We start from the raw sequence: 137,818 nt of genomic DNA, 5'->3' as shown, positions 1-137,818 counted from the left end.
TAATCTATTTGAGGTGCTCATGGTTGTTTTTGATGTTCATAGACATCTTACCAGGTTCGTGATCTGTTGAATGTGTTTTGATTAGATTTAAGTTTCTAAGTCAACTTTTCTTTGTGATGCAAACTTAGCAAGATATTATATGAATGGTTCTTGCACTTAGTTCATGATGGAAGGTTTTAATTACTGGTCAAAGGCTACGGAACTTGACTACATGCATGCAAATCCAGCTTTTATCTTTAATTTAGCCTTGACCATTTGGAATTTTTTTTAGCTGCCATTCAATCAATTTCTTATAGAAATCCACTTTCTATTGACAGAGAATTAACGACTTTTCCCTGTTATTTTTGTCATTTCATTCTTTCAAGAGAGGTTGCTCTCTTTTAGATTTGTTTCCTGTTACCACGTCATATTCTGTTTGACCAGTTAACATGGCACTCTGAGCTGTCAACTTCACTCAGGGCTATATCATTCTATTCTATGAAGGAAGGTTGCATCTTTTGACATGTGTTCTATGCAATCACACCAAATCGAGTTTGATGACATAACTCTCACTCTGGTCAACTCAACTCAGGGCAATATACTCTTTACTCTTCTTTCTTGATCAAAGTTAAAGATGAAATAATTATTACTTTCAGTCTTTGACTGTGTCACTAGGCTTATTGTCCCATTGTCACTACGTGGAGTAATTTTTGTTTATTTTGCCCCATTGCTCCAATCTTCTGGAACCCACAACACATAGTTGATAGTTGTCAATGTGCCTGTGTCTCCCTAGAGTTTCTTTCGATATGGAAGTTATTTGGCAAAAGATGTTTAAAGATCAATGTTTCCTATCCAACCCCCCCCAGGGGACTCTTTTTTCTTTTTCTCTTCTGATAATAGTCTCTCTTTCTCTGTCCTCCTTATCTTCAGGAAATTCCTGTCTTGTGTGATTCTGGATTTTTAATTTTCTTGAGCTTTAAATCTTTCAAGAGTTGCACTTTCCTGGCATAAATCCTCATAATTGGAATATCTATTCCCATTCATCAAGGTAGATGGATAAGTATGTATGTATCATGATCTATACTATTGATGAATATGTAATGCGATCCACATTAATTTGTGGAACAGATAATCATACATAGTCATGTCTTGTTGCTGCTGCCTGTGAGTGATCAGCAAATACATACTGTCAATGTCAGGATTTTTCATTTTAATGAAAATAACATGCCTAGTGGTAATCAATTGTATACTTTTGTTGTAATATTCCATGGTTTCTCCTATCATCTAAGGATTAATCAAGATTCCATGATATCACTTATGATCAAAGGATTAATCAAGTATTTTAATCAAATGTCTAGATGGGTATAGACGTTGCATAAATCCCTTCAGGACGCTCTATTTGGAGCAGGAGTGAGCTATCTCCATCTTTGAGTTGCAATTATTTAATCAAATTTCTGAACCGCACTTCATATGTTTGAAGGTTCTATTTGTCTGCTTATTTTTTCTGAGACACTAATATGCTTTGTGTGCTTAAGGACAATGTAACACCCTACGCAAATCCCACATCGGCAAAGCACGGGAGAGATGTTAGGTTTATAAGGGGTGATCCACACCTTAATTAGCAAGACGCGTTTTAGGGTGTATGGGCGCCCCAGAAACAAACCTGTGCGGGCCTTGTTAAGGCCCAAAGCGGACAATTTCTTGCTAGGTCTGAGTTGGGTCATGACATTATGGTATCAGAGCAGCTCCGCGTATCCTCTTGAGCGATGGTGGGGCAAACCTCAGCGAGGACGCTGAGTCCATAAGGGGGGGTGTATGTAACACCCTAAGCAAATCTCACATCGGCTAAGCACGGGAAAGATGCTAGGTTTATAAGGGGTGATCCACACCTTAATTGGCAAGACGCGTTTTAGGGTGTATGGGCGCCCCAAAAACAAACCCGTGCGGGCCTTGTTAAGGCCCAAAGCGGACAATATCTAGTAAGGTCTGGGTTGGGTCATGACAGACAATACATAATTTTTGGTTCAACTTCTTGTTTTGAGTAATGCCATTTTACTTCTTGCTTTAGTAGTTGTGAAACATTTATGCTCTTCTTTTATACTCTTCACTGACAATGTGATCTTTTTTCATCCGGTTAGTCCTGATTCAAGGGTTATAAGATTGATTGAACGTATGGGCAAACAAGCTCCTCCAAAGCAGAAGCGAGTTTTATGTATGAATAAAGTTGATTTAGTTACAAAGAAAAAAGACTTGCTAAAAGTTGCTGAGCAGTTTAAACATCTTCCTGGGTACGAAAGGTAGGGTTTTCTAGTTAGTCATAATAAGTTCTATTTCCCATTTTGTTTGCTGAGCAACGATGCTTAACATAGCTTCTTTTTCTTTGTTTATTTCATTTATTTTCCAGGATTTTTATGACATCGGGACTGAAGGGTGCTGGACTAAAAGATCTTACTCAATATTTGATGGAGCAGGCATGTCTTCATCATCTTCACTTCATCTTGATGATATGTGTGTGTGTGTTTTTATGTGGTGTTCTGGTATATGATGTTAATGCAGTTTCTTTTAAATTTTTCTAGGTCTTTGACTAGTTTCTAACCTTAAGTAACAAATGTCTGCTCTTCTAAATCATCATCCTGACTCTGGCTATTTGATGGCTTTTTATGCTTAGGCAGTTCAAAGACCTTGGTCTGAAGATCCATTAACCATGAGTGAAGAAGTTATGAAGAACATTTCATTGGAAGTCGTCCGGGAGAGGTTACTGGACCATGTACATCAGGTACAGCAGATTGTTCTCTTTATGTTGTATAAGGTTGTGGAACTCCTATCTGGAAATATTATTCTGAAAGAGAGGGAGAGGGCTGGACATGGGTGTCTCTGAACTTATTAAATGAGAAATTTTCTCCTTTCAGGAAATTCCTTATAGTATTGAACATCGGTTGATAGACTGGAAGGATTTACGAGATGGCTCCCTTAGGATTGAACAACACTTGATTACCAACAAGCTAAGCCAGCGAAAGATTCTCGTGGGGAAGAATGGCTCTAAAATAGGGTAATTTGCCCAATCTCCAGGATTACATATCTATTTGTGGTAACCATTGCTGTAATTATTTAGCAACGGAGTTTCTATTTATTATCTCAATGCAAAAAATATGCAATACTATTACAGCATTGTAATAGTATCTGTCATGAGTCCTCATTTCTGTAGTTTTTGCTGGTATTCTGACTTTAATATATTCATATGTGCGATCTGTTCTATCCCATGCTGAACCTGAATGCAACTAACATTATTGTAATTGGACTTAAGTCATTGTTCTGTATAATGCCTCAACAACAAAATTAGACCATTAGTTCAGCAGCAAAATTATCCAGATGTTCTTTCACTAATATGATAAAATCTTCTCAAGCTTCAATCTAGGTGTACAGCACAAGGATTTTATTGATGAACATTGCTACTCTCTTTATGTACAGCACAAGGATTTTATTGATGAACATTGCTACTCTCTTTAAGGCAAAAGATCATCTATTTTATTTATTTATTAATAATATTATTATAATTATGATTATTCATGATATCTTACACAAAGAAGTATTCTTTTTCTTAAACAGGAGGATTGGCGTTGAAGCTAATGAAGAGCTAAGGTCCATCTTTAAAAGGGATGTGCATCTAATCCTCCAGGTTAGACTAAAGACTTAAGTGTTGGCTCAACAAATGAATCAATTTTTGAGAAGTGCTTCATCTCGCACTGTACCATCTGATTGTGTATATATGAAGAAGGCCTATCAGTTGCACTTCTACGGTAAACATCTGGTTTCTTTCCCTTGCAAAGGGTTTTTAGAGTTGAGCTTTAATTCAGGAGTTCAAATTGGACACCTAGGCGTTGTAACACAAATGCCCCAAGAGCCCCTTATTTTAGGGGGGAAAAAATCTGCATTATCTTTTCTTGTATTATGTTTATCTTGCAGCATCTCGTTAAGATTAATTTGCCTAGCTTTTTTAACCTGAATTCATTCTGGTATTTATAAATTTTGTACTTGTGTACCATTGTACAATGACTACATTATGTTATTCATTGAAAAATTACTTTCATTGGGTTACCAAATAATTTAAGGACAAATAGCTACTATTTAGTTTCTCCTTCTGTACACGTGCCCAAAATAATAATAATAAAAATAAAATAAAGGATGGAAAAGGATCTGAATTTGCTTTATATTTTTCCTCGGAGAGTTTACATTTTAACTAACCCAGTGTAGGTCGTAGCTATAAGACAACATTTTTGTGCAACTAGGATCGCTAAGATTTAGAATTTCTTGTACGGTAGAATTGCGCAATATGTTATTATTATTTGTGTTTATTTACATTGGAATTGTTTTAAGATAGAGTACGTCTTCATAACCACACGATTAAAGTTATAACATATTTTTTATTATTTATCATTTTGCATGTGTGGCTTGGAGTCATTGCCTTATTATTTTTGTGTGTGTGGACATGTGTACATATTTTGTAAAGTACGTGTTTTGAAATGAGTGTTGTTTTATGTCTAGAGAGCTCAGAGAAAGCTTTGCTTCCCTCTCTTTCTCTTCGGTTTAGTAATTAAAAAAAATATTTAAAAATAATAAAAAGTAAAAGGAAATCCAAAAAACAGTACTCCCCTCAACTTAACTGCAACATTATAGCATTACAAAATCAAAGAAGTTTATCATATCTTGCATTGCTTATGACATTAATTTAACAAATCTCATCAATTTAGCACATAATGATCATCAAAAGACTTATCCTGTTTGATTCTCGAGAAAATGACAGAAAATAAATTTAAAAAGTTCAGAGGGAAAAAAAAAAAAACATAAAAATTTGACTAATCAAGATGACTTTCTTAATTTTAGAATCCATAAGGACCATGATAGAAAACTAATCTTAGGTTTGGTAGCCGAGAAAATGTAAGCAAAGTAAAAGAAACAGAAGTAGTTCAAACACACAAACGCGATTTAGCTCACTTAATGTTGACGAGGAACCAAATAGCGGTCGTGGTGTTGACGAGGTGGTGGATGGTGGAATTGGGGGTTTGTTTGCGGACAGAGCCGTTCAAGAGTGCCGGTTTGCAGTGACAAAGGAGAAGTGTGAAAGAATGTTGCTTTGCCGTGACAGAGGATAGTGGGTGGATGAGGATTGACGGGCGGGTGAGGATAAGCTGAGAGGAGTGCTGCTTTTTGGATTTTCTCTCTTTTTTTTTTAAATTAATTATTTTTTAATATATATTTTTAATATTTCAATTACTAAACCGAAAAGAGTGAGGGAAGCAAAATTGCAGCATATGCTGCCGTTTCTCTCAACCAACTCTCTCGACATTTAGCATTTTCTTTTTTAAAATGTATAAATGTATCCTTTTTTTTTATGAAAATACTAACAAATGTCTTCGCTAGATAATGAGTTAGCACCAGTGCATCTGTTGATGATAAAGCCAAGTCTTTAAATGTACACTACTGTACACACGGGGAGAAAGTACATTGAAGATTTCATTGTTTTCAATTTCAGTGCCCACTTTGCAAATCCATTAATTAGTTGCCCAAAAGTAGGGAATGAATTGAAACTTGAGTCATTCCATTTTGTTGATTTCATTGCGAAGTCATTACTACTACTACTAACCTTCGCCAATGAAGATTAGATGTAAGAGGAATTACAGTGGATAAACAAGCATAAACTTTAACTATCTACATATGACGTGGAATCTTTAAACATTCAGGTGAATTCTGAGTTTGAGAGGATCTTACTGTTTGTGAGAGGATGTTAATCCAAAAATTAAAAGTTGATTCATTTAGTTTCAATTTATTAAAGACAGATATGTATTTCTGGAAACAAAGTCCAAATCTTTTTTAGAATTAAAGAAAATCATGATTGTCTCATGGGATTTCAAATGGAAAGATTACAAAGTTTGTCTTACAAGTAATGTGACATTTAATGTGCCTCGTCAGCAGTGATAATTCGCACAGGCAAGCAAAATAGCAGTACCAAATTTTACCCGGACAATGCGGTAGCAAAATATATAACAACAAAATAAAAAATATTAAGCACCAATTAGACTGCAAAATTTAACGATGAACGTAGTAGCTATTTGATTTTTGACTCGGTTGGGCAGATACGACGAAAAAAAGACTGGATACACTAAAGAGACAGTACAGAAAACCATAAACTAGATTCTCCAGAAACACTGAGCTACACTACTACTGCATGCTAGTTCTAAACTAACTTGATAAAACCATTAATTCATTGGATCAGGAGAGCAGCTAGCCAATTTTAACCACTGAAAGACTGAAACGGAAGTGTCAACTGATCCAAGAGGGCAGTGACTGGAGTAGCAAGCCTAGGCTCATAAGCAAATCCATGCAATTCCCCCTCTCCATCTCCATAATTCCCACCACAATTATTTGCCTGAAGGTACGGACACGGTGGAATCCACTGCCAACTCTTCATACAAAGATCAAACAGCAAGGCTTTGTCTGACCCTCGAATCACAATCACAATAAACTCTCCATGGCCAATGGTATCGAACCCATTTCCTGCTTCAATTTCCGCAAACTGAGCGTAAAGTTGCTGCGGCATTCTCTCAATCTCTGCCCACACTGTTCCGCAGGCTTGCAAGCTCCAAAGCCTCAGGCTCTTTGGCACGTTCAGCTTGCTCTTTTCAACAGCTGCAACGAGGATTAGCTTGCCGTTGCTATCCAACAAGCTTGGCGAACGGAGAAATCTTCGCATGGGAGCTTGAATGTTGAACCACGCGTTGGCTGAGATGTCATAAGCTAGAACGCTGAAGGGGCTGTAGTTCATGCAGTAGAATTTGCCATTAACTTGAACCGTGCGGCCTGATTCAAGGCTACAGAGTCTTGGCAGCGAAGAAGTAGTGCCCCAGAGAGAGAAAAACCCACCAGCGTCAATATGAAAGCTTTCAGATGACAGATTCTTGACTGCATACGGAGATATCAAGTCGTCTCCGGCAACAGTTACATCAACAGCCGTAGGGGTGACTTTCAAGCCGATTGAAGGAAAGAGTCGGGGTCTTAGAGTGGGTGGCAACTGAGAGAGCGAGCCAGTGACCGGGTTGCATAGGATCAAAGTCTTGGCTCCAGCGTGATCGGATACCCAGCAGACTAAGCCGCCGGAAGAGGAAGCAGGAGAGAACCCAGATGGAACCAAAGCGAAGGAAATTCGATACCAAGAAAGCTCATGAGGATCGAAGAGGTAACCTTCACAGCATGTAGCAGCAGCAGCTGATCTAATACTATTGTTATTGGTAGTGTAGATATAGCTGGTGGTTTTGATGAGGGATGTTTTTTGGTTGAAGAAAAGGAACCAATGGTGGCGTGGGGAAACATGGATGTATAATTCAAGAAAGCTGTTAGAGAACAAGAGGCCATACCATCTTTTACAGACGGCACGGGCTCGGAAGAAGGCCGGTGGCGGGAGAAATGCAAGAACGCGATCCAGGAGGCGCTGTGGAAGCTTGCTCCAGATTCTACTGTCCATCCAGGGACATGCAGTAAACATAGGATTATTGCTTGTGGCAGTGCCACTGCCACTGCCACAGCTGCTGCTGCTGCTTGTGAAGGTGTAAGAGAAAGGCGAAGCCATTGATAAGGTGTTAAATGGTTCCATCTTGGACGAGGAATTATGTTTGCAAAAGAGCTGACGGCTTTCTTTGGGAAGAAGTTGGTTTTTGATAATCTTTTATCTAGGGTTTGTTGGTGTTGTTTTGGTTGGGTTGGAAGGGACAAGTGTTTATATAGAAGTGAAGGAGATTTTTTTTTTTTTTTTTAATCTTCTTTTGAATTTTTTTTCTCTTTTTCATTTTTTAATTTTTTTTTTTTTATAAATTATGATTTTGTTTTTAGGGCTTGTTTTCTAGTAGACTTTGGAGAATTGCAGTGATGATTCTGATGGTTTAATCTATCAAATCATAAGTGTTTTCTTGTCAAAGGCCGAGGAACCAAGGACACTTTGCAGCGTGGGAGACGACGAAGGCAACTCATTTGTCACAAAACGTGTGTCCTTTTTCATACTCTGATAATTCAATTAAAAGAAGAGCTGCAAAGGCCAATAGCACTATTGTCGTTCGTTTTCATGGCAAGTGCGATACAAATTAAATTCTCAATCCTGATCAAGTTTTGATCATCACTTTCATATGTTTAAAAATGCTGAAGCCTATTGTCATAAGTTTAGAGAGAATCTGGGAAATCTTTCAATCTAATTTTTTTTTCCTAAATTTCAGAGAAAACGACAACAATTCCAATTTCAGTTGTATCAAAATCGGTGATATGTTTAGTAGTTTCTTTTTTGCCTCTTAATATTACAGTATAAATTCACTATTACTTATAATAAAAAATGAATCACCAAAATTTACTATGTATGTGGTGGTGTAAGTAATCTGAGTGATCCTGAGATAATTTTTCGAATAAAATCAATCCCCACTAATATAATTTTAAAAGCGTAGTTGAAATGGGTTTTTAATTAGGCGCTCTTAATCAACTACAAAAAATAAATTTGAGAAAGCTGAGAACAATAGCTCAGAAAGTCGAACAAATTTGCCAGCGTTGGAGATTGGAGAACAAATTTTCTCGGAAAGATCTTCAAGAAAAAGTAAAATTTGTAGAAGAAAAACGATGACAAACTTAATTTGAATCTCAGTAGCAATAAAATGCTGCGGTTAGTTTTATGAGGAGTGTGTACAGTTGCAATCGTTAAGATTAAATTTCTGTCATGTGTTGAAATTCTTACGATTGGTTGCATGAATTTGTAGAAGAAATCTGTAATGCATTTAGGAGTACCCAAATCTTTTTCTAAATTTTAACAAGTTTCCAACTCACTCATCTTTCACAGCTTTTTATTGGGGCTTTTCTGTAATTAACGTCCCCTTCTCGGAAAATTCAATTCAGCTTTGCTTCCGACGGCTCCCATGATAATTATTAAGTGATGTAAGAGTTTTACTGAAAAAAATTGAACAGTGACTAGTCAACCTCCGGGGGCAGTTTAATCATTTTTGTGCGTTGATTTCTGGATTGTTTAAAAAAAACGGTGGATTTTAATTAAAATGAATTTAGCCGCCCCAGCTTTTATATCGTGGTTGAAAAGTTATAATTTTTACTAAAATTTTTAATAAATACTATCTACTCTAATTTATAAAATAAGTTGAATTGATTTATTATTTGTTTAAAGAAAATTATTATTACACCACTTTTATTTTGTTTTATGTTTATCCAACCACCAAAAAATTTTAATATGTTCCTGCATCACTTTTTTTTTTAATTTGTATCAACTAGACATTTTTGCATTAACACCGTTAAATAATTTAAACGAAATGATAACTTTATCCCTAAATAAATTAAAAGACCATTTTATTTTATAAAAATTTTAAAAAATAATAAAATTATTATTATAAAAATACCCCTAAATTCAATATAAAAAAATCTTAAATAGAAGTGCTTAGCTGATTTTTATTAAATTTAGATTTTGTAAAATTTTAATAATTATTTTTATTAAAATTAAAATTTTAATAAAAATAACTAAATTTATTTATTAAAAATTTATAATTTTGCAAATTTTTATTAAAATAATTGAATTTATTTATTAAAAAATAAATACCAAAATTTTAATAATTTAGGGGATTTTTATTAAATTCCAAAATTTTGCAATTATTTTTATAATTATAATTTTTATTAAAAATAAAAATTCTAATTTTGGGATTTATTTTTTATTAAACTTAGGGATATTTTTATAATAATAATTTTCTTATTTTTTAAAATTTTTATAAAATAAAATGGTCTTTTAATTTATTTCAGGATAAAATTATCACTTTATTTAAATTATTTAACAATGTTAGTGTAAAAGTGACTAGTTGATACAAATTTTAAAAAAAAGGTGGTGCAGAAAATATGTTAAATTTTTTTTTTGTAGTTGGATGAACATAAGGTAAAATAAAGGTGTTACAATGATAATTTCTCTTTTGTTTAATAAAAAAATTATAATATTTTTGATATTTTATTACAATTATTATTTTAAAATCATATTTATTATATAATATTAATTTTTATTTAATATTTGTAATTTTTTAAAAATAATTATAACACTTTAACATCAAACAGTTCCTTAATATAATTTTGTGGAACAAAATGTTTGATTTAAAAGTTAGATAAATTAATTTCTATGAAAATATGTCGGAATGGAGAATGGATTCTCCCTCACAATACAATCTTGAGAAAAGTTAAGGTTGACGCTAAAAAAACCGGTGATTCTAATGAGACGAAGTATCTTATTTTCAGCCAATATTAAACTCTTGAATTTTTATTTATTATTATTTTTTTTTTGGAAGATAAACAAATGCTGGAATTAGAATATTCTGAATTTTATTATTAAAAAATGATATTGTTAAATCATCTATGGTCACATGTAGCATGTATCTCTCTCTTTTTGTGCTTTTGGCTTTGCTTTGGGTTGAAGAACCTGTTTGATGGTTTTGAGATATCATTTCCACTGCAGTTTTCACACAATCAAAAAGAGTATGTCATATCATACGTCCAATCCCATCTATCTGTCACTCAAATCGGTGATAGATTTTTACTTTTGTATTTTTTTCTCAGGTGAGGTGGCGTGTGATCTCTCTCTCTCTCTGGTCTATGTCTCTGCTGTACACGTGACAACACCCCCACTAATTTTTACTTCCTTTCTCTTTTCTCAGCAGTAAGAAATATTCTCTTCATCTAACACAATTGGCTTTTGTATGGTTTTGTTAAGGGAACTGAGAAGAAAGTGTTTATCAGAACTCTCACTCTCACCTCCCATCCAATTAAAATAAGGCACCTGCTGGGTTGGAGTATCTCCAAAATAGAGCAAACCCTAATTTTAAAAATTTAACTGAATATTTTGGAGACTGGTGGTGTATGTTGGAGATACTCCAAGTAACTGAACCCAATAAATAATTATCACTTCACACACACTGTCTAGTTCATGTCAGTCCATCATCCTCTCTAGTATTATCATTTGTCTCCGAATTTTCAAAAATGGAAAAAGTGTACTTGTCATATTTGGCAGTCCTTGCTTTCCGTCAAGAAACCTCCATTTTTGGTATAAAGATAATGACCTGATTTGGAAATTGTGTCTTTCTTCAAGCAATCTCTCGTTCAGAACTTAACCTGCAGCTGGACGGACAGTCTTCATCTGAATTTTTATTTATTTATTACCATTTTTCTTTTGTCAACTTGGCCAAATTTCTACTCATTTTTTCAGTTTGACTTTGTCCAAATTTAATGGAACTTTTGTTGTTGATGACTTGGTTCCATTTCAGTTCAACTACGCAGTGTGAACCATGCATCTATAAATTGTTTTGAACCATTTTATGAACTGGCTATCTTCTCATTCATGCATGCATGCATGAGTTTCAAACCCACCATCTCACTCAGTAGGAGTGTTTACGTACCCTCCCCTGCATTAGTTAACGTTGATATGCAAATGGTAATAAAATATCTATTAATGTTAACAATTTTTTTTTAAAAAAAAACCAGTATATATGACTAACTAAATGCAATGTTAAACTGTCACAAAGGGTCTTCTTATTAACGCAAAAATCTGATTAATTAGAAAATAAATAAATGGGGACTATATATAATAAGTGACATATAATAAAAAATTAACGCGACTCAAAGAATGCTCTCCGGGAGTTGGGAGTTGTTTGTTTTATCTAAATTTCCAATTGCTACCCTCACCAGTAACTATATTTGTTTGTCTTATCAAAGCTTTCAGTTGCTAAGCTCTTCAATAGCTCTATGTCTTTTTTTATTATTATTTAAGTGCTGAGCTTTTCAGTAGCTAAATTTATTTGACTTATGTAAGTTATAAGCTGTTGTTGAGCTCTTTGGCACTCGAACTCGTTTGCCTTATCTGAACTTCCAGCAGCTGGGCTCTCTAACAGCCCCCCGACTCATTTGCCTTGCCTAGAACTTCTGGCAGCTGGAGACAGGCCCTCATTCCAATACTTTCTTTTACTCCACCAACTCAATGACATCATCCTCTTACTACTACTACTACTACTTCTACTTCAGTTATAATTTATTAAAATACTTTTAAAGCTATAATTTATTATTATTATTATTATTATTAATTATTAATTATTATTTAAATCAAAGATAAAATGGGTCTTAAAAAGTTTAGTTGGGATAAAAAAATCATTTAGGGGAATGAAGTTCTGATTCCTAAACTCCCCTTAAGAATTAAAACTCTAGTAATGATTCCTAAATTTGTTGGTCCAATACTATTTCGATTCCGATTCCAAACCTTAATTTTGTAAGTAAATGCGTCGTTGATTTTGATTCCAGAATTTACATTCCCATTGCTGGTATGTAATCACACTATTGATTCTATCAAGTTAATTTGATTTGGTTTAAATTTAATTCTTAGTAATATCTCTCCGAGTCTCTCCTAAGTTATTCATTACAAAAATGCTTTTGATTTTAAAATTCGGTGGACCCAAGTGGTCTAGGAAATCGTAAATCGACGCTTGTCCAATCACAAGGCATCCATCTTCTATGTTTTGATTTTCCTACCATCAATGATTCAACACCATTTTACAGTGGGTAATTTTTAAAAACCTCCCCTGAGGTTTGAGGCTGTTGCAAGTAGATGGTGAAAATCATTTTATTTATAAAAGACCCCCTACCGTTATTTAAAATTTTCATTGACTAACTGTTGACTTTAAAAAGACAATATTACCCCCAATAATAGTTTACGTTAGTTAAAATTTTCTTAAAATCTTAAAAAAATAAAATTACAAACTTAAAAAAAATTATATTTTATATCAAATAATTAAGATTTGTAATTTTATTACAAACTTTAAAAAATTACATTTTTATATCAAATAATTAAGATTCGTAATTTTATTACAAACTTTAAAAAAAAGTTTACGTCAGTTAAAATTTCCTTAAAATCTTAAAAAAATTAAAATTACAAACTTAAAAAATATTATATTTTTATATCAAATAATTAAGATTTGTAATTTTATTACAAACTTTAAAAAATTACATTTTTATATCAAATAATTAAGATTTGTAATTTTATTACAAACTTAAAAAAAATTATTTTAAGATTTGTAATTTTATTTTTTAAAGATTTTAAGGAAATATCAATAACTTGATCATGGTGAAAATAATTGTTTTAATTACTTATGAAATTGTAAATATTTAGAATTGTAAATATTGGGGGTAATATTGTCTTTTCAAAGTCAACAGTTAGTCAATAAAAATTTTAACTAACGATAGGGGGCCTTTTACAAATAAAATAATTTTCACCATCTACTTTGCAACAGCCTCAAACCTCAAGGGAGGTTTTTAAAAATTACCCATTTTACAGTCCTGCCAAGTTAACAATGGCTTAAAATTTATGGTGCACTTCGGCTATTAATTAATTGTAGTTATAGCATTTTTGTGCAAACACCAACTCGTATTCATTATTGCAGGAATTCGAATCACTACGGACGAATCCTGATTTAATCAAATCTATTTATACACCTCTTATCAACATAATGAAAATGCTCTTATTTAAGTCAACCCACATTTAGAACATTAAAAATTACCCCATTATTTGTGGCATGGTTTTTTTGTATTACTTCGACAAAATACCAAGCAAAAAATAGAAAAAAAATTAACATGGTTTCAATGCAAATGTAAGCTTATTTTTTGGGCAAATTTTGGATTATCTTATTGTGAATTGATTATTTTCACATCACCTCTTTTTTTTTTTTAAGATGAAAGGAAAATTGAAGGTTGATTGATGAATTTTTTTTAATCTTATTAATAAATATGAAGTAAATTGATTTTTTAAAAAATAACAGATGATTTGAAGATAATTAATTTATAATGAGTAATCAGCAATTAATTAAAATAATCTAAACATAATTCATACATTGATTCACTGATTTGTAACTCATTTTTACATTATTTTAACTAATTATAAATTACATGAAATAATCGGCTTAGTAATGGCTGTTGATTGTTCAATGCTCAATTAACTTTTACCAATGCCTCCTACCTTGGACACCGCTAGCCATAATTAAATACCCAACTTATGATAAAACTTTGGAATATATTTATTAGTACACTTTTTTTTTTTCCAAGTGACTTGCTGATATTCTCACCTATATTATCATAGATAAAACAAATCAAACCCAACTTTATTATTAAAATAAAAACCAAAATAACGACAAAAAAAATTTACTCTAATTCGCCTTTTAGACAACCACTAAATTATAATATATGTAATTATATCTCGTAAGTTATTTTTTATGATTCTTTAATTATTTAACCTATAACAATTGAGTCATAAAAAAATTATTTATGAATTACTATAAATTTGACACCGTATATAAGGCTTAACAAGCCACTTCTTAATAATGACAATGGCCTTAATATGATAATGTTCGAAATTAACAAAGCTGTCGTGACGAAATTCAGTCCCCAAGTCCCACTATCTCTCCAGTCGTCTCCGTCATCAAACCCAAGCTACTGGAAAGTCGAGTTGATCAATTTGCTCTGAGCTTCAAAATTTCTTACATCAGCCACTATTTTCTTAATCAATGATCCTAAAGATTTATTGGATGACCCTTCCTCCATCACAGCCGTCCGACTCTTCTCTCTCATTTCCTTAACCTTTTTTCTCACTTCATCATCACCGTCCATCAGGCGCCGTAACCCCCTCTCAATCTCCTCCGCCGACACCAAGTCACTACCTCTACCGTCCCTGTAATCCAATCTAATCTCCACCGCTAATCTCAATTCCTTCACCAACTCAAAAGCGTTCATTTGTTGCTCAGCGTAAAGCGGCCACGTAGCAATTGGTACACCGTACCATAGACTCTCCAACACGGAATTCCACCCGCAATGTGACACGAACCCTCCGATTGCTTGATGGGACAAAATCGTCACTTGTGGGACCCACCCACAAACCAAACCAACTCCAGCCGTCCGATTTAAAAATCCTTCGGGCAACATCTCCTTAACCTTAAGGTTTGTGTACTCCCCAGGAAGATATATTTTGCTCTTGGATGGTTCACGGATTGACCATAAAAACCGAAACCCGACCCGTTGTAACCCGATTGCAATCTCTCGCAGTTGGGGTCCAACAAAACTTCCCATGCTCCCGAAACACAGGAATACCACCGACGATGGAGGCTGATCATCAAGCCATTTCATGATACTTTCATGATGAACCCGGTCTGGGTGCCATTGAGCCGGTCCATTCAGGTCAAGAACCGGACCAATCGGGTAAACCGGTGGCATCCCGTTTACAGAATTCGACTCGATTGCGTACGGTTCAAGTTCTTGAAACGTGTTTACAACAATACCTTCGGTTTCCATATATCTCGTAGCATGACGAAGATACCAAACATACCCATCTCGCTTTCGTTTCAACACCGTTGAAGGTAAAACAGAAGGAGGTAAGGGATTGGCAAAACTCGGTATCACCAACTCGGTTGTCGAGTCTTTCGGGACAAAGAAATCGGTATTTGACTCAACGAACTCGTTCGCGAGCTGGGCGTCTATGTTTGGAAAGTGAAGCATGAATCCCAAAAAGCTCGCTGGTGAAGCGAAGTAAAGATAGCAGGGGATGCCGAGTTGATTAGCGACATCGATCATGGAAGTACAAAACATGTCGATGAATAACCCAGCAACTCGGTCCGAGTCTTCGGAGTCTGACTCGGTCTCCATGAGCTTGGTGATTTCGTTCTTTACGTGGGGTTTGTGTCTTTCAATGAACAGAGACAGGTAGCCAAGAGTGGATTTGTACTGATCCGGTGAGGGAGGGTCTACAGAAGGGAGGTAGACGAAGTTGATAGTATTAGCATCAGTTGTTGTGGCCAAAGCGTCCCGTGATTTGACGTAGGCGTTGACGATGGGCCGTTCTGGTACGGTCATGATGAGGACTGTGGCGCAGAATCGACGGTCGCGATTGGTCAGCTGATGTGCGAATTCAACGAGTGGAACGAGATTGCCCATTTCTGGGGTACAAATGAGAACAACCCGGAACTTCTTCATGGCTCCTGGGGGTTTCTTTCTCTGCTCACTGTTGGGTCGCTTTGGCCTATAAATTATGCTGAAGTCTGAAGTTTTTCTTTCTCTTATTAATTTATTTTTCGGATTTTTTGTATTATAGGACCGGAACTTCAATGTCATAATGGACCAGCACATGATTTTTTTTTCTAATTTAATTAAAGTATTATTTACTTGTTGGACAAGAATTTCTAGTACCCATCACGTGATTTTCAACTAATTACTAATTTAATTAAAATAGTATTGTTTGACAAGAATTTCGAGTTTCTTACACTTTTTAATTTTCAGTTTTTTCGCTTAATTGACCCATTACATAACTCTTTTAATTAATTAATAATTAATTTAGTTATTTACTTTTAATTTTCAATAGAATTTCTAGTTCCGTTCCCGGTCACGTACACGAATTTCCTTTGCAAAAGGACCTAAAAAAAAAAAAAAAATTATATCTGGGCATTATCATTTACAAATTGGAGAGTGTGTATTCTGCTAATATTCAGTGAAGCAATTTCACTCTACATTATATACGCACCCCTAACTCCTAAGTCCTAGCTACACGGTCACACCTCATGTAAAAACCGTTTCTAGTCAAACCCAATAGTCAGTGAAGCAATTTTCTTGTTAAATACTTCACCGTGTTGTCTGTCCATTGCCTATATTTACTCTTTCAAGATGATATATAAGTGATTGTAAAAAACAAAAATATTCTTAACCTGTTTGTTTTAATTTTTCTCCTTTTTTTTTTTTTGAGTGTTTTTTGTGTGGAATAATGTCTTGATTGTTCAAATTTTGATATGGCATTGTTGTATATTTATATATGGTGTTCGAATTTTACTTTGTAGATATCTATATTCTAATTAGAATTTTTAATGGAATATATTTTATCGATACAAATTAAAGACGATATATAGTTATATACTGATATTTTCAAATGAAGAAAGAAATGCCTTTCAACATTTCAATATAAGAGATGTGTGGTTTTCTCTTGTGTGAGTTGTTCTTTTTTTTTTCCTCTCTATTTGTTCACAATTATTTCATATTTAAGTTTTTTATTTATTTTATAAAAGAACAAATGTCTAATCACCAGTAGTTTGAAAAAAAGAAAAAGAGATAATGACATATTTTGTAATTACACAGGATAAGAATTCATTCATATTAAATTTACTTCGTCCAATTAATTTAATTGTTTCGTTTTCATTTCTTAATTTTCTCTTTTCAGCAGCTTTTATTTATTAATTATAAATAAAATAATTTAATCTCTAATTTATATAAAATAGATTATATCAAAGTAACATTTTAATTTAAGGTTATTATCATTTGACTATTTTAATGGAGATTATTTAGTTGGGCAAGGATCACTTTATAAATCACATTAAAAAAAGAAAAAGAAATCATGGTTGCATAAAAATGGGAATGGTATTCGTGATTATTCGAAATTTTTTTTTTTTCAACAAGAAACAACTTTAAAGTTTAAACAAAGATAAGCAACAATATAAGTAAAGTACGCAAGGTCTCCGTTATCTCCATAGCAAAAGCCAATTCCCCTTTGGTCTTCTCTGCTTTCTATCAAAACAATGGCTACAGGCGCCGCTCTACTATCCCTCCGTTCGCCGCCGTTTCTCTCAAACCCTAAAACCCTCCACCAATCTCCCTGCCGTGCCTCCCCCTCTTTCCTGCCCATCAAAGCCGCAGCCACATCCTCATCCTCATCTCTCCCAACTTTACCCCTCAAGACCCCCGAGATCACACCTCTCTCCCCTCTGCTCAACGACTCAACTCGCACCGTCACCACCCTCCTATCTCTCTCCGGATTTCTCCTCAAATTCGCCATCTCCAAAATCCCAACCCTCCCACAACCAACAACCAATTTGGTTCAGTCTGTGGGGCCCTTGTTCTTCGCGGCTCTCCGTGAGCGCCCTAGCGGGAGCTTGAACACGCCGCTCACGGTTGTGGCGGCGGGATTGGCCAAGTGGCTTGACATTTACAGTGGGGTTTTGTTGGTTAGGGTTTTGCTGAGTTGGTTCCCCAACATTCCTTGGGAAAGGCAGCCGCTTTCGGCCATTCGGGACTTGTGTGATCCTTATTTGAATCTCTTTCGGAATATTATCCCCCCTGTTTTCGATACACTGGATGTCAGCCCCTTGTTAGCTTTCGCCGTTTTGGGAACACTCGCCCAGATACTTACTTTCAGTCGGGGAGCGTGAGTAAGTGTCATTAATAGTGAATATTGAGTTCTCAAATATTGATACAGTTTGGATTGTTGGATGTACGTGCCAGTTTCTAATGTGGTATTGTCACATTTTGATACTTAGTGCCATGTTTGAATTTTACATTTGAGTTGCTGGTAGTGTTTTGCATTTCCTGTTGCTTGATCTTGGGAATTTCCAATTAATGTTTGAAAAGATTTTTTGTGTTGAATAGGTAGAAATGAGCTGATAATTTCTTACTTGATGTTTGAAAATCTTATCTGATTTCCTATATCCGAGTTATTTCAGACACGTGCATCTATGGGAGGTAGGGAGGGAAGATAGAATCAATTGTTTTGAGTTTTAGATATACTGTCCTGGCAGTGATGGTTGCTCTTTTACAGGAATTGTTTATGTTGAATGGAGTGTGTGGGTGTGGGTGTGGTTGCATGTTTGCATGAGATAGACATTGAGATAGATAATAGATAGATAACTTGTTAAAATAACCACTCTTTTTAAAATCTGAACAAGAACAAGAACTAGAGTAACTTTTGCTGGAATTCACATACACGGTAACTTATTAAAAAAAAAAATTTTAGTTATCTTTGCTTTAACATTAACCTAATATAAGAGTTGCGCACTTTGCTTTGGTGCGTTGAATGGGCACCTATGTAATGCCTGGTTTCCTGCATCCATAACTTGACTGTCTAGTCTGTGCTTACGTCTGAACTATATTGCGATTGGCTTGCAATGCACTTTACCAGGACAGTCAAATGGTTTGTGGTATGTTCTATCCCCAAGTTGAGAATTGACTTGTATACTACTCATTTTCTGGATCAGTCTTGCTGTTTTGCTAAAGATACTAATGGCACTACCTAGTGGAGTCTCAACTTCAGAAAGCCGGAGTTGTTAAGATTTTCAGAAGCTGGAAACAATAGCTTAGCTTTGATGAAGATCAGATGATACCTCTTGTGAAATGTTTAAGAAGGTTTAAGAAGTTGAAATGTTGTTACAGCAAAAATAGTTCTTTTGATTGTAAAATTATATACCGAGGAATTTTCAAGCCACAAATAACACCAAAATCTTGTTGTCATTTGCTAAATTAGGAGCATTATTCCTTGATTTGTTTCTTACTGATTCTATCTCATATGGCTTCTTTTGGAGTCTCTCAATGTTGGAGAATCAGTTTCCTGTTTCTCTTAACCTTGATGTTTTGAGTAGCTTATGCACTAATGGATAGAATTTATGATTCCATGATCTTTACTGGAGACAATCTTACCGAGCACTTTTCTTCACATGTAAGGAGTAAAGTAGCTCTGTTCTAGTTCTCAAGGTTAGAGATAAGAACATCAGAAAAGGTTTTTATCAGAAGCTTTTCTTTATCAATTGTTATTGCATCCATCTTTTGGAGTAATCACAGGCTGGAAAGTTATCTCTGCATCATTACCTTCTGCATTTTTGGACATCAAAATTTACCTTTTCCTGTGTCACATATCTAGATGTCCGGATTCGACATAAGTTATTAATTTAAATGGTTTTATGAATTTGAAATAATCAGTTAGTCGTCTTTCTTAAAATTTAGGTAGTCCAGGGAATGGACTAATCTTTTTGTGAGTATTGCCCTTGGAAGTTTAACTGAATGGTAACTTATTTTTTTAAAAATAAATTAAAGGAATGACTAATTGATTATTTCATAAAATGCTAACTGGAGTTTTTTTTTTTAGGTTAATAATAATAGAAATCAATTTGAAATCAATTCCCATTGAGGCGGTTAAACCTGGGGATTGAAGCGATTTAAGAGTTTTTTTGAGATTATTTTTGAGAGGTTTAGAAGTGATTTTGAAATGTTAAAAAGTTAATTTGGTGTTTTTTTTTAAAAAAAATCATTTTTTATTAAACCACCACATCTTATGACATTCAAGAAGGGGGAAGGAGTAGTTTTGTACTTATAATTTGATTAGTTGTATACTTACACTCATTTAACAAATAAACCCACTCTCAAATTTTAAAATTTTAAATTTTACTCGACAGCTCAACTTAAATACCCATTATCTCTTTACTAAATTCAATTTATATAATATTAATGTTTTTATGCATTAAATTCATTTTTAAACCCTTATTAATTGATTTAGATCTTATGAACACATAAAGATGTAGTTTTATGAATTTATTTTTTTCTTTCATATAAATTTCATAATGATGTGGCTCACTGAAATTTCTTGTTAGTAACGATAATAAAGATTAATTCATTAACGATGGAATTTCCCTTGTGAAAATATGGAGCTATTGCTGGGATTTGGGACCAAGCAAACAGTCAAGTTCTTTGATGCTCTAATTCGGAGGTTTCATTTTGTTTGGCTTCTCCTATTGCTTTCCTGTTCCGCTTCCAAATGGAAACTACCCAACAACCTTTCTGAAAGTTAGCGCCATGGGCTACACGTATATTATTTTTTGTTAACTATATATTACTTTTTTAAGGGAAAGTATATTGTTTTTTTGTTTTTTTTTTGGCAATCTTTCATTTTTCTAAACAAACTGCCACAGGAAATTATTATCATTATTATTGTTATTGTTATCCTTACATGTAGAATTCACCATTACTAATTTGAATAAAATTAGTGTTTTTACTTATTGGAAATTTTTATCGATAAAACAAAATGGTTATGGAGTTTTTATAAATTTTCCTAGTAAAAATTCTTTTTTTTTTTTGGCTGTATTTTAGTTTTCATAATTGTAATTTTATTTAGGGATGTTTTAATAATTAAAAAATATTTCCAAAGATAGGTTTAATGCGTAATTTGGTGAATTCAAAAAGTCCTTCTTATATCCATATGTCTATAATAAAAATGTAAAATTATTTTTATTCAATTAGTAAATGAAAGAGATTATTTTATTACTAATTATATTATGAAAATAAAATAAATAAAAATATTTATTTTTTATCAATTATTATATATATACAATAAATAATATTGTATATACACAATAAGTTTATTCAATATTTCAGTTATTTGTATTTTTACAATAGTTTAATATAAAAATTTACTAAATAAATATGGCTGTTTTTAAAATTTACCGATATTTTAAAAAATAAATTTTAATAAATAGTCAACTGATTTTCTTTAGAGATTTCTTCTACCTTACAACTGATATCAATTATTTTTGAAATCACGACATTACGCCCAAAATTAATTTAATTTGTGGCTGCTGAATGGACACGGCACGAATAATCATATAACGACACCGTTCTGAGTTACACATACGACTTTTAAAGTATCTCAGATTCTTTCGCTCTTTAATTAATCAATAAATTTGGAATTGGAGGGAAAGAAAGGGCAGGAAGAGAAAATGCCAGTGGCGAGACCAGATTCTTCTGGCGCACGGATCATTGCTCACGTCGACTTGGACTGCTTCTACGTTCAAGGTTTCTTAATCTCTCTCCTTTTTCCCTAAGTTTTCTTTTTTATTATACAAATTTTATGTATTTGTTTTATTCTCGTTTAACCTGTACATAATAATTTAGAAATTCCCTCTCTATTTTCTGTCTCATGTTAATTTATAAGCCTGGCTAGGCAGAAAATATCTGATAACCCCTCGTTTCTTTTCTGAATTTAAACAAAATTTGATGAATTGACTGAAATTTTGCTCTTTGGGTTTGTTTGTTTTTAATTGTAGTGGAGCAGAGGAAGCAACCAAAGTTAAGAGGCTTACCTACTGCTGTGGTACAGTACAATGAGTGGAAAGGTGGGGGCTTGATTGCTGTTGGCTATGAGGCCCGTAATTATGGTGTGAAGCGGTAAGCAAAATGCTTTAGTTTAGTGTCCATTTGATGCAGAGTTTTGAATGACCAGAAGAGTTATTAGCTTTTTCTAATTTTTTATTCTCTGCATTTGGTTCCAATTTGTGTGGATCTCCTCAATAATCTAACAAGCTATTTTACATCCATTCAAATTCTTATCTTCTTTGATAAGTACTTATGGAGTTTTTTGAAATGTTAATTTGTCCAAAACAGCCTACATTATTTTAGAAATTCCATTATATCTTTTTCATACCATAACCTTATTTTACTTAATTATAAGTTTTTAACTAAAAGTTGTGAGTGAAACAAATATCATCTTTTTCGTAAAATCGATACTTGATAAGCTATACCACAATGGAGCCTTAGTTACTTTTACTTGAATCTTTTATAACTGATTTTTGTCAGAATGTAAATATGTAATGCATGGTTGTCAGTTCAATGAGAGGTGATGAGGCGAAGGAAGTTTGTCCACAAATTGAGCTAGTCCAAGTCCCGGTAGCCCGTGGTAAAGCTGATTTGAGTTCATACCGTAATGCTGGTTCAGAGGTATCTATAGTTGAAATGTTTTCTCTATGGATTTCTATTTGTAAATACTATATTTTATGCTGGACTTTTATCAAATTACAGGTGGTCTCCATTCTTGCTAGGAAGGGCCGATGTGAGAGGGCTTCTATTGATGAAGTGTATCTTGACCTTACTGACGCTGCAGAAGCTATGCTAGCACAAACTCCTCCAGAAAGCTTGGATGAAGTAGATGAGGAAGCTCTTAAATCACATATTTTGGGGCTTGAAAGCAAGGTATAAGTCATTGTTTTTGATTCTGCAGATTCTTATGTGTTCAGTAGTTCTTAAACTTTGATAGTTCAGCCTTTGAATGAATGAAGTGGGTGACATTTAGATACGGGTCCTTAATTGTGGAAAGCCCACTGAGCTCTTAAGATCATTGATCATTTAAAATTTTACAGCCCATTCCTCATTTATCTTACCATAAAACCATTGAGCAATGGCTCTGCTTCCTATTTTTTATGCTATGTGCATATTTGGTGGAAGGGGGTATCCACACTATCTAATATTGGAATATTCAAAATGTTACTCTTGGAAACAGTGCAGAATACCATAAAGTGAGATGTAAGACACCAAGTCTACTATTCTTTTGGGTTTTGCTTCAAGAGTTGACGGCTAAGGGTGACTTATCACACATATATGATAAATGAGTGTTTTCAAGTTCTGGCTGAAATTAATTTATGCTTGAACTTTGATAGGGAAGTCTAGGAAAAAGTTTTATGCTCAGAGAATTTGAAGTCTTTCCTTAAACTACACACGATGACTTTCCAGAAAAGAAATGAGTGTTGAAGAGAAAAAAAAATTGTATTTCTCCTTTTCTTTTTCCAGTGTTGCAAAGTAGATGAAGCATGGGGTGAGGGCACTATGTCTCTCTTTTCTGGTTGCCGCTTAACTTTTTCTTATATCCTTCTACTTTGACATGGAAATCTTGTGGTCCTTTGAATTTTTAAGTACTAGCTTCCATTCACTTTCTTTTCTATTACTGAATTTAAAAGAGAAATTCAGAATTTTTTCTTGTGAGTGAATATCATGCTGTTCTGAGCAAATAAGATTTTTTAACATTGGATTAGACCTGAGAACACTGAATTTTGTGAACTGCCTGTTTGTTCTTGCTCTGTTTTTTTAACATTCCCTACTATCAGCTTCCTGCAATTGTTACAGTTAATTTGTTATTGAGTTCAGGATGGAAATGACTCCAAAGCAACTGTGAAGGAGTGGCTGTGTAGGTGTGATGCTGATCATCGTGATAAGTTATTAGCTTGTGGTGTCCTTATTGTTACAGAGCTTAGGATGCAAGTTCTAAAGGAGACTGAATTTACTTGTTCTGCTGGAATTGCTCATAATAAGGTTTGAAACAGTCTTTTACTTTTTTGCTTGCTTTATGTCTTCCATACGCCTGTCTTTATAACTGGGATTCTGGGAACTCCTGTAGTAAACCTTATGTATGAATTTGATAGCAGATGCTGGCTAAACTTGCAAGTGGTATGAATAAACCTGCCCAACAAACTACTGTGCCCTTCTCATCCGTGAAAGGGCTACTCGATTCATTGCCAATAAAGAAAATGTAGAATTTTCCTTTCATTTATTTTAAGGTAGAGCGGTTGCTTTTTTTTATGATCTTCTGAGATGAAATATATTTTCATAATGGAAACTTTCGTTTGCAGGAAACAGCTTGGTGGGAAGCTGGGGACATCCTTACAAAATGAATTGGGTGTTACCACAGTTGGAGATCTATTGAAATTTTCAGAGGATAAGCTGCAAGAACGTTATGGTTTCAATACTGGGTAATTGTCAATTACAGAACAAAATTCAGAATTTTCTAATTTCTTAGATAGTAAAAAAAAATGATATTACATGTGTATTAGATTTTTTTTCTTCTTGAAAGATGCTTTCACTCTTAACTATTATGTATTCCTTTAAACTTAATTTCATGTTATTTTGATTTTTTAGTGAACTTTATATGCCAAATATTTTCTTAAGCTTCATGGTAGGTTAGCCATTATATTTATTTTTTTTCCTCCATAATTCTAGATAATTACAAAGAAAGAATTTTATGCTTTTTTATTTAATTGATATGCTACTGTTTTTTATTTGTACTTTTAATATGCATTCAAGTACTTGGTTATGGAATATTGCGAGAGGAATTAGTGGTGAAGAAGTTCAAGCACGCCTTCTCCCCAAAAGCCATGGTTCTGGGAAGTCATTTCCTGGTCCTCGGGCTTTAAAGACAGTTGCTTCTGTAAGATTTATTATTTACACAACTCAATTTTTCTTTTTAAAAAAATCTATGTTGTACTCAAGTAGAGGCTGCGCATAATTTAGGTTGTATAATCTTGTTATCCCATGTGTAAGTGATGCAAAAGAGTGATTTAGCTAAGAATTTATTTGTGTACAAAAAATGAATTTGTATTGTATTGAGAAAGATTTTCTCCCTTCAGTGACAAGAAGGTTTGCAGCTTTTGATTTTAATCAACATAATATGTGCATCTATTTCTCTAAATTGTTAAATTTGGCCATATATATTATGTCGGTTGATGTACTTTGAATGACTGAGATTATATCTAACATGTTAAAGTTGGAAGTAGCACATGTTAGCTGTATCTAAGTTACATAAAGTGTAATAATCAAATGATTCATAAGTCATGATGTAACTTCTTTGAACAGGGGGTAGTTAATCCTAATTCATATATTTACGTATTTATTTATTTATAGATCATGTTATACCGGTTCACATCACTTAATGATATTTCTTTGCAATTTATTATTTTTATTTTGCCAATTTAACAATTAGATTAAGTGCATTCTTGGGCATAAGACATGTTAAATATTTTCAGTAATCTACTGTTTGTTACCATTTTATCATTAACCCAAAATTTTCTTAGGTTGTAAATTATTTGTTTTAAAACATATTTGCTGTTAGATTGCTCCATTTCTGATAAACTCAAAAATCTGGAGATATATATTGAGACTATGATCTGAAATCGTTGAGTCTATGAATTCTAAATTATGTATGTATTTGTGCATCATGGAAGTTGAAAACCACTTGAGGTGCATTAGAGTTAGTTTCATATTAATCAATGGGGCTTTGTTACTTTTCCTCAGGTTCAACATTGGCTGAATCAACTCTGTGAAGAACTAAGTGAGCGTCTTTGCTCTGACTTGGAGCAAAACAAACGGATTGCTCACACACTCACTCTTCATGCCAGTGCATTCAAGGTACCAATTTCTACCAGATCTATATTTTGACTGATGCTATATTGGCAACTTCTTTTTCGTCAATTGGTCTATATTTATTATTTTGACATTTCTGATTAGAGTTCTCCTGCAGTCAAGTGATTCAGATTCTCGTAAAAAGTTTCCTTCAAAGTCGTGTCCTTTAAGGTATGGAACTGCCAAGATTCAAGAAGATACCTTCAACCTGTTTCAAGCTGGATTACGTGAATTTTTGGGTTCATTTGGAGTTAAGACTCAAGGAAGTCATTACAGTGGGTGGAGAATAACAGCTCTTTCTGTTTCAGCTAGTAAAATTGTTCCCGTACTTTCGGTAAGTTCAAATTCACTTGGTCTGTAATATATGGTGCTTGTATGTTTTTGGACTCCTTGTATTCCTGGGCTTTTGTTGTTCAATACTGATGAACGGGAATCTATTCTCTGCCTGTGATAATGCTAAGGGTTCCCTGTCTCTAGCTTGCTAGGAAAGAACCGTAACAGTTTGGAAATATTCTGCATTCTTTTTCTTTTTGTTGCTATTTTAGTTTGTTGAAAAATAGCATGATCTCTGTATCTACTGTGCTGTTGTCTTCTTGGAAGTGGTTTTTATCTTGAAATATTTAGCTTAGAACAAGTTAAAGAAAATCTGTTTAATCTGAATTGATGAAATTCTCTGTTTGCATCGATACTCTTTTCCTCAGTTATATACACTTGATTTTTATCTTCGATAATGATTTTAATGCATTAATACTCATTGTACAATAAATGTCATAGGGAACATGTTCAATCACGAAATACTTTAATGGCCCAGATAAATTTGGCTCGACTTCAGAGCAGTTACCAGACAACTTCATCGATGCTGCGCCATTGTCCCCCTCAGGTGTTTTAAATTTTACTTTCCTGCATTTCTGGGTCATTTGTGTTCAGCTTTGTTAGGTTGCTCTTTTCGTTCAGGGAGTGAAAGCTATTCAACACTGAATTCAACGGAGCTGCAAAATGAGTTACCTGGTGAACAAGTTTGGATCGAACATTCTATGGCTGATTTGGGTCAACTAGAAATGAAAGCAAATACATGGAACAGGCTGGTATGATTGCTTTTTCTTTAATTTTTCCAAGAAGACTTTCTTTCATGATAATAAATATGTTGTTACGAGAATGTTAACCTCGTCGACGTTTCACGCAGCCAGTCCAACATGTATAGATGGTAGTTGGACTTGTTAAGACATATATGCAGCTGGGAAGCTAGCTTGAATCTGTTTAAGATCATCAAATCAGAAAGGACTCTTGAGAACAATTTACTTTAAAATGAAAATTTGCTGCATTAACTTTACTGAGAATTTAGGCACTTATGACTTTAGAACACAGCTGATGCTGTGATATTACTGAAGGCATATATTTCTTTGAACAGATTTAGTTCTAAATTATGATGAATACTTTTTTTTTTAATTATTATTATTATTTTTTTATTTTTTATTTTAAAGAAACAATAAAAATATAACCACTTGCAATTCATTGATCTTATATGTCTGGCTGGTAAATATTTCGTGGGGGAACATGTCTAATTTGGGATTCTGTTTCGAGCAGGATCCATCTTGCTCCATATCAAAGCAGACTTCAGGTAGGTTCACCCAATAAATCTCTTTAATATTGTCCTCAGGTCTTAACATATAATGCTGTTTCTTTTAATTCCCTCTGGTGCCTTTTCATATTTATTTTACACATGGCGATCAAGGTCAATGGTTTCATTCAGGAACTGAAAGCTCTTCAAGCCTGGATCAGAATAAGCCACAGAATAGGGATGACTCTCGGATGAGGTCTGTCCCGATTAAATCCAACCAGCAGGAACATAAGAAAAGTGCATTAAAAGATAAGGTTCATTCATGTCCTTCATTTTATCTTCAGTGATTATTGCCATTTACTGAATCACATTGCAATCACCATTTGTGTTCTCAGACAGTGATATTCTTGTGATGGGGAAACATTCTTTACATGTTTGAATGCTTATATCTGATAAATGAGATTTGGGGATTGATAGTTGGTTTTGTAGCTATATCTGGACAAATACGCTGATACTGACCTTAATTGACCACAGCACCTTAATTCCAAACATACCGTTAGTTTATATATAATAGTTCAGATTTGAGGGAATTGTTTTGTGTTGTTTGTCTTCTTGTGTCAGGGAGCAAGTTCAATCTTGAATTTCTTCAAGAGCGGCGACCTCTCTTGCTCTTCGGGGAACCATGATACTGAACATGCTGAAACCTTATTGCCCTTGGGTATTTTTTTCATCCTATTTACTTATGTAGAACAGATGAGGTTTTGCATTTAGACCAAAACATACGTTCTCCCATTGTAAGGGCTTAATTAGGTTAGACAATAATTCGACAGGTGATTGCTTGTCAGAGTCCAATAAGAAGCAAGTTAATATACCAAAAGAGAGACTAGATAATTCGACAGGTGATTGCTTGTCTGAGTCGAATCAGAATCAAGTTAATATACCAAAAGAGAGACTAGCAGAGGCTGCAACCACAAGCACCACCACTGACAGGTGTGGTTCGGATCAGATTCAACAAAGAAGTGAATCATGGAAACTCAGGATTGAGGAGATTGACCCCTCGGTGATTGATGAATTACCAAAAGAAATCCAAGACGAAATCCAGGCCTGGCTCCGACCTAGTAAGCAACCTCATAGAGTTAAACGAGGTTTCACCATTGCTGATTATTTCTCGCCATCTAAAAATAGATTAGAGCAGTAGTGATGGCAATATGATCTCTTTGCAGGCGCTGTATTATTTATTTAATTTAAAAAGGAAAATCTTTGGAGTCCACGTTTATTTGTAAATGTCACTGTGTGTATCTCGATATCTCTTGGACTTCTCATATAATTACGAGAGAAAGTAGCAGAGAGCAGAACATTTGAAGGATATAATGTTCGTGGTTGATGTAGTTTCTCGCTGCTAAGATGTTGAGTCTTGGTATTATCCAACCTTCAGAGTTGGATTAGATGTTAACAATCAATATAATAACATGCATTGTCCAACATAACATCATAATCGCCTTCTTTTTTAAATCCGGAAATTTTTCTTGATTTTCATTCCTGCTGAAAAAAACCTTGTTAGAGATTTGAAAAATGGGCTTGCTTATTTTATTTTTTGAAACTGAAGATGGGCTTGCTAGGTTCTCTTAGACGTATCCATTATCAATCTATCCAAAGAGAACAACTTGTAACACTTCTAAAATCCTTATATCATTCTCCTTAAATTTATTTCTTAAAATATCCTTAGTTAAATTGATAAAATGTAAATTCATATGTTAAAATTAATTATTTTCTCAAAATTTTGCCAAAAAATATTTCTTTATAAATTACATACAAATCCTGAAAATATTAAATTTATCTTAAATTTTTTTTCTTAATTTTTGCTTTATATTTTCATAATTCTAAACTCTTATAATTTTTTCAAACAAAAATAATTAAAATTTAAAATATAAATATAAATTATTAAATGGGATGGGAGTGAAAAGTTTTTGAAAAGAAAAATTTATGTAACTATTTAATTGAATTTTCATTCAAAACAAAACATGAATTTATTTGTGTTAGGTTATTTAAGTAATTTCAATTAAAAAGAGTTTTCCAAGGAATTTTGAGGGGTGTCAAAAGGGTTACTCTTACCAAAAGTAGAATTTTAAACACAAGCTGTTGTTCAAGGTTTTAGATTTTGAATTTTTCCTATTTTTGCAAGAGCACTATTAATTTTGCTTGAAAAGACAATAGAGTAATTTTGCAAAATTAAGAAAAAGATGGAGTTAATTAAATTATAAGTGTGATTAAATATAGTCTCACTTTATTTATTTCATCAGCCCGCATTCTACGCACATTTCATATGATTTTATTGTCACATCTTATGCGCTCTCTTACATTTTTTTTTTTTTTTTAGGTTTTCATAAGAGAGAGAAGGCTAATATTATAGAAGAGAAAGAGAGAGTAGAATAGGTAATAATTTATAGGGATCCACTGCATTTATTTGTTAGTTTTTAGAATTAAAAAAGGTCATATTATCTTTAATCTCAACCCTTGATTACCTCTAATCTAATAGTTATAACATTTTGTCTAAACTTATATTTAAAAGCATGTCTCTTGAACCTGCATACATACATATATATAATAATGTGTAAATATTTGACGTAAATTTTGTTAAATATATAGATATTAAGTAGCTTGTTTATTTTCCATATTGGGTTAGAATCTCAACTCTAATAAAATGCATGGTTACCGTTAAATAATAAGAGAAACACAAGATGTATGGTTAGCGAGAAACACATAATTTTTTGTTTAAATATCTAAAGAAATGAAGAAAAGAGATATCATGAATGGGTTTGTTTGTTTAAGGAAAATAGTGAAATAGGATATTTATGGAATAAAAGACGGTGTCAATGGAAACTCTGTAACGTTTTAAATTACTTAACAGGGTGTACTTAGAAAAGTGGATTTAAGAGGAAAACAGAGGGTGCCAATACTCCAATTTCAAATTATTTTTAAATTAAATTATCTAAAACCAGGCTTTTTTTTTTTTTTAACAACTTTTGCTTTCATGAGATCGTCTTGTCTTTTGGCAAGTTTGTTTTCGTCTTGTCTCTCTGACAAGTTTGATTGGCTCTAAGTTGGCTCTGTTTTTTTCTTCTCGTCTTCTCAGCCCTTGCTCCCTCGTCCCTCAATGGCTAGTTCGAGTAACCACGGAGCAGCTGCTTTACAGAAAGAATGTGCACGGCTGCAAATAGATGAAGAAGATGAGGGTGGTCTAGAGGTGGCTGGAGAGGAGGACGAAGATAACGGGAGGGTCAAAGTTTATTCCCGATATTGTCTTGTGGGACGCTTCTTAACTGATAAGGTGATCAATTTCGTTGCAATGAAGAACACTATGGCGGCTTTATGGAGGCCGGGAAAGGGTGTGTGCATCAGAGATTTATCTCCTACGCTATTCTTATTTCAATTTTTTCATGAAATAGATGTAAGGAGGATTCTCGATTCCGGGCCGTGGACTTTTGACCAACACATCCTCCTTGTTCACAGATTAGGTGCTGATGAACAACCCCAAAATATCCCTTTGTTCCTTACTACCTTTTGGGTCCAAATTTACAACCTGCCATTGGGTTTCCAGTCCGACAGCATCCTGAAAAGCATTGGCAATTACATTGGTTCGTTCTTGGAATCGGACGAAAATAATCTCAAAGGAGTTTGGAGGAATTATATGCGCTTGCGAGTGTCTCTTGATGTAAGGAAGCCCCTAAAGCGTCGAATGCGGTTGAAACGGTCAGGAGGGGATTGGTTTTGGGTGGATTTTAAATATGAACGTCTCAATGTATTTTGTTTCATCTGCGGGCTTTTAGGCCATACCGAACGCAACTGTCCTTCTTTGTATGATTGCACAGAGGGTAACGTTGATAGGCCCTATGGCAGTTGGATGAAAGTGCCCCCTAGGCGAGGTATGATGAACTCCGGTGAGCGTTGGCTGAGGACTGAGCCACCAGAGATAGAGGCATGTTTCTCTGGAAGCTACCCCAAACCAGGAGTAGCTAAGATAGTAGGTGAGAATGGGGCCACACACTCAACGAAGATAGGAAGCAAATTGCGTGGAAAAGAGCAAGTGATTAGACAGGTGCCTATTGTTTCGGCACTTCCTAACCCTGACATAACTTGTAGCCAATTGAGCATTAATGGCCAAGAGATGGGTGCTCCTACAAGCGGTATGGTTTTATTCAAAGAAAATGAAGTTAAATATGATTCCCAATTAATCATATTTGATGCAAAACGCAAAAGGTCGGGAAATGGGCCTCTTCCATTCATGGGTCCAGAAGAGATGGACACATCTACTAGCATGGAGGCTTTGGATGTTCTAAAAAATGGACCGGCGGTGGGACCTGTGAGCCAGGCCCACCGAGATCAATAAGTTGCCTCAGCTGGAACTATCGTGGTTTAGGTCACCCACGCACAGTTCAGGTTCTTGCTGACCTTGCTAAGCAGTATAATCCTGCTTTTATCTTTTTGATGGAAACTTTGTGCCATAGAGACAAGCTCGAGAAAATCAAAATCCAGTTAGGCTATGCTGGTTTGTTTGTAGTGGATAAAGTTGGCCGGAGTGGTGGGCTGGCCTTATTTTGGAAGCCCAATTTCATTGTTCAATTAATCAAGTTTGGAAAGACTTTTATTGACGTGGCTATCCAGAATCCAGAGGGGAAGTGTTGGCGGGTCACGGGGTTCTACGGCTTTCCAGAAACCTCCCGGCGTCGCAAATCTTGGCGGTTGCTCCGTGCTCTCACTTTGGTCTCCCCGTTACCTTGGGGGTTTGCATTGGTGATTTTAACGACCTCCTCCACTCAAGTGAGAAGCGCGGGAAGCATGCTCATCCGACCTGGAAATTGCATGGGTTTCAGGAAGCAGTTTTCGAGTCAGGGCTCTTCGATTTGGGTATGGTGGGTTATCCGTTTACTTGGGAACGATCTCGGGGTTCTGATGAGTGGGTGGAGGAGCGTCTCGACCGCGCCCTAGCCTCTAATCCTTGGATCCATTTGTTCCCGAAAGCGAAGGTCTGTAGTCTAGAAGCCTCTTGCTCTGATCATCTCCCAATCTTCCTTGATCCGTCTCCGGTGATGTCTCCGCCGCGGTACAAGAAGTTTCAGTTTGAAAACAGTTGGCTTCGCGAGTCTGATTATTTAGAGATTGTGAAGGAGAGCTGGGCTTTGTCTGTTGGAGTGTCCATTCAAAGTAAAATAGCTCATTGTGGTTCTACACTGGCTCGTTGGGGGGGTCACCTCACGAGGGACTATCGAGCTCGCATTGCAACCTGTAAGGAGAAAATGGCTTTGTTTCGAGGCAAACGTGATTCGGCTAGTGTGGATAGTTTTGTTGAAGCTCGGAAACGATACAACGAATTACTTCATAGCCACGAGACCTTTTGGAAGCAGAGGGCAAAATCAATTTGGCTCAAAGAAGGTGACATGAATTCTAAATATTTTCATGCCATGGCTTCAGTTCGGAAGAAGAAAAATGAGATGAGGAAGCTCCGAAATGCTCAGGGGCAATGGTGCACTACCCCGCCCGACATCAACGAGATAATCGTCGATTATTTCACTCAGATTTTCTCTTCGGAAGGTGGCTCATGTGCTGAAGTTCTCCAGTGTGTAGAGCCTAAAATCTCAGCAGAGCAGAATATTTCGCTTTTGGAGCCCTTCAGTCCTGCTGATGTTCGAGCAGCAATCTTCAGTATGCACCCAGACAAGTCCCCTGGCCCCGATGGTATGAACCCTGCTTTCTTTCAAAACTTTTGGTCAATTGTTGGTGATGATGTTTCTGCTGCCTGTTTGCAATTTATCCACCATTGTATGTTTCCTATGGATTTGAATGAGACCCTAGTGATCTTAATTCCTAAAAAGCCCAACCCGGATTATATAACGGACTTTCGACCTATCGCTCTGTGTAATGTTCTGTATAAAATAGTCGCTAAGATGTTAGCTAGTCGGCTTAAATTGGTTTTGGGGTCTATTATTTCGGATTCTCAGAGTGCGTTTATGCCGGGTAGAAGTATCACTGATAACATAATGATTTCGGCTGAGGTCATGCACTATTTAAAGTGAAAGAGACAAGGTAGGGAAGGGGCAGCAGCTCTTAAAATTGACATGGCCAAAGCTTATGACAGAATCGAGTGGACTTTTTTATCTGCTATTATGCTCAAAATGGGGTTTGATCCTGAGTTTACTAAGCTGATAATGTTATGTGTATCCACTGTATCTTATAAATTCTCTCGTGATGGAATGGATATTGGCCCTATTATCCCTAGCCGAGGTCTTCGGCAAGGGGACCCTCTATCGCCTTATCTCTTTATTATTTGTGCGGAAGGCCTAAGCTCCCTTATCCACCACCATGAGAAAGTTGGTCTGCTTCATGGGGTCAGAATTGCGAGAGGGGCTCCAAGCCTCACTCATCTCTTCTTCGCTGATGACTGTTTCCTCTTCTTTAAAGCTAGGGACCAAGAGGCCCGTGTTATGAAGTCTATTTTATCTATGTATGGGGCTACATCGGGTCAAAGGGTTAACTACAATAAGTCCTATATTTCTTTTAGCGCAAATATTAGCAATGAGACTGCCCATTCAATTTGCAACCTTTTTGGGGTCCAGGCTAATGGCAACCAAGGAAATTACTTGGGGTTTCCTTCTCATATAGGCAGAAGCAAGATTGCTATCTTTAGATATATTCGAGATAGAGTTTGGAAGCGTCTGCAGGGCTGGAATCAAAAGTTGCTGTCCAGAGCTGGTAAAGAGATCCTTCTCAAAACAGTAGCCCAAGCAATGCCCAATTATGCGATGAACATCTTCCTCCTTCCCAGAGATCTTTGTAGAGAGCTTGAGAAGATGATGAACTCCTTCTGGTAGGGCAAAAATCAAAATGGCAGTAGAGGGATTAATTGGATGAATTGGGAAAGAATGTGTAAGCCCAAGACTCATGGTGGTATAGGCTTTAAAAGACTGCACTTATTTAATGTTGCAATGCTTGGTAAGCAAGGTTGGCGTCTCCTAACCAACCCCAATGCTCTTGTGACTCGCCTTTTCAAGGCTAGGTACTTCTCCACCTCCTCTTTTGCTGAGGCTCGGCTGGGTAGTAATCCTAGCTTTGTTTGGAGATCAATCTTGGCTGCTCAATCGGCTATTCTTCGGGGTGGCCGTATTCAAATTCAAGGGGGCCAGCAAACAGTTATTGGTAATGCCCCTTGGTTACCAGACAAAGACAGTGGCTTCATTTCCTCTTCACTTCCAGCAAGTGTAGCTTCTGCATCAGTGGACAGCCTTATGATTCCTAACCAGCGCCGTTGGGACTATGATGTGGTTAACGATATTTTCAACACTAGGGATCGGAACCTTATTCTCCAGATTCCGCTAGGAACAAGGCATGACAAAGACTCTTGGTTTTGGCTGCCGGATTCCAAAGGTATTTACACGATTCGAAGCTGCTACAGACTGCTTAACTCTATGCTTTCTCCCCCTAGTAGCCGAGTTTGGCGTAAATTATAGCAGCTCCCTATCCCAGCAAAAGTCAAAAACTTCCTGTGGCGAGCATTGTCTAATGTCCTTCCTACTGCCGACAACCTTTTGCAAAGGCGAGTAGAGGTACAAGCTTCCTGTCCCATTTGTCATTCCTCTCCTGAAACTGTTTGCCATGTCCTAGTTCATTGCCATTTTGCTAAAACTTGCTGGATTTCCTCTGTGATTGGCTTTATTGGGAGTTGTTTGAATTTTACTCACTGGTTGGATGAGGTGTTTAGTCGCTGTAACATAGAGGAGTGTAGCATGGCTGGTATGATATGTTGGCAGTTGTGGTTGAATAGAAATAACAAAGTTTGGAATGGTGTCAACAGAAGAGTCCAACTTGTGTTGAACACTGCTGGGCAGAATTTGTTTCTTTGGCAACAAGCTCGTAAGAATGCCTATTTTCCCCTTATTCCTGATACCCCTGGCCATGGTTCTGCTTGCTGGTTTAAGCCCTGTGAAGGGTGGTATAAGTGTAATGTCGATGCAGCTATAGCTTGCTCTAGAGGAATGATTAGTCTGGGGGCTGTCATCCGGTCTGCTCAGGGTGATTTCATTGCGGCAAAGAGCGGCATTTTCTGGGAAGTTTTGCAGCTAGAGAGGCTGAAGCAATCGGAGTTAGGGAAGCCCTTAGTTGGCTGAAGAAGTTTGCTTTCCATTCTGTAATTCTAGAGATGGATAGTTTACAAGTTTTCAATACTTTACGTGATAAGACTAGTTATCCTAATGGTTTTGGCTTAATTATTGATGAATGTAGAGTGTTGGCTCGCTCTTTAGGAGAAGTAGCTTTCTCTTTTGTTCGTAGATCTGCGAACTCCGCTGCCCACACTGTGGCTCAGGTGGAGGGTTCTATGTCAGGTTTGGATGAGTGGAGGTTTGTTCCACCCCCTTGGTTAGTTGAAGCTTTGAAGCTTTGGTTGTTTAATGAATTCCATACTTTCCTCAAAAAAAAAAAAAAAACCAGGCTTTTATTTTATTTTAATAACCCGATCAATAGTCCACATGGATATGGGCCAGCCGGCTCGTCATGTCCCCTAGGAGCACTCTGGCGAAACAGCAATTCCTTTGAAAATCCTTCAGATTTCTTGATCCTCAGGCAAGCACAAACGTGCTTCTCCTTCTTCAGGTTTGCTTCTGTTCTCTACTATGTTGAATACCATTAATGTATATAATATAATATATTGATTTTGTTATCATCTGCCTTGAACTTTTCGTTAATGATCTGTTTGGTTGCTGACAAAACGAAGGGAAAAATGAGAAGACGATTATGTTCTGAGTGTTGGAATTTTCAGCGAGAAGCTTGTCTGAAGAAGTGGGTTTTCTTTAATAGAGCGTTTAGTGTGTTCTAATGTTGACATTAGAAATAATGCAATTGAAGTTCCTTTATTCATTGCACTGGGAAAAAAAAAAGGCTTTATTTTGATGTATCACGAATAAACTTATCCAATACATTGGGAAAGAAAATGTGAAATCCAAGGTAATTTCTTTTGGACCTTCAATTTGTAACTATCGCGTGAACTCTTTCCATGGTTTTTCCATTTTTATTTTTGGCCCAACTGCAGCTGCTAAGAGTCAATTAAGTCAATTGAACAAATATTTCGGAATGCCAACTTGGAAATTTATATTTTAATTTTGGCTGCAATTCTGCTTCATTTCTTCGTTTTATTTAATTATTTTTTTCTTTTTTCAGGTGGGTAAACACTAGCCAATCGCACACTCACTGGGTTTGCCTTGGTGATGTAGCCAAAATCTATTCCTTTTCCTTTCAGATTCTTTTGGCATTTTCATTAGGATTTTCTTTTTTTGGAGGAGATTATGTATTTTCACTCATGTTTAAAATAAATTTTCCATAGGATTATATATTGTCTTATATAACACTCACTGGCTCTTGAACAAGTAAAGAGGGGATTCTTTATTGTCTTATACTCTGCTATGTTGAATTTACTGCTTCATGGAAGCCATTTATATGCTGCATTCATCTTTCTCATTAAGATTTAAAAATGGTTTTCTTACTTTTTTAGTTAAAAAATTTGTATCTTCTTTTGCTACGCTACGGGTGACCTTAAAATATTCTCATCTTGGAATGACGCCATAACATTTTTGGCTTTCCAATTGTTTTTGCCATGTTGGAAAGCAATTCCTTGTCAAAAACAAACCTTCTTTTCTGTATTTTTGGTTGATTCTTATTTGTAAGACATAAGATCCGCTTTGGCACCTTTTTTTCCTACTCTTCTGTGTTACCATTATAAGTTTTCTCCACCCCACTGCTGGTGGGTGGGGTTTCTGAGGGCTTTTCCTCTGGAGGTTAAGACTGTCAACTGAGAAACAAAAATACGCTATGCTATAATTTTACTTCTTTTATTGGGTGGTTCAATGTGTTGCATAAGTTGAATTTAAGAGAATGTCAAACAAGTACTATCTGATGCTTGCAGCATTGTAAGTTTGTAACCCATTGACGAAGTGTTTAAATCATAGCACATGAGTCTAGGATCGTCGGTTTTAAGTCCTGGAGGAGCATTGTTTGACTATAGGGTATCCTATATACACAGTTATGTTATAAGTCTCAATCTCGCCTATGCGACAACCTCTTTTTGCCATATATGGCCTTTTAAGTTTCATTTGGGAGTGTTCACTCTTGTTGTCTCTTCCAAGTTTCTTGCAGGAGGAAACTTTATTCCAAGAAACTTTTGTTTGAAACTAGAAAAATCCAAGTCAAAAACTTTGTTTTGGCTTTATTTTGGTTTTGATTCAGTGCAAAAATAGGTCATGTTTATCTGATTTGAAGATCATGAAAGATGAAAAGGCATGTTCATAAATGAATGGGATTGAGTGATGGAGTCTCCCCAATTAAATTTTCATAGTTCTGGGTAATATTCTTTGTTAGGCTGGTTTTAGTCATGACAGCCGAGGTTCTTGCATTTTCAGTTTTTTAATTGCTTTCCTTCTTTTGTCTTCAGGGTAACATAACATGTCTCGAAGGTATGATAGGCAAACAACAGTCTTCTCTCCAGAAGGCCGCCTTTACCAAGTTGACTATGTGATAGAGGCAATTGGCCATGCAGGATCAGCTATTGGGATATTGTCTAAAGATGGGTTGTTTAGTGGGTGAAAATAATGTCACCTCCAAACTCCTCCAGACATCAACATCACCTGAGAAGATGTACAAGATTGATGACCATGTAGCATGTGCTGTGGCTGGGATAACGTCTGATGCCAATATCCTCATCAACACTGCAAGGGTGCAAGCCCGGCATTATGCTTATGCTTACCTGAACCAATGTTACCAAGAACCAATGCCCGTTGAACAGCTTGTCCAGTCTCTCTGTGACACCAAGCAAGGAGCTTTACACACAATTTGGTGGGCTTCGTCCATTTGGTGTTTTGTTTCTCTTTGTGGGCTGGGACAAAAACTATGTTTTCCAGCTTTATATGAGTGATCCAAGTGGGAACTATAGTGGCTGGAAGGCTGCAGCCAGGACTACAAGGATGATATGACAAGACAAGAGGCAGTTCAGCTTGCACTAAAGGTACTTAGAAAGACAATGGATAGCACAAGTCTAACTTCAGAAAAGCTTGAATTGGCTGAGGTCCTCCTTTTGCTTCTGGAAAGGTGAAGTACCGTATATGCTCACCAGAGTCACTGAACATGTTGCTAGAGAACTTTGGTGTGGCTCAACCTGCCTCTGAAGTCTCTTAGGAGTTAGGTGTACTTCTTTTAAATAGTTTCAGGACAATTTGAACACTTCGTTTGTCAGATTGAATGTTTTACTGGTTATCACCTTCAGCAGAACATTTCTTGATACTTGCTTCAATACATTTGCTCCTCTTGTTGAAAGCAGGAGATGAACTTAACTTGAACGATAAGAAGCTATGAAGAACAACGTTTTCGGAATGAAATGTTGCTTCTCTTTGTAAACATATTATTTCTTTACTTACACCATATGCTTTCTCGGTAAACTATAGGTTTGAATGGAATTGATGATACGACAACAAAATTAAGATAGGAATAAAGTAAGATCCGAATCGCATCAAGTTCAGAATTGATTCATCGTTTGGTTGAAATACAGAACTATTATTCAAGGGAGGTTTGTTGGTTTATATCCGATTTTGAGTTGTTAATTTAGCTCTTTAAATTGGAAGTCTATCATTACAAGTTATTCTTTAATTTATGTAAGTTTTTTTTTAATAATTATGTTTAAACTTTGCTAAATAGGTCCCAACTCTCAAGGGCTGATTTGCTTATGATAATCCACCAAAAAGTTGGTGAGATTAAGGCTTTCCACATGAGCTCGTGGTTGCACGTGCAAATGTATTATTATTATAATAAGAAATAGCATGTGAAATGAGTTTGGTTTGGTTAATGAAACGTGGCCTTTTTCTTTTCCCCCTCTGATTTCGGTATTTGTGATACCGCAGGCAGAGCCGCAAGCGTCCGCAGTTTTGGTTGTTTAATGGGTTTTGATTTATTTTTACACCCTTATACGTTTGTATTTTTATTTTTTTACCCCATTGCATTCAAGTTTCTTTCATCTTCGTCCTGATAAAAAATACAAAATCATATCAAACCACACATTTGAAACCTGAGATTGTTCAAAATTCTTCATCTCTGCTCCCTCCACACTGCACTTAGAATTAGATCGCTTTAAGTAGCTGACATAATAGGTTAATAAAATTTTATTTATTCCCTATGTTGATAAAAAAAAAAAAAGGTAAATATGTCATGTTTTGTTTTTATTATTTTTTAAATCTTTTTTATATGTAAATTAATTTGATGTACACCTTCACGCTTTCTGAATATTTATATCAAGTGATGCTGAAAATATAGAATTTGGATTAAATTTCAATGACCAAATTACGTTAAGTTATAAATGAATTTTATTTAGTTTGTTGGTATATCTTCTAAATTTATGAAATTTATAAGGAAGCTTTATTTTCTTAAAAACTTCTTTTGAATTTTACATCAAATTCTTTCTCTATATGAAGATTCTCAATGAAAAACTAAGTACATGTACGTGTTATGTAAATCACAAGAAATTATTATTATTATTATTATTATTATTATTATTATTATTATTATTAACTTATGCACTCATTACTTAAACTCAAGATCTAAACCCTAAAGAACCGCTCCTTATTATTGGAGTTAGACTTGATTTCAAATTACTAGAAAAACTTATCAATTCTAACAATAAATATTTTAGCTAAAATTTATCAGGTAAAAAAAATTCTTCACTTACGATTCATATCATATAAGAGAAAATAATATATTTTAAATTGATTTTAAAGTATATAAAAAAGATTATACATTAATTAGATGGCTGTGCAGAATGTACATATATTGAAGAAGGTGGATGAAGGTGAGGACGGATGAGAAAGTTAAAAATTTAGAAGGGAATCGTCAAAATTAAAGAAATGTAGAGGGATAATATTGCAACAAAGGAAAAACGTGCCTATTTATCTCTCAAAGTCATAGTTATTAGTTACCATATAAAAACAGAAGCGTAGTCCGAGTGTCCCATGAAAATGCAATGTGGCTGAAGCTTGCTTGTAGATGCACTCCAAAAAGAATAACCAAACAATACACCGGCAGGGATCCTTTCTTCATTTTGAGCTTCTGGGTATGTCCTATTTTCTATTTCTCTTATTGGGTTTTCTTATTTCTGTTTAATTTGTTTTATTTCACCTTCAGCTTGCATTGCCATTTTGTCCCATTTTTTACGTGTTTATTTTGATTAGTTTCCAATGTGTTTTCCTTCTTATTGTTGAATAAATGAAAATAAATCTTGTCCCTTTTGGGCAAGAATCTGAGATTTTGATCTGGATTATGGGAGTTGAGATTGATCTATGATGTTGTTATCTTTGCTGTCGATTGAATTTCTTTAGCTGTTTTTCTTGGTGAATTGGATTATCTACTTTTTATGCAATGTACATAATTTGCTTATATTGAATCAAATTTTGCTTTTGATGGCTGATTTTCACTTGTTGTATTGAAATTTTGCCTTGTTCATATCGTATGAGCTATATTGATTTTTATGAGCAGTTTCTTTGTGGTTGTTTGTTTTTTAAAGTTCTAAATTGGTTGTAACAATCTATTCAAACAATTTATTTAAGCATTAATTCGTTTATTGAACTTATTACAAAAGTGGACCAATGAACTAGATTTGGGAAACTATTGGACAAGATGGGAAATGTGCTTCATTCAATCTTATTATAATTGCATCAATAGTTCAAAATTGTGGAACGTGTACTTCCTAAAGAAACAAACTAATCATTTGACTCTTAAAACTTTTAGTGACTCTCAGATTAGGAGTCATATCTTAGGCAGCAGGTTCGTAAGAATTTTGGTGACCGGAGCAATAGTTTTTTAATTTTCATGTCTGAATGAAGGTCTTAGGATGAGTTTTTTGTGCATGAAAATATAGCTTATAGTAGTGGCATTAATTTGAGTCTACAAAGAGCAGTTTGAGTTGATGGTTTGACAATTTTGATTGAAGAAAAGTGATTAAAAGGAGATGTGATCAAGATGTGTTATTCTGACTGCAGAATTGTGGGATTTGGGTTCTTTTCTCTTTTGTTTGGAGTTAGTAAAGTTAATGGTTCATTAGTTTCCCGTGCATCAATGGTATTTTTGGGAGAATGTTTTAGTGAGGTTGTTTTCTGGCCGCGCAATTGTAACTGTGTAACAATTTATAACCTTTTTGGTTAATTTAATCTCTCACATGCCTGCTGTCATCCAGCTGCAATTAGATAATCACTATTATCGTATTTACCATGATAAGAGCAACTCACAACTCACAAACTGTTTGCTTTGGTTTCTTTATTTTCTTTCTAACAGTAACACCATCATAATTATGCTTCCATATAGGCTAGTTTTACCTCTTGCTTTCCCAAAGTAAATCAATTTTAGATTTGTTACCATTTATTCCTGTATTTTCCATATGAGGAATGAATTCCCCTATTATTTTGCTGTGTTAAGGTTTTTGTGCACCCAAGCATCGCTTAGCAGGCTCTACGAATTTAGTTGCGCCTTCAAGCATGCCTATGTCTTTCATTTTCTTTTTTTTTTTCTTTTTTTGGCATTTTAGCATAAAACTTTTTGTTGTTTTACTAATTCGTTTTTATTAATTATTGTATTTATCAATGTGTATCATTTGGTTTTCAAGGGACACAGCACATATTTCACAGTATGAGGGTACCGTATCAAGAGGGTGATTAATCTGTTCTGGACCAATGAATTTCTCAATGCTTTCTTTCATTTCAGTTTAACATTCAACAGACAGTCAATGCTATCTGAATTTCTTTCATTTACTTTTTCTGTTTAATTATAATCCATTTTCTTGACTGCTTCAGTGATCTAGATGGCCAATAGTTGCTGGCTTATGTAGCATGTCATACTAGTTGATGTTAATATGGTGAATGATGTTTCTATGACCTGAGCCACATGTTTGACTACTTGAAACATTGACCCTGTATGGCAAAAGAAGCTGAAGTTCATATTTAGTATTACAACATTACAGTCATCTCTTTTTGTCAGAGATAATCACAGACACCATTGAATTATGCAGGTACAAATTTTTTGAATTCACCGAAGAAACTGGTTGATCCACTATACTGAAGGGTCCAATTTGTGATAACCAGAGAACTCTACTTATCTTGTTAGGCACATCAACTTTGTTCTATTTTAAGAATCCACTGCAAAGTTGTTGCAATGGCTTTACTGTCAAGATTGCGCTGCATCACTGTGGATGTTACTGGTACTCTTCTAGCTTACAAAGGGGAGCTCGGCGACTATTATTGCATGGCAGCCAAATCTGTTGGACTGCCTTGTCCTGACTACAAACGTGTGCATGAGGGATTTAAGCTGGCATATAAAGAGATGGCCAAAAATTATCCCTGTTTTGGTTTTGCAGCCAAAATGCCCAACATTGTCTGGTGGAAGAGTTGTGTCAGAGATTCTTTTGTCAGGGTAAAACATATGCCTAACCCATTGTAAAATTATATTTCTGTGTACTTCTCAATTACCATAGCAATCAGCTTGTCATTGTCTTTGCATGCCACATCACTCTGAAGGCACTCTCTTGGATTTGTTCTGGTGGGTAGGGGCTTCTTAATGATTACCATATGTGCTCTGATTTTAATGGTATTAAGTAAACAATTCTTGAGTAATAATTGCATCCATATATGTTCTATGATCTTGTTTTTGGAATTTTATGATAGTATTTCTTGTTGCACTAACAGGCAGGATATGATTATGATGAGGATACATTTGAGAAGATATTTAGACGCATATATGCATCATTTGGCTCATCTGCACCTTATACAGTCTTCCCAGACTCTCAACCATTCCTGAGATGGGCCCGCGAAAAGGGTCTAATAGTGGGGATCATTAGCAATGCAGAATACCGTTATCAGGATGTAATTCTTCCGGCCTTGGGTGTGAACCAGGTAAACCGTAAACTGATTATAATCTTTCTCCAATTATAGCATCTTATTGAATCTTGCATTCCTATTGTTTTTTGTATAATTACATAACCCAGTTCAGTCTGTGGGCACTGTTGGACCTGGGAATTGTCCAAAAACTTATTAAATTTCAAACATTGAGGCTTTTTGAGCCCATAAAATTTCTTATCAAATCCATTTCCTTTATACACCCATTATCAAATTAAAACATTAAAAAATTTACTTTACAAACCTCTCATTATTCCCAAATTAACCTTAATCAATAATTCCTTTTCTTATTTTTATTTTCTTTCTAAATCCACCATATTTGCTTATGCAATAATTAAAGTCCTACTTCTTCTCTCTATTTTTCTTCACTGTAGCAATAGAAGAGGAAAATATTCATAGATTACATTCCCCAAGTGAATCATTCATTACATTTTATTCTGGAACATAGAGTATATTATATTTTATTTTATTTTTTACTAAAACCCAAAATTTACATTTTATCAAAAAAATTTTTAAATCCAAAGTATTTTTCTTTGTTTAGAACTTGAGAAATCATCATAGTTTATTAATTTTTTGGAAAGTCTCCAAACCTGATCTTCATTATAAAATCTTTAACATTCTTTCATAGTTTTTTTATGTGAGCAATTGAATTAAAGAAATATATTTAAAAGATAAATTGGATGTGCAGTAAAATGATGAAAGCTTACAAATGTCATAATGTGTATATTAGTAATTTGTTAATGGGCATATTTGTAATATAAATTTTTATTAAAGTATGGTTCTAGTGAGTAAAATTATGAGTTCAAAAAGCCCCACTCTTTTCAAATATGCATGTTTTGATTTGTCCTTGCTTATAAATCTTGTGGATCATTGGATGGTGGTTACTTGTCTGAAAAAGAAAAACAAATACTCAACATTTTCCATTCTGAAACATCAAGAAGTTTTTAACATTCTCGTGACAGAAAAAGGGAGCTATACGAATTGTTTTTGTCTTTACTTTTATATTATATACATGCTTCCTTAGAACACCCTCACGTACTAAACATTTTAGGGGACCGAGTGGGACTTTGGTGTCTTTTCTGGTCTTGAAGGCGTTGAGAAACCTGATCCTAGGATTTATGAGATTGCTCTTGAAAGAGCTGGAAATATTGCTCCTGAGGAAGCTTTGCACATTGGAGATAGCTTTCGCAAGGATTACGTGCCAGCAAAGAGTGTGGGGATGCATGCACTGCTTGTAGATAGGTTTAAAACACCTGATGCTAAGGAATGGAGAAAATCTGGAGCAGTTGTGCTTCCCGATTTGGTGGCAGTAAAGGAATTTCTTACTTCAGAGATATCAGCTTGTTAAACACCCCATGAGCCTCAATATTATCTTGGTTCTATGAAGACATCAGGTCATTTTTGCAAGTGGCTTCTTCTCCCCCCTTATTGTTATTGTTTTATTTATTTAACCATCTTCATTTTATGTATGCTAATGAAATTTAATCTTGCTTGGTAAGTTGGCATATGTATTTTGAAGAGAATGAGTTTCTTGTAAATATTTAAAGCAAGAACAAATTTAGCTTGGACATGGTTTTAAAAGTTGAATTCGGTAATAAAATTATAAGTTCATTTCTGTTTACCTTTTTACTATGGGGTCATTTATTTGAGGTACGTGAATCACTGTTCTATCAATGACACAACAAAAAGTAGAATGTACAACTGTTTTAATAATTTCAGACATTATGGGGATTTAATATTTATCAAGAAATTGTGCAATATTTTTGGCTGGTGCGAATTTTTTTCTTCCCCCCTAACAAAAAGTAGAATTCTGTAAAGTTTGAAAGGGTGAAAATATAGATTTTTTAAATTAAAAGTGCATTTAATCATTAGAAAAAGTATAAAATAAGTAGGAAGAAATATACGATACCGGAGGGATTTAAAAAATATATGACACAAGTCTGAAGTTACCGAACACCCTCAGGATTAACTTTGAGGGTCTATTTGATTAATTTCAAAACCTGAGGCGTTCCATTCATTAAAATGACAAAACTCTGGTGTTTGATTTTATATAATAAACATCAAGGACTTTTTGTAAATTACGTCATAACCCTCACGACGTGCCATTATACGGTGAACCATTTTTTGACACGCGAACTTGGACCGACCGAAAATTACAAGAAGAGCGAAAACTGTATTTGATACAAAGACGGAATCATCTATCTGACACCGTAACTGACACCCCTTAATTCTCATATTTGTTTAATTTGCTTAATTTGCTTAATTTGATTCAAAGTGTACTTTATTTCATTGCTAGAAAATTAGTACGCTTGAAACTATAGCGAGTTTTTTTGCATTGCCCGTCTCCTGTTTGACATAATTCCTCAACGAAATGATTTTACGTGCATTCTATTGTTGTTAGTTGCTTTATTTTCAGCTCAAAACAGCTTGCGAAAGTTAACCTCAACAATGCATTGCAATGCAGCCTTGTCGAATTTTATAATCACAGTAGAATAATGGGTTACTGCCATCTTTGCTTGTTAAAAAACTTTTCCGAATTTTGTTCAGTGATCCTTTTCTCTGTATTTTAGTATTGTTGCTATAAGGTTCATGGTATGAGTTTTTTTTTTTTAATTATTTGTCGTGGATTAATTGCAACTATTAATCATGCAGAGTTACTTTATGCAATCACATTGTTTTGTACTTATTGTTACTTGGTTTTGCAGCAGTTTAAGAATGGAGAATGACAAGAAAGCTGAGCTAGCTAGCTTTTTGAAAGTCATTCCCCCTGTTGAATTCGAGCTCGGTACCCGGTTCATCTCTCCATCCGAATAACAAAGACAAGGTTTCTGTTTGCTCTTTTTATTTTTCACATCGTATCTTTTCATTTTACTTTTAATTGCATTTTTTTATTAACACATGAATTTTTGGTTATGTAGTCAGCCATGGTAGATTACGTTCTTGGTGTATCAGATCCTCAGCAATGGCATTCAGAGGTGAGATTAACATAGGAGTTTTGGGAAGAAAACTTTTATTGATACATTATTCCAGATATCTAATTAGTTTTTTATACATCCAAGAATCTGAAAATGAATGCAGATCACTATGCTTTGTGGTTGAGACTGCTTGGTGGGGCAAAGCTGGTGCCTTTCTATCTCTCCCTCTTCTAATCTCTTGAGCATATTTCAAAGACATGATGAAAATAATTCATTATTGTTTGCAGCAAGACTGAAATTTGGCTGCTTGTCTTGTGTTAGATTACTCAAGTTGCCGATGAAATAGGTGTAGGAGTACACTTCAACCCATTTGTTACCTGGAATGACAGGGTATTGATTTCTCAACAACTTTAGTTCAATTATTTAAACAAATGCCATTAAACACATATGCATATACTTGCACTTGGATGACTTCTGTTCAGCTTATTTTTTAAATGGGCATGAAGTCAATCTCTGAATATTCTCTTACATTTCTCTCTTTTTAATAAGTTTTTCCTGTGTTTTTTACGTTAAAACAATTGTGCGAAGTTGTTGAAGTATGGCGTTGTTCGTATGGATGACTTGGTTTCGGACATACTGAACTGGAAGAGATTCTATTTGAGTGGTCGGCTACAGAAACCGGTGTGTGTCCTTGATTTTTCCATTTCCTTTCATTTTTTAATTTTATGTACATATTACCATTCATTTCACTTTTGCAGTAGGGCTGGTGAATGGAATTTCCCTGAATAAATAGCTAGACTTACTTATGTCAAGTAGTCATAATAAACGTGGGATAAGAAAAGGAGGTTAACATATGCTGAAGTGACTAATAGGATTTGTGGAACATATATCAGCTTGATACTTGTTTTGATGTGTTAAATTATCAATGACAGGAGATTTATGTTTATCTGGTCCACAAACTTTCATTCTACTATCTGTCTCGTACTTTATCTGCTTTTTGTTTGGTGTTATTTCTGACCTGAGATCCATGAATGAGGCTGTTGTCTCATAATATATCAGAGGTTCTTTTTTCTTTTAATTTTTTTTAAATGGTCATATATCAGAGATCATAGTTATATACAAATTTCATGGTGTTGGCATGTTTCTCATGCAGGTACAAATACTTGCGGATAATTTGGATATTGGAAATGCGAATTCTGTTAATTTGAGATCTGCATTATCTGCTGCTCTTCTCCTCTTGCCATCCAAGTTCACTCAGGTCTGCTTCCATGTTATTTCTCTTTAATTTTAGAGTTGCTGGGCAGTATGATTCATTCCATGCTTATGCAGGAAGATTTGTTTGCCAAAGTATGTAGTCTTTCATATATGGGTGACTTGCGTATGCTTTTTGCAGAAGACAAAAATAAGGTAACATTTCAGATAAAATTATATGGTGTTTGATAGCATCTATGGAAATGGGACATGACTGGCTTTTTTCGTGTTTGTGGAATATTGTTCGCTTAGAGCTTATAGTTTTCCTGGATCCAACTTTCCCCAGGTAAAGAAGATTGTGCAGGGGCAGTTTGATTTATTCAAGTCAATGTATAACCCACTTATTCAAGAGTATGAGGCCAAAGAGTTCTTAAGATTTTCGTCATATGGAAATCATCAAGCAAATGTATCTCAGGTTTGTATAAATCTGAAGTTTCTCATTTCAATGGTGCTTCTCAAAATTTGCGTTTTCAAAATCTCTGAAAATTCTAAAATGTTACTTTCTATTAAACCAGGATTGTGGTCTGTCTGTCACTTTCTCCCTTGTTTCTTCTCTTCCACCAACAATTAAAAGCGAAATGGGAATGAAGCTTGGAGAGAATAAAACAGTGAATGAATCTGGTATGAACTTCAGCTTGTAGGAAAAACATTTTATTGGAAAATTCTAAGCAAACCTCTAATGTCATTGTTTTATGCTGATAACTGTATATCTTGTCATGTAGATTAGACGATATGTGTATATCTGACATTTTGCAGGTCGAGTTGTAAGTGAAGTTATAGTTCGCTCAAGAGACAAGGCTGCCAAATGCTTGCAGAATGTACTGAGGAGAAAAGTTATGATTTCAAGTGCGAGGCAGGCAGTCTCTGGTCTACTTGCTGCTGGTGGCGTCAATGCTGCAAGATATCTTGGTAAGAAGATGGAGAAGGCTTGGAAATCCTGGAGATGATGCTTTTGCCCGTTTGTTTCTAGTTACACATGAGATTTTACCAGTAGACTATTAAGTCTATAATCTTTGGGTATGATAGAGGGTGGTGAACATTTGATCTTGTAATGACCTCGAAGAACAGCAGGTGCTGCAAGCTGTACTTGCTTGCTCGGTTAATTTTGGGGACGCAGGGCGAGTTCGCGATTGCTGCTGTTTGAATGGCTACGTCTATTTTAGTAATTAATTCAGCATTGAGAATGGAGATTCATCAATCGAATATACCTGCTTTTGAAATTTATATCACTTTCAAAAGTATAACTTACCAAACACCTACCTTATTCTCCGAGGAGTTTTTTTTTTTTTAATGGAATTATCCGAGGAGTTAATATGAGAAAAGTCTAAATAAATTTAGCAGAGTACTGTACTACGGTCCCACTTTTTTGCATAATTCTAAAATAGGTTTGTCCATTTGAATCATGCACAGGTCCCCAACTCTCGATTATATGATATTGCCGGAACTACGACTAACATAACACGGTGAACCGAGGATGCTAAAAGCATCACCAAAATACTCTTCAAATAAGATTTTATTACTTATTTGAAGAGCCACATTAATATTTAAGGTTTCAAAAGACATTTCAATTAAGATTCTTCAAATAAGAGATTGTTTTCTCTCTTTAAATTTAGAGAGTTGATTTCTCTCTTTTTAATTTATATTTTATTATTTTTTTATTGGAGAAAGAAAGAAAGAATTGCTTTAATTGCTATTGACTTTTCCTTTAAAAAATAATTATTTGATTAAAATAATATTAACTTATTTCTATTTGAAGAGTTTTTTTTTTAGAATAACATATTTTTTCACTATTTTATTTACCACATTGGTAAGCAAATAGATATTTGAAGAGTAAAATTAATAGAGATTTTTGGAGATACTCTAAGTTAACTGAAAAAACTTCCAACATAAGGGTAGCTACATCATTTCACATGCATGCAAAATTAGGTTTCGCCCTCGTTCCGGTTCATCGTAGAACATTTTATTTGTTTTTTATATGAAGTCTGAATTTTAATTATTTTTTGACATTTAGAGTTTTTAATTTCTTTGTTTTTTAAAATGTCTGATTATAAGATGTTTAGGTCTGAATAGAAAAAGTCAAATATTCTGACTTTTATTTGAATGGGAAAAACATATGAATGAAATTTTAATATTTTTTCATTAATATTCCTATTAAATACATTTATTTTTTATTATATAAATTATTCTTTTATTATTTTTTTATTTATCAATTTTCTTTGATCTTTATCAATTCAACTATCATATATGTGTGTGTGTACACACACCATAATTTTAAATATAATAAGACTTAAGATGATTGTATTTTATAATAGGTCTATCTCTTTATATTGATAATTACAATTTTTCTAATAGATTTTAAATATTATTTAATACATTAGTTTTAATTCAAATGATTAAACAATTCTTGGTTAGCTTGCATAAATAACAAGCAAGAATATCATATAATAAACCAAAAAGAAGATTATAAATATCATATATTAATGTCAGAAAATACATATGTTAGATATATTTTTTATTTTTCATACTTTGTTAAGGTAGAGATTATCAGATTTTATATATATGTGAATTCCTTGGATATTTTCTGTCTAATATATATATATATATATATATATATATAAACATACTGATGGTTTAAATGATTTTTTTCCCTATCTTCTGAGTGTACAAGTAAATATTTCTTCCTAATATATTTCCTATATTTGGGAAATTTACACGAATAGCCATAAAAATTTACACGTTTTCCATTTTAACCACCCAAACAAATTTCTATCAACATTAGCCATAAAAGAAATTTTGAGACCAAAATACCCTTCTTTCTCATCTCTCCCCCAACACTCTCTTTCACCCATTTCTCCCAAACCGAAGAAACTCCCATCACCGGCGGCAACATCAGGCCTCCTCGGCGGCGGCTTCATCCCTCATCGGGGTCCGATAAAAAGATAAAAAGATCATGGTGAAGTAAAAGAGCTGGACAAGGATGCCACGGAAGCTACTGAAGGATTTCTCAGACCAACAGACATTGATGAAGTAAAAGTTGAACAGCAGGAAGATGGATTGGATGGAGCTCCTTATTCAATTAAGGCATCCCTGTGTTGCAATTATAAACCAGGACTGCTGTCTGATTTAAGAAGAATACTCGAAGCCCTCCATCTCTCAATCGTCAAGGCAGAGATTGCAACATTGGAAGGCAGGATGAAAAATATTTTTGTGATGGCCAATTGTAAAGAACTGAACTTTGAAAATACAGAAGTATGCCAGTCTTTTGTGAGCTCTGTTCACCAGGCTATAAGGTCTGTCCTTGATAAATTTTCGGCTACAGAGGAGTTTCTTCTAGGAGCCAAACTTTCCAATAAGAGGCGACGGGTTTCTTTGTTTGATTCATCCTTGTCATCTTCATCAGATTATCTCTGGTGAGCATATGAATTCTTGCTGGATGTATATATTTTATTGTCCACAAGCAATCGGGAAACGGTGGTGGTACAGTGACTGATTGCATGTATTTCTGTTGCTGTATAAACTCCAGGGATTACATGCACAAATATCTGGAATAACAAATGCATGTTTACAGAGTTGCAGTTGCGCTAAATGATCTCAAAAGGGTTCAGCAATGACAGAAAAGAGGATGCGATACAAGCCGACCTGTTTCCGAAGCTTGGTGCGACAAGCACCAAAAATGGTTGTCCTGTCAGGCAATGTGTATCAGATGCTTAAGGATCACGATCTCCAGGTTCAAGAAGCTGTTAGACGAGGATATGTTGACAAGGCAAAGGTCAGAAAAGTTGACATGGAAGGAAACCAATTAACGACAAATTTATTATTTGTTTCTAGCTGTAACTCAAATTTATTATTTATTATTTGTTTCCCATGCAGCAGCCAAGTTAGAAACTGAGTCAACCGGTGCTTTAAAGTTTGCCTTCGATGGCTTCAACACTTCAAAACTGTTGCTTTATGGCAACGCAAAACTGGATTCCGATGCCATTTCACTCACCCAAGATACCACCTTCTTCATCGGAAGAGCTCTCTAACATGCTAAGATCCTCTTAAAACATACAAACTCATCAACCGTTAGATCATTTGAAACATCTTTCACCTTCTCCATCACCCCATACAAGGGCCAGCGTCCAGGCCATGGTCTGGTCTTCATCTTCGTGCCTTCCGCAGGCATCCAAGGATCACGATCTCTAGGTTGAGGCCAAGCCTTGTCAGGAAGATCACTGCTGTTGCCCAGCGACGACCGCCGACGATGGGAGGTTCTTCGGTTTGGGAGAGATGAGAGAAAGAGAGATTGTTGGGGGAGAAAGGGGTATTTTGGTCTCAAAGGTTTTTTTATGGCTAATGTTGATAGAAGTTTATTTGGGTGGTTAAGATGGAAAACACGTAAATTTTTATGCCTATTGGTGTAAATTTCCCAATATATTTCGATGGTTTACTTTTCTTCAAGGTGGCAATTGGACAGCTTGGTTCGTAACGGGGCATATGGAAAAGTCCGGTGACTAGGGTGAACTGGACATGGGAAGGCTCGATGAATACTTTCTTGTAGCACACGTCAAAATACTGTCTTCTGAAGACCAGCTTTGTTCTGTAATGATGACAGACGTTTTAAGAAGCTCTTGCTTGCTTGTAGGGTTGATACTTTGGCTCTTGTAGGCTAAAAGTTTAGTTGAAAATAAAAATTTGCAACAATTAGTATATATATCAATTTTACAAACCTGAGAATGAGAGAAAATAAGCAAGAGTGAGAATCATAAAATGGCTTTCTGTCAATCGGAATAGCGATTGAAGTAGGGGTTGTTTTGAAATATTGTAGTGTCCTTATAATTAATGAATTCTTTAATCTTTTATCAGTTAATAGTTTCAGTTTTCTCAAGAACTGGACTTTATCGTAACCATAGAGGGGTGCTAGGAGTTCAACTCTTGAAATTTAGAGCAATGCTAAAGAGAGACAAAAACAAGAGAAAATGAGAGAATTTTATTCTCTCTCTCTACTCAGCCCACTTTCTCTCTCTTCCTTTTTAATACATTTTCTCTCGTGTTTCTCTTTCTTTAACATTTTTCTGAAATTTATATACAACTAAGGAAAGATGAGAGAAATAAGGCAAAAAAAGATAAAGAAAGAATGAGTGAGTAGAGAAAGAGAGAATAAAATTCTCTCATCTTTCTCTCTCGTACTTATCTACACCTAACACTATTCTACAACTAATTACATTCGCTATTTACAAAAAGTCATCTATAGAGTTGGGCTCTCGTGCGGTCTAACTCGCTTCCTGCCGTGTGAGCGAAACGGGTGGATTTTGTGCTATCAGATTTGGATAAATTTTAGGAGCTAGCTAAGTTACAGATTCTGTAACATACAGATCCAACTTAGCCAGCTCCTGATTGGTTAGCTAGCTACCAAACAAAAACAATTGCATGCTTTTTCTCCATATGCAGGACAGGTGTGGTGCATGCATTGGGTGCGTATGTTACAGAATCTGTAAGGTAGACAGGTCCTAAATTTTAATTTCTTTTTGACTTTTTTTATTTGGTCAACTAAAGTGGCTTTTTAAAATTAAATCAAACATAACTGTTCTGACTTATCTGATTGTGTCAGTGCAAACAGCAGCACTCTATAGACAAAACTTGATTTTTTGTATTTTTGGTCTTCTTCGGAGGGCTTTGGCCAATGTCAGCAAGTCATGCTTCAACTCTGTAGTAATGTTGAAAGAATCCTGAGATGATATGGAAAAACTGTGCCCAGCTGGTTGGAATCTGGAAAAAGTAGAAGTCTTGTACCGCTGCTGCCGGTCTCCTGTTCAATTTATTTCCATCATCTTATTTTGGCATTGATATCTCGATATTCTAATTCGTCATGACCCTAACAACACGGGCAACTGCCTAGTGCCTATCTTTGAGTTCTTGTCAATGCCCATTCGCCCACAATACATAACAAACACCTTTGGAATCAACGCTTTCGCTTTCGAGGAGGCATGTTGAGGGACCACAATGCTAATTTGACTGGCTTCTCATTTGAAAAATTGTAAGTGGGTGTGAAGAGTCCAAATTAAAGACTTAGGTGACTTTTAGTGTTGAAAAGTACTAAGATACTATACCAATGACGACACCAGAAACACATGTTCTCATCTAAATATTAATCAGATGATGAGTTGCATTACATAATACCAATTGGCAAAATGAGAGTTTGTATAAACACTAGCATGGTATTTGGACCGTTCATTAATAATAGCTACTGTAAAACTACTATGTATAGTAGTAAGGGAATAAAAAGTCAGTAATTACCCGGCAAATTCCGTATTCCAATTTCATAAGCTTGCCCCATTATTCCCTTCTTTTAATTTTAATCAGAAATGGCCATATTTTCTGGAGATGGACAAGAATCATTAATAAGGGGTGGCGCCGTGCCGACCCATGACATTAAAAACGATACACTGTCGTTTCCGTTGGTGCAGATCGTCAATGTGTTAAGAAATAATTTTTTAAATTGCCAAAGCAAGTAGAAGTAGAAGCAAAGATATTTCTTTGTTATTTACCAAGGGTACAGAGTATTATTTCATATAGTTAGGTTGGGAACCATCAGAATACTCAAAAGAAAAAAGACACGAGGAACGATACGGAATCTTTACATTTTTAATAAGCAAGTCATTGCAACTTGTAACAAACAGCCAAAATCAATAGACTGCTAGACGAAGTGACCTATTTTGGCTCAATATTCAACATCAAAGTCAATACTAAGCACGATGCCAAGAAACTAAGTGAGAACCATAATTGATGATAAGGGCTATAAAAAAGAGGCTCACGCGTCGTCAGAAATCAATTTCCTACAACTAAGAAACTATAGTTTATATCACCACAAGTTGGGGATTGAAGAGAATTCAGCAGATGGGTTCCACGGGAGAGCAGGGTGCTGAGGTTCAACAAAGGAGTTATTGGAGATGGAGCAAACAAGATTTCTTACCAGAAGAATCCTTCCAGAGCTGGGGTAACTACAAATATGCACTATCCCAGACACATTTTCGTTTCATGGACCGTCTCATCAGCCGATCACACGATGGAATTGAGATTTGTGAACTTCGGAAACAGAGTGAGAATGACATGAAACGTTGTCTAACCTGGTGGGATCTCACCTGGTTTGGATTTGGTGCGGTCATTGGAGCTGGTATCTTTGTGCTCACTGGCCAAGAAGCTCACAAACATGCCGGACCAGCTATTGTCTTATCTTATGTTGCTTCAGGTGTTTCGGCAATGCTCTCCGTCTTCTGCTACACAGAATTTGCTATAGAAATTCCAGTCGCAGGAGGGTCATTTGCTTACCTAAGAATTGAATTGGGAGATTTTGCAGCATTCATCACAGCTGGAAACACACTTCTTGAAAGCATTGTAGGAGGTGCAGCAGTTGCCCGAGCGTGGACTTCTTACTTCACAACTCTATTGAATCGGGAACCCAACTCGTTACGCATCCACACAAATCTAAGAGAAGGATATAATCTCCTGGACCCAATAGCCGTTGCAGTTCTAGCAACTGCTGCAACAATTGCATCGATCAGTACAAGGAAAACTTCAGTATTGAATTGGATAGCATCTGCAATTAACACCGTAGTAATTTTGTTTGTGATAATTGCAGGGTTTGCTCATGCCGATGCTTCAAATCTGAAACCATTTTTGCCTTTTGGGTCGGAGGGAATCTTCAAAGCAGCAGCTGTTGTTTACTTTGCCTATGGAGGATTTGACAATATTGCCACCATGGCAGAAGAAACTAAAAATCCATCAAGAGACATACCAATTGGACTGCTTGGATCAATGTCTATGATCACCATAATATATTGCTTAATGGCACTTTCACTATGCGTGATGCAGCCGTACACAGATATAGATCCAAATGCAGCCTATTCTGTTGCGTTTCAGAGAGTGGGGATGAAGTGGGCAAAATACTTGGTAGCTCTTGGCGCCCTTAAAGGAATGACCACTGTTCTCCTGGTAGGAGCTCTTGGAAACGCCCGGTACACCACTCATATTGCACGAGCCCATATGATCCCACCATGGTTTGCTCTTGTTCATCCAAAGACCGGAACACCGATAAATGCCAACCTTCTGATTGTCCTTGCAAGTGCTCTCATTGCTTTATTTTCAGGCTTAGATATACTGTCAGCCTTGTTATCACTAAGCACACTCTTCGTCTTCATGATGATGGCTGTCGCGCTTCTTGTGAGGAGATACTATGTGCGAGAAATAACACCAAGAAAAAACCTCTTGATGCTTGTAATCTTCCTCCTGATCATTATTGCTTCCTCAGCAGGAATATCAGCTTACTGGGGGTTAAAGCCCAATGGCTGGGTTGGATATGTTATCACCGTTCCTCTTTGGTTTTTGGGAACTTTGGGGATATCAGTGCTTCTGCCTCAGCAGAGAACCCCAAAAACATGGGGAGTTCCTCTAGTTCCATGGCTTCCATCCTTGTCAATTGCAACAAATATCTTTCTCATGGGATCTCTGGGCTATCAAGCTTTTGTAAGATTTGGAATCTGCACTCTTGTAATGCTGGTTTACTATTTTTTCTTTGGCCTCCATGCAACATATGATATGGCTCATCAGCAACACGGGCCAGGACCGCTGAAAGATAATGATGAGGACACAATAGGGAAAGCAGAACCTTGACCGTATTGTTTTTGAATTAGTATTTTTTAAAAATAAAAATGAGAATGAAAATAGTATTTTGTAAGTTATGCATTTTGAATTTAAGTATGTGTTGGTATCAATTTCTGTAACCTAAATCTTAAAACTAAAAGTAGTAATATGTGCTCAGTAGACACAATTAAGAAAGATAAAAACGGTAGATATGTGTTTGAAAGTATTATTTTAAAAAATAATTTTATTAAATATTTAAATCATATTTCTAATTAAAAAATAATTGTTTTAAATAATACATAGACAAACATACCATAAATAATTTAGTATTAAAATTAATAAAAAAAGTTTTATATTGTCATTATGTTTACACTATGATTAAAATATCTATTACAGCACATGATTTAACATAAATAATTATCAACAATTACTTTTTAGAGTTTGCTGCAAGGGAGATGACACGTAAATAGCTCTTAAACCATCAAATCCGCAGCGTACTCTTGAGACTTTTTCACTCTTTCATTAGCAGAATTCACTACTGACAGGGAAGTTCATATTTAGTTAGCCAATTTTTTAGTTCATCTGTGTTGTAACATTGACTACTTATATCATGCTTAAAGGAATGTCATGAATATTGCTTTGATATTGATTTTCATTTGCTTTGACCAAGAATAATTATATCGAGAGTATAAAAATTACAACCAGTATTATCACAATTGGCCAAACATATCTTATAAGGGTGATTCCAGTAACTATATCAAACTCTACACCAGAAAGTTAATGATTCAATTAAACCCATGAAATTTAATCATTTCTCAATAATCTACACTGGTGTTACGTTTTTAGCTTTTTATCTAATTCCCAAAACTTGTAACATTTATCTTTTGCTGTATTGAAAATATTTGAAAAACTTTCAAAATTTTGCAGGAGCGTGAAAGTTTTGCTCTCTGCTGTGTAGACAAGCCCGTCGTGAGAATGGTAAACTTTGTTGGTAGTATGGCTATTAATCTTCAATCCTTCATGTATGTATATGCAAAGTCTTTTATCCTCTGCTTGAGGTGCTGCAATATAGGAATATGCACATATAAATCAGACTAGTAAATAGAAATTGAATGTGATGTTCAAGGTTGAGAGTATTTCGATGAATCACCTTCAACTCCTCATGTGGCATAACAAATATTTTCTTCAGTCGTTTATGTCTCTGCAGTCAACATCATTACATCGAATGAGAGCACAGAAGTTGGCAATAAGAAATAGATAAAAAGAAAGGCTTGTGAATGCATCAATAAGCAAATTTAATTAAAAAATGCCCTCAACTTGCTTTTAATTTATAATCTTGTCACTCCTACATCAGTGTTTTTTGGTTAGCCATCTATCAAAAACACCCATTCTGACAAGACATGTTCCCTGAAACTATGATGAACCAATGATATTGAAAGAGGAAAAATAAAATGAGGAAATAATGAAAACATGGAGTGAAGCATAAGCAAGGGAACACGGGAAGTTCGCACAAAAACCTGAAAGTCCCTATTCCATAACCCATCTTTTTTAATGTAACCAAAAAGATGTGAGAGAACTATAATGGAGATAGCAATTGAAGTTCCAGAAAGCAGATGCAATACCATAATCCTAACTCCAGTGTTCAACCTTGGTTTCAGAAATATCACATTTACTTGCTGGGTAGAAATTGAAGAAAACTCTTCTGCAATTTCAGCCACAACTGCCTATACGACCATCCCTTCAATATTTTCACAAATTATTCTACCTTCCCCTCCACAGAGCCTGCAACTGACACACTAGCCCAAAGTAATTATAGGCAGGGCCTTCACATATCATACATTCAGAACAATTTGGACTCGTGCTTCCTGAATTTGTCCCAAAGAGAAATGAAATCACAGCAAATAAAGAAAAGAACAAAAAAAAAATCAATTAACAATCATACGAACAAAGCCCCGAAAAAACAAAATCAAGCGACAAATCATATGAACAAAACACAGAAAAAAAATCAATTAACAATCACATGAACAAAACCCAGAAAAACAAAATCAATTAACAATCATATGAACAAAATAGATGCAGCAAAATTTACCCAAATAAACGTAGCAGCAGCAGCACCACCACCACCACCAGCTGAATCAGAGCAGAGACGCAGCACCACCACCAGACGGAGCCAAGACGCAGCAGCAGCAGCACACGGAGCCAAGACAGAGCAGCAGCTTTCTCTCTCAACGCAGCAGCCGATTTTGCTTGAAAAACTGCGACGGAGAGAGAGCTGTGTGACGGTCAATTGTGGATGAAGAAGAAGAGTATTCACGGAGAGAGAGAGCTATGAATTTAGATCTGGATCATGAAAGGACGGTTGAAGAAGAAGAGAATTTTATTTTATAATTTATTTTGTAATATGATTTGTGATTCATTGAGAACGTGCTAAACACGTTCTCAGTCTTATAACTAAAAATTAAAATCTGAATTATTTGTTTTATAATTTGTTTTTTGAATCCAATTCACGGAGCATGTATTACATCTATATTCCCAAAACAAAAATGAAAATAAGCTTCTGAAAACAGTACCAAACAGGCCCTAAGATTCTTGTACTCAACACCTTCAATCTCTTATCATTCTCACGAATGCTTATATGCTTTTGGTCATATGTGCTTATATTATCTGCAAGGTACTGGTACCAGTGTCCTGGTAGTACAGCTTTTTCCATCATTTCAATTAAGATAATAACTAAGAAAAATAGTCTACTTTAAGTGCAGTGAAAGAAACAATCATGAATTAATATTAGATGCCATTCTCAAGTTGACTTTATAATGATCATAAAATTATGCCTTACCAATATAACAACCAAGAATACAGATACAGCAGCCAAATACACTTGGGAAGGGACATATAGAACCCTCGAGTTTGGCGATAGAGACAATTAAGTCCTAATAAGATAGAAAATACCCAACCAAATGTCCTCACAGTTGATACATCTCTAAAACATTTATTTTAATTGTTTTCACACCAAAGTTCGCAATATCATGCACAATTTCATGTAACTATGAAGACTTTAGAGATATGATTATGAAGACTCTAGAGAAATGATTATCATTACATCTAGTACAATCAGAATGATGTCCTTGACCCATAAACATATGGTTTCACAGGCTTCCTATTACCTGCATCTGGCATTCAAACACAGGTTAAATTGTCTACAAATTCAACTAAGTTTACGGAGTAAATTCATCATTTAATTGTTTTTGTTAACCAAAGAAGTTAACTCCTTTAACAATCAACCGTGTCAAAGGATTTGAATTGGTGGTTTTTTGAAACTTCTAGTTTTTCTTACCTTTTAACAAACAAAAAGAGTGTGAAAAAGTTGTTTTTGCGGAGGGAAACATTCCCGTTGACTTGGCAGATGTAAATGTCTATTTCAAGGATAACTGCCTAAAACTTAATTTACAATGAATTTTTCATGTCATATATCCCAGACAAATGAGAATAGCTTTTGAGGACTAAGCTAATAGTGTTACAGATGCAAAAGAGAGAGATAGCAGAAATGCATATACATTTTCTTAATCAAGTCAAAGATTCCAGACAATATAATTAAAAGAATGTGATGACAAATGTTCACAGGCACAAGGGCATTTGCATCTCGTACCGGTTCACCAATCTTGACTTGTGTGTTATTGAACGGCGACACTGCAATACGTACTGCCCAAATAAATTTCTCAGGATCAAGAACAAGGGACTTTGTCTTGAGAGGAACACCAAGTGCTGAGTAACATTAAAAAGACAAGGGGTTTCGTCATTTATATAGAAATTATGGGATATGATCATAATAATAAATATAGACCTAATTTTGAGGAAACAATAGCAATCTATCAATGGATGAATACAAGTAAGAGTCAGTTTACATTAATTACAACTTCCTGTTCCAAGGATTCACGCACCAATGTTGCAAGAAGCAAGCGAGTGCACTCATCTGCACTAGGTAAGCAATCACCATTTGAACATCAAAACCTTGTGGTCCCTATCAAATGCATACTTAAAGTCTAAGGTCCCAACCTGTCTGCCACAGAAGATAATGATCATAATTGTAAATTTACATATTAAAAAAAATGCATTGAACCCCATCCCTAAAGTTCCAAAATCAGCAAAATAGAAGATACTAATGGAATACACAACAGTGAATAAACACAAGCTTAAATAAAAACATATAACAAATAACATCGACAACTTATCTCTGCTATTACTTTTTCACATAAACAAACTATGTAATTTCAATTTGAAGGGTTTGAGCACAGTAGGTATGACAGAATATAAATAGAATGAGGAGCAAGAGTGAAACGTAACCAAACATTTAAAGCAAAACAAAAAGAAACATCATACCCAAATCAGCCATACAAGTTGCTCCAACACTTGTTAATGGCTGCTTGAATCCTTTTAGGTCTGCAAAGTTCTTGAACAACTCTTTCCCAAGTAGAGGTTTTAGGGGGCAAAAACTTTTGCAGCATCACTTCTACAATCTTGAAACCACCTGAAGTTCGCTGTCGCTTAAATAGTCGGATTGCAAGTTCATTCAAAAAATCTGTTCCATCTTGAGGTGTTTCAAGCTTCTCTTTTAAGGCTGTCAAAAATATATTGCATGTAACCAAGTCAGGATCACAGCCCCGATCCATCATGCTATTTAAGAGATCAATGGAATGAGAGATGTTGCTTTGCTTGCACAAAGCATTCAACAGTATGTTATAAGTGAAAACATCAGGCTGAGACTTTGGCTCTGGGCAAAGCATCTCATTGAAAAGTTTCAAAGCTTCTTCTAGTGACCCAGCATTGCAGAGGCCGTGAATCATTGAACTATAAGCCACAACATCAGGTTTATATCCTCTGCTCAGCATTTGTGTCCACACCATCCTAGCCTCTCGGAGCTTCCCATCCTCACAAAGACCATGAATAAGCACACTGTAGCAAACCTCATTGTATACACAGTTATTCTTTGCCATGTCTTTCCAAATTTCAACCGCCTTATGACCTTTACCGCTCTCAAAGAAACCTTTCATCAAGGAGCTATAAGTAAAAGCATTGGCTGCACAACCGTTATTTATCATTTCAGAGAGAATTTCCTCAGCTTCATCTGGCTTGCCCACTCGACACAACCCGTCTATAAGAGCACTGTAAACCACAGTGTTTGGCTTACAACCTTTTTCCATCATTTGCTTCCACAGTTTCATTGCATCTTCAGCCTTCCCCTCCTTAAATAACCCACTAATAAGAGTTGAATAAATGTACTCATTTACATGGAATTTTCTTTCCTCCATAGACATCAACACACGAGCCCCATCAACAGCTCTACCTAGCTTCACTAACCCATTAATGATTGTCCCATATGTAACTTCATTAGGCATGCATTTACTTGCTACCATCCGATCCAGGAGACTGACTGCCTTATCCAAATCCCCCTTAAGACACAAACCATGAATAAGCGTGTTATATGTAACCTCATTAGGTAAACACCCTTTAAGAAACATATTGTCCACAAGCTTGGCTGCCCGTCCCAGTCCGCCATTCTTGCACAACCCATTAATCAAAACATTAAATGTAACTGGAGTCGGAAAACAACCATCAACTTGCATTTCATCTAATAGCAAAACTGCCTCATCAAGTCTGTTTTCTTTGCACAATCCATCCATCAACGTACAGTAAGTATAAATATCCGGTTCACAATTCCTTACTGGCATCTCTCTAAACAACTCAATTGCATTATCAACCAAACCCAATCTACACACTGCCTTGATAACCAAATTGAAAGTCAACGTATTCGGCAAAATATTCATGTGTTTGGCATTAACAATATGATTATAAAACTCTAGAGCACGATGATATAGACCCTCTTGTATGATAACATTAAGAACCGAATTAAACGACTTAACAGTTCTTTTACATTGAAACTCATCAACCATTGTATGAAACAAACGAACAGCTTCCTCGACTAAATGGGCTTTACCATAAGCCTTAAATATAAAAATAAAACTCTTCTCTAAAGCCACCCTCTTTTCGCGCCTCATCCGACACAGAACCATCTCCAAAGACTTGAAATCACCAGAATTCGCATAGTGTTGAATGAGTGAATAAAATGTTGAATCACCTAGCTGGTAGGAACCCAGTTTTGGAGTGGAGTTAAATACTTCATCCGAGAATGGTTGCTCTGATTTGGCGTTGCCTTGGGGTTCAGTTTCCATATGTTTATTTGATGAAACTGCACTATGAACAGAAAATAATCGATGAGAACACTCACTTGGGAATGTTGTTAAAGAGAGCGCCTTCATCTTCATGGCCGAGTTGGTGATGGTGAGAAGGGTTTTTGTGTGAGGAAGCGACCATTTGCGCATGGATTCAACAGGGTTTCTGTTCTCTCAGGTTTCAAAGAGGAATTCGAGAACTCTACAAACGAAAAGGGTCTTTAATGGGTTTTGTTTTGTCACCTTGGATGGAAGTTGGGCGATAGGGATTCCTTTTTTTCTTTTAGAAATTCGATTATGCCCCTCTACGTTTGCAGTTTGCTCATATTAAGCCAAAAGGCACAAGAATTGTTGGACCTGTCCTTTTCATTTGTCGAGGACTCGTGTCTCGTCGGTGAGGGTTACAACTTACATTAGAGGTAATCTTTAGACCAATAATAAAATTTTTAATATTACATTACAAATAATCCAGTATACCATATACAGACAAATACTATCAGAAAAATAATTGAGGAAAAAGTGTTGTAAATCTTAATCCATAGTTGCTATCGGATGAAAATGATAGTAAGGTAAAGTGTGAAAATGATGGTGAGGTAAATTTAGCTACCGTTTTAATTGCTATCCATGTTTAACAATCAGTTTGAAAGTTTAAGTTGAAGCACAAAAGTCCTACCATATCTTATTAGACCTATATCTTTTCTGCTGTTCCACGTATAATGGTGATCTTTTATGAAAGTTTGAAAACCGTGTCATGTGTAGAGGCTGCTGTAAGCCGATCAAAATAAAAGCGAAACTTGCCATGGTCTAGCAAGCAAGCGGTTTCTTATTGCATTAGACTTTGATACACAACAGAATTTTATTTATTGCCCCAATAAATATTCTGTAGAGTTCAAGCTGCTGCTTCAGCTGCAGAAGTGACCTTCTTCAGAACAAAAACAGGATCCCCAAGTTTAAGCACCTTTCCGTTTCCTTCAGTAAGGTTATCCTTGCACACCATGTTCTGCCCAAAGTATATCTGCAAGATAATATGTTTCCTTTTGTTATGCTTTTATCATCAAATGCCAGACTTATAAATCTTGGATTCAAAATTCACCTTTCCCTGCTGTTTTCGACCTGGACGCAAAACTTTATCTGATCTAATCTGCTTTAGAGTTTCATTTGGTTCAGGACCGGCAACGCCAGTGTCTTGATTGATTGCTGGAATCTGGAAAACAATCTCTGCAATGTTAAAAACATAACAAATGGAGGCACAGCTTCGAATATTTCTCACCAAATGTATAACAGTACTCACCAACAAAAGTGACCAACAAAATGATTGAATGGAAATTTAGAACAAAAGATGCAGAAATGAAGAAAGATAGCCTTTTACCTTACAGCGGGAACACAGCTTAACACCCTGAAACGTGAACTTATTTATTCGGACCTCTGTCCATGTGTCCTCAGAAAACGGTTCACAACCATCAACAAGGATGCTGCCAAATCCCAATACAAATAAGAAATCCATACACCAAACACATAAGGAAAATAATGTGGTTAACAAAGGAGAGTGGGAAGAAAAGAACTAATGCCGTAAAAAATATCAAGACAGAAACTGTCAGGATATGAGGCAATAATTAGTATGGGTTCCTCCACAAGACCAAAACATAATTCCAACAATGAACAATGTAAAGAGGATGCTATTATATAAAAGAAATTTGTATTCTTTCAGATAATAGACAGATATTGCATGATACTGAGTTTTGAATTATACTTGGGCCGAAAACGGTTAATTGGAACAGGCTCCTTGAGAAGCTTATTTAGTGCGTCCAAAGATCCCTGCAAAAGATATTTTTATAAGCTTACAGTTTGAGATTTCATGTCATAGGAAAAATGATGCACATTACAGGTTCATAATGGCGAATTACCTGAGACAACAACATAAATGGATACCCGTCAGAAAACATTGTTATCTGTCCAGCAGCATATTCAGGATCCACAGGTCTAGTTTCTGATTCTGCACCAGCAAATAACGCAGCCAGATTATCAACCACCTAACTTAGATTGTGAATATATAACACAACCTAAATTCATTCAGACAAAAAATGGGTCATGCCCATGTGGCCCCTGTGATACAAATAATTTTGCTAAAGCATTTCCCTACCTAAAGTATTCCCCTTTTAACTCTTGTTACTGGTTAGTGCAATCAATGTCCTATTCTTAAGGAAGTACCAAAATCAGACCCAACCTGCATTATAACGAACTAGCCGACTAGATTTCCCAAGGTAATTCGTAAACCAATTTGAGGCTTCAGCTCCCTCATCCAAAGCAGAGCCAGACCACTCCCATACGGAAACACCATCTACTGTATCACGTGGTTTGCTCATTGGAATCTTAAGAGCCTGCATCCCTGGAGCTCTTATCACTGTAAGGGAAAGAGTCAAGTTATGCTTGAATATCAGATAAAAGAACAGGCAAAAACATCCTTCATAAGCTATCTGAGAAGAAAAAAGAAGCATATAAACTAATACTAGCTCCACAATAAGAAACATGAGAGAAAAAGTATTCAGTCAGAGATAAATAATATTTTATTATAAATAGATTCAAACCATGAAGATCAAGCTGTATGGGCTGTTACCATATCCATTAATACTAACTTAGTAGCATGGCAAAAATAAGAGACCAATCAAGTGATGGTTACAAAGGCTAAACACATCTTACGATTTTCTTGACTAAAATACTAAGCCTCAGAGAAAAATAAATGAAAACCTAGCATCATTTCAGGGACTATGAGAAAAAAACTTCAGAATTAGATTAACATGAAGCATTTCAATTATCTGACAGATCAAAGGGAATAAAATTGTATTCCTTTAACATCTAGGCTTGAGCAACTAAATTCTTTTATGCTATAACTAGGTATAATATGTGTTTAAAATATTTTATGAGATTATATAACAACTGTAATTTCAACAAGTTCCGTAGCAAAATAGAAAAGCAAGGATTACCCATATATGAACTCCCAGTAGGTTCCCATCCCTCTAAAAATGCCTCATTTGGCAGCTCGATCTGGACCAGAGCAAGCTTTGGCTCGTTTCTCTGAGTGTATGCTCTCCCTTTGTTATTTATTACCATCCACTGTCTATCCCATCGAAATCCTGTATATAGCAAACAAACATGTATAAAAAGATACAAATTAAGCTTGCATGTCAAACCTCTAGCCTCAACTTAATCTAATTGTTTGGGAGCTCAGACATCAAAATTTATGCAAGTCTATCAGCATCCACAAAGAACAGCATGTTGCTGCTGTAGTGATATGAAAAGTCTTTCAACATATGGACAAAGAAATCAAATCATCTCAGAGTTGCAAAATTATTACAAGTAATCTATTTTAATAACCGTATTCAGGTTTAGATTTTCAATTAATTTCCAAACCTAATTGCAAAACTGCTCTAGCTTATCAAGGACAGAAGGCTAATTAAGACTCATACAAATATTGCATTGAAGAAACTGGTCAAACTTGATAAAATTTAAACCAAAGTATATATATAAAAAAAAAAGCACCTTCAGCCAACGCTGAATCAAGAGCTGATGAAAGATTCTTTCTTTTCCTAATCTGTTTAACTTGAGAGTAAAAACAATATAATAAAGACACACACTGATGCACATAAGTTACTCCTAACAAAGGTTTAGCTAAGAAAAAATAATCCACGAAATTGATAAGAGGAGCACTAGTATTCATTATAATTGCATTTTAATGCACAAATCAATAGACAGTGAGAAAAAGATTATCTGGGTCAAAACAACAAAATTGCATTAAAAAAAAAACTTGAAGAAACGAAAATACAACAATAATATCAGAATGAAACAGTTAGAGTTCTTGGATTTAATATACCGGTAGGAGTGAGCGGTGCCTGAGAAACAGAAATGCCCCGGCATGATTTAATTGGGTATACAAAGATCGAAGTGACTTTGCCTGCAGCCTCCATTTTCTCACTCACTGCTTTTTCTTTGCTTGTCGACTCAGTTCAGGTTCAGCTACTGTTCATGCTTTCAACAGTTTTTGTATGACTAATATGTATAATACGTGTTATCAAATCGAGGGCAATTACGAAGACAAAGGATACAAAAACAAATTATTTACCTTAATTAATTTATCATATATACAGATATTTTTATTCGATCAGCATCCATCATTTTTCTTTTCTTGTCATTATGCTATGGAGAAGTCTGTTCAAAATTTTGCACCCACGAGTCAGATAAATTTCAGTAGTCAGAGCACCTGACCTAAGATTGGACCATCTTTTTACTTTGTTTTATTTATATCTAAAGAGGTGTGCGCACAAGCTGAGAAGCATAGGACTGTTCCCGCCACATATGAGAGTTGGAGAATTGGTAGGTGGGGGAGCCAGGCGGCGGATTATATAAAGAAAAAAAAAATTAAATTTTATAAACAACATCGATGTCTCTGGAAATGGCACCTTGCTGTGGCATAGCAAGCAACAAACCAGTTTCTTATTCCACTAGACAATGATACACACACAACAGAGTTTAATTTATTGGCCCCAACAATAGCATTAGCATTACTAACAAATATTCAATAGAGTTCAAGCTGCTGCCTCAGCTGCAGAATTGACCTTCCTCATGACAAAAACCGGATCCCCAAGTTTAAGCACCTTTCCATTACTAAGGTTGTCCTTCCACACCAAGTTCTGCCCAAAGTATATCTGCAAGATACAAGATAATGCTTTTCTTTTGTTGTGCTTTTATCAGGTGACAGATTATACTCGGAAGTTTTGGATTCGAAAATAGCTCACCTTTCCCTGCTGTTTTTTATTTGGACGCAAAACTTTATCTGACCTAATTTGCCTTAGTGTTTCACTTGGTTCGGGACCAGCAACACCAGTGTCTTGATTGATAGTTGGCACCTGGAAAACAATCTCTGTATTTTTAAAAACATGAATACAAATGGAGGTATCGCTTGGAAAATCTCTCAGTGAATGGACCACAGTTCTCACTTCTCACCTAGACAAGTGACCACAGAAATGATATTTAGTTGAATGAAACGTTTTCACAAAAGATGCAGAAATGAAGAAAGATAACTTTTACCTTACAGCGGTCACACAGCTTAACACCTTGAAATGTGCAATTGTTTATTTGGATGTCCGTCCATAAGTCCTCAGAAAACGGTTCACAACCATCAACAAGGATGCTGCCAAATTCCAGCATAAAAAAGGGATTCATACACCATACAAAAATGAGAAAAGTAATGTGGGTAATTTAAAGGGGGGGGAAAAAATTTTCCAAAAAAAATTTTCCAAATTGGGGGGCCCATTATCCGTTTCCCCGGGGGGGGGGGGGGGGGTGGTTCCTCCAGAAGACTAAAACATAACTCCAACAATGTACAATGAAAAGCAGATGCTATATACATATAAACAAAGGATACTTTTAGATAATAAACAGATATTGTATGATTCTGATTTGTACTTTGGTCGAAAACGGTTAATTGGAATAGGCTCCTTGAGAAGCTTATTAAGTGCATCCAAAGATCCCTGCAAAAGATTCTTTTATAAGCTTACGATTTGAGGTTCTATAACAGAGGAAAGATGATGTACATTACATGTTCATCATGTTGGATTACCTGAGACAACAGCATAAATGGATAACAATCAGAAAACATTATTTTCTCTCCAGCAGCATATTTGGGATCGACAGGTCTAGTTTCTGATTCTGCGGTACCAAATAATGCAGCCAGATTATCAACCACCTAAACTTGGGATACTGAAAATATAAAACGACATAACTTCATTCTACCATAAGGAATGGGTCATATGCCCTCACCAATCCAGCCTGCAATACAATAATTTTGCTAAAGCAGTTCGCTACCTGAAGTATTTTGCTTTTTACTCATGTCCCTAGTCACTAGTTACTGCACCCAATGTCTTATTTTTAAGAAAAGCACCAAAATCAAACCCAACCTGCATTGTAACGAACTAGCCGACTAGGTTTCCCAAGGTAATTTGTAAACCAATTTGAAGCTTCAGCTCCCTCATCCAGTGCAGAGCCGCACCACTCCCATATGGAAACACCGTCTGCTATATCACGGGGTTTGCTCAGTGAAATTTTAAGAGCCTGCATCCCTGGAGCTCTTATTACTGTACAGGAAACAGTCGAGTCCAATTTGAAAATCAGATAAAACAACAGGCAAAAAACAACTCATGTTCTATCTGAGAAGAAAAAAAGAAGCATATTAATGCAAACTCCAGAATAAGAAACAGTTGCGATAAATTTTTCATTCAAAGATAAATAATATTTGAAAATAGATCAATCTATGAAGATCAAGCTGGATGCGCCCAAAGCACTACTAACTATCCCCATTAATACCAATTTTGAAATGATAGAAAGGAATCATGGTGAAAAAAATAGACCAATTGAGTGACAGGTACAAAAGGCGTAACAGGATACAGTCCTAACCACCATCACAACTAACACTATATTTATATTTGTCCACATCAAATAGAACATACTATTTGCCCGCCTCATTTCCTCTAATTCAAAAAAATATGTGAGAATGATCACTGAATCTTAGATTATGAATTATTTAAGCAGCAAAAAATGCTATCCACTTGTGGTGATGGATAAACTGCAGTAAATAGGAGATTCAATTCACAAACATGAGGTATGACAGGTCATTAGACAATCCCAGAATTCTTTAAGATTATAACCTCTTATGAATTTTTCTCAACTTATATACTCAAATATAAAGAGATTTGATAACCTTAGAGAGAAAAAAAGAAAAATGAAAACCCAGCATCTCTTTTCAGGGAACATAAGAAAAGCTATTAAACTCCACAATATAGCATTTTGATTATCTAATAGATTAGAGGAAAGAAATCACATATCTCAAACATCTAGGCATGAACAGCTAAATTCTTCTGTGCTATAACTAGGTACTAATTTGGCTTTAAAATATTACATGAAACTATATAACAACTGTAATTTCAGAAAAATTATGTTGCAAAATAGAAGAACTAGGATTACCCATGAATGATCTCCCAGTGGGTTCCCATCCTTCTAAAAATGCCTCATTTGGCAGCTCTGTCTCAACCAGAGCAAGCTTTGGCTCGTTTCTCTGAGTATATGCTCTCCCGTTGTTATTAATTACCATCCACTGTCTATCCCATCGAAATCCTGTATATAGCAAACAAACATGAACAAAAAGATGCGAAAAAGCTTGCATGTCAAACTGCGAACCACGACTTAATCCAATTGTTTAGGAACTCAAAATTTTAAAAGTTATACAAGTCTATCAACATCCGCAAAGAACAGCAAGGTGCTGCTTTATTGATATGAAAATCATTACACCATATGGAGAAGTCAGTGAAATCGAATCATCTCAGAATTGCAAAATTATTCAAGTAACCTTTATTGACTACAGTATTCAGGTTAGTTTTTCAATTAATTTTCAAAATCGAAGTTGCAAAACTGCTGTGGCTTAGCAACAACAGATGGCTAATCAGACTTCATTTATGGATATAATTCATTGAAGAAATTTGTTCAAAGAAGCACTGGCACACATGATTATTTAAAACATGATTAAAATTTAAAAAAAAAAAAAAAGCTGATGGAAAGATTTTATTTTTCCTAATTTATTTAACTGATAATGAAACAACAAAATAAAGACATTCACAGATGCAAGTCACTCCCAACAGAGTTTTAACTAAGAAAAATGCAAGAAACTGATAAGAGGAGCACATAGAATTCATTGCACTGATATTTTAATCCACAAATCAATTAAAAGAGAGAAAAAGGTCATCTGGGTCAAAGCGACAAACATGCATGAAATAAATAAATAAATAAATTAGCATGAAATAAATGTAATAATTGGATTGAATATAAGCATATAACATACCAGTAGGAGTGAGGGGTGCCTGCTGAGAGACAGAGATGCCTCTGCATGATTTAATTGGGTATACAAATATTGATTTTACTTTGGCTGCAGCCTCCATTTTTCTCAGTAGCTCTCACTGTTTTCCTTTGCTCGATCGTCAGCTACTGCTTATGGTTGTTGAACTTTTGTACTGCTCAAGGATAAGACAAAGCTCAGTGCACCCAACTTTGGCCCACTTATCTAGATTCCATGTCTTTTTGTTTTTTAATGGATCTCTAGATTCTCTGTTCATACAACACCGATCTCGTTCTGATTGATTTACTTTTCTCACACGATAAAAATATGCTAATAGAAGATAATCGTTCAAGCCTAGAGATTGTCATAATTGATGGTGTCATTACTCACTGGGACAAAATTGTTGACACGTTAACTTTTGATTTTTATTTTTTATACATATATATATATATATATATATATCTAAACAAAAGAGTTTACATGAGCCTGTTGGATAAGAGACTAATCAAGTTAAGCTGATACTTAATATAGTCCCAAGCATCCACAAACACATTCCAACAAATAATGGCAGAATAATTAAGGGACAAGCTGCTCTCGCTTTGTCCAAAAATTTTCAGAGGATATATTCTATCTAATAAGCTAAAACTAAAAATTTTCCCCTTGAGTTAATTAAATGCATCAAATTTAAATTTAAATTTATTCTAAAATCACACACAAATCTCATCTATTTATAATTTATTAGTCCAATGATATAATTTAAATGCCTAGAAGGCAATTAAATCCATTAAAAACAAGGCCTGAGATCTAAATATTTGATTAGATTTACACAAATATCTAACTTAATATTAAAATCCATGAAAATGAATTTTATTATTAAAAAAAACCCACTCTTCAATTTGCAAAATTTAGCTACCTTTTCTTAAGGTGTGTGTAAGGAGAAATACTAAAAAAAAATTAGAAAAATAGTGAACCAAGACTATAAATTTTTAGCGGTAGAATCTCCTTCTAACCAAACAAATTAATGGAACCTGAAAATGTTTTCATTACTCTAGAAATTTATCACACAACTATGGAAAATAAATATTCCAAAGGATCGGAGAATATCACAAAATCTTATCTTACATTAAAAGTAACGTTTCAACAAAAAGTAAAAAATGAAAAAGAAGAAACAAAATTGACAAACAATGTTTTTGAGTATATTCTGAAATAAAAAAGTGAATTGCAATTGTTCCACTTTAAGCATATTCATCCATGGACCAGTTAATCACAAATGAATCGCATAAAAAGGAAAAAATAAAAAATAAAAGATACGTTGGCATCAGAAATAAAATTATAAAGCTTTTTCTCTTTTTCTAAAACTTTTTTTTCATGTTTTTTAATCAATCAAAAACTTTGATACCATGAAAAAAAAAATCAAAAATCAAAATCCACCGACCAAAATATCAAAAATCGAAATCCACCAACAAAAATATCAGTTTCTGTAACCAACAAGTAGAAAACATTGGAAGTTCTATTACTATACCAATTGATCCCCAAGGCGAATTAATAACTCGGTTTGGATACGGATGCAGCTGCAATAACTGAAACCAAAAAGATTAGCCAAAATTTGCAGCATTGTATCTCTAACAACTGCCGGCAGCATGAACCGAGGAAGCAATGAAAAAATTATACAGCCATACCTTAGGGATTCAGTCAATTTGGTAACACATTAAAAGAACTTTCTTCTTTCGAACGGGACAATCTTCAAGTAAAATACTCTCTATTTTGTATTCCGTTTGCCATCAATCCGAAAAAAAAAATCTTAGGCCTTCTATCCAACCCAGCAACAAGCAGCAACTGAGCATTATGATGGAACTGAACTGAATTAATAGGACCATTTACTGTTCCTCTTGGCACTGCTTTTCATAACAATACGTTCATCCGTTCTAAGCTTCAACATCCTCGTACCAATAGAGCCACCGTTGCGTGATTTTCTTTCATCACCATACAGGCCATCACCCCGGAATAGGGGCCTATTTGATACTAATGGAAACACTTTGCCCTTTTTTTCCAAAAATGTTAAAAAACTAAAAATAAAACAAATCAGGGATCCACATGTTAATTAACTAATTTTTAAAAATTTCAGAATTATAGGAAAATTTTTTTATTAGGAGTCAAGACCATGTTTGGTTCTGTTACTTCCGCATAAACCACTTTCTCACGTGAGCAAAAGCTTGAAACTCCTTTCAACTGTAATAACCACCAAATGGCTTCCTCCGCTCAGTGTCTCACTCTCCTCCCTTCACCGCCTCTCTCTTCCCTCCAAACCCACCAACCACCGGCAACCACCGCTACGTCTTTGCCGCTACCCGGTTCCCAAACACGGTCTAAGGAGTCGTGGATCGAGTCCCTTCGCTCCCAAACCCGCTCCAATCAATTCCGTGAAGCCATTTTGTCCTACATTGAGATGACTCGTTCGGATATTCAACCCGACAACTTTGCTTTCCCAGCCGTCTTGAAGGCCGTGGCGGGCATCCAGGACTTGAGCTTAGGGAAGCAGATTCATGCCCACGTTGTCAAGTACGGGTACGGGTTATCTTCAGTGACGGTAGCCAATACCCTTGTAAATATGTATGGTAAATGTGGTAGTGATATGTGGGATGTATATAAGGTGTTTGATAGAATTACTGAGAAGGACCAAGTTTCTTGGAATTCAATGATTGCTACTTTGTGCCGTTTTGAGAAATGGGACCTAGCATTGGAAGCGTTTAGAATGATGTTATATAGCAACGTGGAGCCTAGTTCGTTTACCTTGGTCAGTGTGGCTCTTGCTTGTTCAAATTTGAGTAGGCGTGACGGTTTGAGGCTTGGGAGGCAAGTACACGGGAATAGTTTACGCGTAGGTGAATGGAATACGTTTATTATGAATGCTTTGATGGCAATGTATGCCAAATTAGGTAGAGTTGATGATGCAAAAACTTTATTTAAGTCATTTGAGGATTGTGATTTGGTGTCATGGAACACCATCATCAGTTCATCATCTCAAAATGATAAGTTCTTAGAAGCAGTGATGTTCTTACGCCAGATGGCACTTAGAGGAATTAAACCTGATGGGGTCTCAATCGCGAGCGTGCTTCCTGCTTGCTCACACTTGGAGATGTTAGATACTGGCAAGGAAATTCATGCATATGCATTGAGAAATGATATTTTGATTGACAACTCCTTTGTGGGTAGTGCTTTGGTTGACATGTACTGTAATTGCAGAGAGGTTGAATGTGGTCGTCGAGTTTTTGATTTTATTTCAGATAAGAAAATTGCACTTTGGAATGCTATGATTACTGGTTATGCACAAAATGAGTATGATGAGGAGGCGTTGATGCTATTCATTAAAATGGAAGAAGTTGCAGGGCTTTGGCCAAATGCCACCACACTGTCAAGTGTTGTGCCTGTTTGCGTGCGCAGTGAAGCATTCCCCGACAAAGAGGGAATCCATGGACATGCTATAAAGCTGGGTCTGGGGAGGGACAGGTATGTGCAAAATGCACTCATGGACATGTACTCTAGAATGGGGAGGATAGAGATTTCAAAAACCATTTTTGATGACATGGAGGTTAGAGATACAGTTTCTTGGAACACAATGATCACTGGTTACACTATTTGCAGTCAGCATGGTGATGCACTTATGCTGCTGCGTGAGATGCAAAACATGGAAGAGGAAAAGAATAGGAACAATGTTTATGATCTGGACGAGAGAGTACTTCGTCCGAAACCAAATTCCATAACCCTCATGACTGTCCTACCTGGCTGTGGCGCCCTGTCAGCTTTAGCAAAAGGGAAAGAGATCCATGCTTATGCCATTAGAAACATGTTAGCTACCGATGTTGTTGTAGGAAGTGCATTAGTTGACATGTATGCTAAATGTGGTTGCTTGAACTTTGCGAGAAGAGTTTTTGATCTGATGCCTGTCAGAAATGTGATCAGCTGGAATGTTATTATCATGGCTTATGGGATGCATGGAGAAGGACGAGAAGTCTTAGAATTGTTAAAGAATATGGTGACAGAAGGAAGTAGGGGAGGAGAAGTGAAGCCTAATGAAGTCACTTTTATTGCATTATTTGCAGCATGTAGCCATTCAGGGATGGTAAGTGAAGGTATGGACTTGTTCTACAAAATGAAAGATGATTATGGGATTGAACCTTCGCCAGATCACTATGCTTGTGTTGTGGATTTGCTTGGTAGAGCAGGTCAAGTGGAGGATGCATATCAACTTATAAATATGATGCCTCCTGAATTTGACAAAGCTGGTGCGTGGAGTAGCTTGCTTGGTGCCTGTAGGATTCACCAAAATGTAGAAATTGGGGAAATTGGAGCTCAAAATCTCTTCCTCTTGGAACCTGATGTGGCAAGCCACTATGTTCTGCTCTCAAACATTTACTCTTCTGCTCAACTCTGGGACAAGGCAATGGATGTCCGGAAGAAGATGAAGGAAATGGGAGTAAGAAAAGAACCAGGTTGCAGTTGGATCGAGTTTGGTGATGAGATTCATAAGTTTTTAGCTGGGGATGGATCACATCAACAAAGTGAGCAGCTCCATGGTTTCCTCGAAAACTTGTCTGAAAGAATGAGAAAGGAGGGCTATGTGCCTGATACTTCTTGTGTTCTTCACAATGTAAATGAGGAGGAGAAAGAAACATTACTCTGTGGACACAGTGAGAAGTTGGCGATAGCTTTTGGTATCCTCAATACCCCTCCTGGAACTACCATCAGAGTTGCCAAAAACCTCAGAGTTTGCAACGACTGCCATCAGGCTACTAAGTTCATCTCAAAGATAGAAAGTAGGGAAATTATCCTAAGAGATGTGAGGAGGTTCCATCATTTTAAAAATGGAACTTGTTCTTGTGGAGATTATTGGTAAAAAAAAGAAAAGTGATTGATTTTTGTTCATGCAAGAAGCAACAAGTATTGTTGAGACTCAAGTGCCACTATTAAATTATATACGTTCAATTCCAAAGTTGTATCACAGAAATGTACCAAACATGAATTTCTTGTAGTTTCAACCTTCTTTTGAAGCGTTGATGTAAAAAGAGGAAAGGGAAATGACAATTGTGTAGCTGTCTAATTCCTTTTGCTGTCTCGAAAGACGATAATTCTTTTGATTTCATACATTATTTTTTCTTTTCCGATAACACACGTTTATCTCTCATTTTTTAAGTAGAAGGCAGCAGCTTAAGCTTTAGGGCTTCAACTGCCAGAATGTTATGGCAACAAAATTAACCAATTCGCTGAGCATCTCCCTAATATGCTGGCCACTTTTGAGTGTTAATATGCACGAACTAGTCCATAACATAAAACCAACAAATACTTCAATTTTCATTCAAGAAGGAAACTCTACTCAGTATCAGTAACTGGGCACAAAATGGAAAATCTCACAAAAAACGGATAAGATTTTGTATTCCACAAGCTAAAACAAAGGTACCAAAACCAGTTGCATTTCTTCTTTCAAATCATTAATGATCCAATTCCCAGGTAATTCAGAGGTAGAATATCTACTTGCTGCGCTTGGCTGCACGCTTCCCTTGGCCTTTCTTGGGAGGTCCCTTTCCACGACGTTTCAACATTTCAAGCTTGGATAAGCGCCTGCCAAGGTAAATCAATAGAATGTATCACACTTACCAAAAACCAGCATGCATAACTATAATTGTTATAGCTAAAAAGAATCATATTCAACAAGCAAGCAGTTCTTACAATAAAAGAAAAAAATCGAAGCACAGAAGTCATGGGAACCATTAGCAGAATATCATGTTGCAATTGCTAGAAAATAGCACTATGCAAACAAACAAAGAGCAAATATTTAATGGGTATGAGAGATTACTCTTGTTCTTGGCGGGCCATGACGAGAGGATCATCTTTCTTGATGTCATATGGGTACCATCCAGCAACCTTGTCACCGATGAGCTTCTTCCGCAAAATCTTGTGGGGTGATCTCTGGCCAGCGGGGTTAAGTACATGCCCAAATATCTTGGCCCTCGCCTCAGTCAGCCCTGTGGTCACTACTGTGGGCAAAATGTTCTTAAGCCTCCCTCCTGTAGCCATCGTCACTCGCCAACTCTACCTGACACAATAACAAACATAAGGCGTACACAACAGTTGATGCCCGTTGATGCATTTTATCAAACAGTTGATGGTGCGGGGATAAATTGGTGAGCATTCGTATCAGCTAAACGTAATAGTTATTGTAAACATTAAAAGATAAAAATACTAAGCTTGCGTTACATAAATAAAGATTTATTCGTTTTGTTTGCGTTTCTAAAATATAAAAACAAGAGCAAATGAAAATCACGAGAGAGACTCAGAGAGAGCGCGCGGAGCCGCGGAGGAAAGAATGTACCTGATTAGCTCGCTTTCGGTCATACGATGCAAAAGAGTTTAGCGCGGAAGAGCAGCTCTTAGTTGAAATTTTACAAATAGATATTTTAATTAAACATTTATTATTATTATTATTATTATTATTAAAATATTTTAAAAATATATAATAAATAGTAAAATTGTTAATTGTCCTTTCATATTCATGCCATCAGAGTTTGTTAAAAAAAAAAATTGTTTGATATTGTTAAACATTAAATGCATTGGTGTGAAAATGAATATATAACCAAAAAAAAAGTCTCATCCATTTGTAATCGTTATGATAATAAATTTTGTACCAAACCTATACAAATTTCTTATCTCCATATTTGTTTACAAATTGCAAAACACAAATAGCCTTAAATGTTAGCTGAATTAAAAAAAAAAAATTAATTCAAAAAATAACTATAAAAATAGCCCTCTCAAAAACTATTTGTATTAAGCAATTTAGCCAACAGCTATTATCTTGTTCAGCATTGAATATCCAATGTCGGGTCAGTTATTACATCATTTGAGATACAAATTTTGCATGTCGAGCATTATTCTTATAATTTATATGACTTAACAAAAAAAAATTAGGAGAAAGAGACAGACACATAAAAGAGAAAAAAAAAAAGAGAGAAAACTAATTCTATCAACTAAATTACAACCGAGGTCTTCACAAACAGGAAATAGCTTAACACAATGATGGTTTTATTGCATTAGCTATGTAACAAAACTGTTTCAGATCCTGCAAACTCAAGATCATCATGGTTAAAACAGTATCCGATCTTGATAAATGTCCAATGCCTTGATAACCTTATCGATGAATAATTTCCGGTGCAATCTATACCTGCATTATTTCAGATTTTCAAGAAACGAATCACTAAAAATTGCTTTTGATTTGCAGTTCAACTAGAAGCAAAAAAGTTCTCAAAAGGACTAAACTACATACTTGATTGCGGCTTCAAGGGTCCTCCTAGGTTCTTTCATAGAATCTGTGAGTTGGTAAAAAGATGAAAAAAATAAACATAAGCACTGAATAACGATTATATTCCTGTTGGTACAAAAGTAAATATGCTTATAATAAGAGTATCAAGCGGTTAAAGTCTAGGAAGGAGTAAAATATGAATAGCAACTTTACCTAGCATTTTCTGATCTTGTTTAGAAGTGGTAGGGAACTCTGCTAGCATCTGTCGGCATTCTTCCTGTAATTCCTTCACAGCTTTTCTTTCTATGCTTGGAACCAGGGGCACATCCCCGTCTGACCAAGTGGGCAGCGTTCTTGCTGCTGCTATGACTGCTCCATCGACGAAACTTTCTTTGTCACTCGATATTTTACCTATTATCAATTTTATGCAGATCTTACAGTGATGCTAGAATCGAATTGCTAGATAGTAATATACAGCTTTTTGTGAAAAGGAAATCAAAGAACTATGCAGAACACGTACTATTATGGTAATATTCTTCAGGAAGACCGGATATATTGAAAACTGACAAGAAAGAATCCAAATGTATGCGGGCATCGCCAGAAAACTGAATTACATTCCAAGGATTCTGCAGTTTAACAAGCGAGACATTCGTGTGTGTTAATATTGAAGAGAAGTGATCATTTAAGAAATCAAATTTAAAAAGCACTAAAAGCAATCAAGATTAAAGACTTTTAGAAGAGTCTTTTGAGAGAATAAACAATACATTACTCTCTTAGTGCAACCAGAACCACATAATCTAAAACAGGAATCCGTTACTGATGAGTAAATTGAGAGAAAATTACCACTGGTGACGAAAAACCATATCTTTGCATAAGCATGTCATTCATCTGCCCATGCATATAATTGACAGTCATCTGTAAAAATTTTACAAGATCAATGAGGAACTAATGCAATATGCCAATTTATGTAAAAAGGGTTATTTGAGAACAAGAAAAAGAGTAATAAAATAAGATAAGAGAATCAGAATGGGGCAAACTCTAAATAGTCAACATTAATTTCGTGGGATGCAGTATAGACCCAGGAACTGTGGAAGCTTTTGCAACTACTTTACTGATAATCCTCAAGTGATTTAGGCCAACAATGGGAGCAATAATACTCATCATAGAACTTAGAAAGCTTGTGAACGCTGGAAGCCAATCCTCTAGGCTTCTCATATGCAATGGTGTCACTAAAAGACTTATTTTGAAGTCATGAAGAAAGAAATGTTCACAGGACATAGCTTAAATGACTACCAATTTTCAACATAAGGCAGATCCCTTGATGATATGAACAGATTAGTGTTTGCTGTAGTTGGAAAAATGTACATGCAGTTTGGTGTTCAGTTAGAAAGCAACATATTGGTCCTATAATGGTTGACATGGGGTTTTATAACTGCAGTGCTCCAATTTCTATTGCTATTCTGTTTCGACTATAACTGAAAAAGTTCACTAAAATAAACTGGTTTTGGCCATCATGCATCAGAATATATCATAATTTAGCATATTGCTAAATATCTTAAATCATTTCTACATCCACTAAACACTTGCTTGACAAACAATGTTTCACTCAGTTTTGTCTCTGCCATCAGTGCTCTGTGCACATTTCTACATATAGATATATATATTCAAACTAATTTAAGGCATATGTAAACATCAAACTCTAGAATATATTACCTCTTCTCCCCTTCTAACGTGTTGTCCAGCATTTACCATCACCTCAAGCATGCGATCCTTAAAACGCCAATGGAAAAAGCAATTTGGCTGAAACGAATGGTTTAGCATGTCTGCGAAATAAGATTGAAGTTACAAAACAGGAACATATTAATAAATAGCCAAAGCAACTACAATTAAGCAAATGTGGCTAATGAAAAGGGGATGAATAGGAATGAAATAACATTATATCCAAGACAACTAATAAGTAAACAAAATGGTGAATAAATTGAGAACAAATATAGGATAGACATATAAAGAACATGGCAATGGTTGGAATCTAGAAAAGAGAGAACAACCAAAGATTAACAGATTAAAAAAAAAAAGAGAAGGTGTCATCACATAACATCTATGCAATTGTTTTCAATCTACTTGCCATTAACATTTATGAATGAAAAACTTCATGTTCTTCTTGTTAATTAAAGCTTACATAGAATACTTCCTGTCAAGTACAACCTACAAGTGAGAATTTTTTTAATGAAGTTAAACATCAGATGATATACAGCAATCCTGTATGCATTCCTTTACATTATATCATAAATATGATGACAAGATATCAACTAATATAAGTAGAAGAATGTGACGACAAATGTTTACCAGCATAAGGGATTAGCATGTTTGCATCTTGTACCAAAGCACCAATCCTCACTTGCATGTTAATGCACCGTGACTGGGCAATACTTACTGCCCAAATAAATCTTTCAGGATCACGAGCAAGACGCTTTATCTTGAGGGGAACACCTGAGTGCTGAGCGACATTAAAAAAGACAAGCAGCTCCGTCAATTAAAGGGTAGATACAAGTTGTGAGATAATAAGAACATTTTATACTGTGCAACATCTAATTTCTTGGTACCCAGTTTTTTTCCCAGAATTCTCGGGCTCTTTTTTGTTGTTCTCTCATAGTTGAAGCAAGATTTGGGTCCTGCAGCTCCATAAGGTCCTCCTACAAGACACATAGAACAAAGAGGAAGAGGAAAAATGTTAATTTTGCTTCACAGAGCTGTAGAGAAAAGAGTTGTAAAGATAACAAGTTGATTAGTGACAAAGGATTATCTAACAGACACTTAGAATGAAAGCAAGTTCAGATAAGAAATAAATAACATTAATGTTAGAATGACACAGAAAATAACTTTAAGTGGTAAGGCTTGGGTTTTTCACGGCCGATGATCTCATTCAACTTCTTGTTCTTCTTCTTCTTTTGGAGAAAAAAGTTAAGTAGATTGTATGTACAAAACAAGATCTACAAAAGGTGAACGAGATGTCCACTAACCCCAAAACCACCTTAAGAATTTACAATGATCTCATTCAACTTGAAGATAGATTATTTATTTCAAACATATAATCTGCCCATAAGCATGTCAAAGTTAAAGAACTAATTTCAAAAAGTTAATATGTTTGTATATGTAGTCATTCAGTCATGTTTTCCTCTCCTGCAATTTAGCAAAGAAAGCATAATGAATTAATGAAATGTCATAAGGCAAACAAATAAATGTTTTCATTATGTTAAATCCTCAAGACTCATACTTTCATTTTTTTTAATAAAATAAAAATTAAAATGGAGAAATCAGTCGGCTAACATTTGGATGTCTTGTGAGAGATGGAGATACTAAACATTAAGAACCTTTCAATCAACAGCTGGCTAGTAGAATCTTATATGAGATCATTATCTTCATGGGCCTGAGACATTAGAAGACAAGTTATGTGCACATAAATATTTGACACATGAGCCTTGAGGTTCATCCCAAGGCATTTCCCTCATCCTTGATCAAGGTAGGACTCTAAGCGGAAGACATAAGCGCATATGCATTACGAAAATGTCAGTATATAATACAAGGAATGTCCCATATATGTCTAGATTACAAACTTTAGAGTTAATTGCATGAAATAATCAGAAATATCACTGGAAGAACACAAGTCACAATCTATATGCATATATGGTTTCCCATTCTGTGGATCACGCACCTCTGTCGCAAGAAGCAAGCTAGTGCACTCATCTGCACTAGGTAAGAAGTCACCATATAATTGCCAAAAATTATCGTCCCGATCAAATGCATATAAAAGAAGGCATGCCAATCTAAGGTCCCAATCTGTCTGCCAATAGAGAAATCCATCATAATTACACATTTGGATATAAAAAAAGATATTGAACTCTGCTCTTAAGATTCCATTATCAACAGAATATATAGTAATGGAATACACAAAAAGAGAGAAATTAAAAAAAAAAAAAAAGATATGCCAATGCAATGGTGAAGATTCAATAATTGAAAATAAGATCAAGAGCTAATCTCTGATATTTAGAAGAAACTAAGTTACCTCAGGGTCGGTAGAGTTAATTATATCAAATATTGGATGGCCTAATGGCACTATATCGGGGAAGAACATCCATGGGAGTTTCTGTCTTATGGTTAGCATCAACTCTAGAGGTATTTGCATGACTAACTGCACAGTAAGAACAGAACCCCCACACTGTAAGTAAATATAGATATAGGAATCAAAATTAGAGGTCAATTAAGGTCATGCAAACAACAGGAAACACCGAAACCACAGCCAATCCGAAGTACTACAATGGATACTGCAAAAGCATAGCTATTATGCCATCAATCATATGGTCATCCAATAAGAAATAATCAACCGAGCTCACCCGAGCACGACGGCGCGGTTCAATATCTTTGGAAGCAAAAACTCCAAATCCATCAGGACCTTCCTTAAATTCAACCCCGTATGCTCTCATACTCCGGACATAACCTATCTTGTAGAAATCAGGGTCTGCTGGCTCCAACTATATACAAATGAAGAAATGCAAACATTACAGTCAACAACTCCATTCCATTTAAAAGGAAAATGAAAAGAAACAAAGGCAAACTTATCTCCAGCTTGACTTTTGAATTATTAAAGCTTATGCTGAGCTCAAATGAAGTAACATTCTTAACATGCCCATTAAAAGCTCTAAAAATTATTACCCCGTCGGCTGGTGTTTCCTCCAGTTTGGGATTCTGAAAGAGAGGAAATGGAGGAGTCTCAACAGAAGCTTTGATGGGTCTGATATTGTTTTGACTGTTATTGCTGAATGTGTAACTGGGTTTTGCGCACCATTTCCACTGTTCCTTTTGCATTAAAAAGAAAGAAAGTCAATACTATATTAGCTAAAATTAGAGAAAGAAGACATACAAAAACAGAAAAAGAAAATAGAACGGACCTGAGGATTGGAGAAGAAAGAATAAGTGAGCTGATGAAGAGGAACAGAAATGGCCATTTAAGGGGTAGCAAAGAAAGAATTCAAACTTCACAATTGCAAGCTCAACTTGTACTCATACTGAAGGTTTTGGAGTGAAGAGGTTTTACAAATTTTGACAACGTTATCCGCTTTGCCACTCAACTGTCGTCTGCTTTGCCTCTTAAAAACAACGAATTCGAAATTAATAATGAAAGAATTTAAATTTTTAGTATCCTTTTTTAATGAATCACTGAATACTGAATAATACTGTAACTAGTCATAAATATTGTAAATAGAATATAAAATTTATAAATTTATCATAAAATCTGTAGCCCACTAATAAAAGTAAATAATTTTTTCTTCTTTTATTTTGCGTAAAATATTAACGTTTATCTATCATTCTAAATTTTTTGAAAATAAAATGAAATTTGGCGAATTTTTTTTTTGGTGAAAGTAAAAACATTGACATTCTTTATTTTGGATTTTTTTATTGAATAAAAATATTTACCAAAGAATTTGACCATTATATTTAACAAATACTAGAATACAAATTATTGTTGTGTAAATTTTCAAGTGAAGAATTGACGGTAGGGTTGGCAATGGGGTGAGGTGGGTGTGAAAAATAGAGATAATGGGCTAAATTTCCCACTTTGTTAAAAATTTCTTCTTTATTTCTCATCCTATTTTCTAATAAATTTAGTGGGGCGGTGATGAGGAATCCCATGTAAGAAATTATTTTCTCATTCCCACTTCATTCTCTATTTATTTATTTTATAATAGATATGGGTAAATAGTTTCAGTAAATCAAAAATTAAAAACTTAAATAAAATTATTATCATATTATAAAATTTTTAAATTTTTTTTCCAAAAGGCTGATATAATATTTTAAAATAATATCAAAACTAAAAAATATTTGAAAAGAATAGCATCTTGAGAGAAAAAAGAAAACGTAACAATGTTATAGGCTTGAATAAGAACTATAATGTAGTGTTTTTTTTGGTTATATCATATTTATATTAGGTAAAAATAAAAAGAAAATTTATTAACTAATATTGTAATTGATAAAATAAAATTATTGAACAAAAATTTTAAAAAAATCATATATAATGAGAATTGGGGTGGCGTGGCGTGGAGAGTATAAAATTAAACTTCACTCCATTAAGAATTAAGAAATTATTTTTCTCTCATTTCTCACCATATTCTTAAAAAATTATTCAAATTCACCCCATTTAAAGTAAAGCCTAATAGAGCTCCAAACCTGTAGAAAATTTTATCATTCCTACTATAAGATGTTAGTAACACTTGTTACAAATAAAATATAATTGCTATTTATTTTAGGCTAGGTCAAAAATGAATTCTTTTCAAAAGGCTGGGAGCATCGTAATTTTGTTTGCTTAGTCTTTGATTTTGCAATCTGGTCCAAGCCAAGCTGCATTACAGTTGCTGCTGTGGAGAAAAATAATTAATTTTTTCCCTCAATATATATAGACGCGCGCGCGGGCTATGTTAACTTTATGTTTTTCATTCCATCAAAAATGAAATTATCTGAAGTGGTGACAACACAACGTATTGAGTTGGTGCATTTATTTTTTCTTACGAAAGTATACAAATTACTCAACCCCTTTTATGTACAAAGCGGAAAAAAGCAAAATAATCCTGTGACTAAGAGCAATAATAGTACTCTGTGTACATAAAACTCGCGAGTTCCTGCAAATGTGGCCTCTCTGATTGTTTTGTATAGGATCTGTTATTATATGGATTCGAAAGGTTCACTGCCAGCATAAGTGTAATCTAGTCCTCTTGAGGAAGCCCTTTTGTCGCACGAGTTGCTTCAGCTTTTGCCTCTACAAATGGTGACGATGTTTTAGTATAAATCAAGTTATTATGACCAATGTCTTAGCATAAAACAAGGCAGATTGCTCATTGCGGCAAAAATTTGATTACCTTACACTGATGAGCCATGTCGTAAAGGCTGTGCTTCATTTGGAACTTCATTATTGTGGTTGTTGTCAAGAGGCATGTATTGTGACATGATAGCCATGATCTCCGAGTCCATGTAAGACTGAAAATGAAAGGAAGAATGTATATTAAGCATTTAGCTGCATATTTGGGATGAAAATATTGAAAAATGGACATAAAACCAGTAAATAAAACTACAAAACTTAGTTAGACGTACCCGGAGTCTGTATTTGTAGAATACGTAACCAGCTACACCAGCACCCACCACAACTGCCAGGACCAAGAAGGTGAAGAACCATCCAAATCGAGATCCATTTCTCTCTGTAAAATGGATGCACATGGATAAAAAGTTTCACCAATAATCATTGATAATAACGTTTAATGGTTTAAACTGACAATTAAATGCCTTTAGACTTATGCTATGATGATCAAGTATAGGTCTCTTTCATGAAAGAAAAAGAACTAGAATATGTTAAAAATAAAAGCAAGTTGGTTTCATCCCATTGGATTAGTTACGCTTGTCAAAAATTATTTTGTCCCAATACATCAACGACGAGATCAGTGAGTTTGTTTTAGGGTTAAGAGATCTCCGCATCTATCAAAGAAGCACATACATCAGACAACTAAACTTAATGCAGCACGATGATATCATTCACTCTGAAACTAAATCAAGAGAAGGCAATGCATGAAACACATCGAATTTTCCGTAAAATTTTCCACACGTAAGAAATGAGGATAATCATTTAAATTTCTGGTCTTACCTATACAAGCATCCTGCTCCTTTATAAAAAGAAGGTTGCCTTTGCACTTGCACTCAAATCCTCCCCAAGTATTCTGACAGGAGCAACCATCACACTGACAAGCAGAACGCTCCTTGCATTCGTTGATATCTGATACACATCCGACAAACAAAAGCGGAACATTGTTATTTGTAAGTACCAGAATTTTAAGGATCACACAGCTATAGATGGCAAGAATATAAGTGAACTGTTCTTTAATAGTCATTTTGGGCAAGACTAGCACCTTCACATTTATGACCATCTCCGCGAAAGCCATTTGGACAATGACAGCCTGTTATTTGGGACTCCTACAATAGAAAAGAAAAAATAAACGATATCATAATAGAGATGTTATGTGCGCACGACAAAACTTTACTTGATTGGTGAACCGAATAACGAAATCTTTAAAAAAAAAAAAAAATCACGAAAGTAAAGTTAACATCACTGAACTGAGCAAGCTGAGAAGGTTAATCCATTTTTGGTATCTGACCAGCACCCACCGTTGTTTATTGAACACCTTGCAGGTCCATAAGCTGACAATTAAAGAGTAAATGTAATTAATAATGTATAAGCTGATAGGCGCAATACTGCATTTCACGGAATAGAAAGTTGTAATCAGAAAACAACTGCAACAGATTTGGACATGAACAATCCAGCAGCTTGCTGTTGAACACAAATTGTCATCTCACTGAGAGATGGTTAAAAACTATAGGGTCACATCAACTCCAAACAAAACTGTGGTGGAAGATAATGTTGTCCATGAAAAAGAATTGGGTAGGCTGGATGAGATAGTTCACAAAACCAACGTATGCAGAATGGTACATCAGTGAAAAGCTGATATGTTATGCAGCAAATGGGGCATAAAGTGTAAAAATACTTGTGTAAAATTCTCATTCACAAAAAATATAGGAAGTAAAAGATAGGAAAAGATGAAAGAAGGGAATATATATATATACGTACCTTGACAGGATATGTACCCATCTCCTCTATACTGGACACCTTTCACAATCGGACATTCACACAATCTTCCCCTAAATGTATCCTAAATGAATTCCAGATTTGTTTAAAATTGATTCTGCACTTGAACACAATTCCAGCATCGAAGCATTAATTACAAGGAGCATTTTCTAAAATTTCTATGGTATACCTTGCAAGAAGTTATGTTGGCTTGTGTGTCTTGCCAACAGCCGCCATTCCTTTCAAGGCATTCATTAGTCTCAAGATCTGCCAACATAAAATCAAGGAAAAATTACAAAGGAAAGGAAATCAATGCACTTCCAAATGAAATGAGCTGGTTATCAGTACAAACAAAAAAGTTGGTTAAGGATAACAACCTCCAGTTAGACAAATTTGCGGTTCAGTAGCCTCCTTAAATCCAGCACATATGGCCCTCAGTACGGCAGTTCTCTCCAATTTTCCTATACATAATGCAAAATAAGGGATAAGGGCGTCAGCATCCGGTATAGTAAATATTATGAAACTTATGATTAAAGGATTGCATAGGCAGGCTCGAAAACACATTCAAGCCACAGAACGCAGCCCAGGAGCTGATAAAATAACTAATTTTGATGGTCGTAAAGATGGGGGAAAAGAAAGAGGAGGGAGGGGGGGGGGGGGGGGGGGGGGAAGAGGGTTACTGGATAGATCATGCTTGGTGTATTGCTACCAGAATTGAGACTGAACAAAGATGGAAAAATAAAAGAGTGCCAATGAACCTAATGTCGCAAAGATAGTATTAAGAAATAGATGGGTAAAACAAGTAGAATGTGCTCTTTGTTCAGACCAATATTAAAATATGGATTTTGGAAGTCTAAATCATATTTTACATCTGGTTATGCTGGTTAATAAATATGACTGGGACTTCAAGCATGGTTACCGTATATTGAATTAAGAGAAAGCATTTAATATTGAAACTGGAAGTAAATTTTTCTAAGTCAAAACATGACAAGCTGCTCATTGAATAGCAAACCTCGATACTGAACATCATTGATTACTAGGGTTGGCAAGATGGTAACATCTCCACGTGACCCTCGACCGACCTAAATTTGGACAATCAATCGGAAAAAAAAAAAAGAGTCAAATATGGAGCTGTAGAGGAGTTTTTGTTAAAATTAAGATCTACTAAGGTCATTTGTAGTTGCTAAGGGTGGAAATATAAAGATAAGCACCTGGAATTCTTGCTCAGTTTTCAGCACTTCATTCTCTACGTCAGCTTCAGGATCGCCAATGCATTTTCTGATCTTTTCAATGGGAAGTTCTGTGTTGATCAGATAATAATCATTAAAAATACTACAATAGCTGGATTTTCTGATAAAGAAATAAGAGCAGTGACCCACCAAGTGATTTCATGACTTCCTCGGCACATTCTTTGCTATATCTCTTCTCCTTCATGGAGCATCTGATATGAAAATCAGTCACATAATCCCACCAAACCCAAGAGCGGTTGCTCTCGTTCGCTACTCTATGCACACAAAGCTGCCTCAAGTTCTCAAAAACCACATCCTTCCCTTGATACCCTTCTCCAAAATCCTGTTCTGGATCAGGTGCACAGTATCTCCCATGGTTTATGCACTGAGACTTGCATTGGCTACTAAGAATGAAAGCCCGAGGGCAATACCATGTTATGTAGTGTGGTGTAAACAAAGTATAACCACCCCTTTCAAGGATTTGAGCATGGCCCTTGAAATTTTTCACAAAGTTCATCTGCTCATCACAACGAATTCCACACTCATCATTGCTGTTTGTCCAAAGCTCATACTCAACTCGCTGGTCGGGATGGGGCATCGACTCTCTCCAGTCCAGTTTTATCACAACTTCTTCACCTTTCTTCAAGGCTTCCTTTAAGCTCAGACCAAAGGCACGGTCTATCAGTGCTGATGGGATTCCAATTTTCTCTACGTACCCATTTGCATCAGTGCTTTCCTCAGGGGAATCCATAGTGATTAGAGGCTCATCTACACTATCAGCAACTAAAACTGCCGCAGCTCCTGCCTGTTGACCATGCCATACCTTCAAGGCAAAGTAGCACTCTAAGAGTGCAATATTGCATTACTTCAGTTGTTTACAATCGTCAAAATAGAAATTCAGGCAAACTTTCATTGGACAAAAATTGAACTACTTGTAGAACATGGAAGAAAAATAATAACCAGGATTATGTGTCTCGTGATTCATAAAATCAAACAAATCCATTATAAAGGAAAAATGAGATTTTCAATGAAGATTCAAACTATGTGCCCCAAACGGCATATACAGGAATTTCAAAAGAAAGAATAAAATATGTATCTGATTTAATCAATGAAAGAATCATTCCAAAATCACACTTAAATAGTGCAACAAAGTGAAGGAGCATAGGCTTTCTGACCAATTTTTGTTTCCCATCTGTTGTCTTTATCATGATTATGAGGATATTAAAAGAAACTAAAGTGGAAAAACAGGGGAAAGCCAGAGCACCCACCTCAAAATGTGATTAAAAACATCCGGAAACAAAACCAAGAATTTTTATTTATTCTATAAGAAAGATCCGTTGCAGTTAAAGAAAACTTGTCATTGTTATTCAAAAACAAAAGCAAACTGACATCTACCCATTCTAAAACTGATCAATCTTTTGAAAGCAATCGCTTAAACAATTCTTTTTTCATGAACCATCAAACACCTCCTTACCAAAATAACTAAATGTTCATGAAACTGAATCAAAATAAACATGACTACATAAAAAAGTTAATTCAATGAGTAATCAATTAAACTCTCAACAAACAAGTCAACTTAGAAAAAAAATTTAAAGTCAACCCAACAAAAAAGAATTATACTCTGGCAACCCATTTTTTCTAGATTCAAAGACTTGAGAAACAGAAAAGAAAACAATATTAATTAGAAAATGTTTTAAGAGAGAGAGAGAGAGAGACAGTAACAGTGAAAATACCTCCTCTATCAAGAAGAAGCACAGTGGGTCTTGGAAACTTAGATTTGAAGGGCTTATCACCCTCAAAAGGCTGACAGCCAGAAGCTCCTTTGTCAGGATAAATAACAGAACCAACCATGAAACCGCCATAATCAGGAATCCCAAAGTTTCCAATTGCACTGTCATGCTTCGAACGTAGACTCTGCGGATGCAACACACGGATGCTACTCTTCTCAACCACAAACCTCGCACTCACGGAGCTGCTGAAAACAACTGTGAGTATGAGAAGCAGAGCCGTGAGCTTCTTCGACAGGGAAGAAGCCATGCATGTGATCATCATCATCATCATCGTGTGCTCGCTAAGAATAAGAAAAACTGAGGTGGGGCTTTCAGACGCTTATGTGGGTTGTTTCTGTTTCAGTATTTCGTGAACATGGTGTGTTAAAATATGTTTGTTTGTTTCCTGAGAAAAACGGGGACGGGTTTGTAGAAGAGAAATTTGCAACGGTCGACAGGTGGAGAGAAGAGAAGGAAGGAACTTGGCTTTGTTGTTAAGACTTTAAGAGGGAGTGAAGTGTTGTAACTTAAATTTTCTATGCAAAGTCAGATATTATTATTAAGGTCCTTCTATTGTTCAGTTTCAAAAAAATAAACCTCATTATTGAGAAATAGTTCTTAAATTAAATCATGGTTCATTGATCTTCTACTAGCTTTACATTATGGAAATTCTATGGTGCACTAAAATTTATAATATTAAGGACTTAAAGTACGCATTCTTCAATACCAAGAGTCCATTTGACAATTTGAAAAATATTGGGGGCTTAAACGAATCTATCCCTTCCTGTACGTCTCAAGCATAATTAAAGGAATGACGTAAAAGAAAAGTCAAGCGAGAGGAGTGAGGAGGTGGTGGTGGACAAAGTCAGCGGAACTACCATTTCCAGCTTCTTTGGCACGACATCAACTTATGTGCTACGACATTTTATTTATTTATTTATTTATTTTCAATATAAACTTCTAATATTAATTTCGGAAATCTGAAAAAAAAAATGATAGATTTCGAAAAATTTCATAAATTGCATAACTCAGTAAAATATTTAAGACAAAGTTGAAACGGGAATAAATTATTCTCTTTATTTTGATGGTAGGCTTGAAGATTTAACATATGTCCAAAGCTTATTTAACTATATGTCTAAAACTTATTATTTAATTAAGGTTCACTTCGATATTGCCCTAACTTTTAAAATAATTACTTAACAATTGTGCTGAAAATATAATCAACTGTAAAAAAAAAAATTAATAAAGCGTTTGGTAAAATTTATTTTTAGAAGTGCTGTGAATTTAAAAAATAATCATAGGTATTTAATAAATTTTATTTTTAAACTACTGTAAGAATGCAAATGACTGGAATAAACATAATGTTTAATAAAATTTATTTATATATTTATAAATATTTATATTCAATTTTTTATCGTGTATATTTAATAATTGATAATTAAAATAAATACTCTTATTTTATTAATTTTATCTTTTTATTTTGTTATCTCAATATAATTAGTAGTAATAATAATTATCTATTTAAATTTAATAATTTTATTTCCCGATTGAATAAGAATAATTTTAGATTTTTATAATATGTGTAAGAATATATATGAAGTTCTATTAAGTATAAAATTAATTTTTAAAATTAAATTTTAATAAATTACTCATCCCCTACTTTTAAAAATTTAGTATAGGATAAGATGATTTTTGTCAAAAATATTTTTTTTTAAATTTTATCAAACTTCAAAATTAATTTTTTTTTAAAATTACTTTTGAACCTCTAAAAACAAACCCAACTGGACCTACAAGAATGGATTATAAATATCACAATTATTTTATTGAACTTAAATTTCTACCATGCTTGCAGTCAACCAATTTATTATAATTTGTTTGGCCTGATTAGGTAATCTGTTATCTACTTCAGGTGCATTTGCATAGTTCAATTTTCAAGGTCTACTTGATTTCTTTTCTTCTTCTTCTTCTTCTTCTTTTTATACTTTTGGGTACTATCAAGAATTTTGCCAATAATCAAAGCCATCACTTTATTAATTTTGTAAGTTCAGAAACAAAAATTAATCTATTTTATAGTATTGCCAACGAAAATTGTTAGAGTTTTATTTTCTTTTCTAAAAATGTATTATCAAATAACCCACAAAATTAAATATTAGAGTCTGGAAGAGAGATTTTGATTGTAAAACCATATTAGTAATATACTGAAGCTAATATACCATATTATTTTGGTTCTAAAGCAATTTTAAGCTTATTTTTGCAATTAAAATATATTAATGATAAGGGAGCCAAAGAATAATTATGGGCAATTTAGTAAAGTCTCGGCCTACGTAAATCCAATGACCATATCATAAAAAAGTGCTTTCTTACAGGTGAGATGTCATGTGTGTTAAAAAATGACTGATGAGCGGCCCTCTGCCTCTCAAGTCCTTATTCTATCTTTAATAACAAATAGACATTGAAAATTGGAAAAATTGGGTTAAAGCATAACCCATCTTATAAGGCAAGTTGAATGTTTCCACATTCCACAAGCAACCATCATACTTTATTAATTGAGGCAACAATTAATTTATTACATTTTGGAAATGTTCATCACCACTCATAACTTGTTAAATAAATTAATTAATTTATTTTATATACAAAATGGAACCCTTCACTGGTCAACCATACACTTCTTCATAATTTCATTGACCAAATTGAATTAAATTTGGATGACTAGTTGATTACATTTCCGTTGCCAATTTGAGAATAGAATTGAATTGTTTGAGGGAAATACTTCGACGAGACCAGACGTGATGAGCAGATATTTGGTGGCAGAGTTCTGCGAACAAGTGTGTCCTGTAAGAGCCTGGTAGCAGGGGAACAGGAGCAGGAATATTCTGCTCGTCCATGAATATGCCATTCACGAGGACGAATTCCTGTTAGAGGCATAAGGCCATTCCTGCTAGGGGTCGAGGCGAGGAGACCCGGTCAACGACAATTGGCAAGACGTGCATTCCTATCCGAGAATCAAGGCACGAAGTCCATCTCCATTCGCCCACAATGACGACAATGGGGCATCCACATCCGAGGGTGGGGAGAATAATGGGCGTGGACAACGGAAGACCCGGATTCAGAGGAAGCCTATAAAAAGGTGGCCAGCGAAGGTAAAAGGGTTAGATTTTTTGAGATTACAACTAAGAAAAGAAAGCTTTAAGAACTGAAATTAAAGAGAAGTCATAGGATTCGTGGCAAACATTCCTAGAGCCCTCATATCTAACTTGAGCGTCGGAGGGTTTATACCAGAAAAACAACCGGCGTACTCTGACCTGCTTCTGTGTACATAGGAACTTTTAGAGAAGAAACCTTACGAGGAGAGATCCTGGTCGTGGTAGAGTTGGTCGAGCAGAGGTCCTAATCTTGGTAGAGAAGGCAACCAGAATCTCGCATCAACATGAATAATCAATCCATTAGAATTCCCAGTGTTTAACATTTTTATAATTTTACAGAAAACAAGGTCGAAATAAATATATTAAATTTAAATTTATCTAGGTCTAGTAGAATCTTTAGATATATTATATTTATTTGCTTCGATCGATGATTCTCTAGAAGCAAATGAAACTGTAAAAAAACTTCCTTTCTTTTATGACCGGCTAAAGTTGACTTAAGTGGCAATTATTTTATTAAACAAAATAAAAATAAGGGCGGGAGGGGTCAAAGGGTTTGTTCAAAGACCTTTTGAGTAATGAGTTTCAAGAGTTAAGGCCTTGCTTATTCATTTAGGCCCGCAGATGGAACACACTGATGGGCTTTTGTTGGGCTCCTAATGGACCCCCAAAATTATCGTTTGATCTCATATATGTTCAGATTAGTATTTACCATTCAGTATCAAGAGTAGGCTAATCACATTATACATATCATATTTATTACAATTGCCAAAAACTCACCAATTCAACGATTTAAACAAAAAAAAAAAACTGTGTTAAAAAATGCAGTATTCCATATCCTCGATTTGAATTGTAAAAGGTTTGTTTCCCATTTTCGATCAAGTGTTAAATGTTAGTAATGCTTGCAATAGTTGGCTTAAGATACATATCTTCCCAAGGAGCTTGGGATTCATTGCTAACTTCACATATTTGACCAAGTTGTGCTGATGGGATTAGGATTTCTATCATGTGCCAAAAGTTTGATTGATGATCAGTGATTAATAAATGTATTTAAAAAAGAGAGTTAAGTTCTATCCATATATTAGTATTAAAAAGATATATGATTGAGTATTTTTAACAATTTAGAAAAGCTCAAATAAGAAGAGAATCTTAATCCATTCTCATAAAACTAAATTTATTGGGAACCAACGTAATATTAAATAGATTTTGGTCCCATAATATGACACGATGGGCATGTTCATATTATATATTTTAGCTATTAAGTTAAGATTCAACATGTGTTTACAGGTCTATAGTACATTTTAAATATTTTATAAAAATCCAAACTCAATCAGCCACTCCTCTCCAAGCTTTGTTGTTTTCCAAGCACCAGGCCAATGTTGTTCTAAAATATATTATCCCTTCAGCTAGTGAATTCATACTATGTCAAAATTATACGCAGTTGGCAAGTTAGTTCACACCACTTCTGCAAATGCGCATGGCACCTAGCAAATGAACAGAGCCGACACTATATTTCCCATTATTATTTTCTTCTATAGTCCAAACTCAAAAGCTTGTTGTATAAATTTGCTTGTGTGCAATAGCTTTAGCTATAAACAAAAATTTGTCAAAACCTATGGCTGCTTGTACTGGTTTCAGCTCAGATCATTTTAAAAGCATTTGCATATTCCTCATTTTGTTTTCTCTGTCTTCGTATCTAGGTGGTACCATTAAACACTGTTTAGCTGATGCTAATGTCGAAGTCTTGTGCTTAGATGCCGAAAGAGAGGGGCTTCTTGCCTTCAAGGAGAGTCTCACTGACCCTTCTGGAAGGCTCTCTTCTTGGGTGGGTCAAGACTGCTGCAAATGGAATGGTGTTTACTGCAACAACCAAAGTGGTCATGTCACACAACTCAACCTCAGGAATCTCTACCAGTTTATCAATGGTGGAGTAGGCGATTCCACGGCTTATAAAGGGTCTTGTTTGGGTGGTAAGATCAATCCTTCTTTGTTGCATTTGAAGTACTTGGATACTTTGGACTTGAGCTTGAATGATTTTGAAGGTGCTGAGATTCCTGAGTTCTTTGGTCAGCTCAAAAACTTGAGTTATCTCAATCTGTCCTTTTCATCATTTTCTGGAGAGATTCCTCCCCAGCTTGGAAGTTTGTCGAGCTTGCAATACCTTGATCTCTATGCAGATTCATTCAGCAGCAATTCTGGTTCTTTGGAATTGCATGCACAGAACCTGAACTGGCTCTCAGGTCTTTCTTCTTTGAAACTCCTTAACCTGGGATTTGTGAAACTGGACCACGTAGTAGCAGATTGGCTGCAAGCAGTCAATATGCTTCCTTCCCTGGTGGAGTTACGGTTACATTATTGTCAGCTTCAAGGCATTCCGCTTTCATTGCCATTCATCAACTTCACCTCTATTTCAGTCCTTGATTTGTCAGAAAATTCTTTCAATTCTGCTATCCCTCCATGGTTTTTCAGTCTTACTAGCCTTACAAAGCTCTATCTCAGATGGAACTTTTTCATTGGTCACATTCCTAATGAATTTGCAAACTTGAAACTGCTTGAAGTACTTGATTTATCTAATAATTTGGACCTTGGAGGTCAACTCCCTAAACTCTTTGGCATTCTCAGAAGGTTGAAGAGTCTAGATCTTTCTGCAAATAATTTAAACGGTGAGGTTCATGAGTTCTTTGATGGTTTCTCTGGCAGGCCAAACAACCTAGAATATCTTGATCTAAGTTCTAACTCACTGGAAGGAGAACTGCCCAAATCATTAGGAAACCTGAAGAATTTGCAATATCTTCGCCTCTCCGGCAATTCTTTCTGGGGTTCAATTCCATCATCAATAGGAAACTTGTCATCATTGAGAAAACTGGATCTCTCCTACAACGGGATGAATGGAACAATTTCTGAAAGTTTTGGAAAACTCTCAGAGCTAGTTGATGCAAACCTTCTCCAAAATTCCTGGGAAGGCATCTTACAAGAATCTCAGTTCATGAACCTTAAAAGATTAGAAAGCTTCCGTCTCACAACAGAACCAGCAAAAAAATTTGTTTTCAATGTTTCTTACAATTGGGTTCCTCCTTTCAGGCTCAAATCTATCCAAATCGAAAACTGCCAGGTTGGTCCTTCCTTTCCTGTATGGCTTCAAGTTCAAACTGAGCTCACCTCTGTCATTCTTAGAAATGTAGGAATCTCAGACACTATTCCAGGGGACTGGTTTTCAAAATTATCTTCTGAGATCACTTATCTAATTCTGTCGAATAACCAAATCAAGGGGAAGTTGCCAAGGCAGATGAATTCTCCGAATTTACGATCCATTGATTTGAGTTCCAATCACTTTGAGGGTACTCTCCCACTTTGGTCTACAAATGCAGATGAACTGTTTCTCCAGGACAACCGTTTTTCAGGACCTCTACCTGAAAACATTGGTAGTCTGATGCCAAGACTGCAGAGACTGTATCTTTCTTGGAATCAGCTTAGCGGCAGAATCCCTTCATCCGTTTGCAATTTGGAGGACCTGCAAATTCTTTCCATTAGAAGCAATAAGTTGTCTGGTGAATTCCCCAACTGTTGGTACCATTCACAGATGTTTTGGGGCATTGATATATCAAACAATTCTTTGACTGGCAGCATCCCAAGTTCATTTGATTCCCTACGTTCCCTCAGTGTATTGCTGTTGAGCAATAATAATCTTAGTGGCGGAATCCCATATTCCCTGCAAAACTGCACAGGATTGACCAGCATTGATCTTGGAGGAAACCAATTGTCAGGAAGTCTACCCTTATGGATATCAGAAAATTTATCTTCTTTCTTTATGCTCCGTCTTCGATCAAACTTGCTCAGTGGAGACATCCCACAGCGTCTATGCAATCTCCAAAATCTTCACATCATAGACCTTTCACACAACAATTTTTCAGGGGCCATTCCCAGGTGCATAGGAAATCTGTCTGCATTGGTGTATGGCAATAACAGTGAGGTATTTCAACAGCTGATCTGGAGGGTGGTGAAAGGAAGGAATCCAGAGTATAGCAACATTATTGCAGATGTCAACAGCATCGATCTTTCATGGAATAATCTAACAGGACAAATCCCTGATGAGATTGGAAATCTTTCGGCATTGCACATTTTGAATTTATCTCATAACCAACTTTCGGGAGCAATTCCTCAAAGCTTGTCATCTTTGGCCTCTTTAAGTAAGTTGAACTTGTCTTTCAACAATTTGGCAGGAAAAATTCCTTCACTGCCAAATTTCAAGGACCCCTCCATTTATGAGGGTAATCCATTGCTCTGCGGAGCTCCTCTGCCTACCAAATGCCCAGGGAAACACAGTCCGTTACACTAACTTCTAGCTAAAACTGCAAAGGCAATAAAGACGGAGATGGTCCGAAATACTTGTTCTACAACACACAGAATGTAATATATCATTTTTTCTACAAAACGGTCCTTTGTTTCATCTCCTTGAATATACTTTGACAATTTCACATGTCAATTCATTTCAACGCTGCACCAAATATATAGCTCAATCACATTTCTAAGGGAAGATAGCTATGGAATTCATATATATTACATTGATGTGAAGCCAATCCTTTGATGTTCTAAGCAGCATCAAGCTATCAAAGGGCATGCTTGCCCAACAAGCTCAGTCCATGCTTTCAAGTTTACCTCAAATTCCTGAAACATCAAGGCCACAATAATAGCTCAAAAAAATGCACATTCAACTTCGTATGCAATAAGTTACAAGCCTCAGTCTCACCAAAAAATTACATGTCAAAAATCCTTCCAACACTCTCATTATCTCCCAACTGTTAATGACACTTAGTAAGAAATTAAAAAAATTCCGCATCATACAAAACATTAAAAATATCAGTATCACTATCTATATTTGTAATTAAAAATTTGGCTTCTTCCTGCCTTTGCCGCGACGCTTGTTCTTTCCCACCTTCAACTTCTTTAGGGACTTCTTCCCTATTCCTCTGACAGGCTTCAAAGAGCCCTTGCTTTGGTTTCCATCAGCCATCTCCACATCTGTAGAAGAACCAAATCAAAATCCATGGTACATACTTGAAAACTATCTGGCATTATGTTTAGGGAAAAAAAGTACAGAATCATACAATTTGGTATAATAGTATTTGGATAAAAACCATTCATAATAACACAATTATTTCTAACATAACAAAGAGACGCCAAAAAATACACAAGATGATTGAAGTAGTGTCAATTGCTTAAAACTGAATTGAATTTTATGCATGTCAACAAACAAGCACCAACATTTAATCAATGCATCTTGAAAGAAGAAAGTGAGATGCATAAGTGAAACTGAACTGACCTCACGTGCCAGTTTTAAGCACTAATAGCTCAGGGAGCAAACTAACTCCCTGCCAAGAAAACTAATCACATTTTTCTTAATCATACTTTGTTAGATTAATATGATTAAAACAGTTTAATTACCTTCTGCATCAATCATATTATTTTCCCTTTTTATTTTATACTCACATTTTAAACACATTCTGCAAACAGCTAAATTCCTTATCCTTTGATAAAGGGTTTGAGCAATCTTTTATTAATGGGTTATACAAGGTCTGGGAAATATGCTTTCCCACATCATAAACATTAGACACTGAATCCTGCCAAACATTTACTTAGAGACAATAAGATTGCTCACTGAGTAAAGCATTGACATTTAACAAAAGAACAGCAATAGATTACTTGAACACAGAGAGAAAGTCATCAACCTCATAATTACTGGCAGTTTGACAATTTAGCCATCTCAGATAATGATCACTACCATACATAGGAGTGACATGAGTAACACGAGGTAATAGACATAATTGCCAAGATGACATAAAAGTTAGTTACTCGTACAATAAACAACCGTATGTATAAATAAGAATAACCAGAGGTTAACAGAAACATTGGTACGATCCCATTGGCAGATACTTTCATATCGTCCTGTTAACCTCAGTAAAATCTAGGTACCTCATCAAAACTGGCATACTTAAAAAGAATGATATGCATGAATACCAAATGAGCAAAGCTTATAAACCCAGTTAAGACTCGATAAAGATAAGGCATTAAATTGAAATCCATCAAGTGGGCAACGAGTATTAAGCAATAATTCGAAAAGGATATAAAGGGATTAAAAGAAAAAGAGATTAATAACTTACCCATATTGTTATCAGCTGTTGAGGTAGCAGTGGGAGTGGCTATCTCCATAGAGTTTGTTTTGGGAGAGCGGACGGGCAGCTTAGGGGCAGCAAGGGCAGCTTCTTGGGCAGCAAACTTAGCTTCATCTTTCTTCTCGTAGAAAGGCTCAACTATCTCTCTTCTTATAGCCCTCAGCCTCTTCTCTCTCTTCGATCTCATCGACTTCGCCATTTTTTTTCCTTCAGCTTCCGGTGGCGTTAGGGTTTCTGTTTACGCCGAGGGTTTTGACAAGTGGACTTCCTCTTGTTTTTTAATATAGAACTGATAAGACGGTGTCGGTTTGGTATTTCCAAAATTGTTTGTTCGGTTAAAATATGTTGGACAAAATAGGGTTAATTTCATGTGGCCCCTTAATCTATTGAAAAACGTCAACACATCCCAAGTGTATTGAAATTCTACAGTCTGCTCCCTTTCTGACTCCGTCAAAAGACTCGAAGTGATATTTTTTTAACTGTCAGAATTACCCCCTAAGCTTATTTCATAAATGAAAAATCCTAAAGTCTCCATAAACTTAATTTTTACAAATTATAGTTGTTCACATTTCTGCTACTTTATTTATCTTATCCTTGAAGGGTTGTTTTATCACCTTGATGGCAGGTTGCTAGACTTTCTTGTGAACTGCAACTGCTGGTGATAATCCTCTCAGATTGCTGGTCGCTATTTCTCTTTATATTTGTGTAATACCAAAAGCCTATCATAACTGTGTGCGGCATTTTAGATGATCTTAAAGTTTTTGTGGGTGTTTCTTCGCACTCATGTAAGCAACTTGTATAAGCGCACACCAAAAGAATCACAAACAAATCGATGACGAATATTTCTGACATTGTTCCTGATCAGGAGTTCTTGAATACATTCATCGGCTCATTTCTCTTAAGTTTAAACATTTAAGATTGTTTTTGGTACAGATCTGACTGCTTTCACTACATTTCTGCACATGGATCACATTACGACCGTGTATTTCCCGTAAAATATAATAGAATACAAAGACAAACCGAGAAATAAACGATCCAATGATATTTCACTCTCATTACTTGAACACAATCGAATGGTCATTCATAAGATACCACAGGCGTATCTCATGCCTTGCCTACAAACTCCACATCAAACACGAGAACTGAATCCGGGGGGATGATGCATGAACCTGCGCATAAAAAGAAACCCATCTCAATCTTTATCAATATTCAAGCAAATCTAGTTATGTAAAACTCGAGTTTAGGCAAAATGAGAACTTACCTCCTCTGCACCCCGCACCTCTCATGCCATATGCAAGTTCAGGAGGAATCTTTAAAATGCGTTTCCCCCCTAAAGAAAGTTGGAGAAAGTACATTAGCATCGTTCATGGCCAAATTCCAGTAAAACTTTAAAGTGCATAATGACAAGTATGTCATACCTGTAAGCATAGGAGGAATTCCATCACCACCTAGAATACCCTGGTCCCATCCTTTGATGACCTATTCCAATTGATTAAAAATAAGACTTCCTATTAGTTGTCGAGATAATATGTTTAACCAAAATATGTATTACTTCAACAAACCAAACCCCTCCTACACTTTGATGTGAGCGGAATTCAAACCCAAACCTCTTGTACCAGATCAAGAGGTCTTACCAATGAAACCAACTACATTGAAAAAGAACATTATCCTATCTTTCATTTATATTTCCTGAGTTTGTTGCCTAACTTGATTATGAAAAATATGATTTCCACTTGTGACAAATTCCAAGCACACACAGGAGTTAAAAAATAAAAATAAAATATAGATCACATTGCAGTCTGTGAATAGTTAAATCCCTTGTCTGACCCACTCACACTCTACCCCTCAGAAGGAGTTTTCTTGTCATTTATTACTACAAATGGTAGAACCAATTTCTTTATCAAGCACTATTGTCAAGCTTCTGATGGAATTTAAACCCTATTGAAAACCAACAAAATAGATCACCAACCTTCATACATCCATGTAGATGGGTTGTCACTGGCTAAATCTCATGGATAGGGAAGTAACTGACAAATTATGGTTTTACTACCATTGTAAAACCACAGCCACCAGATGAAGATTGGAAAACAAGTTTCGAAAGACAGCTGGTTATTATCGAATTCCAAACTCCAACTCTTAACTCTATTACTCTTGTTAGCACATTGGTTACGTACCTCGCCCACACCAAGACGGAAGATTAGAGGCTTTCCACGGTTGTAGCTGCTATCAAAAACCTTCCCGTTCTCCAATTTTCCAACATAGTGTGCCTGTGCATAGTTTCGTTGACAAAAATCAAATACCACTAGATACGCAACAGCTAACTTCTTGATATTATAGCTTCAATACTTAGGGTGCAGGAACACATTCTAACTAGAGTAGCCTGGAATTTAAGCTTTAAGTTACCGCAAACTAAAATGAGATTCTCTTTGCTTTGCAGAATTATTCTATTTCAAAATTATATAATTTTCCAACTATTCAATTGGATGAACATAAGAGAAACAGGTTAGAAAAAGAGATATTGATTACCTTAATCAGTTGTCCTTTGACAGCCTCAGGGCCAACCCCCACTACTTTATCACAGAAAGCAAGGCCCGAAGGAGCAACAGTTAGTTCACATGGAGCTGCTGCTTCAGCTGCTGAACTGGGTTGCGTTTGCAGAACAACATCAACAAGACCAAAACATAAGCCAAAGCCAATTGCTTCTCTTCTCCTAAATGGAGTTGGGTTCTCATTTAGCTGATGCAGCTTTTGAGGAGGGCAACTGTTCTGCTGCTGGCTTGAGAATTTTATGGCTGATACCTCTGTTTTATTACAGTGTCTACTGAGTCTTCTTGTTTTGAGTGTGGTGAGTTTAGTGGGAGAGCAGTTTCCAACTGAAAATGCCAGTGAACTCATCACCACCAACCAGAATTTTGAAAGCTATAAAACAGGATAGATGGATTACTGCCACAAGAATAAGAATAACAACACTTGCGCTTGTAACAATTGTGACAGATATCCAGTCCAAAACAAAACATGTAATTGGGCTAGCACCAGACCACTCCTAACTCGGCCTACGACAATTAAAAGCTTGGCTTTGGCCCAGAGGTCCTAGACTCAGTATGAAATTCAACTCAATGGCCGAACCGCCGGAGCCTTTAAATACTTCTATGCTACCAAGTAGTAGGACGAACGCACAATGATGAATTATTTCTTCCTCCTCCATGGATGTAATTCGATTTCATCTTCTTATGTTCTCTTTCTTTTCTTTTCTTTTTTTCTCTTTAAAAAAATTGAAATGATCTTCTTATGTTCGCTCAAAATAGGATCGTATGAGATGTAAGAGAGTATGTTCGATGGTCATAAAATTAAAGATCATTCCTCGCACAGTGGCACAAGATAGTATTGTTCAAACACGTTAGAGCTCTTAGCTCGTTCGCCAGTAAAATTAAAGTTGAAATCAAATTAGCTAAAGAATGATTATACTGATAGACAACTCTTTCTATACAACAGTAACAACTTAAGAATGTAAATAATGTACAAAATAGAGTCAACGACTGAAAGCAGAACTAATTAAGCATAACAAATTCTCCTAGGATGATGACAGTTGCTGTGACGATCAGGTTCAGGTAATGCGATGACACTAGATCCCCTAGCCTTCCTCACATTTTGGTTGAGCATTAATTTCCTCACCCTCTCTGCATCTTCCCACTTCTCATTCATAGTATATAAATCACAAATAAGAGTGAAAACCCCGCCATCATTCTCTGGCTTTACCATCCTTAATGCCTGCTTAATCACTCTTTCAGCCATGTCAAACTGCTTATGCTCCTTACAAGCAGCCAGGAAAGAACCCCAGATAATAACATTGGGTTCAAGCCTCATTGTTCTAATAACCTCATAAGCTTCCTCCAAAAACCCTGCCTTGCCAAACAAGTCAACCATGCATCCATAATGCTGAATTCTTGGCTCCAAATCATACTCTTCATCAATCATCTTGAAATACTTTCGCCCCTCGTCCACTAACCCCGTATGCACGCACGCAGTAAGAACCCCTGTGAACGTCATTTCATTAGGTTTCACTCCCGTTGCTTGCATCATTTCGAACAAAGACAATGCATCCTCACTATAACCACGATGTGCCGACCCACAAATCAATGCAGTCCAGGAAATCACATTCCTTTCCTCCATCAATTCAAAAACCATGAGGGCATACTTTAAGAAACCGCACTTTGCGTACATGTCAACCAAAATGGTTGCAATTTGCTCATTCAACTCCCACTCGTTTTTTACTATGAACCCGTGAGCAGATTTCCCCATCAATAAACCAACAGAACCCAAGTGAGAACATCCTGAAAGAACTGCTCCAATTGTCATTCGGTCAGGTGATAGCCCCACGTTGCTAATCATTTCTCGAAAAAGCTTCAACCCAGGATCATAATCACCGGCATTCAAATACGCAGCAATCATGGCAGACCACGATGCAACATTCCTCAAGGGCATCCGTTCGAAGACGTCACGCGCTTCGCAAACGTTGCCAGACTTTGAATACCCTTTTATCAGCGTATTCCACGTGACAGCATTTCTCTCAGGCAATTCATCGAACAGTTTACGTGCGAACCCGAATGACGTAACTACGTATGCATGGACGAGAGAAGTGGCCACATATACGTGGGAAATGAAACCTAGCTTGAGAATATGAGAGTGGAGGTGGTGAATAACAGTGAGATTGTTGAAATGGGTGCATGATTTGAGAATGTGGAGTATAGAGAAACTATCGGAGGGAACCGATTGGCGATGCATTTGTGAGAAAAGTTGCATGGCGTTGTTGGATGAGGAAGCATCTTTTATGGCTAAAGCCCATGTGTTTAAGTGTTTGATAAAATGCCAATTTTGATATTTTGTTGTGGGTTTTAGCTGGTGATTGATCACAAGCATAACTTTCTTCTTCGCTTCTATCCAGCTCCTATAGCTTTCTGTGTAAAGTTTTGCATTTTCCTGTTACAATGTCCTAATTTTAGAGCCCAAGTTTATCTGGGCAATGCTAGTTGGACAAAACAATGACAAAATATTTTGTCTTTTAGTTAATTTTGAGAATTTTTTTTTTTTAAAAGACAAATGAAAAATCATTAAAAGAAATTTTAAAAAAATTCACATAAATGTTTTTATCATACTTTTTATTTCTTTATCATTTTCTATTTTATTATGCCCAGAGTATCTTGGGTCTTAATTATTGAAAGCTTATTTCAATAATTCTTGCAAAATGGAATCAGTAATTGTTAATTATAAGAAATAGATTCATAAAGTCTATCAAACATTTAGTTGACGTACGTGTTTTTAGAATTAATCCAATAAGAAAAATTATAAATAATAAGAAAATTGTTTTCATTTTTTAGAATGAAAATATGCTATCACTTATGAAAAACGATTTATATGTTAAAAATAAATTACATGTTTGTATCTGTAAAATGAAAACAATTTGATTTTCTTGCCCTCGAAAAAAAAAAAAGTTAATTCGCTAACTTTGGATTTTTACTAACCACATACGGTTTTTTGTCCCTTTTTTTTATTTTACATTTATTTGTAGTAAATAGTAAAATTAAAATTTTCCCAAGACACTATACTATTTCAACTTTTCAAGGCAATACAAAAAGCAACTTTCCAAGAAAAGAAAAATAAAAGCACTATTTTCTTATAATTTACCAGCATTAAAAAAAAAAATTAAGTTAGTCCCGCTCTAAAAGTGACGGAATAGCCCTATTATATTTAAAGAAAAAAAAAATCCATTACGAGTACGTTACATTTCTTATTTAAATCATATTATGTCTGTCTTATCAAATTCTTTTCATAAAGATGCAATTTTTTATTTATTTTTTATTGAATGATCACATTCACATCAGTTAAAGGTAATTAACTTGTCATTTTAACAATTTTTAGCAACAGACAAATGGGTCTTTGGTCCAGTGGGAGAGCCATTGCACTTAGAATAATGAGTGCAAGGGTTCGAGCCTCCATAAAAGTATTTATGGGGCTTATTTACAATCCTTCCTCAATTATCACATAATTGAGTGGAGCCAGTCTATTCCTCACGAAATGTGAGTAGAGTGGACAGCTCTCAAATATTTGAGAGGGTTTGAAGAATTTGGGCAGCGCTTCAGAGGAGTACATGCCACGATGAAGGTCCCAATTGTAGAATTTATGTGTAAATATTAATTGTAATACCTACAGTCCTGTATAAACAGTATTAAAAAAAAAAACAATTTTAAGCAACAGAAAAGGGTATAGTGAATTGCAAGGGTGTTAATACGTGATAGTTTCACCAAATTTAGGGGATACATATCGATATCATTTCTCCATTAAATTTTAAAAAAAGGGAATAGTAGTATGAATTCTTAGAAAAGCTTGATTAAATTTACTTTCTGGAGCTGAATTTTGGAAAGATGCACCTTGTAGAAGTATTATGTATGTTAGATTAATTTTTATTTCTCTTTCATCGTACAATTAGTTCACCGTTTCACAAATAGGCAATAGCTTGATTTGACATTGTTATGGGCTCAAGTATCTTTGTAATTCATATACATATAGTATCATAGAAGACTGATTTGTGTGCCCAATGTTGCTTTGCTACGGGTCTACTGTTGTATAAAATATTAATTCTTTCGATTTGTCTATAAATAAAAATAAAACAACGCAAGTGGCAGTTTCAAGAGAACTAACGCTTCTTTTCTCGTATGTGAAAATGATCTGAAAATTTGAGCTGAACTAATTTATAACCGACAACATAAGATGATGATAACTACATATAATATATATGAAAATATAATTAATCTTGATAATACATATGGGTTTGGCTCAATAGTTTTCAAACAGTTTTATTTATTTATTTTTTACTTATACAAATTCTTTTCAATAATTTTTATTTGTAGTTTTCTTCTTTGATCCAAAACATCTCCCCTCAAGAAAATTATGTATCCCTTAGTTAGAATCAGTCAGTGAAAAATCAGAATAAAAACTTTTTTTTTTTAATGTATAAGACAAAATAGTAGTTCGAAAAATTTACAAGAGAGAGTCTTAATTTTTTTTTTTTTCCAAATATTGCTCTCACAATTATGAAGAGATTTAGGCATCATTCTTTTTTTTTTTTTTTGTCTAAAATCTGAATGAGTCTAAATTTAACTAAAATTTTATTAGATCTAAATGCATATATCTAAATAACATATTTATTTTTCTTTTTTAATATCTGAATATAAGTGTTAAGATGTTTGTTTTTCAAAAAGAAAACATTTGAAATATGATATTTTGACATATATAACCTCATAAATATTAACAATACTTATATTTTTTGGGTAAACACGTGGCAAGTTATAAATAAGTTATTTGATTAGTAAAAAAAATGATAATATTTACCTTAACAAAGTATTAAAAATAAAATATGTATCTTAGAAAAATAAAATATGTATCTAATACATAATATATTATATTATATTGTTATTTTTAGTATATTATATTGATATTTTTTCTTGTTAATGACATAAGTCAATCAAGAATTGTTTAATCATTAAAATTAAAATTAATGTATTAAATAAAATTCAAAATATATTATAAAAATAGTAAATACAGACACGAAAAGATGGACCAAATTATAACTCACATTCACCTAAAGTTCTATTATGCTTAAAATCCCTCATGCTCATAAGTCAAAAAAAAAAAAAAAACATAGTTGAATACATGTATATAACAAAAAAAGGATACATAAAAAAATAATAAAAGGATAATACATATAATAGGAAATAAATTTATTTAATAGTAACATTAATGAGAGAAAGTATTAAAGTTATATTTATTTATTTTTTCATTTAGATAAAAGTCAGAATATTTAATTTTTTTCATTTGAATCTCAACATCTTATAATAAGATATAAGTGATAAAAAAACAAATAAAATAAAAATTGTAAATGTCAAAAAAAAAAAAATTCAGACTTTACACAAAAATCAAACAAACCCTTAACTTTTCACATAATAGACAAGAGAAAAAGAAATCAACCAACTCAACTAAAGAGTTACTTGACAAGAATGTCTTAATCAACCATAACAAATATCGATACTATAAAATAAAAATATATCACATAGACATTTATTTTGATATTTATTAATCATAGTGAGATTATCAAAAGAATAAGAAAATTAAGTACTCCGACAAATTTGAAATTAATAAGTAATCGTGAAAGCTACAAATTGTAAAATGAAAAAAAGAAAAAAGAAAAAGACACATCCCTCCCACTAATAAATTAATCAACACGTCCATATATCTGATGATTTGGGATCGGTATGATATATTACCAAATACAGCTGGGCAGCTACCAAAAGCAACTGAAGTCAAGTTGTGTTATTGTCAAATTAAGACTCGCGTCTTTGCAATAAATATGTTTGTCGGTTTGAAGTGAAGACTTTGATCATCACTTGAACACTTCATCTTCCCTCATTATTTAATTTCTAAAGCATGGAAATCGCTGTCCTTATTTTTATTTTTATTTTTTTTTTTCTTGCTGCCATTAGAAAGGCAATGCCCAAAACAAATTATTTCATTCCTCTCTTTGCGTAGGTGCTCAAATGATATAAAACTTCATGAAATTTATGCAATTAATTATTTTGTTGCTTGAATTTTTAGAAATAGACAAACTGGCTTTGCAATGCTAGAGGTGTTTTTGGTCAAAATTTTAATGTTAATATATATATAAAACCCAGCTGGCCAAAACCACAAAACACACTCCATTGTTTTTAATTATAGAGGAAAAATTTTACATGTATTTGTGTTGATGACAACTAAGTCCCGTATTTGAGTTTAAAGAGTGAAAAACACTTGCATCCCGACTTTCGGTTGCAAGATTTCAAAATTTTCAAACTTTTTCGTTGCTGGTAACCCTAAATTTCGTTCTTTATTTTCTAACTATATTATATATGTATTATGCTATGGTCTAGTGTTGTAAAACTTTGAATGCCATCAACATAAGAACTGGCGGTGTTGTACATTCATATATAATTAAACCTAAACGCACGCAAGGATTGCTTTTTGGATCCAAGTGATGAACTTTAAAACATGCAAGTCGCACGTAAAATTGCTTAAAAAATAAACCAAACATGCTGGAAACAGTGGAACCGGCTAAGTTACTTTCAAACTTGTCTAAATTTCCGAGAGGCTGGAACACTATTCTGACTGAATACGCTAAAGACTTCAAAACCCATTTCGTAATGAACTAAATAAACAAATAAATAACAACCATGGCAATGATGGTTGCAGCTATCAGCCAATCACCTTAATAAATACCTATACGATTCGATATATTTGAAGAGAAAAAAAAAAAAAAAAAACTTTACCGGCAAGATTTCAAGCTTAATATATTTTAATTTCCTAACAATATTTAGATGCTGACCATCTTCCCGAACACATTAAATCACTCATAATATATAATCTGAATAAGAAGTTGATAACAATTAATTTTGTTTTGTTTTTGCCGAGTAAAATCTACCCATATTTATAATTAAAAATATGCTCAAACTTGTCTCGATCAAATTTACAAATGACCATAAGCATGTAGCAATTCAGACAATAAAGTAAAAAGGGCCGGGTTAAAAGACACCCACGTGATCCGTATGGTTGCGGAAGAAGAAGGGAAACGGACTCAAGAGTTGTTTCGTGCATTGAGAATAGTATTATTAAAAGGATGGTTAATGTTAATGTATGAGTATGAGAGAGATTATATAACAACCGCAAGTGTGCATGCTGTACAAGAAAAGAAACCCCCCTATGGATCGATGGACATATAAACAATAAGTATATTTGGAGATCTGAGAAAGAATGCATAAAGAAGTTGAAATGAGTTGATATATTATCAAGACATTGATAGCTCGACAAGTGGGGATAATCAAGTTTGTTTGGCTTTTGAACATTGAAAATGAATTCTAAAATTAAGATCATGATCATACTAAATGTCGGTAACAATAATTTATAGAGGACAATTTATAGTGGAATGGTACTCCATCAAGCCTAATCATGCAATTCAGGTCCCCTCCTTCAAACAAGGGGAAAAAAAGCTATGGCTTAATATGCTGTATTTAGTCAATTGCTAATTCTAGAAGGTTAAGGCAAAAAGCTTAGCAATGTCAGAGCATTTATTTTCTAGTAACAACAGACATTCTAAAATTAAGAAATTTTTGAGTGTTCTTGGAGCACTATTCCTTTTTCATTTATTCACTATCATGTGTATCATTCAACTAATCATGATAAATACACATACTCATGTGGCAAGTAATAAATGGATGAGGAAAATTGTTCCTTAAACATCTAAGACCTTTTTTTTTGTAAAATTTTATCCCAAATATTGTGGCATAGATGTATCCTTATTCATTTAGCAATTAATAATTTTAACAACTTTCATATGAATTAATTACTATCATCTCACCGTCTAATTAATAAATGTTATATCACTTGAGATAAAATTTTGAGATGTATAAAACTACTCTTTTTTTTTTTTTGTGTCCCTCCCTCTCTTTTGAGTCAACAATTCTTTTTTTGTGTAACCTAATATAATTATCTTGACTTTGCATCTTTTCATGGTACTATAACTAGTTTAATTTAAGACAGAAAAGCAATGGATTTTATATTTAGCACTTATTTTGAGGCAAAAAAAAAAAAAAAATTGACAGTCAATGAAATATTATGAAAATTAAGCGGGTTTGGAGGGTTTTAAAACATGTAAGGAAAACAATTGATTTCACCAAACCGGAGCAGAGTTTTGGTTGCTTTCCACTTGTTTAATTGATAGATGTGTCTTTTATTTTTATTTTTAATAAAAGAAATAGTATATATAGGAAGACGACTTTGATTTGAGTCTCACTCGCATCATGATTAACCGAAGATTTGATTTACATTCATGTACTATTTTTGGCGGCAAGTGACACGTGGCATCAACCTCTAGCTAAGAAAAATAAAAAGAGCATACTCCATGATTACTCTTTTATTCTAGCCTAGAGAAACATTTCCACTTTGCCCTTGCTGTAATGATTCGAGGGTGAAACCAGAGATTGACATTTCTCTAAAAGGTCTGAAGAACACATATGCGCTGCACAAAGTCTGTGTGCTTTAAACTTGTCACGGCTTTGCTACTTTGCTTTTCCACGTGATTTCCTCTCAGAAACAATTAAATAAAAATTATAGTTTAATAACAGAAAAACCAAGGGGTGAAATCATGACTCATGAAAGCGGATATAACCAATCATCATCATCTTCGTTGACACCAAGAAAATTGACACCCTTAAGCAACGGTTGAGTGAAGAAAGGGTACATATGCCCTACTATTTATTTAATATATATGCATATACTTCACATGAATTTATGCATATGGCTGTATTCATATAATTATACATTTTTTTTTTCTTTTCGTGTGTAATAAGAATCAAGCCTATAATTGCTAGGCGCATTATCTTACATTGGATATGAGAATAAAGTTAGAGGCAATTCTGATCCAGTGGCCAGGACCCTACACTCACAACTGTGAGGGTAGCGGTTCGAGACCTGCGATGCATGTAGATGCTTATTTCCTTCCTTAATTATATTATATAATTAAGTGAAGGCAGTCTTCTCCATTTTGAAATGTGAGTGAAGTAGATATTCCTCGAATATTTGAGAGGGTAAAATCTTGGCAGTGCTATATAAGAATTAATGTAAACTAATCCCAGTAATTGTCTGATTGTAAATATCAGTTGTACATCTCATATAATATGAGTTGTAATATGAGCATTAGTCTCATGTAATTCAAAAAAAAAAAAAAACGTTAGAGGCAATTCATAAACTATCTTTTTTCGTTGTTAAAATTAAATTCATGCATAAGACAATAACAAGTTACAAAGATCAATATAGCTGAAAATGAATATTAGGCAATAAATTTGAGCTTCAATTCTTTTATGATCTAGACACATGAATTTCTGCATTAATAATTATTTGATGTCGAAATACTTTAGATTACGCAGTGTGCATATATATTTTTATTTGAGAATTACACTCCACCAATCAAATGCATAAAATTTTTCGGTTATGCGTGGATAGACACTGCTGTATGTCTAGCTATAATTTAACAATGCATTATATATATGATTAAATAACGTAGTCGATCCAACCTCAAATTTCGCATTTAAAAATATGTGGAGAAGAAGCTGCATGTGGGATATATATAATACTACATGTAAAAGTTAAAAAATGGCACACGTATTATCGAATTAAATATTCAATATCAATGCACTAATGTAATTGTCACCAATGAGTGACTCACTTTGCATCCTAACATTATATGTATAGTGAAATTTATAATTAGATGGTAATCATATTCTAGAGAGGAGAGAGAGAGCTATTTGTCTGGAAAGCTTTAATTTGCATGTTGAATTTTGATGCAAGAAATGATTTGTGTTATCTTTGAATCATTAAGTCTTCTCCAAAATCAATGGCCATATTATCATTCATCCTCCACCATTAATCATATCTCTTTTCCTTGGGTAGCTAGATAGATTGGATAATATCTTTTCATGCTATAAATAAAGTAAGCTAAATTGATTTTTTTGACCTCTATCTCCCTTAACTCGACTGGTTAAAAAAAATAAATTGATTGATAATCACTCAACCAATAAACCCCTTGGGAGAAGAAATTAGAATTAATTTCCTTTGTACAATTTTAAATAGAATTTCATATAAGAAATAGGCTTATGTTAGCTAATCTATTGTATGTAACTTGCCCTAGTGGCAAGAAAATGACTAATATGATTTATTAACTAAGACTATGTTGAAAATTAAACTTACTTCCAAGTTTTGCATGAGAAAGTAAAATTTCAACGAATTAACTTGACTCAGCAAGAAGAGAAGAAAATAACAATTATATATTCTCCAAAAAAAAGTGGGCTCGAGAAATTCAACTCCAAAAAAAAAAGTTATCAAAAGTGTATACAATAATATATAAACTATGTATTTTAATTATTGGTTTCTTGTTATATTGCCTGTCCTTGTGACAGGTGAAATATCATGGTACACTTAAATATCATGTTCATGGCTGTCTATAGAGACAAAGATGCACTTTAATTGACCTAATTAGACCCTCAAATTCTTAATATGTATATTGAGTCAATCTTTAAAAAAATGTTAATGTGCTTTCACCACTCTAGGGGTTAAGGTTCTTGCTTCTTTATCAAACTTCCTATTATTATTATTATTATTATTATTTTATTGTTTGTTCGTATAATATAAAAATCCTTTCAGAAAACAATTTAGATAAACTTTCGTAGAGATTTTCTAAGGTTTGTCAAAATATCAAATGGGTGAATTTTATTAACCATTAAAAAAGCTAACATTTTAATTTAATTGATTGTGATTGTAAAAAAAAAAAAAGTTAACCTCTAACCATTATGGAATCCAAATTCATATTAATAACAGTTTTGGGATCTTATTTAATTGAAAATTTAACATTTTCCTCGTACAGTTTTCAACTTTTATCCATTACTCCTATAATAGCTTTCATATTACCCAACTACCCCATGATGTCAAAAAGTTTAATAAAAAGAAAAAGTGAATGATATGTGACCATGATGAATTTTTCAGATAAAATTTCGATATCAAGGAGAAATAGTGTATGATTGAAACTACGAGGGGAACTCGCGTAAAAGCTGAAAACTCTGAGAGGAAAAATGTCATTCTCCATCCTTTATTTATTTGCTAATAATTTAACAAAATTCAGGGGTTTTTGTAGAAGCACGAGCTAAAAAGCTGAGTTACTCTCGACAGATGTGAGAGATTAATTTTTCTTATCACTCTCATCATATGTAGCTGGAGAATTGAGAGTTGTCTAAGATTTATACTATTAGTCCAAAAATTATTCTTGACTTATGTGGAAAATTTTTTTCCTATCAGTTTAGTAAGAAATTGTAGAATATATTAGAAGTAATACAACCAATTAATGTTTGTATGATATTTGTAATTGAATTTAATATAACTACTACTTTTCTATTGATTTTTCAAAATAATACACACATATCATAATATAATTTACTACTTATTACCTTTAATGTATTCTAATATTTCTCCAGTTAAGCAAATTGTTCATTTTCTATTTTTCGCTTCTAGTTATCAGTGAATAAATTAATTAAGAAAAGTAATAATGAAGATGTTTGTGGTTCATATGGTTGAATTTGAAGCTGCCGAAACACTCAATGATACCCAGTTGGTCCTCCTCTCAATTAATGAGTACGCCTGAAGTTAAATTTTTTAGCCACTCTCTTTCTCTTTGTCTCTATCATAGAAGTATATATAATGTAGGCAAATTATTTAAGAGAAAAACATCCACACTATATATAGAGAAGAGATCATTCACGATTTCAAAATTGGAAAAAGATACAAAGAAGCAAGCACGAAGCAGCATAGAAAAGATAAATTAAGCAGCTAGATAGCTCTACCTGTGTTAATTATTGAGAAGCTTGGGGAATTAATTGGCAGTATGGGACATAACTGCTGCAGCAAACAGAAAGTGAAGAGAGGGCTTTGGTCTCCAGAAGAAGACGAGAAGCTTATCAAACATGTCACCACCCATGGCCATGGCTCTTGGAGTTCTGTTCCTAAACTTGCAGGTGTATATATGTATATGTATTGATAATATTACACACAGGATGTTTTTCTTCTTTGACATTCCATTTTTCTCTTAACTCGTTTGCTACTAATATCGCAGGTTTACAGAGATGTGGGAAAAGTTGCAGGCTGAGATGGATAAATTATTTGAGACCAGATCTGAAAAGGGGTTCATTTACAGAACAAGAAGAAAGGATCATCATTGATATTCATAGAATTTTAGGCAACAGATGGGCTCAGATAGCAAAGCATTTGCCTGGTAGAACAGACAATGAGGTGAAGAATTTTTGGAACTCTTGCATAAAAAAGAAGCTCATAGCGCGGGGGATAGATCCCAACACTCACAATCTCATCTCTCCAACAAGCTGCGCCCAAATTTATACAAACAGCACTTACAGCAATGCATGCAATAAGCTTCCTCATCAAGTTCAGCTTTCAAACTCACCGGTTTTCTTAGCAGATTCACATATGAAAGAGATCATTAAATCACCTCATCTCACATCACCTTTTAATAATGTTTCTTCTCTTGATCTCATTAATACTACACAGTACTCTATATCACCATCAATACTGCATGAAATCTCATCATTGTTACCAGCCTCTGAATACCAAAACCCTAATCAGTTTTGGACTTTACCAGAGCAGAACCCACATGCTTCTTCAATGGAGTCTGCAAATCCATGCGGATTTGGGCTCATAGACGAGAATAATGGCCTGTTGGGTGGCAGCTTCTTTGAAATCACTGAAACAGATGCAGGAAAGGAGACGATGCTGCAGCCATTGATGATTGATGCTCAACAGGAGAAGGTTTGCGAAGTGGGAAATGGGAAAATAACAAATGAGTTAAATGATAATGGGCAAAACATGAATGCATCATTTGAGAGAGCCGACTTTGATTTTGATGATCATTTGGTGGAGTCTACAGCATTGTCGTGTGGAATGTATTGTAATTTCAGTCCCATAATGAACCAATTTGCATGGGATTAATCACTGACATGTATATTTTTGTCAGGAGTTGTCTCTCTAATGATCTAGATAGCTCTTTCTATGTAGTTGTCTCACGCGGTACTCTCAGTCTCGGACAAAATTAATGGTTGAATTAATCTCGTTAAATATGAAATAGACATTACAGTATTGTCTGTGTACCAGTTTGTGTCTTTTATTTACTATATGTATTTTCTTGTTTTCTTAAAAGAAAAGAAATTTCTTTCTGTCTCGGTTTTTGGGTTCATGGGTAGAGGCTTTAACGGTCAACCAGACCGAACAAAAAGAGGAAATTGAATAGCACTTTAATGTCTCATTGACTTCGCTGCCTCAGTAAAATAACTCGACCTTAGTGGTCGGGGTTGGCTTTGGGATTAGGGTGTGCATATATGAATATATATAGTTCTTTTTTTTATTTTTCCCTTTATCTTTTTAATCATGTTTAGTGAAATTATAATCAAAATGCCGTAATCTGCCTTCTAATATTTGGAAACTTATCTTTCCTCACTAGTAATAAGCACCAGGAGAATCAAACTTTCCCCCACATTTGTAAGGAAAGGAGTTACAGCCCAACTAGTTGAATGCATCCGTTGTAGTTAGTACACTGTACGTCAATTTTAGGAATGTTGTGAACTATGAAACAATTGATGATTTCATAATTCAATACCCCAAGTTTTCATTAGTGATATAATGCAAAAAAAATTATAATGATAATTGCTAAGAGTTTCGTTGATTGTTCGAACACCACGTCTTACTCTACTATTGAGATAGAAGATTAGAGTCTTTCCGTTGTTATTGGAGTTAGTTTTTCTATTTCTTTTTAAGTTGATCTTACTTTAGACTAATATAATACATTGAGACAAGTCTCGACAAATTTGTTATGTATTCTATAATATAACAATAAAAAATATTTTAAAAATTAAGTCTAAAATTATATTCTGAAGGAGAAAATAATCAATGTACATATATTCAAAATTTTATTGTTAAATAAACAAAATAAAAATTGTTAGTTCCATTCTCATCATCTCATGCATCCATGGGAAAGTGAGAATCTGGTTACACAGCAATATTACTGGATTCAAAATCTTATCGATCTATCTAACAATAAGGACAATGCAGATTAAAGAGGCACGTTCCAAGTAATATGGTAAAAATATTAAATAGATATAGATCGAGAACAAAATAGTTAATTAATAACTATGTTAACTAATTACTAAACCATAACAACAGCAATTAAAGCGTTAACAATGAATAATTAAATAGTGATGATGATAAAAAGTGGGAGGAGGGTTAATTTCTTAATAATTTTATCTTACATAAGTTCGGCAATTTAAAATAATTTGGGTTTTTAGGCCCAGGGACAGCATTACCAATTTGAGCTGTGTTGGGCCTGCGGTTTTAAGTTAAACCCAACGTTAACACGCCCCCAAAAGAGCATTTGGGCTTGAAAAAGGCCATCAAGTTCATCTTGGGATATTATAAAGGCAAGACTAGTTCTCAACTTCCGTAAAGCTATCCCACAAACAACCCCCCCCCCCCCCCCCCCCCCCCCCCCCCCATAAAAAAAAATCCATTAAAATTATAAAAATAAACCAGTGACCAGTGTCTGTTACCAAGAGTCTTAAGGGTTCGTATCTTAAAAGGAAAATATTTGGCAGAGCTTAATGTATATATTTTGGTATTTTCTTTATATTATAGAAATTCATTTTATACAAATTGATCTAACGTAAATTTATTAGTTGAATGAGAAGATAAAATAGTAAAAATAAATTATGCGAGGTAAGAGTGATTTAATCAAACCAATTAAATTATAACACGTCAATTTATATAAAATAAATATATACAATAGTTTGTAATTCTATTATTAAATTACTAGAGATTCATAAAATCAACCCTTACCATTATCATAAACATATTCATATTTTTCAATTAAAAAAATGTTTACAAAAGCTTTTAAATATATTTATTTTTTCCTTTTAGAAGTACAATTGTTATTATATATAATTTTTCATTTAAAAATATAATTTTAAAAAGTAAAATAATGTTATGAATTCCAGTAATTAAGTCTCAGTTGATATGATATTCAACTATTCAATAATAACGAAGTAATTATTTATTTATAAAATTTACTATCAAATAGGTTAATGATGCACATTAGTTGTGCGAGCTACATTTACATTAGTTGTGTAAACGAAGCGTTTCGACTTTCGCCGCCAACAAGCAAACCGTATGAAAGAATAAAATAACGGTAGGAGTTCAGACGCTTCCACCGCTTCTTCTTACCATTACAGACTTGTGTCCCGCTCAACAAAACGATTTAATTTCCATGCCTCAAGGTTCTTCTTCGTCTCTCTCTTTTCGATTTGCTATCCTTATTGTGTTTTGGTTCAGCATAATTACAATATAAAAATGAAAAATATGTTTAATGAATTATATGTATAACGTGTCTGGCAGAGCTTCCTGGGTTTTATTATGATGCGGAGAAGAACAGGTATTTTCCCATCAAAGGCCCAATTCCGGGCACTTCCCGTTCTTCTTCAACCGCTGCTCAAAAACCAATTTCAAAGCAGCCCACCCGGGTAATCTTATTTCTATGTACTATTTCATGCATTGTGCTTACATTAGGAAGCTGTTTTCACTTAATGGGCATAGATTTTATATGTATATTTCCTTAGGGAAAGGTAATGTTTTGTTATCTTTAGAAATTTCTCTGGTGACTTATTAACTAAGCTAAGTGTAAGTGTTTGGTGAACATTAGATGCCAAGTAGATGTAAAATGTCGGCTCCCTGCAGGTTTCTTAATGTTAATTTGCTTTGAGAATTTACTGCATTCCTTTCTTTTGCACGTGTGATGTTACGGATCTCAGTGCCAAATCTGTTACTGTGGCCGCCTCAGTACCACTTCTCCTACTTTTTCTAGGTTCAGCCTTTAACATAATTAACTCTTGGTCTTATTTTAACCTTTTTTCCTTTTTTTTTTTTGGGCAGGCAACCAATTCATCTCTGACTGGAGCAACAACTTCCAAATTGCTTCAGGCTAGAGAGTTGAGAGGTAATGTTTTCTCTCTTAGTAAAGGGAAGTGTAACTTTAAGGAGGAGTTCCAAAAGAGACTAATATCTCAACCAGTGGTAAGTTGATGGAAGATGGGTTTGTGATTTTAGAAGCTATACTTCTTCTTTTTGGAGCATCATAATGCCATCAGAGTCCTCACATCCAAATCCAAGTTCCCCCACTTTTGATCTCTTAATCAAATATCTTCTTTCAAATTATCTTATATTATTCCATGTTTCAGCGTAGACAGGTCCCTAAGATTTTTTCCTTTTACCTGAAGTTATTCGAACATTGGTGATATCTTTGGCTTGGTTTCTTTATTAAGTGTATGATCCAAGGGATTGTAGTAATTAGTTTTTAAACAGGAATTATGCTTAATATGTTTTTCAAATTTAAATAATTTATTTGAAAAATATAATGAACAAATTCTCTATTTTTAGTTATAGAAATTCACTTTAAAAAGGTTTGCTGGACTTCTTTTCCATTTCAACTCACCATTTTATGAACGTTATAAAAACACACTTAGAAGTCATCTTACTTAAATCTCAAACTGTAAGATTTGTAACTACAAAAATCCATCTAAAGCTACTAGATTGAGGTGAGATAACCAACCCAGATTTTATGGACGCATTCTTAGGATTGCTCCATAAAGAAGAGGAAACTGATCTCCCAAGGAGCAATTCCCAATCCAATTATCTTCAGAAAAGCAAATAGTCTCTCCATTACTGGTTGCAAGGTAAACTGAAGGTATTACTTGGAGATGGCCTCCCAAGGATTTCTATGAGAATCAGAGGTCATCGTTTTAACATCCTATCCATTAGAGTGACGACTGTATTTGCTCCTGATAACCTCATGCCATAGAGAGCCGTTTTCCAGTGTTCAGCGGCATAGCAATTTAACTGGGAGGTCCTCCCCCCCCAAAACTCCCAATTCCTAACCCTCCACTCTCCAGTTTCTTTATGCTTGTCAAGAATGACCCAAATTGATGAGATGAAAACCTTTACCTTCATTAAAACCTTCCCGTAAAAATATTTCAGCAATCTTTCTATCTTTTTGGCAACCACTACAAGCAGTCTTGAACAATGATAAATATTGGAATTCGTTACTTCTTATTTGGAAAAGAGGTAACTTGATTTTAAGAGCCCGTGTGTATCTTGAGTGGCTTTACTGCATTGGATCTTGAGTTATTTTGTAGATCTTGTAGATGTCTGGAATGAAAGCAAATCCATCCTCTCTTTTCTCTCTCTTGGATTCTCCATGAGAGATTAAAGTATGCTTATAATCTTGTTTTTCTATCTAAATTTCTCCTTAGATTTGAAGCAATAGTTGATTCACATATTTGTCTTTGTCTTATTCACTGAATTCTGTATGGAAAATTGTTACAAAGCTTGAGTAATCTATAATTTAAGGTCTTTGTGGTTTTTTTTTTATCCCCCGTCCTATTAGGTTTGGAGGTATGAGGCGACAAATCAAACAGGTGACATCACTTTGGAGCAAATAGAACTGAATGTACAGACGCCTGAGGGTCAGTTCAGAACCGATGTTCTATTAACTGGCAGTGTAAATGGCTTCTTCAGGTATAAATAAAGTTATAATCTGATGTTCTTGTTACTGGTCTTGTAACAAACATACAGGACCTCAAAACTGTGTTTTCATAATGACATAAATATCAAAGTTTTTGATTATTGAAAGTAGAGATTATGGAATAAGAGTTACAAGGTTTTGAAAAAATACTTAAACATCATCATGTATTTAACACTTTTGTATCGTCATTTTTCATACAATTTGTTTTGACAGTAAAATCCGAAAACATATGTTTTATTGAAGGGAAAAAAATAAACTTTAAACGAAAATGTCAAAGCATAGTTATAATAATATTTTGTTTGATTGAGTGGAAAAATGAAAGAATATGTGTTGGGCACTTTGATTGATTGAGTGGAACAGTGAAAGTGTATGTGTTAGGCACAGTTGCTGGTTAAACCAGTGAGTGGAATTATTTCTTACAAGTTTTAATTAAAATGATACTAGAGCTAACTCAGGCCAGAACCTGAAGTAATAGTTGCAGACTTAACTATCTGCATCATTGTAAACAAATATTAAAAATTCAGTAAAACAAACCTTCACCCAAATGAAAATAATTAAGTGAAATCAAACTAAAAAGGAAAATGCCACTAAGTACTGAAAGGAAAAATTTGCTTTACATAACTTTGCTGTCCGATAGTGCCCTGAAATAAAGTTCGTGTCTACATCTTGGGCTTTTTTCATATTTTGATAATTTTCTTTGTAAATATATATATCTTTCTTTCCTCAAAGTGTTTATCACAAGCTATTGCTTTTTACGTTTTGTGCTATTGCAGTTTGTTTGAAGTTGGAAATGTAGGACAACACGCTCATGATACAGTTAAATTCATTCCCGGCTGTGTGTGGCCTCGCATCAAAGATAATAAAACAGAAAGTTCTAAAGCACCTGAGCACATATGGAGACTGAATAAAGCTTCAATACTTATGCCATCAAGTGTATCTTGTATCAAATTGTTTGGAAAGCACCCTTCTTGTGCAACTGGTGGTGGTTCTGTCCGGCATGCATTGTATCCTTCCATGATTACAGATTTTGGAATACTTCTCTATCTTGCTTCAGCACATATAGTTTCTTGATTTTTAGGTTGTGTACTCCAGTGATAACAGCAATTATTGATAATTCTGGGGATAAAAGATGTTTTCCAGTTATAGGTAGCAATTAATCTAACCTTAAATTTTCTCTTAATTTTCTAAGTAATAGTATTGAAGCTTACATGGAAGAGGAGGTATTTCTATTTGGCTTTTGAATGTTGAGTTATTCTATTGAGAATCACAATTAGATTATCATGTTGCTTCATGTCTTTACTTGATTAATATATTGCAGTTTCTATTTTTCAGTTTGCTTTTCGCCCATTCTTTTTCGCTTGTCATACATATTATTTTTATATTAATTTGGTTTTTCATAGCTTACCTGATAAATAAGTTTTTCAAAGTTATAGTATTGGAGCTCGCAATACCTTAACTTCAGAAAACAGGATCACTTCTCTGGGGTCGGAGACAACTGGTGGATCTATTTATGCTCTTAATCTTGACAATCCATTAGATATAGGTCCTAATTTTTCAATCATAAGACGTAGCACCATGCATTTGGTTGCTTCATTCAAGTGTACAGTTTGGACTGCAGATTTCTGTACTAATCCAAGTCAAGCAGTGATTGGCAAGTTTTTCACTCTAATTTTTAGTTTCCATATTGCTTATGAATTTGGCTTTGATGTTTGTTCTATTTGCTACTGTTTAAATAGCCAGCCTCTCCAGTTTATTACAGAATTTCTGCATTGTAAACATGGTTAGATTCTTCTAGTGCAGCACCCGTTCAGTAAAGGAAATAACTTTATGTAGCTTGTGCAAGCAATCATTTTTAATTTGTTTGCTTTCTTTATGACTTATTAGCCTTTAGCTTGTGAAGTATATTTTATTTCTGCATTATGATTTACAAGCTTAAATTAAATCATCCTGTTTGAATGTTAGAATTGAAAAATAGATAAATCAGTGACTGTGTTTGGCTTTTAGAAGGAATGTAATGTTCTACACAGATAAGTTTCAATTGGATCAAGTTGAGTCTAACAAGAAAACAAGAATAGTTACCCTGCCCTTTGTTAAGGTATTTATACACTTGTTGTTTTTGCTTCCTATAGGAACCAATCTCGGTGCTGCTATGGTCAACATGGAAACAGGAATGGCATCATGGGTCTGTCGTAGTAAAAGTGATATTCTGGCACAACAAGTTATTCATTCGGTAACCTTTTCATCATTAAGGTTCTCTAGATGCACACAAGCTGGGTTATTCATCATTAATGAAGTTTTTGTCCACTTTTATTTATTTTGAAGAGGGAAGGGAAGGCTGGGGGTTGGGGGGTTGTATGTTAGTTTCTTAGTGGATAACAAACTAAACAGAATTAATTTATTAGTAGGGAGAAATGAGCAAAGAAACTCCTTGGGGAAGGGGAAGGGTATCTTTCCAGAGAATGAAAACTCATAAGCTTTTGTCAACTACAGAGAAAACAACCCAAGATCCCTACAGGAAAAATATCCTCAAGAAATGAGAACCCTTTCACTCTTTAAATGAATGAATAGTGGAGAAATGGAGGCCTAGAAGGCTGCGGGATCTTGTCCTACAAACAATTAACTTGAAGTAATGTTGCTCCTTTCTTGCCAATCTCCAAAAAAGATCTAAGACAACACACTTCCAAAGAATCATATAAGTTGCTTGATGATCTCTGTTTCCTCTATACTTGTATAGTTTACACTTTTGGATATCTTGGTCACGGTTATCTCAAGACAGAAGATTGAACTGACAAATAAATCCTATCTCACATTTCTAAAATGTCTCATATATTGTTTGGACTAAATTTAAAATGATGCAGTTGGTGACAGCTCTGATCATGGACCAGTCATGTTCATGGATTGGTGGATGAAACTGAATAAACTCTAAAGAGTACTATCATTCTAACTCCTAGATCCCTAAGAAGGCAGTTTTCTTATTTTGTACACATCTGGCACTCTGAATTATTTTTCTTATTTTGCATGGCTAACTATTCATTCATTTTTAAGATACTCCAGTTACATAGTCTCTCTCTTCTTCCTAGGCCAACTAACTTTGGATATCTGTGAAATTGGTAATGATCGTTTCTTGTGTGCAGGGAAATGTTGTTTTATGTGGATTCAGGAATGGAGCAATTGTGACAGTTGATGTTCGTGAGAGACAGCGAGGGTGTTCTTCTAGAGCTGGTAGACGACACCGGATACCTTACTCCCGTTTGCAAAGAAATGATCGAGTTACTAATGAACAATGGTTTGAGGTATATTTTGCTTTTTTGTTTATTTATTTGTTTAATATTTTTCTAGATAATGATTGTGTACCCTTTATGCATAACTGCATGACTAGAACTCTTTTTGTGGTGGATGCTATATCAAGTTACCAAATTTTTTCGATTTAATTTTGTTCTAGATTAACAGTTGAAAGTTACTGAAATTCCTTGCTGCTTTGACAAACAGTAATTCCAGTCAACTTCGTTTTGCATCCACCAATTCTTTGAGAAGAGATCACTCGTTGTACTATCTTTCATCTTATGTGATCACTAGCCACTACTTATTTATAGTTACTTGTTTCATTCTTATGATTAGATATATGACTTGACCGTTAAACAACTAACTAGGAGATGGGAGTATAAGAATCTAATGTGCATAGAAAACAGAGTGTGCACATGCGTCTTGTTTAATCTTTATGTACTTTTGTTGTCAATGATTTCGAAACCAGATTGAGATGAGATGGAAGATTTTTGTGAGAATATAATACTGATTGAGTGGGCTGACTCTCTTGATTTTGATGGACCCTTAAGAGGATGTGTAATTGTTCTTTATATATATATATCCCTTGTAGTTGTAGTTATAGGAAAATAGTTTGCCTAGGTTTATTTTAGTATTAATGTTATTTTTCTTCTGTATTTTTTTTTCTTTATTTTAACATGGATTGTTTCAGCCAATATTTTTACCCATCTGTCATGAAGTTGCATGCGTGCCTAGCTTGAACCCCTTGTTTTGTCTAAAGTGTGACTAATGAGTCTAGATCTTATGTTTTGCAGCTGAAGGCAAACATTTGGCCTTCCCACACCACTTTTATGCCTTCATCGATATCTTGGTTAGTGGCTTTTACAACATCTATTCTTATAGTTTCCAGTTTTACTGTTATTGTCAATTTTATAACTTTTATTTAACACTTTAGTCTGCAATCTCTTCAACTCTACGACCAGTACTTCTTGGCAAGCTCAATGGATGGAACGGTTAGTGTTCAGTTCTTTCTCATTATGTGGATATTTGCCATCCCAGTATTACCCTGTTTTATGTGCTGCAATATTACATGATGCCTTCTATGCAATGTCAAAACATTATATTTTGTTTTTCATGTCTAGTATTATTTGCTGCAACATTAATAATACTCGAATTTTTTATGGTTCTGTTTCCATCAAAACACTTTTGGTGGGAGATTCTTCTCTCGGTGACTACTGTATAGTTAAATCAGTCACGGTCGAGGTTCAAATCATGGTATCATTAATGTTATCCTAAGAGATAATTTTATTGTCCAATGTCTTTTTTTTTTGGCCCCCTCACAAACTCAGTGGACGCTTTTTGCAATTTTTAGTTTGTTCGATGTGATGATACGACATGCATTTGTGTAACTATTGGTAAAAATGCAGTGTCAAATTTGTCGTCCAATTAGCACAGTGTTGTTGACCCTAGGTTTTATCTGGCTTAATCAGTAACAACTGCAAGATATTTTGTTGGTGTATCTCATGTGTGTTGGTTGAACAATGATATTTTAGATATTTCTTTCTTTTAAAGAGAATCTGGAGACTCCCTTATAGGGCTTAGGGTTAAATCAGGGCTGATTTTTATTAATTGGATCAAAAGAAAGAACAATGCTGACCTATAATTCGAGAGATAGGTCAATCTCTCCCAAAACTTCTAATTTCTCCTAATACTTGACAAAACTCAACATAAAACCCTAAATGACTCCTTATTCTCTTATTTATACTTGAGACCTAATTAGTAAATAAGCAAAACTACTAAACTGCCCCTACCCTTTTATATTTGCGCCTAACATGAGTTTTCATCGATGTAACATTACTCCCTTCCCAAAAAGACACCTTGTCCTCAAGGTTGAATCTTGGAAACTAATGTTGTATCAACTCATATGGCTCCCATGTCACCTCATAGTCTGGCAGGTCTTTCCATGTAATCAACACCTCCTTATTAGCTGGTTGTCCTGTCGCCCTTTGGCGTACTTCTCTACAGCAGCCAGTTCTAGCACTACCTCCATATCCTCAGTCAGTGTCGGCGGAAGTGAAGGAGATGGTGTATGTTCGCCAATAGCTCATCTCATCTGCAACACATGAAACACTGAATGAATGATCGTTGTTGGTGGCAACTTCAATCGATAAGCCACTTCTTCGATCCTTTCTACGATCTCATATGACCTAAAATGTTGAGGGGAGAGTTTTTCATTCTTCCGTAGCGCCAGAGACTTCTACTGATATGGCCTTAATTTCAGATAAACCCAATTCCCCACCTTAAACTATACGTCCCTCCTATGACCATCGACCTGTTTTTTCATTATTTGTTGCGCCTTAGACATATGCCTCTTTAACTCTTCCAGTATTCAATTCAGTTCCTCTAAATATTGATCTACTTGTGACACAAGTGTCGAACTCTGCGCATAGTACACTAAATGCGGAGGGTCACGCCCATACAAAATCTTAAAAGGGGTAGTCTGCGTAGCAGTGTGACAAGAAGTATTGTACCAATACTTTGCCCATGCTAGCCACCTCACCTACGGCTTAGGCGTGTTTGATGTGAAACACCGCAGATGGGTCTCTACACTCCAATTGACTATCTCAGTCTGTCCATCAATTTGTGGGTGGTAAGCAGTGCTCCCTTTCAAAATTGTTCCTGCACCCTAAACAAGTCCCTCCAAAAGTGGCTTAGAAAAATCTTATCATGGTCTATTACTATCGACTCTGGATTTCTATGTAAACGTACCACCTTTCGCATAAACGCCGATGCAACGGTCACAACAGTATAAAAGTGTTGTAGGGGCATAAAATGAGCATACTTGCTTAGTCGGTCGGCCACTAGCAAGATCATTGTGTACCCATCCGACCATGACAATCCTTTATTAATATCCATCGTCACCTCCTTCCAGATCTTATCGGGTAGTGCTGATGGCTGCAACAACCTTCCCGGCGCCATTGCCATGTATTTGTGGTGCTGACATACATCACACACCTTGCTACCATCTCTTTGACATCCTTCTTCATCCCCGCCCAATACAACTTTGCTGCCAAACGTCGATAGGATTTTAGAACAACAGAACGTCCCCCAATAGTACTCCCATGAAACTCCTACAACAACTTTGATATGTGGGGTGATGTCCTAGGCAGCACAAGATGTCCTCGATATATCAGTTGTTGTCCATTCATGGAATAGCCCGAATATTCCGTCCCCCCACACAATAATGCAACCTGGATCTTCGCCAACTCTTCGTCCGCCTCAATCTCTCATGACAATGCGTTATAATCCATCACCAAAGGCATTGATAAAACTACCATTTGAGGTTCCTCATCCCGTCGCGATAAGGCATCTACCGCCTTATTCTCCAACCCCAGCCGATACTATATCTCAAAATCATAACCTAGTAACTTCGACAGCCAGCGTTGGTGTTCCCCAAACCCCAATCACTATCCATTGCTCCAATAGGAACTTGAGACTCCGTTGATCCGTCTGGATGATGAAACATTGCCCTAAGAGGTATGGCCGGACACTAATAGGGGAAGTCCTTTCCTTCAACATTATTATATCCTCATGTTCCCATCGCGGAGGTAGACCGCTGGGCATCTGTAAAACCTCCCTCAAATTGCTCCAACAGTTACTGAATTGGTTCCAGAATAACTATTGATGTCTTTGTCTGTACCCCTTCTAGGTTATGCAGCTCCACCAAGAATCCTTGTTCCGCATATTGAATCGCTTTTACCAGGGTTTTAAGTGACACCAAGGTTTTGTATAAACTCGAATCACCCCCCTAGTACTACTGTCTGACCACCTATTCAAAACTTGGTTGTTAATAATTTCTAATTCGCTTTCATCTCTCCCAGCGACGGTAACCATTTCATTCTCAAAATTACGTCTTGTACTTCCTAAGTCCAAAGGAAGGAAATCCTCCCGCACCTGAACGCTTGGTAACAGTAAGATTAGCCCCCTGCATATTCCTCTACTCTTCTCTACTTGGCCCATCATTGCTGCCGGTGGTGGGTTGAGATGGAGTTTCGTCTGTTTCAACAACATGGCTTCGAGAGATGAAAATTGTTATTGAACAGTGTTAAATCACTGATCAATGGTGGCCTTGAACGATCCCACCTCCGCTTCCAAATTCTCTTCAAGCGCATCCGCCTTCTTCGTTGCCATTGTCTCAGGATCCTTGCTCTGATACCACTTTGACAAGGCTTAGGGCTAAATTATAGTTGATTTTTATTAATTGAACAAAAAAAATAACAATGCTGACCTATAATTCAAGAGGTAGATCAATTTCTCCCAAAACTCCCAATTTCTCCTAATACTCAACAAAACTCAGCATAAAACCCTAAGTGACTCCTTTCTCTTGTTTATACTTGAGCCCTAATTAGTGAATAAGCAAAATTACTAAATTGCCCCTGCCCCTTTCTATTTGCACCTAACATAAATTTTCATCGGTCTACCCTCCCTAACACAGATAAGCAGAAGATTATTCCTTCTGTCAGTGAACATTGTCATGATTGGTTAGATTTGAAAAAAAACCATTATGCTAAATGATGTTTAGATAAATAGATGCATTTCACATATCAAAATCTCACGTTTTGAGATTTGAGGTGCTTCTATTAGATTTTTCAGACAGCATTCTTCCCACTTCTTGAAAGAGAAGATTTATTCTCTTACCTGCAACATCATAAGCAAGTATAGGAAATGTTGATTGATTTTAGATGATATAGTGTCACCTTGGATATTTTCATTAGGAAATTGTTTACCAAGAATATCTTGTCAGAGCTGCTTGTACTAAACTTTATCAAAATGTCAACATTCGTTTCTTTGTTTTTCATGTGTGTCTTGAAGTAAAGTTGGATCTTGAAGTTAGATGGGCCCGGACTTCCAGCTTGTTATTCTCCATCAGCTTATTTTTAGTTGGGCATATAACTCCCTTATATCATGTGCTCTGTCATATTACTTATTGTTATCTTGCTGCTACTTTCATAATCTTTTGAGTATCAGTTTCTAAGATAAGGTTTGTTAGATTTAGTTAAGGTATACTGAGAAGAAAAGATAAATAAGCCCAAGTTCCTTCATCTGTTCCGTGGGCTTATTATTTCTCTTAACAGGTTAAGCTTTATGATCATCGCCTAACTACGAGAGGGGCTGTACAATCTTATGAAGGGCATGTAAATTCTCATACTCGAATACAGCTTGGAGTTGACCAATCTGAGAGATTTGTTATGTCCGGTTTGTAACCGTTTCAATGCATGTTATTTTCTCTAAAGGAGTTTCAGAGATTGGAGCTCTGACAATATATATATATATAAAACTAGGTGGAGAGGACTGCAAGCTACGGATTTGGAGCATCAGGTCTGGTGAACTGGTCTTTGAGGATAAGTTTTCTAATTCAGTCCCATCTGCTGTGTGCTGGAGAACTCAAAGTATAGTTTAATTAGCCTCTACATCATTATTTATCCTGATTCTATTTTACTTGTTTTTCATATCCCTTTTAATCTTGAACTCTTCAACAGGATCTATGGGACCGCAGATTGAAGGGAAAATCCACGAAGAGTTTGACTTAGGGCAGAGACACAGTTGGGAGGCATGGATTGGAACACAGGAAGGGCTGTTCCGCATGAACTGGTCCTGACTCAGCTGCCGTCTTGGATCTCCATGTGCAAAATATACCAGCAAACTGTGTATAGTTCAATATGCATGGCAATAGACAATAGTTATTAGCAGTGGCTGCAGTAGTGAATTTATGACCCATTTTCCGGATTCGGGTTTGGCTAACAACAATTTGGTCTTTTATATTTCAGTGACCAAATTTGTCTTCTAATTTTCAGAATTGACTCGCTGTAGCTAAGTTTAGCAGGATTTGTTAACAACATACATTGTAGCTATTTTTTTTTGGCAAACTGCACTACTTTTATCGGAGGGTGGGATGTATGATATCGTTTGTAATCTAATTTATAAAATCTCCTGAGTGGTAACGGAGATGTAAGGTTCAATAGAGTTTGGCTTATAATTAATGTAATATATAAAATTAAAAATCTTATAATAATCAAATAAAATATATAAATCAAAACAATGGGTATATATAATATGCTAATGCAATTGAAAATTCTTCAATTTAGATTTAACATATTAAAGTCCGGAAGAGTTTATAATATTGTAATAATGAGTTTATTTCGAATTCTAATATGAAATTTTAATTGAGTACCTTGACTCATAATGCAATTACCCAAAACAAGAAAAGGCTTAAACAGAGCAAAGCAATACTGCATGGAACGTACACATTAGTACATTACATAGTACTCTCATACTTTCAATTTTAATTTCAGCTTTTAGCATGCAGGGCAAGTGTTTGTTAATATTGTCTAATCAACCTGTTAATGTGGTCTAATCAACTCACAGTGATTAGTTTTCTTTTCTATCCATGCACAAAAGGATATTGGTCAGTGGTCACCAAGGGCTCCACTTTTTGTAAAGGAAAAAGCTTTATTAAAGAAACTCGTTGATCACTTTTATCAAAGGAGACGATCAGTTCTCTCGCTTTCTCAGTGACTACACTCTACCGATGATAGGTGATTTATTTGAAAAGTGAGTTGTTATGTCATAGACTCATGGTATTGTTAGTTCAGCAGGACGGATCTAGAAATTTAATTTATTAGAGATAAAATTATAATAAAAATTAATAATTTATAAAATTATTTTAATATCAAAATTTTTTTATAAATTTATTCCCGCTGAAATAATTTTTTTGTAAAAATTAATATGAAAATAAATTTTTTTTTTTTTTTATAGAGTAGTTCAAATTTTCCATAGTACTGCCCTGTATGTAAATAAGCATTGGGGATTGTAATATGATCTCCTTAAAATAGCAATTTTGTCTTTCTACATAGTTCCACCATGTATGATTTTATACTTACAAATTTCTTACTATTAGACTTCTAACCTCACATGTTAAATTTATAATTTTATTTAGTAGACTTGTTATTTATAACACCAACTTTACAATCGTTCATTAATATTTTATTGTATACATTAAAAGATAGGGAATAAATGAATATTTACTCAATATTTAATTGTATAATAACCTTTTTTTTAAGGTTTCACTTAAATATAATTAGGGTTAATCTTTCAGTTTTGAACGTGTACATTGGTCTGTTGGGGGAGGTTTAGGTTTGGTGCATGGTTGAGTAATTGATACAAAAGTTTAATATAAGTGATAAACATAAAGCACTCCAAATCAAAAGTGATAAAGGTAGACAGAATGATGCTTTGATTGCCAAAAGCAAGTCATCTTCACCTCCTCTTCTAGTCCCAGACAAAATTGATATGTAAACTATTTGAGAGAGAAATAGAGACAAAAAAATTTAGCGTTAATATCTAGTGGTCTTTTTCTTGACTTAAACTTGCTTTTTGCAAAGTTATTAGAATGATTAAAAAGTAATGGAATAAATTCCTACACAAATATCCTGTCTTTGTTACATGCAAAAATTAATGGAGACAAGATGCCACCAATGTCAAAGCATTACTTGTTTCAAGATTTTGTATTATGAATTCGTAAATGTGCATGTCAAGTTTCAAGTTTTAAGTTTAATACTAATACAAAAAAAAAAAAAATTATACATTAGGTTATAAGTCAGAGTCTCTTATTTATTTTCTTCTAAAATATTTAAGAGTAGATTCAACTCACTTGTACCTACATATTTAGGTTGCAATTATAATAAGTTTAGCTAATGTAAGGAATCTGACCGATTATTGAATATCAATGAATTTTTAAAATAAAGTTAAGAAAAAAAAATGTAAAAGTTTAGTCTTATTTGAGCATGAAAGCTACCCATCCCAAATTATATCCGGAAGCTTTTTGAAATTGCATAGGTAATTCCACACATTAACCAAAAAAGAATGGTACCAAACAAGGGGATAAAACACAGGAGAAGGCAGAAGAGGACATAGAGGACACTTTTTTATAGTGATTCAGCTTTTAAAAGAAGAAAACAGTGGGGACAGAAATGTAAGTTACCATAAGAAAACAAGGGGTTAATTTGGAAAACAATGGCAGAAGGAAAGTGACCATTCACCAATCACCATTGCTTTGGATGCTAGGTCCTCGTGACTTTACGCGAAAAACAATGGAGTCTTGGGCCTCCTCCTTTTACTTTCATAATTACAATTCAGTCTCGTCTTCAACAAAAGGCCCAAACCCACATACATTTTTGCATCATTGTGTTTCTCTCACTCTCTCACCATTTTGTTTTTTTTTTTTTGGCTATGAGATTTAAAGGATCGTGGTAGAAAATTTTTGGAAATTTTTATTGAGTTTGGGATGCTTTTTTTTTTTTTTTTTAATTGAATCACAAAAACCCCCTTGCAGCTTAACACTCTAATTTTATGGTTCCATTTTCTCATTCAAGAAAAGAAAGTCTAGGGCATCATCTCGAATGTGCTATGATGTACATTCATTTTAAAAGTTGCCGATCAAAATGTATACAAGACATGACTGATGACCCTGGCTGCATGATTGTTCAACAAAGATCGAATGTGTTATAGTTTACCCGATTTGTGAACGAAACCGATCTCAAGAACATTAGACATACTGAAAATGTAAATTATGCTGGCACTTCTATCTATTTTTTTTTTATATGTTTCTTTATTTCTTTTTGGATATGTTGCCTTCAAGAACTGATAAAATTAAAAAAAACTAAGGGTTTCTTCCATTTAACTAGTAACCATGCTAATCTTCTGTCTTTGGGATGTAATTGATAATGAATAATCTCGTGATTTTGATAAGCACTTTTAGAAAATTAAATAGGTGGTCCTCATTCAATATAAATATATATTTATGGAGTCCGACAACAAGAGCGTTAACTACTAAATAATAATATATGACAGTATCACTAGCTAGCTGCAGCTGCTGGGAAGGAATGTGGCATAATTATGAAAAATCATCAAAAGAAGGCAAAGAAAGATCATGACTAGAATCTAAATCTCATGTACATACATCCTCATGGTTGAATGATTGGTTGGTACTTAGTAGCTCGCTTACCGGCTGGGTTCTATCTCTTTCAAAAAATAATCATAAAAATGAACTGTAGTGATATTACATTGATGTAGTAGAAGAAAATTCAAAGATATATGTAAAGGTGACTAACACGTAAGCTAGCTCTCTGTGTAAAATATTTATAAGAAGATAAAACAAACACAAACTAAAAAGATGAACAACTCATATATATAGATATAAACTTAATTAAATTACCTATTTGAAATGGGATTTGGACCACTTGGAACTTCATGGGCACTGTCATTGAAGATCTTTTCTAATTGGCCTCCAGGCTCTAAGGGCGATCTTCGAGCTCGAAACCTCTCACTCTTCTCAGCCGGCACCGGAGGAATTTGATGGACTCTGTTTGTGTTTGAATTAGCTGTCTTGTGTTTTCTTGTGGCAAAATCCATGTTGTTTGATCTCTTCAAATGCACAGGTTCTTCTCCATCTTTTGTGTTGAGTGAATAATAACGAGGAAGATTACTTGCGGTATGAGACTCCTCGTCAGCAGCTGCACTGGCTTGGATTAATAGAAGAAGAAACAAGAAGAGGGTCATGGTTGTGATATAAGGGGATATTGCATCACTAGCCATGCAAAAGCAAGAGATCTCAACATAAATTAAATCATCCAAAGATTTTGGTTAAGTGATGATCAACATGCAGGTGCCAATGAAGAAATTAAGTTCCGAGAGTTCAAAAGAGGGGCCAAAAAAAAAAAAAAGGTGCTTGTAGAGGAAGTATATTTTATGTTTTCAATGAAGAGGGTAAATTTTTAGCTAGGTTTATTCAAATGAGAGAGAGACAGAGAGTTAAGGCCTTGAGGGGAAAGCAAGAGGTGTCAGTGGTGGACTACTTTTGCAATGTTTTTGAGGTGGATGGCTTTATCAGTGTCCTGTTCTTATGGCGGTGATATTACATAAAAATAAAGATTTGACTACTATCCATATCATCTAATTACAAGTATCTTAAGTCAGTTAGAAGTTTATGTCAGATTTTAGGTTACAAGTGGTGTATAACAATTTTAGATATACGCAATTCTAGCATACTTTCATGAATATCTACATCTAAATTTTCGAGTAATTTTTAAATAATATAATAATTTGTATATTTCAGTTTTCTAAAAAGTAATAATAATAATTTAGAAGAGTAAATTTCAATTCATCTTTTAAATAAAATGATAATATTTAATTTACTTCTTAAAAATGTGAAAGTCTCATTTTAGTTCAGAAGATAAGAATAAACGAGAGGTGTGTTGATTTTTTTTTTTAATCATCCTTTTGGAGGTATATTGAAAATTTTTATTGAATGAATAAGGAGGTAGGCAGCATGAAACTAACTGAGTGTGGTTGTATTTGTGTGGAAGAGATATGAAAGTGCTGGATATTGGATAGGGAGAAGCAACCTACAGTCTCCTAGGAGGAGAACCAAGGGTAGCCCACAAAGACATTGAGAAACAGATGAAACATTTACAAGCAGTCAAAAGTAAATAAATATAATAAAATTTCGTCTGTTTTGATGCTCGAAGCACAAACATCCAATATAAAATTCAAATAGAACTTTGGCTTCCACGATATTTACAAGTAGAAGCAGTCAAAATAAACTTTGTTTTCATGCCAAAAGCACAAACATACTGTACAAAGCTGACTGAAAAGAGTTCGCTTCATGCCAGGCACAAATAAATTAATGAATTTTGTTAAAGTATATATTATATACTACAGAACACGTGAAAGTCTATGAGGAACTTTTAATTTCAAATGTTGTAAATTTTATTGCTATATAGCTATAATATTGTATATGTATTCATAACTCTTAAGTTTCCGATATTTTGTTAATGAAAGGCTTTTCATTTAATTAATAACAATTTTATCAGCGAATTAGAACATCTAGTGTATATTTGATGGGAAAATCTTGGGTGCTTCTTATCCTTTCCATTTAGTCCTTGTCAGATATATACTTCAACTAATTATGATAATATGCGTACTAATCACATGATAAATATTGAACAAACAATAAGTAACAATTTAGTAACACCAGATATCTTGTCATATTTAACACTTTTATCCAACACAATGCTTTAGGAGCACCACAGATCTTCTCATATTTAATATTTCAATCTCAACACGAAAGGTTTAAATACATACAGTTCCACAACAAGAAATAAAATAACTGTGCAATGATAAAAGTCAAAATCCTCAGCAGTATTAATAATTGCAATAAAAGCTGAAAATCAGGCAAAAAAAAAAAAAAGACAATAAAATGAACACATTAATGTTTGAAACTTGGGGAAACAAACTAATTAATAGCTATGAGAATTGACAAAATTGCAATTGGTGCGGATTTCTCCTTCATCTCCTGATAAAACATTAACTTTGCCAAATTTTTTCATGGAGGCCCCGAATATTTGGCCGTAGAGGAAGGATGGCATGCTAGCCAACGCTTTAGCAATGGGTTCAGTCCTTTTATCAGAGAGCAAGAGTTGATCTGTTGGTAGCAGCCCCAAGCCGTTTTGAAGATTTTTATAGTACATGTTGTCAAATTTCCAGGGAGTTTCAGCATCCAATTCAGCATCTTCTGATGCCCATCTGCATCTTCTTTGCAAGAAGTTGAGGTATTTTTCATTAATGGAGGGATCCGGTTTCCCTGTCCCTTTGTAATTGTAAATCCTGTCCTGAACTTGCGCACATGATGTCCTACCGATTGTATGTGCCCCTGGAGAGAAAAATATACACATTAACACTTAAGTAATAAATTCATAATTTCTGAACTCTCGTGAACTTAAAATACATATATATATATATATATATATATCTTTGGAATTACCTGAGAGAATAACCAAATCGGACACTTCTAATCCCATAGATTGGAAAAACTCGAGCAGGGTGGTAACATTGTCGTGACCCATTGGCACAATGTCAGCTTCCTTGCCAATAGACACTCGCCCGTCTTTCCTTCCAAAGGGAACGTCCCAGTATTCACCACCGAGAAGGACGGTGGCGTCTCTGGCGGCCGCTGCCAGAATGTCGGCACAGGAGACTGTTTCCGGGCATTCCTTCTCCAGCTCCGCCTTGATATCATCAATCATCTCAAACCCTCTCAGTGTTTTGCTTACATTAGCCCTTCTTTCGCTTCCCTCATTGTTCAAAAGAATTGAACCATCACATCCCTGCATTATTAGTTAAAATGACGCATAGTTTTTTAGTATGTGTTTTAAAAAGTCGTACGTTTTAATAAAAGAAAAAAAGAGATATTATTTCTTACCCTAACGGCACAGTCGTGGTAGTGCAACCTTAGAAGGCTGGGAGCAATTTTGTAATCCTTGTCAACCCATTCTTTAACCTTTTTATTGATGATTTTTTCAACGTTTTTATTTGGACACCTCCGATGATAGTAAGAGGAGGATGGCCATTCGTCGGATTGCAAGATCTCTGACGATGCAAAACTGTCGTCTAAACCGATATCACCAACTGGGAGGTCAACATCCAACGGGGATTTTTTATTTTGATCTTGCTCATTGTAGGTTGCTGATGAGATTGAAATCAACTGAACAAGAAGAATGATGAAGAAGAAGAAAGAAATAGAAGAGGAGTAATTCATGGCTTTGTTGTTCTTGTTTCTGCTATATAAGAATTAGCTCTGAACCAAGAGAAGCATGTGTTTTTTCAAAATTTGTTTCGACTTGTATATATAGCATTAGCATGCGGTGAAAAAAGAACCCATATTATTATAACTGGGAAAAGAAATACGTGAGACGCACTCCCACAGAGACAAAGATGACATGCTAGCATGTATTAATATTGTAATTAAGAAGAGTTGACAATAATAGTTTTGCTTTATTTTCTAATTATAATAAAGGGAGTATATGATTTTAAATTTCTAAGGTTGGTCAAAATGGATGCCCAATTCCAAGCCAATTATTAAGATTAGTTCTTTTTAGCAAATTTAATCCAGTTTTTGTTTTAAATTTTAAAGTGGAGACATAGCATTTGACCGAGTATGTTTTAAGATGGATAGCTTAACTGTGATGGTCTTATAAAATAAAACTGCTTAATTAAAGTTTGGTAACAAAATGTGTGTAATGTAACTTATGCTAGTAACAATTGAGATGAGAAAGTATCATGAGATTTGTCTCACTATGAGATGAGAAAGTGTCATGAGATTTGTCTCACTATGTGACCCATTAATTAGTTTGTTAATGATATTGTTATTTTTAAAATTTTAAATGTTTAAAAAAATCGAAAAAATATTTTTGGGGATATCAAATGTATGGTTATGGGCCAACCAAATTAAACAAACAACTCATTTGACTAAAAGGCCGGGTTCAAATAAAAAAAAATAAAATGGGTGCTACTATTGGCACCCCCTGTGACTCTTTTAAAACCCATTGCTAATTTTTCTTCTATTAATAGCACTGGCAGGTGCATTATGTTGGAAACCTAGTTATGCAAGGAATCTTCAGTTTTTTTAAAAAATGAGTGAAAATTCCTATGGTTATTATGGTGACAATTACTACATGTGCAGATTTCAGGTAACTCGGATGTCCATATCTAAAACGATTAGGCTGTCCATTTTATATATATACACACACACAATAATACTATTTCAGGATCTTGAACTTTTTTTGCTAAAATTATTAGCATTATTCCATAATATCGTTAAACCATAGGGTGAATATATATATATATATATATATATATATATATATATATATATATTGATATCATATCATATTACTATCAGTGACTAAAGTAAAAGCCATTGTGGAGTCATAACAAAAGAACTAAAATGTCTCTTATACGGCAAAGTCCACATCGGTAGCACCAAATCTAGTGCATGGAGCCCCCACCAGAAGGATGGATCAAAATCAATGTAGATGCAGCAATGAGAGCAGAACAGCAGATTGTTGGGCTGGGGATTGTACTTTGAAACTCAGATAATTACAAGAAGTAAACAAAAAGTTTAAATATTCCTTAAATAAAAGCTCCCTTTTTATCATTTTAATTTATTGCGCTTTTTTTTTTTAATCATCTGTAAACATGAATGAATTCATAATACAGACTAAAAGAACGAAGCAAAAGCACGAAAATAAAAGAAACGCAATCGTAAATATTCTACATATGTAAATTTGTCGGCCACGACATTGAATTTAAGTTTAGAGAAAAATATCAATTAAATTTCAGATTTTATGGGTAACTCTAGCAAATCTTATTTCACCATAGCGAACATATTGAAGTGGGGTTAAAGAAAGAACAAAGAGATGAACTGTCAAGACGAGACTTGCAAATTATATGCGGCGTACCGATGTTGAAATTTTTAAAAGTGTAAATATACGAAGAAAGGAGTTTTAAAAGATCTATAAAGGAGCAGTGCCCATATTCAAACTCAAAAAGAAAATAAAAAAGGAGACTATAATGAATAGTTGAAATTGTGTACAATAGCATTTTATTCTCTTAGTAAATGGTGAATCAGTCTAATGAATAGTTGAAATTGTCCAAAAGATTTCTGTCAAGCTGTCTTTCATGTTCAAAATTAAGTCCACCACTTCCTTCAAATCAGATTCAATGGTCATTAAAGAGCGACCTGAATTCCAAGCAATCTTGATACCCAGTCTCACAGCTTCAGCTACCAAATTAGCAATACTATTTTGGAACACTGATATTTGAACTATAGTTGCCATTACATTTCCATTTGAGTCTCCGATTGCCACTCCCAGCTTTGCCATTCTATCCTTCATCTTCACTGCTGCATCAACGCTAACTTTGAACCAACTAGAAGGTTGGGTTTCAAGTCTGATGCCTGTTCACTTGCTAGGTTTGGGGAGATTTAACAAGCTGCACTTTGATTCTTCGATAAGATTTTAGAATTACTTCAGCTCTTGCAATTAATAGTTGTAAATCTTCTGTCTTATTCTCAAAGATGAAAAGATTCCTTAAGTACCAAATAGCCCAACACAAAGCAACAATCGACTCTTAACTCCTTTTGCCATATTTCTCAGCATTTCTTGTAGCACACCACCCATCATATATCGGGGGTCCAGTATCTTAACATCATTGGCAAAACTAATAAACTTCCACACTTTTTGAGCAGCTTTGCATTCTACTAGAGCATGAAAAACATCTTCAAATATGCATAATTATGCATAATTTTCCCTTTTCAAATATTAGCATCTGTTGGCAGGAGGTTTCTGACAGCTCTCAACACGAAAATCTTAACTTTTTTGGTAACTCACTAGACCATATAATACTCCATTGGTTTCGAGAGCTGTCTGAGCTACGAGGGTTATCTGAAAATTTTAATTTCAGTGCAAGTTCATATCCACTCTTAACAAAATGCTGCCCATGTTTATCATAGTGGCATAAATACTGATCTTTTCGTGGAGTTCTCATAAGCTGAATCTGCAGGATCTTGTCTGTATCTTCCTTCATAAAATGCTATTGAATCTCTTTTTTGTTCCAATGCTGGTTTTCATTTTCAATTCAGCAACCGCTGCATGAATTTTAAGTTATATCATATAAATAAATTATTTTACTCTTAAAAATTTTGATCCAGAAGGTATAATTGTAACGATTGTTTTTTTATAACTGAGTAATTAGTTCAAACTAGAAGGACTGAATGAACAATAACGTACCATTAGAAAGGGTGATGATATCTCTATCTTATAGTTTTTGTAAATCCACCTCATTTTTAAAAAATAATTACAAAAATACACATTATTTTTAAAAATTTTCAAATAAAAATAAACTTTGGAGAATAAT

The 137,818-nt window shown here is 34.8% G+C and overlaps 22 protein-coding genes and 1 pseudogene across 43 annotated transcripts in view; 11 read left to right on the top strand and 12 right to left on the bottom strand.

Annotated features, from left to right (window-relative positions):
- The window catches only part of LOC18050853 (GTP-binding protein ERG), a 5,970-nt gene extending 1,901 nt beyond the window's left edge, over window positions 1-4,069 (top strand). Inside the window, exons 3-8 of the mRNA XM_006448551.2 lie at window positions 1-54; window positions 2,118-2,276; window positions 2,384-2,450; window positions 2,648-2,755; window positions 2,889-3,028; window positions 3,586-4,069. The exon at window positions 1-54 is cut by the window's left edge and continues 92 nt beyond it. Of these exons, the coding sequence (XP_006448614.1) occupies window positions 1-54; window positions 2,118-2,276; window positions 2,384-2,450; window positions 2,648-2,755; window positions 2,889-3,028; window positions 3,586-3,673 (616 nt within the window). The 3' untranslated portion in view covers window positions 3,674-4,069. The remainder of the gene's footprint in view (window positions 55-2,117; window positions 2,277-2,383; window positions 2,451-2,647; window positions 2,756-2,888; window positions 3,029-3,585) is intronic.
- Window positions 4,070-6,268: 2,199 nt separating this feature from the next.
- On the bottom strand, window positions 6,269-7,627 carry LOC18050852 (protein UNUSUAL FLORAL ORGANS). The gene has a single exon (XM_006448549.2). The coding sequence runs from the start codon at window positions 7,622-7,624 to the stop codon at window positions 6,269-6,271; it is 1,356 nt and encodes a 451-aa protein (XP_006448612.1). The 5' UTR covers window positions 7,625-7,627.
- Window positions 7,628-14,373: 6,746 nt separating this feature from the next.
- LOC18050851 (UDP-glycosyltransferase 43) lies at window positions 14,374-16,202 on the bottom strand. The gene has a single exon (XM_006448548.2). The coding sequence runs from the start codon at window positions 16,195-16,197 to the stop codon at window positions 14,512-14,514; it is 1,686 nt and encodes a 561-aa protein (XP_006448611.2). The 5' UTR covers window positions 16,198-16,202; the 3' UTR covers window positions 14,374-14,511.
- A 1,281-nt stretch (window positions 16,203-17,483) lies between these two features.
- LOC18051480 (ylmG homolog protein 1-2, chloroplastic) lies at window positions 17,484-19,371 on the top strand. The gene is made up of 2 exons (XM_006448547.2): window positions 17,484-18,260; window positions 19,083-19,371. Exon 1 carries the CDS (start codon window positions 17,631-17,633, stop codon window positions 18,258-18,260), a length of 630 nt encoding a protein of 209 aa, XP_006448610.1. The 5' UTR covers window positions 17,484-17,630; the 3' UTR covers window positions 19,083-19,371.
- A 2,168-nt stretch (window positions 19,372-21,539) lies between these two features.
- Window positions 21,540-28,876, top strand: LOC18051479 (DNA polymerase eta). Of its 4 annotated transcripts, none has more exons than XM_024191148.1 (16): window positions 21,541-21,666; window positions 21,918-22,038; window positions 22,476-22,587; window positions 22,669-22,839; window positions 23,788-23,952; window positions 24,066-24,169; window positions 24,270-24,389; window positions 24,754-24,844; window positions 25,708-25,821; window positions 25,934-26,149; window positions 26,590-26,695; window positions 26,770-26,900; window positions 27,400-27,433; window positions 27,548-27,687; window positions 27,995-28,091; window positions 28,204-28,875. In XM_024191148.1, exons 1-16 carry the CDS (start codon window positions 21,591-21,593, stop codon window positions 28,569-28,571), a joined length of 2,166 nt encoding a protein of 721 aa, XP_024046916.1. In that variant the 5' UTR covers window positions 21,541-21,590; the 3' UTR covers window positions 28,572-28,875. The 4 variants fall into 4 exon arrangements, with proteins under 4 accessions (XP_024046914.1, XP_024046915.1, XP_024046916.1 ...); XM_006448546.2 differs by having other exon boundaries at window positions 24,721-24,844; XM_024191146.1 differs by having other exon boundaries at window positions 21,540-21,666; window positions 22,476-22,839; window positions 24,721-24,844; window positions 28,204-28,876.
- A 6,855-nt stretch (window positions 28,877-35,731) lies between these two features.
- On the top strand, window positions 35,732-38,674 carry LOC18051478 (annotated as a pseudogene).
- Window positions 38,675-40,334: 1,660 nt separating this feature from the next.
- On the top strand, window positions 40,335-44,959 carry LOC18051477 (haloacid dehalogenase-like hydrolase domain-containing protein 3). The gene is made up of 4 exons (XM_006448542.2): window positions 40,335-40,508; window positions 42,456-42,856; window positions 43,129-43,335; window positions 44,390-44,959. The coding sequence occupies exons 2-4, from the start codon at window positions 42,599-42,601 to the stop codon at window positions 44,684-44,686; spliced, it is 762 nt and encodes a 253-aa protein (XP_006448605.1). The 5' UTR covers window positions 40,335-40,508; window positions 42,456-42,598; the 3' UTR covers window positions 44,687-44,959.
- A 476-nt stretch (window positions 44,960-45,435) lies between these two features.
- On the top strand, window positions 45,436-48,857 carry LOC18051476 (phosphatidate cytidylyltransferase, mitochondrial). The gene is given in 12 exon segments (XM_006448540.2): window positions 45,436-45,548; window positions 46,047-46,116; window positions 46,118-46,162; window positions 46,257-46,313; window positions 46,398-46,460; window positions 46,575-46,643; window positions 46,842-46,934; window positions 47,407-47,511; window positions 47,583-47,660; window positions 47,791-47,919; window positions 48,020-48,125; window positions 48,261-48,857. Coding segments are annotated over 11 exon segments (999 nt in total). The 5' UTR covers window positions 45,436-45,548; window positions 46,047-46,053; the 3' UTR covers window positions 48,452-48,857.
- Window positions 48,858-54,189: 5,332 nt separating this feature from the next.
- On the top strand, window positions 54,190-56,182 carry LOC18051474 (cationic amino acid transporter 5). The gene has a single exon (XM_006448537.2). The coding sequence runs from the start codon at window positions 54,381-54,383 to the stop codon at window positions 56,151-56,153; it is 1,773 nt and encodes a 590-aa protein (XP_006448600.1). The 5' UTR covers window positions 54,190-54,380; the 3' UTR covers window positions 56,154-56,182.
- Window positions 56,183-56,746: 564 nt separating this feature from the next.
- Window positions 56,747-62,660, bottom strand: LOC18051473 (pentatricopeptide repeat-containing protein At4g20090). Of its 11 annotated transcripts, none has more exons than XM_024190303.1 (7): window positions 60,501-62,660; window positions 60,026-60,180; window positions 59,770-59,885; window positions 58,213-58,463; window positions 57,746-57,988; window positions 57,274-57,324; window positions 56,747-57,184 (listed from the first exon to the last, which is right to left on the bottom strand). In XM_024190303.1, the coding sequence occupies exon 1, from the start codon at window positions 62,498-62,500 to the stop codon at window positions 60,506-60,508; it is 1,995 nt and encodes a 664-aa protein (XP_024046071.1). In that variant the 5' UTR covers window positions 62,501-62,660; the 3' UTR covers window positions 56,747-57,184; window positions 57,274-57,324; window positions 57,746-57,988; window positions 58,213-58,463; window positions 59,770-59,885; window positions 60,026-60,180; window positions 60,501-60,505. The 11 variants fall into 11 exon arrangements, with proteins under 11 accessions (XP_024046071.1, XP_006448599.1, XP_024046068.1 ...); XM_006448536.2 differs by having other exon boundaries at window positions 58,213-58,378; window positions 60,062-60,180; XM_024190300.1 differs by having other exon boundaries at window positions 57,274-57,988.
- A 456-nt stretch (window positions 62,661-63,116) lies between these two features.
- Window positions 63,117-66,728, bottom strand: LOC18051472 (mitochondrial amidoxime reducing component 2). Its single transcript, XM_006448535.2, has 8 exons — window positions 66,219-66,728; window positions 65,332-65,481; window positions 64,575-64,751; window positions 64,255-64,343; window positions 64,101-64,165; window positions 63,720-63,822; window positions 63,444-63,554; window positions 63,117-63,365 (listed from the first exon to the last, which is right to left on the bottom strand). The coding sequence occupies exons 1-8, from the start codon at window positions 66,310-66,312 to the stop codon at window positions 63,240-63,242; spliced, it is 915 nt and encodes a 304-aa protein (XP_006448598.1). The 5' UTR covers window positions 66,313-66,728; the 3' UTR covers window positions 63,117-63,239.
- Window positions 66,729-66,788: 60 nt separating this feature from the next.
- LOC18051471 (mitochondrial amidoxime reducing component 2) lies at window positions 66,789-70,567 on the bottom strand. Its single transcript, XM_006448534.2, has 8 exons — window positions 70,236-70,567; window positions 69,365-69,514; window positions 68,302-68,478; window positions 67,965-68,053; window positions 67,811-67,875; window positions 67,433-67,535; window positions 67,141-67,251; window positions 66,789-67,050 (listed from the first exon to the last, which is right to left on the bottom strand). Exons 1-8 carry the CDS (start codon window positions 70,330-70,332, stop codon window positions 66,931-66,933), a joined length of 912 nt encoding a protein of 303 aa, XP_006448597.1. The 5' UTR covers window positions 70,333-70,567; the 3' UTR covers window positions 66,789-66,930.
- A 1,831-nt stretch (window positions 70,568-72,398) lies between these two features.
- Window positions 72,399-75,134, top strand: LOC18051470 (pentatricopeptide repeat-containing protein At3g57430, chloroplastic). The gene has a single exon (XM_006448532.2). It carries the CDS (start codon window positions 72,475-72,477, stop codon window positions 75,121-75,123), a length of 2,649 nt encoding a protein of 882 aa, XP_006448595.1. The 5' UTR covers window positions 72,399-72,474; the 3' UTR covers window positions 75,124-75,134.
- A 420-nt stretch (window positions 75,135-75,554) lies between these two features.
- Window positions 75,555-76,643, bottom strand: LOC18051469. 3 transcript variants are annotated; one of them, XM_006448531.2, is made up of 3 exons: window positions 76,597-76,643; window positions 76,081-76,320; window positions 75,555-75,845 (listed from the first exon to the last, which is right to left on the bottom strand). In XM_006448531.2, exons 2-3 carry the CDS (start codon window positions 76,299-76,301, stop codon window positions 75,755-75,757), a joined length of 312 nt encoding a protein of 103 aa, XP_006448594.1. In that variant the 5' UTR covers window positions 76,302-76,320; window positions 76,597-76,643; the 3' UTR covers window positions 75,555-75,754. The 3 variants fall into 3 exon arrangements, with proteins under 3 accessions (XP_006448594.1, XP_024047193.1, XP_024047194.1); XM_024191425.1 differs by having other exon boundaries at window positions 76,081-76,316; XM_024191426.1 differs by lacking the exon at window positions 76,597-76,643 and adding an exon at window positions 76,558-76,576.
- A 578-nt stretch (window positions 76,644-77,221) lies between these two features.
- LOC18051468 (protein PLASTID TRANSCRIPTIONALLY ACTIVE 14) lies at window positions 77,222-82,667 on the bottom strand. Of its 6 annotated transcripts, none has more exons than XM_006448530.2 (13): window positions 82,467-82,667; window positions 82,231-82,374; window positions 81,912-82,049; window positions 81,584-81,709; window positions 81,233-81,361; window positions 80,124-80,213; window positions 79,867-80,017; window positions 79,234-79,343; window positions 78,364-78,435; window positions 78,041-78,146; window positions 77,734-77,931; window positions 77,545-77,587; window positions 77,222-77,442 (listed from the first exon to the last, which is right to left on the bottom strand). In XM_006448530.2, the coding sequence occupies exons 1-13, from the start codon at window positions 82,521-82,523 to the stop codon at window positions 77,364-77,366; spliced, it is 1,443 nt and encodes a 480-aa protein (XP_006448593.1). In that variant the 5' UTR covers window positions 82,524-82,667; the 3' UTR covers window positions 77,222-77,363. The 6 variants fall into 6 exon arrangements, with proteins under 6 accessions (XP_006448593.1, XP_024046971.1, XP_024046974.1 ...); XM_024191203.1 differs by having other exon boundaries at window positions 82,231-82,368; XM_024191204.1 differs by having other exon boundaries at window positions 77,439-77,475.
- Window positions 82,668-83,986: 1,319 nt separating this feature from the next.
- On the bottom strand, window positions 83,987-89,676 carry LOC18051467 (vacuolar-sorting receptor 7). Its single transcript, XM_006448527.2, has 13 exons — window positions 89,142-89,676; window positions 87,559-88,251; window positions 87,391-87,479; window positions 87,192-87,261; window positions 86,557-86,640; window positions 86,370-86,446; window positions 86,183-86,264; window positions 85,673-85,755; window positions 85,467-85,530; window positions 85,205-85,333; window positions 84,661-84,764; window positions 84,429-84,546; window positions 83,987-84,328 (listed from the first exon to the last, which is right to left on the bottom strand). The coding sequence occupies exons 1-12, from the start codon at window positions 89,467-89,469 to the stop codon at window positions 84,430-84,432; spliced, it is 1,920 nt and encodes a 639-aa protein (XP_006448590.1). The 5' UTR covers window positions 89,470-89,676; the 3' UTR covers window positions 83,987-84,328; window position 84,429.
- Window positions 89,677-93,932: 4,256 nt separating this feature from the next.
- On the top strand, window positions 93,933-96,653 carry LOC18051466 (receptor-like protein EIX1). Its single transcript, XM_024190946.1, has one exon. The coding sequence runs from the start codon at window positions 93,933-93,935 to the stop codon at window positions 96,651-96,653; it is 2,721 nt and encodes a 906-aa protein (XP_024046714.1).
- Window positions 96,654-97,006: 353 nt separating this feature from the next.
- LOC18051465 lies at window positions 97,007-98,784 on the bottom strand. Its single transcript, XM_006448524.2, has 2 exons — window positions 98,476-98,784; window positions 97,007-97,336 (listed from the first exon to the last, which is right to left on the bottom strand). Exons 1-2 carry the CDS (start codon window positions 98,684-98,686, stop codon window positions 97,200-97,202), a joined length of 348 nt encoding a protein of 115 aa, XP_006448587.1. The 5' UTR covers window positions 98,687-98,784; the 3' UTR covers window positions 97,007-97,199.
- A 639-nt stretch (window positions 98,785-99,423) lies between these two features.
- Window positions 99,424-101,409, bottom strand: LOC18051464 (peptidyl-prolyl cis-trans isomerase FKBP13, chloroplastic). The gene is made up of 5 exons (XM_006448523.2): window positions 101,014-101,409; window positions 100,662-100,754; window positions 99,906-99,966; window positions 99,749-99,817; window positions 99,424-99,656 (listed from the first exon to the last, which is right to left on the bottom strand). Exons 1-5 carry the CDS (start codon window positions 101,380-101,382, stop codon window positions 99,592-99,594), a joined length of 657 nt encoding a protein of 218 aa, XP_006448586.1. The 5' UTR covers window positions 101,383-101,409; the 3' UTR covers window positions 99,424-99,591.
- A 519-nt stretch (window positions 101,410-101,928) lies between these two features.
- LOC18051463 (pentatricopeptide repeat-containing protein At5g66520) lies at window positions 101,929-103,472 on the bottom strand. The gene has a single exon (XM_006448522.2). It carries the CDS (start codon window positions 103,402-103,404, stop codon window positions 102,040-102,042), a length of 1,365 nt encoding a protein of 454 aa, XP_006448585.1. The 5' UTR covers window positions 103,405-103,472; the 3' UTR covers window positions 101,929-102,039.
- A 9,524-nt stretch (window positions 103,473-112,996) lies between these two features.
- On the top strand, window positions 112,997-114,111 carry LOC18051462 (transcription factor MYB86). Its single transcript, XM_006448521.1, has 2 exons — window positions 112,997-113,126; window positions 113,225-114,111. Exons 1-2 carry the CDS (start codon window positions 112,997-112,999, stop codon window positions 114,109-114,111), a joined length of 1,017 nt encoding a protein of 338 aa, XP_006448584.1.
- Window positions 114,112-116,280: 2,169 nt separating this feature from the next.
- LOC18051461 (DDB1- and CUL4-associated factor 4) lies at window positions 116,281-127,983 on the top strand. Of its 2 annotated transcripts, XM_024191936.1 has the most exons (13): window positions 116,281-116,444; window positions 116,563-116,687; window positions 117,097-117,237; window positions 118,607-118,737; window positions 119,518-119,748; window positions 120,214-120,395; window positions 120,874-120,974; window positions 121,879-122,037; window positions 122,821-122,876; window positions 122,961-123,018; window positions 127,141-127,261; window positions 127,348-127,455; window positions 127,546-127,983. In XM_024191936.1, exons 1-13 carry the CDS (start codon window positions 116,435-116,437, stop codon window positions 127,662-127,664), a joined length of 1,542 nt encoding a protein of 513 aa, XP_024047704.1. In that variant the 5' UTR covers window positions 116,281-116,434; the 3' UTR covers window positions 127,665-127,983. The 2 variants fall into 2 exon arrangements, with proteins under 2 accessions (XP_024047704.1, XP_024047705.1); XM_024191937.1 differs by lacking the exon at window positions 117,097-117,237.
- Window positions 127,984-133,357: 5,374 nt separating this feature from the next.
- LOC18051330 (peroxidase 7) lies at window positions 133,358-136,785 on the bottom strand. The gene is made up of 4 exons (XM_006448517.2): window positions 136,603-136,785; window positions 134,325-134,606; window positions 133,887-134,229; window positions 133,358-133,775 (listed from the first exon to the last, which is right to left on the bottom strand). Exons 1-4 carry the CDS (start codon window positions 136,783-136,785, stop codon window positions 133,363-133,365), a joined length of 1,221 nt encoding a protein of 406 aa, XP_006448580.2. The 3' UTR covers window positions 133,358-133,362.
- Between the last annotated feature and the right edge of the window lie 1,033 nt (window positions 136,786-137,818).

The sequence above is a fragment of the Citrus clementina genome, unplaced genomic scaffold (assembly GCF_000493195.1).
Source record: "Citrus clementina cultivar Clemenules unplaced genomic scaffold, Citrus_clementina_v1.0 scaffold_2, whole genome shotgun sequence".
In the NCBI taxonomy this organism is placed as follows: domain Eukaryota; kingdom Viridiplantae; phylum Streptophyta; class Magnoliopsida; order Sapindales; family Rutaceae; genus Citrus; species Citrus x clementina.
The sequence above is the reverse complement of the archived record's forward strand: the minus strand, read 5'-3'. Positions and strand labels throughout refer to the sequence as shown.

What these genes read in the sequence shown, in the direction of transcription:
- LOC18050852 (XM_006448549.2), bottom strand. Translation starts at nt 7,624, where the DNA reads ATGGAACCATTTAACACCTTATCAATGGCTTCGCCTTTCTCTTACACC.
- LOC18050851 (XM_006448548.2), bottom strand. Translation starts at nt 16,197, where the DNA reads ATGTGCTGGTCCATTATGACATTGAAGTTCCGGTCCTATAATACAAAA.
- LOC18051480 (XM_006448547.2), top strand. Translation starts at nt 17,631, where the DNA reads ATGGCTACAGGCGCCGCTCTACTATCCCTCCGTTCGCCGCCGTTTCTC.
- LOC18051479 (XM_024191146.1), top strand. Translation starts at nt 21,591, where the DNA reads ATGCCAGTGGCGAGACCAGATTCTTCTGGCGCACGGATCATTGCTCAC. An exon ending in TCATTGCCAATAAAGAAAAT is followed by an intron (nt 24,170 to 24,269) that starts GTAGAATTTTCC and finishes TTTCGTTTGCAG; the next exon opens with GAAACAGCTTGGTGGGAAGC. An exon ending in CGTTATGGTTTCAATACTGG is followed by an intron (nt 24,390 to 24,720) that starts GTAATTGTCAAT and finishes TATGCATTCAAG; the next exon opens with TACTTGGTTATGGAATATTG.
- LOC18051477 (XM_006448542.2), top strand. Translation starts at nt 42,599, where the DNA reads ATGGCTTTACTGTCAAGATTGCGCTGCATCACTGTGGATGTTACTGGT. An exon ending in TCAGAGATTCTTTTGTCAGG is followed by an intron (nt 42,857 to 43,128) that starts GTAAAACATATG and finishes TTGCACTAACAG; the next exon opens with GCAGGATATGATTATGATGA. An exon ending in CGGCCTTGGGTGTGAACCAG is followed by an intron (nt 43,336 to 44,389) that starts GTAAACCGTAAA and finishes TAAACATTTTAG; the next exon opens with GGGACCGAGTGGGACTTTGG.
- LOC18051474 (XM_006448537.2), top strand. Translation starts at nt 54,381, where the DNA reads ATGGGTTCCACGGGAGAGCAGGGTGCTGAGGTTCAACAAAGGAGTTAT.
- LOC18051473 (XM_024190300.1), bottom strand. Translation starts at nt 62,500, where the DNA reads ATGCGCAAATGGTCGCTTCCTCACACAAAAACCCTTCTCACCATCACC.
- LOC18051472 (XM_006448535.2), bottom strand. Translation starts at nt 66,312, where the DNA reads ATGGAGGCTGCAGGCAAAGTCACTTCGATCTTTGTATACCCAATTAAA. An exon ending in CATTTATGTTGTTGTCTCAG is followed by an intron (nt 64,166 to 64,254) that starts GTAATTCGCCAT and finishes TATCTTTTGCAG; the next exon opens with GGATCTTTGGACGCACTAAA. An exon ending in ATTAACCGTTTTCGGCCCAA is followed by an intron (nt 63,823 to 64,100) that starts GTATAATTCAAA and finishes GGGATTTGGCAG; the next exon opens with CATCCTTGTTGATGGTTGTG.
- LOC18051471 (XM_006448534.2), bottom strand. Translation starts at nt 70,332, where the DNA reads ATGGAGGCTGCAGCCAAAGTAAAATCAATATTTGTATACCCAATTAAA. An exon ending in CACTGGGAGATCATTCATGG is followed by an intron (nt 68,479 to 69,364) that starts GTAATCCTAGTT and finishes TTTCCTGTACAG; the next exon opens with TAATAAGAGCTCCAGGGATG. An exon ending in GCTAGTTCGTTACAATGCAG is followed by an intron (nt 68,054 to 68,301) that starts GTTGGGTTTGAT and finishes TTGGTACCGCAG; the next exon opens with AATCAGAAACTAGACCTGTC.
- LOC18051470 (XM_006448532.2), top strand. Translation starts at nt 72,475, where the DNA reads ATGGCTTCCTCCGCTCAGTGTCTCACTCTCCTCCCTTCACCGCCTCTC.
- LOC18051469 (XM_006448531.2), bottom strand. Translation starts at nt 76,301, where the DNA reads ATGGCTACAGGAGGGAGGCTTAAGAACATTTTGCCCACAGTAGTGACC. An exon ending in ATGGCCCGCCAAGAACAAGA is followed by an intron (nt 75,846 to 76,080) that starts GTAATCTCTCAT and finishes TTACCTTGGCAG; the next exon opens with GCGCTTATCCAAGCTTGAAA.
- LOC18051468 (XM_006448530.2), bottom strand. Translation starts at nt 82,523, where the DNA reads ATGGCCATTTCTGTTCCTCTTCATCAGCTCACTTATTCTTTCTTCTCC. An exon ending in GCTTGCTTCTTGCGACAGAG is followed by an intron (nt 80,214 to 81,232) that starts GTGCGTGATCCA and finishes TGTGTCTTGTAG; the next exon opens with GAGGACCTTATGGAGCTGCA. An exon ending in CATGCTAATCCCTTATGCTG is followed by an intron (nt 79,344 to 79,866) that starts GTAAACATTTGT and finishes CTTATTTCGCAG; the next exon opens with ACATGCTAAACCATTCGTTT.
- LOC18051467 (XM_006448527.2), bottom strand. Translation starts at nt 89,469, where the DNA reads ATGATGATGATGATGATCACATGCATGGCTTCTTCCCTGTCGAAGAAG. An exon ending in CCAACATAACTTCTTGCAAG is followed by an intron (nt 86,265 to 86,369) that starts GTATACCATAGA and finishes GAATTCATTTAG; the next exon opens with GATACATTTAGGGGAAGATT. An exon ending in TCTACAAATACAGACTCCGG is followed by an intron (nt 84,547 to 84,660) that starts GTACGTCTAACT and finishes TTTCATTTTCAG; the next exon opens with TCTTACATGGACTCGGAGAT.
- LOC18051466 (XM_024190946.1), top strand. Translation starts at nt 93,933, where the DNA reads ATGGCTGCTTGTACTGGTTTCAGCTCAGATCATTTTAAAAGCATTTGC.
- LOC18051465 (XM_006448524.2), bottom strand. Translation starts at nt 98,686, where the DNA reads ATGGCGAAGTCGATGAGATCGAAGAGAGAGAAGAGGCTGAGGGCTATA. An exon ending in AACAGCTGATAACAATATGG is followed by an intron (nt 97,337 to 98,475) that starts GTAAGTTATTAA and finishes GTTCTTCTACAG; the next exon opens with ATGTGGAGATGGCTGATGGA.
- LOC18051464 (XM_006448523.2), bottom strand. Translation starts at nt 101,382, where the DNA reads ATGAGTTCACTGGCATTTTCAGTTGGAAACTGCTCTCCCACTAAACTC. An exon ending in TCAAAGGACAACTGATTAAG is followed by an intron (nt 100,755 to 101,013) that starts GTAATCAATATC and finishes AACTATGCACAG; the next exon opens with GCACACTATGTTGGAAAATT. An exon ending in AGGTGCGGGGTGCAGAGGAG is followed by an intron (nt 99,657 to 99,748) that starts GTAAGTTCTCAT and finishes TTTTATGCGCAG; the next exon opens with GTTCATGCATCATCCCCCCG.
- LOC18051463 (XM_006448522.2), bottom strand. Translation starts at nt 103,404, where the DNA reads ATGCTTGTGATCAATCACCAGCTAAAACCCACAACAAAATATCAAAAT.
- LOC18051462 (XM_006448521.1), top strand. Translation starts at nt 112,997, where the DNA reads ATGGGACATAACTGCTGCAGCAAACAGAAAGTGAAGAGAGGGCTTTGG. An exon ending in TTCTGTTCCTAAACTTGCAG is followed by an intron (nt 113,127 to 113,224) that starts GTGTATATATGT and finishes CTAATATCGCAG; the next exon opens with GTTTACAGAGATGTGGGAAA.
- LOC18051461 (XM_024191936.1), top strand. An exon ending in ATGCCTTCATCGATATCTTG is followed by an intron (nt 122,877 to 122,960) that starts GTTAGTGGCTTT and finishes TTAACACTTTAG; the next exon opens with TCTGCAATCTCTTCAACTCT. An exon ending in TGAGAGATTTGTTATGTCCG is followed by an intron (nt 127,262 to 127,347) that starts GTTTGTAACCGT and finishes ATATAAAACTAG; the next exon opens with GTGGAGAGGACTGCAAGCTA.
- LOC18051330 (XM_006448517.2), bottom strand. Translation starts at nt 136,785, where the DNA reads ATGGCAAAGCTGGGAGTGGCAATCGGAGACTCAAATGGAAATGTAATG. An exon ending in AATCTGATTTGAAGGAAGTG is followed by an intron (nt 134,607 to 136,602) that starts GTGGACTTAATT and finishes CTTCTTGTTCAG; the next exon opens with TTGATTTCAATCTCATCAGC. An exon ending in ACCACGACTGTGCCGTTAGG is followed by an intron (nt 134,230 to 134,324) that starts GTAAGAAATAAT and finishes CTAATAATGCAG; the next exon opens with GGATGTGATGGTTCAATTCT.